The sequence below is a fragment of the Pituophis catenifer genome, unplaced genomic scaffold (genome assembly GCF_029215685.1).
Source record: "Pituophis catenifer annectens isolate HBS135680 unplaced genomic scaffold, rPitCat1.0.hap2 SCAF_15, whole genome shotgun sequence".
NCBI classification, from domain to species: Eukaryota; Metazoa; Chordata; class Lepidosauria; order Squamata; family Colubridae; genus Pituophis; species Pituophis catenifer.
The window spans coordinates 5,396,400-5,539,588 of record NW_027256895.1 but is presented as its reverse complement, the minus strand read 5'-3'; the positions used below and the strand labels follow the sequence as shown (position 1 = coordinate 5,539,588).

Genomic DNA, 143,189 nt, shown 5'->3' with positions numbered 1-143,189 from the left:
GTCCTGCCCACCCTGCCCCACCACTCCAGGGAGTCCCCACACGGCCCGTTTTGGATGCAGGTAAGAGCAGGGTGTGCGCAGAGGCTCAGGGAGGGCAAAAATGGACCTACCGAAAGTTCAGGAAGTCTGGAAATGGACCTGTTTCTAGCCTCCAGAGGGCCTCCAGAGCCTGGGGAGGCTGTTTTCGCCCTCCCAGAGGCTGCATACGGCACTCGAACCCCTGCGCCACTGCAGCTCTTAAGGAATAGAGATGCCAGAGAAAGTCAGAAATTCCAATATAGTCCGTGCATCATCATTATTTCTCACAATAAGACAGATTTTGTTTTTATTTTTGTTTTTGGAAAAATGTTTTATTGTAAAATATTTATCAAGTATCAACAATAAGCAGAGGAAACAAATACTGGTGGGAACAGACCGAATTAAGGTTTCACAAAAGAAATTAGGTTGACTGTTAGAAGCAAATGTTGTTGGTGTCAGAGAAGGCGAAGGGGAGGTCAACCACAGATGATTTACCCATGTTCTTACTTACTATGTTCTTCCTTTACCCATGTTCTTACTTATAGGCTTCTGAATTGAGTGGTAGGGCAAGGCTTCGTGGGTCACCAGGCAAGTGAAAGGATCTCCAGAACTCCATTCCTGTTTAGTGATGGTCAACCTGCTTTTGGCATAATACTGATTGGATGTCTTAGACCAGAGGTTTCAAACTCGATTTCATTTTTTATATATATAAAAGTTGTTTTTTATTTTATAGACAAACAAACATACAATACATAATCAATCAGTCAGTGTATCATCTGAGTACAACTTTTGTGTCTTCTTCCTAGAACTCGCTTTCATTGAGGGCTGAATCAGGGTTGTTTTTGACCTTGGGGGACCGGGGTGAATGTTGTCAGGGTGGGTGTGGCCACTTTGACGTCACTCGTGTCGGGGGCACCTGTGGTGGCCCGAACGGTCTCCCAGCAAAAACAAGCTCCCGAGCTCTATTTTTGGCTGGCAATGGCCTCCTGCAACCCTCTGCCAGGAACAACGGAGTTTGGGAGTGCTGCCCCTGGCCCTTTCAAACTCCGTTTTCATCTGCGATGGCCTTCTGCATCCTGCAATTCTCTGCCAGTGAAAACAGAGCTTGGGAGGACCACCTGAGGCCCTCCCAACCCCTATTTTCACTGGCAGAGGCAGCACCAGCTGGTTCTTTGCTGTTTCCAGGGCCGCCCCATGGGCCAGATCTAAGCACCTCATCGTCTTGAGTTTGACACCCCTGCCTTAGACTCTAAGATGGGTGACCAGTGACGTATGCTGATTCGCTCATTAGCTGCTTGTTCTGGAGCCATTGCATAAGTGGAAAGAAACCTTCTAGGAGGGCTCTGATGATGTCCACGTTTCTCAAATTCAGCTGTTCTGCTGGGGTAGAAGGACGTAGACAGAAGGAGCTTTTGATTTTCCATCTGAACAATGGGAAAATTTATTTATTTATTTATTTATATTTATAATCAAATTTCTATACCGCCCTACTCCCGAAGGACTCAGGGCAGTGAACAGCCAAGCTAAAATACAGATAATACAAATATTAAAAATCCCTTTAAATTATTAAATATTTTGGCTGAAACACAGATTAAAACACCCAATTTATAAAGCCAAAAATTTAAAAATTTAAAAAATTTAAAAGAGGGGAGTTAGGCCAGGCCAGCTTGCTGAAATAGAAAAGTTTTGAGAGCACGGCGAAATGTGTGCAGGTCCAGGATCTTCCGTATCTCTGGGGGGAGCTCATTCCAGATGGTAGGTGCCCCCACAGAGAAGGCTCTCCCCATGGGGGCCACCAGTCGACACTGTTTGGCCGATGGCACCCTGAGGAGCCCCTCTCTATGGGAGCGTACTGGTCGGTGAGAGGCTGTTGGTAGCAGAAGGCGGTCTCGTAAATACACCGGTCCGATGCCATGGAGCACTCTAAAGGTGGTAACCAAAACCTTGAAGCGCACCCGGAAGACCACCGGGAGCCAGTGCAGCTCGTGCAGGAGGGGGGTCACATGGGAGCGCCACGTCGCTCCCATAACCACCCGCGCGGCTGCAGTTTGGACCAGCTGGAGCCTCCGGGTGCTCCTCAAGGGGAGCCCCATGTAGAGAGCATTGCAGTAGTCCAAGCGGGAAGTAACGAGGGCATGAGTGACCGTGTTTAACGAGTCCCGATCCAGAAAGGGGCGCAACTGGCGAATCAGGCGGACCTGATAAAAAGTCCCCCTGGCCACGGCCGTCATGTGCTCTTCTAAAGACAGCCGTGAGTCCAGGAGGACACCCACGTTGCGAACCCTCTCCATGGGGGGCAATGACTCGCCCCCAATAGTCAGTGATAGCACCAACTGACTATATCAGGATTTCGGAAACCACAGCCACTCAGTCTTGGATGGGTTGAGCCTGAGTCTGTTTCTCCCCATCCAGGCACCGGGACATCACTTCAAGGGCATCATTGGGGTGGTCCAGGGTGGAGATGTGCAGCTGAGTATCATCAGCGTACTGGTGGTACTTCACCAATAAAAAGAAAAGGAGTGAGGAGAATATTTAGTACAGATTCTTTATCATGTTAACTGTGACCACACTTAAATTTCTCTTTGTCATAGATTAGTTCATTAGCTTAGAGCAGAGGTCCCTAACCCAGCGGTGAAATCTGCCCGGTTCTATCCAGCTCACTGAACTGGTACTGCCAGCAGTGGGAGGCTATGCCCATCCACTGGGACATCATTACATCCTGGTTTTTTTACCTTCTGCATATGCGCAGAAAGCTCTTTCAGTATCCTTCCCCTGGAGTGGGGTAAGAATGGAGATTTTGCAGTATCCTTCCCCTGCCACGCCCACCAAGCCACACCACACCACACCCACCAAGCTACATCCACAGAACTGCTAGTAAAAAAATTTGAATTTCACCACTGCTATGGATGGAGTTATTGTTGGAAAACCAGGCTTGGAAAACCTTTGGACATGCAGATTTGTTCTGTGGAGGCATAGCCAGCCCAGGCCGAATGCCAAAGATCCCCGCAGAGTAGCTTCAAGCCACAATACATATGGGTAATGAGGAACGAGTCAGGCCGGTCACAAGATCACAGGTAAAACAACAAACGAACTTGGTTACTATATCAAATGGGCCTGTGAGGCGGAAGAGTGGCGGTGCGTGGGAGGGAGCCGGAGAGAATGCCCTTAACGCAATATCTGACAGCCCAGCATTATTCCCTGGGGATGGGCAATCCAAGCGGTGTACGATAAGGGGAGGAAGCAACAACAGCTAAGCCTCCATCGATTAACATGCCTGAAGTAAAAACGACAGAGTTAATTATAGGTGGGAGGCAGTGGATGAGCCAATCACGAGCACAATGGCCAAATTGATCATTGATGTATAAAGGCGAATATCTCCTCAATGGTAGTTTTTACATCTGACGATATATGTATTTTTAGGATAGTTCGCAATATATGTATATATGTATATATAAAAAGTTAAAATCTCGGGTGTTTTCCCGCGTCATTAAAAGTCTGTTAGTTAAAATGCTTGAAATCCTGGCTAAGATCTCAGCTCAAAATCCTCCAAAATCCCAACAAAACACTTTGTAAGTTCTTTTAAAACTCTGGCTAAAATCCTAACCAACACTTGAAAGGTTTGGCAACGTTTCAAGCTCTCTACCTTGTCATCTTCCGGCCTTTACTATCAGTTTAGAAGTTGTGGGTCCTGCTTCATTATCCTAGCTGCAGCCTGACTGCCTGTTAAGGGCCCAGCTGAGCCAATCTCAGTTGGATCTCCACCCATCCCATCCAACGAAGGCTGATCCCGGAAAAATGTTGACTTGACAGTCACGCCAACTGAACATAATGTTGGCAAGTGCTGAATTCTGCCTTCCACGTCTTTCCAATTGCCAGATTCTTTTCCTCCACTTTCTCATCTGGCCAGAGGTTTGCTCTTGTAACCCTTTGCTTTTCAGACTAAATTTCTCTGTAATTTCTCCATAGCCACCTTCTGTACACATATGACGATATGTACATAAATATGTAGACTAAAACATAAGAAGAACGGTTGCAGGATTAGGGTATGGCCAATCTAGAGAAAAGAAGGACTGGGGTGACATGATAGCAGTCTTCCAGTATTTGAGGGGCTGCCACAAAGAAGAAGGGGGTCAACTTATTTTCCAAAGCTCCAGAAGGCAAGACAAGAAGCAATGGGTTTCTGTTTGACGTAAATCCCCACATAACTGGTAGTAAAAAAAAATTGAATGCCACCACTGTTTAAGAGGGTATTAAGACTCCACATAGAATTGCTAAAATATATACAGATTATGAAATACATGTTGGATAGGCCAAAATGGAAGAAGGAAAGTTTTACCAATTATGGGATCATGCAAAAAATCAATCAATCAATCAAATCAAAAAAATATTGGAAAGAAATACAACAATCCAAACCATTCTAAAAAATAACATCAAATCTGAAACCATGGAAGTTTCATATAGAAATATTGTATTTCCAGAAAATGAACCTGAAAAATAATATAATTTTGTAAGAGTCATGAATGTTGATAATGTAACTATACAGTCCTGTATGGTATTGTACTGTTCTCTACCGTACCCTACCATACACAACTATTATAAGGTTACAGTACCAGACCGGTATTTGAGAATTCTGCTGGACTTACAACTCCTCCTGAAAGATTTGTCTTATGTGCCACTTTTGCTCTTTCCTCCACCAGGAAACCCTTATCCTCTACATGGGGCTGCCCTTGAAGACCATACTGAAGCTATGACAGATACAAGATCAGGGGTGGGCTGGTGGGGGTTCGCAGGGGTTCGGGAGAACCTGTAGCTAAGATTCTGTGCAGTTCAGAGAACCCCCAAACCCCACTCCTGGCTGACCAGACCAGCCCGCCCTTCCCAGGAGACACCACGTGGCCTGTTTTGGATGCAGGTAAGTGCAAGGCACACACGGAGGCTCAGGAAGGACAAAAAACAGGCCTGCTGGAAGTTTGGGAAGGCCAGAAACGGGCCCACTTGCAGCCTCCAGAGGGCCTCTGGAGCCTGGGGAGGCCATTTTTGCCCTCCTGGAGGCTGGAGAAAAGCCTCTGAAGCCCGGGGAGGGTAAAAACACCCCACACAAACACCGTGGTGCAGGAGGCCGACGAGGCCATGCCCACCATGGCCATACCCACCCAGCAACCAGGCACAGAACCCCTTGCTAAATTTTTTGAAGTCCACCCCTGCATTGAAGACCATATTGAAGCTATGAGTGGTACAAAATGAAACGTTGTGAGCAGCAATGGGGACTTTACATTACATTCAAGTATCTTCAGCGCTACCTGAGGTGCAATGGTTGCCAGTAGGCATCTGATTACAATTCAAGATGGCGGACATCCTCTCTGAAGCTCTTTCCAGCAGTGCCCAAGTACGAAGGTCATCTATCCGGGGGAGCACAAAGCAGAACAGAAGATTGGGAAATTCCTCTCGGCCATATTGTGAAATGATCATTAATACATGAAATAGGGACACGTCAACTGTTGAGTTGTGCCAGCAAAACAAACGTGTCTCCTCCATCGTGTCTTGCTTCTCCCTGGAGACATTTGGCACGAGGGCTTTAGTGACAGAACAAAAGTACAGTGTTCGGAGAGAAGACGTGATTTGCTGCAGATATTCATCGGTAAATATCATTTGTGTTGACAAATGAATAATCCCCTTTTACAGACCTGACCTCTTTGTCCTTCCTGAAACAATTCTACTCAACACATTCTGGACATGATGCAATGGCTTTAATTTGTGAACAGAGGATTTTGATTTGGAGCCGAGCTGGTGGGGAGAAGGCGGCACTAGGCTAATTTGTTTGAATGACCGCCGGTCTCCGATAGGCCTCAACTTCCCAAGATCATCAGACAAAGGGTTGAAATGCTACAGGTTCATCCGAACCACTGAATTTCACCACTGGCCAGACATTCTGTTATAATAAAATAGTTTTGTTTGAGACTAATTGTGTCCTGTAATGACAAATTGAGCCTAGGTGACAACCCTTCCTTCCTTCCTTCCTTCCTTCCTTCCTTCCTTCCTTCCTTCCTTCCTTCCTTCCTTCCTCTATTTTATATTAGCCATTTGGCTTTCTATAAATTATTTGGCAAAGTCGGTGTATTCCTTGACATGGTCTCTCTTGTTCGGTCCCTGAGTTTGACGCTTCCATTTATTATCACTTGATTTTGATCATAGCAGCCTTATATTATAACGGCTTACTAAGATGCTCCTTTGAGAACATTTTGGCTTTTTTAGATGTGTGTCCTTGATATTGAAATTGATTACAGATTATAACACCTGCAGAAAATTGTGTCGTTTTGTCCCAATTACCGTGTTTCCCCAAAAATAAGACATCCCCTGATAATAAACCCAGTCGGGTTTTTGAGCGCATGTGCTAAAATAAGCCCCCCTCAAAATAAACCCTCACCAAAAAATAAGCCTTCTCTGAAAATAAGCCCTCCCAAAAAATATTTAAATGCATTTGTAGCCAGTCCCTGCCATTTCCTCTGGTTAGGGAGACAGAAGCACCGTCTTGCTCCACACGCCCCCAAAATAATGAGAACCTCCCTGAAAATAAGGCCAACTGCTTATTTCAAGGTTCAAAAAAAATAAGGCAGGGTCTTATTTTGGGGAAAACACAGTAATTGGTCCATGGAGAAACTCTGTCTCACAGACGGTTGGCCAAGGAAATGACTGGACCTGGAAGGATGGGACATTTTTCAATAAATAATTACAATTACATGTATTGCAACTACTTTGACTTTTTGCTCTTAGGCTAAGTGGGCAACCTACAGAGAAAGGCATTTAAGAATATAGGAAAGTGGATACGGAGCAGACAGTAAAGGATCATTGTCCTTGAACGTGATGGGTTCAAATCTACATTGAACCCTGAAGCTCACCAGGTTGGAGGAGATGCATCTATGTCCATTCTTTTCTCACAGCACAGGGCTGCACTGAGGCTAATTTGGGGGTATCCATGCATTACCCAGCTAAATCCATTGGCCTTTTGTGGGACTCATACAGAAACATAATCAACTCCATTTTGTTGGATTCTCAGAACGGTGACCTGCCCAGATTCATTTGCTGAGATGGGTGCAGGGGTGGGCTGCTGAGGGTTCTCAGGGGTTCGGGAGAACCTCTGGCTAAGATTCTGTGCAGTTCAGAAAACCCCAAATCCCCTGCCCTACCCACCCTGCCCCGCCACTCCAGGGAGACTCCACACGGCCCGTTTTGGATGCAGGTAACTGCAGGGTATGCGCAGAGGCTCAGGGAGGGCAAAAACGGACCTACCAAAATTTCAGGAAGTCCAGAAATGGGCCTGTTTCTGGCCTCCAGAAGGCCAGAGCCTGGGGAGGCTGTTTTTGCCCTCCCAGAGGCTGCATACAGCACTTGAACCACTGCACCACCACAGCTCTTAAGGAATAGAGATGCCAGAGGACATCAGAAATTCCAATATAGTCCGTGCATTATCATTAGTTCTCACAATAATCCAGATTTTGTTTTTGTTTTGAACTGGCCCGGTGAGCAAGAGTGGAGAATGGGGACAGCTGTGGGATCTGGAGACTGCCGGGACTGGGACCTGTTGCGCCCAATGCGAAGCCAATCCTTAACTACTGTAGGCTCCCGGAGCATTTTGAACGGATGAAAGTGGGAAGTTACGCACCCACCTCCCGACCTCTTGAGGTGAGAAGGAGATTAGTGCAACCTACATTCACCTTCCCTGATCCGGGACCTGGAGGGGAATTAGTAGGATGCAGATGCCTGGGGTGAAACAAGTGGATCAGCACAGCCTGGCCATCCTGCAGCTCTGAGACACCAAACTCAGCCAGCATACGAAATACAAAAACCCCCTTTTGGGGCCCCTCGCTATCTTACCTTTGTTCTACCTCTTGCTGAGAGTATACCGCCAGGCTGGGGATTTTGTCCCGGCCAGGGGTGGGTCCAGTGCCAGGGGTATCCAGCGCCATCTGTTCCAAGCTTCCAGGGATCCCCATGGCCCCAATATGTCCCAACAATCCTGGCACCACAGGGGGGACTAATCCAGTAGCCAGCTGGAGTGCCCCACCTCTCTCCAGCCCAGCAAGCAGTTCAGCGGCTGGGCCCCCTCCCACAACAGCCAGCTGGGGTACAGCAACCAGGAGCAGCTTCGCAACAAGTTCCAGCTCACCCAGCCGCTGCCAGGGCCCCTCCACCCGCGAGGCCAACACCACCCCGCTTCAGAGCAACCTTTGATGGTACTCCTGCCAAACTGGCTTATTTCCTCAGAAGGGTCTGGGCCAGTGGTGAAATCTAAAATTTCTTACTACCGGTTCTGTGGGCGTGGCTTGGTGGGGGGTAATGTGACTGGGTGGGTGTAGCCAATTTTTTTTTTACTTTTAAAACCATTTTTTACATGTAAAACCATGTAAAAAATGCTTTCAAAAGGCTCTGACAATCCCAGCTGAGTTGCCTGATCGTCAGAGGGTTTTTAAAAAATCCTCTGCCGATCAGACAACTCATCTGGGATCGTCAGAACTTGGATCGTCAGAGCCATTTTTTTTTTTTAATTTGATTTATATGCCGCCCTTCTCCGGAGACTCAGGGCAGCTTACAATGCGTTAAGCAATAGCCTTCATTCTTTTGTATATTTTATACAAAGTCAGCTTATTGCCCCCACAAACTGGGTCCTCATTTAAAAGAAAAAAAGCCTCTGATGATCGAGCGGCTCAGCTGGGCATGGGGGTCGGGGGCAGGGATTTTTGCTACCTGTTCTCTGAACTGCCCACCACCATCGCTACCTACTCGCCCGAGCCAGTCCGAACCGGGACCATTTCACCCCTGGTCTGGGCCCATGTGTATCCGTATGTGAGAGGCAAGCAGAACTGCCAGAAATAATAGATTCTGGCTGCACCAGATGTCTAATTGGACTTCCAGTTGTTAAACAATTGGGGATCAGAACAGCAGCCTTAAAGCATCCAATTAAATTTCACCAGGTGAAATTAGAAATCAGAAGGCATCATGAATTTATACAATGTATGGTAACCCCAAAATGTCAGAATCTGTCATACTGGGCTTGGTTTGGCTGAACAAATGGGCCCCCACCATCAAATGGGAAGATGGATACCGAACAATCAGAATAAGGGTTGGCCCATTACCCCCTGGCCCTCCTTCCAAAGAGCAGCCTGTCCATAATGGCCAGCTGCCAGAAACAGCAGCGGCTTCCAGACGAACACCAGATTCCTAAGGTATATACAGACTTAGCTGAAGTTTTCAGGGAGGAGGAATGTAACCTCTTCCCCCCTCATCGGCCCACAGATTGTGCCATTGAATTAGAACCGGGAGCCAAATTGCCAAAACCCAGGATGTACTCCATGACACCTGCTGGAATGACTGAGTTTAGGAAGCACATTGACACCAACCTAGCCAGAGGATTCATCGAGCATGCAAAATCCACGGTGGCCGCCCCAGTATTGTTTAAAGAAAAAAAAAAAAGATGGTACACTGAGATTGTGTGTAGATTTTAGGGACATGAACTCCATTTGCATACAAAATACCTAGCCCCTACCACTAATGAAAGACTTGCTGAACCACTTGTCAAAAGGCAAGATTTTCACCAAGCTGGATCTAAGGGAAGCCTACTACCAGGTTTGCATAAGGGAGGGAGATGAATGGAAGACTGCTTTTAACTGCCCCCTGGGCAGTTTCCAATTCCAGGTCATTCATCCCATCGGAAATCACCGACACCAAGTCCGGGTCTGACTTGTATCTCCACATGTATGAATCCATGTACGGATCCACATGGGCCCAGACCAGGGGTAAAATGCTCCCGGTTCAGATCGGCTCAGGTGAGTAGGTAGTGATGGCACCGGGCAGTTCGGAGAACCGGTAGCAAAAATCCCTGCCACCGCCACCACCCACCATGCCCAGCTGAGCCACCCGATCATGAGAGGCTTTTTTTCTTTTAAATGCCTCTGACGAGCAAAGCTCTGACGATCCCGGCTGAGTTGTCTGCCAATCAGGCAACTCAGCTTGGATTGTCAGAGCCTTTTAAAAGAAAAAAAGAGTTTTTTCTTTTAAATGGCTGTGACGATCCAAGCTCTGACAATCCCAGAGAGTTTTTAAAAAACCCTCTGACGATCAGGCAACTCAGCTGGGATTGTCAGAGCCTTTTGAAAGCATTTTTTACATGGTTTTACATGTAAAAAATGGTTTAAAAAGTAAAAAAAAATTGGCTACCCCCACCCAGTCACATTACCCCCCCCACCAAGCCACGCCCATAGAACCGGTAGTAAGAAATTTTAGATTTCACCACTGGCCCAGACCCTTTTGAGGAAATAAGCCAGTTTGGCAGGCGTACCATCAAAGAACTAAAAGTTCTGACAATCAGCTGTGACAATCAGCTGTGCCCGCAATCATCGGAATCTTTTTTCTTTTTTTTTTCTTTTTAAAAAAAATTTTTTTATTACCAGTTCAGGTGAATAGGTAGTAAAAAATGCTTTAAAAAAGTAAGAAAAAGGTTCCGATGATCGTGCAGTTCAGCTGGTTGTCACAGCTGATCATCGGAACATTTTTTTTTTTTACTTTTTAAAGCATTTTTTACTACCTATTTGCCCAAACCGGTAGTAAAAAAAAAAAAGTAAAAAATAGGGTTCCGATGATCTGCTGTGACAATCAGCTGTGCTGCGCGATCGTTAGAACCATTTTTTTTTTTACTTTTTTAAAGCATTTTTTTACTGTCAGTTCGGGTGAATAGGTAGTAAAAATGCTTTAAAAAAAAAAGAAGTTCCGACACTTTTTTATTTTTTTAAAGCATTTTTTTACTACTGGTTCAGATGAACTGGTAGTGTTTTTTACTACTGGTTTGGGTGAAACAGCCCGAACTGGTAGCATTTCAACCCTTTGTCTGATGATCTTGGGAAGTCGAGGCCTATTGGTGATCGGTGGTCATTCAAACAACCTAGCCTAGTCCCGCCTTCTCCCACGCCTAATTGCCCTACCAGCTCTGCTCCCAATCAAAAACCTCTGTTCACAAATTAAAACCATAGCGTCGTTTCCAGAATGTGTTGAGTAGAATTGTTTCAGGAAGGACAAAGAAGTCAGGTCTGTAAAAGAGGATTATTCATTTGTCAACACAAATGATGTTTACCGATGAATATCTGCAGCACATCACGTCTTTTCTCCGAATCACATGCTGTACTTTTATTCTGTCACTAAGGCCCTCGTGCCAAATGTTTCCAGGAAGAAGCAAGACACGAAGGAGGAGACACGTTCGTTTTGCTGGCACAACTCAACAGTTGACGTGTCCCTATTTCATGTATTAGTGATCATTTAACAAAATGGCCCAGAGGAATTTCCCAATCTTCTCTTCTGCTTCGTGCTCCCCTGGATAGATGACCTTCAGATGACCTACTTGGACACTGCTGGAAAGAGCTCCAGAGAGGATGACCGCCATTCTGAATTGTATCCAGATGCCTACTGGCAACCATTGCACCTCAGGTAGATCTGGGGATGCTTGGATGTAATGTAAAATCCCCATTACTGCTCATATGTTTCATCTTGTACCAGTCATAGCTTCAGTATGGTCTTCAAGGCAGGGGTGGACATCAAAACATTTAGCAAGGGGTTCTCTGGCCAGTTGCTGGGTGTCCCTTGTCAGCCTCCTGCACCACGGTGTGTGTGTGGGGGGGTGTTTTTGCCCTCCCCGGGCTCCAGAGGCTTTTCTCGAGCCTCTGGGAGGGCAAAAATGGCCTCCCCAGGTTCCGGAGGCCCTCTGGAGGATGGAAGTGGGCCCATTTCTGGCATTCCCAAACTTCCAGCAGGCCTGTTTTTTGCCCTTTCTGAGCCTCCATATGTGCCCTCCACTTACCTGCATCCAAAACAGGCCACGTGCTGTCTCCTGGGCAGGGCGGGGTGGGAGGGCCAGCCAGGAGTGGGGTTTGGGGGTTCTCTGAAGTGCACAGAATCTTAGCTAGAGGTTCTTCCGAACCCCTGCGAACCCCCAACAGCCCACCCCTGATCTTGTATCTGTCATAGCTTCAGTATGGTCTTCAAGGGCAGCCCCATGTAGAGGATAAGGGTTTCCTGGTGGAGGAAAGAGCAAAAGTGGCACATAAGACAAATCTTTCAGGAGGAGTTGTAAGTCCAGCAGAATTCTCAAATACCAGTCAGGTACTGTAACCTTATAATAGTAGTGTATGGTAGGGTACAGTAGAGAACAGTACAATACCATACAGGACAGTATAGTTACATTATCAACATTCATGACTCTTACAAAATTGTATTCATTTTCAGGTTCATTTTCTGGAAATACAATATTTCTATATGAAACATCCATGGTTTCAGATTTGATGTTATTTTTTAGAATGGTTTGGATTGTTGTATTTCTTTCCAATATTTTTTGATTTGATGGATTGATTGATTTTTTGCATGACCCCATAATTGGTAAAACTTTCCTTCTTCCATTTTGGCCTATCCAACATGTATTTCATAATTTGTATATATCTTAGGAATTGGAGTATTAATACCTTCTTAAACAATGGTAGCATTCAATTTTTTTTTACCACCGGTTCTGTGTGTGTGGATTGGTGGGCATGGTGTCGCTTGGTGGGTGTGACATGGCTTGATGGACGTGGCTTGGTGGGCATGGCAGGGGAAGGATACTGTAAAACCCCCATTTCCACCCACTCCAGGGGAAGAATACTGCAAAATCCCCATTCCCTCTCCACCCCACTAACCTACTTTCAAGCTCCATTCTCCTGTGCAGGGTGACAAAAGAAGACCCAGTCGATCAGCTGGGATTCGACCAGCTGGGACTCGGGAGGCAGCGAATAGATGGGGACGGGGCCAACCAGAGGTGCTTTTGCTGGTTCTCCGAACTACCCAAAAAATTCCGCTACCGGTTCTCTAGAACTGGTCAGAACTGGCTGAATACCCCTTCTGCTCTTAAAACATTTGATACCAATTTTCCTTGGACCGTAACTTGGAAGAAATGTAATTTTCCCCCTCCCACAGCTATTCATTTTGGTTTACCATTGTTATTATTTTTCTGAAATATAAAATTGGAGTCGGTTTATCTCGGTGTGATATTTCAGCAAACATTTGGTAATACGTCGTCATAAAACCAAGGAGCTTGAAGGTGTACAAACCACCCAGAGTTACCTTCAGATAAGATGGGCAGCCAATTCATGGTATAAACATAGCCTATACGTTTCATGAATAAATAAAGACTTGAAGATTTGTCATCTTTCTCAAAGTCCCTCCTTTTTTTAAAAAAAAATGGCTTTCCGTTTTTTCAGATTATTTGCAAATACGCTCTTTTTGATCCTGCAATTCCTTTTATAGGAGTGGAGTCACTTTGTCAAAGAATGCAATAAAGTCTCTTTATTATAATTTAGTGGATGACAATTGGTGGAGGGATGCCTGTCCGTACATTAAACATTTTTGCTCTACAGTTTAGGTCGGTGATGGTTAAACTTTTCCTTGTTGTGTCCCGACACACATAATGCAATGCATGTGTCAACTTGCAAAGCTTTCAAGTTGCCATGAGGCAGGAGGGAGGGAGAACTGATAGAGCTGATTGATTTCCCTAACTGAAGCTACATTCCATAGATGCTTTCTTACCGCAATCAGTAGAAGGGTGTTGGATTTCACAGCCAGCCAAAGTGGTTAATTGGAGAATGTGATTTATGACATGGCCAGGGAGGAGGGGAGAGACAGGGTCATAGGGGAACGTAAATCTACGTGGGATTAGTTCTAACTGCATCCGAATATTGCCGAAATGGTGCTCCTAATAAATGACTGTATTTCTTTTGAAGTTCGGCTCATGGCTCATGAATTAATTAGGGCATCTTTTGGAAACTTCACAACATGCCCCCCTGCGCATGTGTGCATGATCCCCCCGCTCCCACAACCCACTGCACATGACCCCCCACACTCCCCCTGCCCCCCATGCATACATGTGTGACCCCCCCTGCCCCTTGTTTTTCATCTATTAGGACTCCCTGCCACCTCCTGGAACGAAAAATGGGCTGTGGGGGGCAGGCCACACACCTGAACTCCAACCCCGCCCCTGTGCATGCGCACGTGACCCTCCCTGCACATGTTAGCATGTCTCCTGCATGTGTCCCTGAAAATCATCTGCCCTGTGGGAGCTCTGCGCATGGGCAGTGGAGCTGAGCTGGGTGATGGCTCATGTGCCCGCAGAGAGGGCTTTGTGTGCCAGCTGTGGCAGACATGCCATAGGTTTGCCATCACGGGTTTAGAAATCAGAGTGACAGCAGTTGCCAACATTGGGTGGCATGTGGCCACTCAAGTCAATATTGTTCCGGGATCAACCTTAGTCGCATGGGATTGGAGGAGAACCAAATGAATAGGGCCAATGAAGAAAAAGAACCAACAGCATGTGACGCCAAGACTCTCTTCGGATTATGTTTAAATTCACCCCTCCGAGTCAGCTTGCTCACTTTCTCCTCAAGCTCTGGACAGGTGCTTGGAAGCTCATTTCTTTCATCTTGCTGGAATTGTATAACTGCGCAAGGAGCCTTTGTGAGACTTCAGTCTGACTTTCACAATGGGGTCCATCATCTACTTTCTCCTGTTGGGGTTCGTCTTCCCTGGACACAGCGTCCCTCTGAGCCCTCGAAACCGTGTCCCAGGTGAGTTCTCCCCTCTTTCTTTGCACTTCCTTTGGTTGAGTATGGAGAATCTTTTCCTTAGGATTAGAGGTTTCTCAACAATGCTTTTTCTTTCATATATATATGTGTGTGTGTGTCTGTATACACCTCTGTCTGGTTGACGATCTTAACTGGGGATATATATATATACCTGGAACTCGTATTTTTAGAATAGTTTGTAATACACACACACACACACACACACACACACACACCTAAAAAGGTAAAAAGATACATCTAAAAATGTGACTTTATCTCTTTTTTTTTTCTTTCCTTGTTTTTACAAAGAAAAGAGCATGGCACGCGTCATCCACGTCTACCCTCCCATCCCTGGCAATTCGCTTATCCTCAACTGTGTCATCCGTAACTTTGTCCCCAATCAGATCAATATTCAGTGGCCGAAGAATGTCCAGGCCATTCCAGAAAATGCATACGTGGGGAACGTGTATACCTGTACAGTTGAAAGGAAGTGAACCCAGAAGACCACAGAGAAAACTTCGGGTAAACGTTGAAGATTCAAAATATCCATTGTCCTTCTAGATTCGTCTCTCACGGTGTTGGATCCCAATCTTTCTAAATAGTTTACATGCTAACATGTTTGGCTCCTGGCTTAATAAAAGCAAACCAACTCAAAGGTCTCTTGGGTTATGCCCTTTTTTTCTCTCTCTCTCTTCAATGAAATTGGGGACTGAGCAAAGTTGAGGGATGAATTCTGGAATGAAGAGAGAAAGGGTTAATTTCTCCGGACGTTAGAACAAAGGCTCAAGGTTGATGCTGGAGAAAAAGGGGTTTCACTCTTCCCTTATCAGTATCAATTTGAGAGCCAAAGTCTTGGGTCCATGTATTAGTACTAAAGATAAAGGAAAAGCTTCCCCTCACACATATGTGCTAGTCGTTCCCAACTCTAGGGGCAGTGCTCATCTCCGTTTCAAAGCCAAAGAGCCAGCGCTGTCCAAAGACGTCTCTGTGGTCATGTGGCTAGCATGGCTCAATGCTAAAGGCGCACAAAATGCTGTTAGCTTCCCACCAAAGGTGGTCCCTATTTTTCTACTAGACCCAGTGGGGATTGAACTCCTGGCTGTGGGTAGAGTTAGCCTGCAATGCTGCACTCTCTCCACTATGCCACCAATACTGCATTCTATCCACTATGCCACTGGCATAGTGGATATGATATAAAGGTAAAAGTAAAGGTTCCCCCCGCACATCGTTCCGGACTCTATGGAGCAGTGCTCATCTCCGTTTCAAAGCTGAAGAGCCAGCGGTGTCCAAAGATGTCATGTGGCTGGCATGATTAAACGGCAAAGGCGCAGGGAATGCTGTTACCTTCCCACCAAAGGTGGTCCCTATTTTTCTACTTGTATTTTTTAAGTGCTTTCGGACTGCTAGGTTGGCAGAAGCTGGGACAATTAATGGGAGCTCACCCCATTACGCAGCACTAGGGATTGTATGTATGTATGTATGTATGTATGTATGTATGTATGTATGTATATGCAAGTTTTGGTGTATTCGGGTCTTTTCCCATCTAAGATTGAGAGTATCTTGGCGGAGATATCGCCAAGATACTCTCAATCTTACACGGGAAAAGACCCGAATATACCAAAACTTGCATACCTCTACCCGTGAAAATCTTCAAAAACAAGTGTGCGTGTGTGTGTGTGTGTGTGTGTGTGTGTGTGTGTGTTTGTGTGTGTTTGTGTGTGTGTGTGTGTATTATCAGCGTTCCAGAAAACCCCAACTCCAAGTAAAGACGGGGAAGCAAGCATTTTCCAAAGTTCTCTTTACTAGAATAGATAAACTGGCACATCCGGGTTTTCCCTCAGTAAATCAAAATTCCCCAAACCATCCCCTCAGTCCTCAGTCAATCACATGGTCCAATTAACATCCGTCCCATCTCGACTCAGCACTCCAACCACTCCTTCTCCAGATGCCGGATTGCCCTGACCTTGACCGACAGGAAGAATGTTATTATGTCTACCAACAACCCCTCTACTAAATCCCCCCTCCTACTTTCCCACACATTTGGGTCTTTAAATCAGGCATGGAACAGCTCAATAAACCCCTCGGCATCATTCAGTTCCGCAGTGCCCTCATTGTGCAGCTGGGCTATCCATTCAGAAGCCTGCCCTCAATCATCCCATCGGAAATAGCTGACACCAAATCCCAGTCTGACTCGTATTGGTCTCCGTAGAGATCCACATGGGCCCAGACCCTGCTGAGGAAATAAGCCAGTTTGGCAGGCATACCATCAAAGGTTCATATGAAGCGGGGGTGGCGTTGGCCTCACGGGTGGAGGGGCCCGGGCAGCAGCTGGGTGAGCTGGAGCCTGTTGCGGAGCTGCTCCTGGTTGCTGTACTCCAGCCAGCTGCTGGGGGAGGGGGCCCAGCCACTGAGCTGCTTGCTGGGCTGGAGAGATGGGGACACTCCAGCCGGCTGCTGGATTAGTCTCCCCTGTGGTGCTGGGATTGTTGGGCCATATTGGGGCCATGGGGATCCCTGGAAGCTTGGAACAGACAGCGCTGGATACCACTGGCACTGGACCCACCCCTGGCCATGATATAATCCCCAGCCTGGCGGTATACTGTCAGCAGGAGGTATCACAAAGACATGCTGGTGAGGGGCCCCAAAAAGGAAGGGTTGCATTTCGTATGCTGGCTGCGTTTGGTGTCTCACAGCTGCAGGATGGCGAGGCTGCGCTGATCCACTTGTTTTGCCCCTGGCTGGGTAGAGGGCTATCTGCACCCTACTAATTCCCCCTCCCATCCCAGATCAGGGAAGGTGAATGGAGATTGCACTAATCTCCATCTCACCTCAAGAGGTTGGCAGGTGGGTGCGTAACTTACCACTTCCATACATTCAAAACACTCCGGGAGCCCGGTTAAGTGTTGGCTTCGCATTGGGAGCAACAGTTCCCAGTCCCGGGAGTCTCCAGATCCCACAGCTGTCCCCATTCTCCACTCTGGCTCACGGGGCAACTTCATTTCCCCTCCTGGAGCTGGGTCAGACTGGCAACTCTTCCAGGAATCTGACACCTTGGGCCGAGCCCCCAGCCTTCAGGCTTCCTCTACAGCCTCAATGGCTCGTACCATTTCCTCAGAAGGAGAAAGCAAGGAGTCTGTAAATCCTTGAGCATCTGTCCCCACGGCCCCCTCTACGATTTCTCCTTTCTCCTCCATCTTCACTGAGCCTTCGCACCGCCCGAGGTTTAGGTAGATGCTGGGGCTCAGCACCCCCAACAGCCCCCTTATGGGGTGCCGTTAGCTTTAAGAGAGATTCGAGTTAATGTCGAGTTTAACAACTCTAAGTAAAGATGCAGAAACAAGCATTATCCAAAGTTCTCTTTACTAGATTAGATAAATAGGCACATCTGGGAAAACCCGAATCTGAAAGGTCCGGGTTTTCCCTCTGTAAAACAAAAATCCCCAAACCATCCCTTCACTCCTCAGTTGATCACATGCTCCAATCAACATCTGTCCCATCTCGACTCAGCACTCCGACTACTCCTTCTCCAGATGCCGGATCGCCCTGACCTTAACCGACAGGAAGAATGCTATTATGTCTACAGTCAACCCCTCTACTAAATCCCCCCTCCTACTTTCCCACACATGAGAAGGTGGCAGCATGGAAGCTTCCCACTTAATATGGCTTCCAAAGCTGACATATATATACACACCCATATCTATACATACATATACATATACATACATACATACTTATATACATATATTGCGAACTATCCTAAAAATACGAGTTCCAGTTGTAGCTATAAAAGAAGAGACAGACATCGCAATCTCCGGAATTTCAAATATATTAACTACTTTGCCCATCCTCAGGGAATAATGCTGAGCTGTCAGATATTGCGTTGACGGCATTCTCTCTGGCTCCCTCCCACACACCACCACTCTTCCGCCTCACAGGCCCATTTGATTTGGTAACCAAGTTCATTTGTTGTTTTGCCTGTGATCTTGTGACCAGCTTGGCTCGTTCCTCATTACCCATAACTATTTTGGCTTGAAGCTGTTCTGCCGGGATCTATGGCATTCAGCCCGGGCTGGCTATACCTCCACAGGACAAATCTGCATGTCCAAAGGGCATGGTTTTCCAAGCCTGGTTTTCCAACAATAACTCCATCAATAACAGTGGTGAAATCCAAATTTTTTTCCTACCGGTTCTGTGGGTGTAGCTTGGTGGGTGTGGCAGGGGAACGATACTGCAAAATCTCCATTCTTACCCCACTCCAGGGGAAGGATACTGCAAGAGTCTTCTGCGCATATGCAGAGGGTAAAAAAACAGGACATAATGATGTCCCAGTGGGTGGGCATAGCCTCCCGCTGCCAGCGCTACCAGTTCAGCGAGCTGGATAGAACTGGGTGGATTTCACCGCTGGGTTAGGGACCTCTGCTCTAAGCTAATGAACTAATATATGACAAAGAGAAATTTAAGTGTGGTCACAGTTAAACATGATAAAGAATCTATACTAAATATTCTCCTCACTCATTTTCTTTTTCTTTTCACATTGTTCAGATGGAAAATCAAAAGCTCCCTCTGTCTACGTTCTTTTACGTCCAGTTTAACAACTGAATTTGAGGGACGTGGATATCATCAGAGCCCTCCTAGAAGGTTTCTTTCCACTTATGCAATGGCTCCAGAACAAGCAACTAATGAGCGAATCAGCATATATCACAGGTCACCTATCTTAGAGTCTAAGGCAGGGCTGTCAAACTCAAGACCATGAGATGCTTAGATCTGGCCCGTGGGGCCACCCTGGAAACAGCAAAAAAACGGCTCATGCTGCCTCTGCCAGTGAAAACTGAGGTCAGGAGGGCCGCAGGTGGCCCTCCCAAGCTCTGTTTTCACCGGCAAAGGGATGCAGGAGGGCGTCGCAGCTGAAAACGGAGTTTGAAAGGGCCAGGGGCAGCACTCCCAAACTCCGTTTTTCCTGGCAGAGAGTTGCAGGAGGTCGTTGCAGCCAAAAATGGAGCTTGGGAGCTTGTTTTCACTAGGAGACCACTCTGGCCCCCACAGGCGCCCCCGATACGAGTGATGTCAGACTGGCCACACCCACCCTGACCACATCCACCCAGGTCCCCCAAGGTCAAACACAACCCTGATTCAGCCCTCAATGAAATGAGTTCTAGGAAGAAGACACAAAAGATGTACTCAGATGATACACTGACTGATTGATTATGTATTGTATGTTTGTTTGTCTATAAAATAAAAAAAAACTTTTATATATAAAAAAAATGAAATCGAGGTTGACACCCCGGTCTAAAACATCCAATCAGCATTATGCCGACAGCAGGTTGACCATCAGTAAACAGGAATGGAGTTCTGGAGATCCCTTCACTTTCCTGGTGAGCCACGAAGCCGTGCCCTACCACTCAATTCAGACGCCTATAAGTAAGAACATGGGTAAAGGAAGAACATAGTAAGTAAGAACATGGGTAAACCATTTGTGGTTGACCTCCCCTTCGCCTTCTCTGACACCAACAACATTTGCTTCTAACGGTCAACCTAATTTCTTTTGTGAAACCTTAATTCGGTCTGTTCCCACCAGCGTCGGTTTCCTCTAATATTATTGATACTTGATAAATATTTTACAATAAAACATATTTCCGAAAACAAAACAAAACAAAATCTGGTTTATTGTGAGAAATAATGATGATGCCCGGACTATATTGGAATTTCTGACTTCCTCTGGCATCTCTATCCCTTATGAGCTGCGGTGGCCAAATGGAAAAGATGGGCTTTGGTAGGAAATTTATACAGGCAATTGAAACTATTTATTTTAAACAGATGGCAAAAGTCATGATAAATGGAGAATTGACTGATCCTATTGAAATAGAAAAAGGCACTAGACAAGGATTTATTTTATTTATTTTATTTATTTTGAATTTGTATACTGCCCTACTCCCGAAGGACTCAGGGCGGTGAACAGCCAAATAAAATACATATAATACAAATGTTAAAAAACAATTAAAATACAATTAAATAATTGGCCCAGAAAACAAAATTTAAAACACCCCAAATTCATAAGACAAATTTAAAATTTAAAATTTTTAAAGATTTTAAAAAACAGTTTAAAAAAGAGGTTAGGCCAGGCCGGCCTGCTGGAAAAGAAATGTTTTGATGGCACGGCGGAAAGCGCGCAGGTCTGGGATCCTCCGTATCTCCGGGGGGAGCTCATTCCAGATGGCGGGTGCCCCCACAGAGAAGGCTTTCCCCCTGAGGGCCGCCAGTCGACACTGTTTGGCCGACGGCACCCTGAGGAGCCCCTCTCTATGGGAGCGTACTGGTCGGTGAGAGGCTACTGGTGGCAGAAGGCGGTCTCGTAGATACCCCGGTCCTAAGCCATGGAGCACTCTAAAGGTGGTAACCAAAACCTTGAAGCGCATCCGGAAGACCACCGGGAACCAGTGCAGCTCACGCAGGAGGGGGGTCACATGGGAGCGCCCCGTCGCTCCCATAACCACCCACGCGGCCGCATTCTGGACCAGCTGGAGCCTCCGGGTGCTCCTCAAGGGGAGCCCCATGTAGAGAGCATTGCAGTAGTCCAGGTGGGAAGTGACAAGGGCATGAGTGACCGTATTTAATGAGTCCCGATCCAGAAAGGGACGCAACTGGCGAATCAGGCAAACCTGATAAAGCACCCTCCCGGCCACAGCCATCAAGTGCTCTTCTAAAGACAACTGTGAGTCCAGGAGGACCCCCAGGTTGCGAGCCCTCTCTGTGGGGGCCAACGACTCACCCCCAATAGTCAGTGATGGCACCAACTGACTATATTGGGATGTCGGAAACCACAGCCACTCGGTCTTGGATGGGTTGAGCCTGAGTCTGAGTGAAGGATGTCCATTGTATCCATTGTTATTTATAATGACTTTAGAAGTTTTAAATAGATGCTTGAAAATCTGAAAAGAAGAATATAAACTTCAAGCCTTTGCAGATGATTTGGTTTTTATCATTGAAGAACCATTAACAACAATAAATAAATTGATAGAAACTGTTGGAGAATTTGGGAAAGTAGCCGGCTTGAAAATTAATAAAGATAAAACGATAATGACTAGAAATATGTTGGAAAAGCAAGAAGAAGAACTGATGGAGATTTCAAAAGTGCAGGTTACAAACAAAGTAAAGGATTTGGGGATATATTTAACACCAAGGTGTAGTACACTTAAAGAAAATAACTATAATAAGCTTAAACAACAGATAGGGCAAGACTTGGTGAAATGGGGTAATTTGCAGTTATCTTTGATTGGTAGGATCTCAACTATCAAGATGAATATTCTACCTAGAATTTTGTACCTATTTCAGACAATTCCTATCAAGCTTGGTAAGGAATTTTTTGTAGATTTAAATAAAACGATACTGAAATATATTTGGCAAGGAAAAAAGGCGAGAATAAAACTAAAACTGTTACAAGTTGCCAAAGCTAGGGGTGGTTTTGATTTGCCTAATTTTGAATTGTATTATCAAGTTTAATGTGGATTAAAGAATGGATAACTTTGAGAAATACCAGATTATTGAATTTGGAGGGACATGATTTATTGATGGGGTGGCATGCCTTTTTATGGTACAAAGGCACAAAAATACAAGGGTATTTTAGAAGACATCAGATACGTGAAGCTTTATGGTTGAATTGGGAGAAGGTCAAAAAATATCATTATTTGAAGATTCCAATCTGGGTATCTACAATTGAAGCTTTTTCATATTCCGTAATATTTAAAAGGGAACAAATTATTAGGTATAGTGAATTGTTGGATGAAAAGGGTGAACTCAAATTAAAGCAAGAAATAGAAGAGCAGGGATGTAAGATGGACTTGTTTTCATATATGCAAATATTTTCTAGATATCGAGAAGATCTCAAACAAGAAGGATTTTATAATGTCTTGACTAATTTAGACAAGATTTTAATGGGCTCTGATGACCATATAATTAAAAAGCTGTATGGATATTTGTTAAAAGTAAAACTGGAAGAAGAACAAGTTAAAGAATCGATGATAGCATGGGGGGAAAATTTTGGTTATGGTATTGATTTAGAGAAATGGCAAAAATTGTGGTCACATAATTATAAAATGACAATGTCTACAGCATATAAGGAGAATTTGTACAAGATGTTTTACAGGTGGCATTTACCCCCGACAAGGATAGCCAGAATGTTCCAGAATAAATTGGAGAAGTGTTGGAAGTGTCATCAGACTCCAGGATCCTATTATCACATGTGGTGGACATGCAGAGATGCAAAGAGATATTGGACCAAGATACACACGTGGTTGATAAAAATGACTAAGAGACATACTGATTTTAAACCAGAGATATTTTTATTAGGGATCTTACCAGAGACATACAATAAAGAATTGCAATATTTAATTGTGAACCTTTTAACAGCAGCTAGAATTATATTTGCAAAAAATTGGAAAGGAGAAAGGACACCTACTGATGAAGAAATTATTAAGAAAATGGTGGACTGTGCTGAAATGAGTATATTGACATTTGAAATAAGAGAGCAGGAAGATCAACAATATTATTTGATTTGGGATTTATTTTATCAATGGATGGACAATAAAAAATGGAGATAAATATAAAATATGTGGATGCTGAGAAAAATTAAGTGATTTTTTTATATATATGTGAAAATAACCTTGGGATGTATAGTGATATTTTAAAGAGAGGAGGGAGCACAAAAGGATGCAAACCAATCGATATAATGTCTGTAACTGTTTGGAATGATGATGTTTTTATGTTTTATTTTTGTTTTAAAATAAAAAAATGATTGGAAAAAAAAAAGAGCTGGGGTGGCGCAGTGGTTCGAGTGCCGTACTGCAGCCTCTGGGAGGGTGAAAACAGCCTCCCCATGCTCCGGAGGCCCTCTGGAGGCCAGAAATAGGCCCATTTCTGGTCTTCCTGAACTTCCGGTAGGCCCGTTTTTTTGCCCTCCCTGAGCCTCTGCGCACACCCTGCTCTTACCTGCATCCAAAACAGGCCGTGTGGGGACTCCCTGGAGGGGTGGGGCAGGGTGGGTAGGGCAGGAGATTTGGGGTTTTCCGAACTGCACAGAATCTCCCGAACCCCTGAGAGCCCTCAGCAGCCCACCCCTGCACCCATCTCAGCAAATGAATCTGGGCAGATCATCGTTCTGAGAATCCAACAAAATGGAGTTGATCATGTTTCTGTATGAATCCCACAGAAGGCCAATGGATTTAGCTGGGTAATGCATGGATACCCCAAATTAGCCTCAGTGCAGCCCTGTGCTGTGAGAAAAGAATGGACATAGATGCATCTCCTCCAACCTGGTGAGCTTCAAGGTTCAGTGTAGATTTGAACCCATCACGTTTAAGGACAATGATCCTTTACTGTCTGCTCCATGTCCACTTTCCTCTATTCTTAAATGCCCTTCTCTGTAGGTTGCCCACTTAGCCTAAGAGCAAAATGTCAAAGTAATTGCAATACGTGTAATTGTAATTATTTGTTGAAAAATGTCCTGTCCTCCCCGATCCAGTCACGTCCCTTGGCCAACCGCCTGTGAGACACAGTTTCTCCATGGATCAATTACTCTGTTTCCCCAAAAATAAGACCCTGTCTTATTTTTTTGTAACCCTGAAATAAGTGCTTGGCCTTATTTTCGGGAAGGATGTCTTATTATTTTGGCGGCATGTGGAGCAAGACGGGGCTCCTCTTGATTTCCAGCTCTGTCTCCCTAACCCTAACCAGAGGAAATGGCAGGGCCTGACTGCACATGCATTTAAGAGGGCTTAATTTTGGGGAGGGCTTATTTTCAGGGAAGGCTTATTTTTTGAGGGGGGCTCATTTTAGCACATGCGCTCAAAAGCCCGATTGGGCTTATTATCAGGGGATGTCTTATTTTCGGGGAAACATAGTAATTGGGGCAAAACGACACAATTTTCTGCAGGTGTTATAATCTGTAATCAATTTCAATATCAAGGATACACATCCAATACAAAAAATCCAAAATGTTCTTGTTGCAATATTTTCAGGATCAGACTCAATAATGATAATAAGAGTTAGAGGTTTAAATATATTTCTCTTTAATTATAACAGGCATTCTATATTCACTGAATATTCACAGATAGAAGCAAGGAAAATGGTGAAGGTGGCTCCTTATATATACAAGGGGTGGAGCCAAGAATGGGAGTGGTGAATTATGAATACATTAGGAACCAAAGAATAAGTTAACCCCCGATGTCCCATATATACATTATTTACACATTAGGGAATAAGGCATTTACATCTCACAAATCCCCCTCTAAATGCCGGTTCGCTATACAACACCAATTACATTCAGATTCAGGACAATATAAGACATATAATTTTGATGTTAAATATTTGTGCTGTTTAGAAGGTAAAGGCTTCGTCAATATGTCAGCTAATTGTTCAGAGGTATCACAATGCACTGCTTTGATAAATCCATCTTGAGACAATTGTCTCACATGCTTAAATTTTATATCTATATGCCTGGACCTTTGTCCAATGGCATCGGATCTGGATATTTCAATGGCTGCTTTATTATCTTCATGCATAACAAAAGGCAAAGCAGGTTTTTTCCAAACATCTGAAATCAAATCATTAAACCATACAAGGTTATTTGCAGCTTTGGACAAACAAACATATTCCGCTTCTGTGGTCGAAGTGGCTACCAGTTCTTGTTTACCAGTGTACCAGTAAACTGGACAGTCATTTAATAGAAAAATATAACCAGAAGTGCTCTTTCTGCATGATATATCTCCAGCCCAATCCGCATCTGCGTAACATGTAAGTTTTGGTTCTTTATCATTACTAGGTTCTAATACTAAGCAAAAGTCTAATGTATTTTTCAGATATCTTAGAATTCTTTTGACAGCTTCCCAATGATACAATGTTGGTTTGCTAACATATCTTGACAATAAGTTGAGTGGTAATGCAATATCTGGCCTGGTCCAATTAGATATATAAAGAAGTGAACCTATGACTGATCTATAAAATGTATTATCCTTGAATTCAGGGGAAGATTCATCAGTGTTTCTAAGGAAATCAGTTTGCATAGGAGTGTCACAGGGTTTGGCATTGTTTAAATTGCATTTGTTCAGAAGTTCAATGATTTTATCTTTCTGATTAAGTTTGAATCCCCTTCTAGTTTTGTTAATTTGTACACCAAGGTATTTGTTTACTTTACCTAGAGATTTCAACGAGAAATGTTCGTTTAGCTTATTTACAAAGGTTTCTCTTCTCTCCTTGTGTTTTCCTATATATAAAATATCGTCTACATAAATTAATACAAATTCAATATGATCATCACTCTTTTTTACAAAGAAACAGTTATCAGCAGTGGTAGCGTTGAAATCCATGGTCTTAAGTACTTTTACCAAGCAATCGTACCATCTTTTGCCAGATTGCTTTAATCCGTATAGACTCTTGTTCAATAGCCAAATTTCATTCTTATTAGTGTATTGACTGTGTGGTGCTCTTACATATATTTCCTTATCTAGTTTTGCGTGTAAATACGCAGTCTGTATGTCATATTGAAATACATCAAGATTGAGTGCAGATGCCACTACTAGAGCTGTTTTAACACTCTCTGTTCTCACTGTGGGGGAGTATGTGTCAGTGTAGTCCTCCGGATATTTTTGTGCATAACCTTGTGCAACCAATCTAGCTTTGTATAGAGTATTGCCTCCTTCTAGATTCTTAATTTTATAAATCCACCTGGTACCTATAATCGTTTTATCTTTAGGTGCAATCGCAGGTGTAAACACATTTAATCCTTGCAAACTTTCCATCTCTTTTTTCATAGCTAGTTCCCATTTTTCCTTTTCTTCACGAGGGAGTTTTAATACTTCCTCATATGTATTAGGTGTCATTTGTTCACCATCCATATGCATTATGTAATCTCTGTATTTGTTTGGTACTTGATTTCTATTGTTTCTAATAGCTCTTTCGGGTTTGCTATGGTTATCATGCAAATATCTTGCTTCCTTTTTTGTTAATGTGTCTGTCTTTATTTTGTGCTGACTATTTGTCCAAGTTTTGGTTTTGTTTTTATTTTTGTTGATATTTTGTTTTTCTATTGTCCCTTCCTCACAAGATTTTGTATCTTTGCATTTATTTGGAAATATTTCATTAAGATGTAATTTAGACCAATTGGCCTGTTCATGGAACACAGCTGTTCTGGAGACTATAAATTTGTTATTATTATCAATGAATCTGTACCCTTTGGTGCCAGTTTCATATCCCATAAATCTTAATCTTCTGGATACGTTTTCTCCCTTTCTTCTCAACTGCTTAGGTATGTGTACGTCTGCAGTGACTCCAAATATGTGCATGTGTGCTAATTTGGGTTTCCTATTATACATCACCTCATATGGTGTTTTATTCACAATACTGGACCAGGTTCTATTTTGAGTGTAATTTGAATAATGTAAGGCCTCTGACCAAAATTGTTTGCCTAAACCAGCATCCTCTAATGTGCACCTAATCATGGTTTGTAGTGTGGAATTCTTTCTCTCTGCAATCCCGTTTTGGAACGCAGAAAATGGACTAGACGTGAAATGTAGCATTCCTCTATCCTTTAACCATTGGGAGAATTCTTTAGACATGAATTCACATCCCCTATCTGTCATAATTTGTTTTATTCTGATATTATGTTGTGTTTCTATGCGTTTGTAGAATTCCTTAAATTTCTGAAAGGTTTCATCCTTGTGTTTTAATGTGTAAACAAAACCATAGCGACTGTAATCGTCTACTATTGTTAGGAAGTAACGTTTTCTATAAGTGATTGATGGAGTTAATGGACCAACTAGGTCCATATGTACTAAGTCAAAAATTTTGTTAGTTGATCTGTTGGATTTTTTTGGTCTGGGACTAGTTTTTAGTTTAGTGGATTTACATACTGAGCATTCCAAATAATTTTCACAATTTTTTATTTTGACACCTTCTGCGTGTTCAGTCATTTTTTGTACTACAGGAAAACTTGCATGTCCTAACTTCCTATGCAAGATGTGAGCACACTCATCATGAATTGGTTTACCTATTCTTGGTTTCTTCTCATTGTGTGTATTTGCGTGATCATGAGATATTTTACATTCATCATTGTCACTGTTACTAACATTTTCATCATCTGCCTCAATACAATCTTCCATATTTGAATCAATGTTATGTAACCATCTTTCTTTTGTTATTAGATAGGGTAGGCCTCCTTTAATCATCACAGTGCCTACATTTGTTTTGTCCTTCTCTAAAGTTGCTTTCCCCTTTGAGAAAACTATATTGATGTCAGAATCTCTGCTTAGTTTTATGGCACTTAGTATGTTATGAGGTATTTCTGGAATTAACAATACCCCCTCTATTTTTCCTAGGCCAGGCAAGGTCACATTTCCTCTGCCTAATACTTGAACCTTTTCTTGATTAGCTACCTTTATTACAAATTTATCTTCTGTAAATGAAGACAATATATTTTTGTTATTAGTGGTGTGGTTGGTTGCCCCAGAATCAATAAGCCAATTATTGTTCTCATTTTGTTGTGTTTTAGTGCTGTCTTGTTTATTTAGTCCATTCAGTGAACCAGATTTTCTCTCTTTTGAATTTTCTCTACCCCCTCTACTATCTCTGTAATTTGGTGGGCTTCTATATTTATGTCTATCTGTGGAAGACTGTCTATAATTGTATTTGCTCCTATACTCTGACCTATGTCTCTCCTTTGAGATTTTGGGACAGTCTCTTCTATTGTGTTCCCTGGACCCACAATTATGGCATTTAAAAGCTTCATTGTATTTTTCTTGGAAAGCTACCTTCCTAAAAGATTTGTGTTCTGTGTGATTGCTGGAACGATTTTTTCTTGAATTGTCTTCTGCTATCAATTTGTTAGATAGACTTTCTATGGATAAATATCCAAGATTGATGGTGTCTAAGTGTGACATAAAACTATCCCATGATGAATCAAGTGAATTGATAATAACACTTTTCATTGTTTGATCTGAAATCACTTCCCCCCTCAAATGCAGCTCAGCTCTTATTTTGTTTAGAGATATCAAATGCTCACTTATGGAAACCCCTGGTTTTACTCTGGAAGAAAAGAAATCCTTAGACATTCTTGTAGTGGTAGCTACACTATCGCTGTGAAACAGATTAAACATGCATTGAATTATTTCTGAAACAGTCAGGTTTGGTTTGATGCTATGATACATTGCAGGAGATACGCTAGATATTATTAAGAAAAATGCTCTATGATGTAAACAATCTATTTTTAAAGTCCAAGGTCTTCTTGGAGGACTAGTGATAAAGAATAGTAAATTTTCTTTCATAAAGACAACCTGGAGCTGTTGATACCATTCTTGCAAATTAATGCCATCAACTCTAAGTTTTGGGAAGTCACTGGGTAAGTTTCCCACATTATTTTGTCCATTACTTACAACCTGAGGTAGTCCGTGGTCTCGCAAGTGCAGGAAATTGCAAAACGGCATGGGGATGCTCGCAACGAGTCTGCGCGGTTCTCTGGCCAGTTCAAGTCTTTCCGGACCGTCTACGTAGTTTCGCACATGCGCGTTGCTCATTTCTTCTTTGGCGTCGTCGTGGAAGGTTCTCTCCATTGCAGCTCGCTCGCTCCGCTCCTCTTCAGACGAGTCGGTTTCTGGCTCGGTTTTAGGAGTTTTGATGGCGGCGACTGCTCTTTTCTTTCTTTTGTGTGCGTTGGTACTTGATCCGGTCTGCGGTGTAGGACGGAATCGACATGGCTCTCTGGGCTCGGGTGTCGTCGCTCTCGAAGTCAGGATGGGAGCGTGCAGGTCTTGAGGTATCTGCTTGTTCTCTAGCTTCTTCGTTGTCGCTTTGGAAATTTTTAATTTTGGCCCAAATGCAGCAAAAAGCGTCTTCATTGCTGACTTTACTTGGGACTTTGTTAAGTCGTCTTCGCTTTCTGATTCTGGTTCTTCTGAAGAGTTTGAATCTTCCTTTTCGCTTTCGTTGTCTGATAACGTTTTTCGCGCCAGAAATTTTGAACTGAGCATTTTGATTGGCTCTGCTTCGCTCACTTTGGAGGCTTGTTGGAACCAAGATGGCTGCCATTCAAAATTTCGCGCGGGATCACATCTTTTCTTTTTCATAACGACTTTCTCTGTAGTCATATCACTCACAGTTTTTTGGTCTTTGGGTTTCTCTTTAGCAATGTTTTTCTCTCTCGCTGCTCCGCTGTTTTTCAGCATTTCTTGGAGATTCGCGATGAGGCTTTCATCATTCTTCTGGCTTTTTAATAGTTTTAATATCTCTGACCTGAGTTCGTTATTTTCTATTTCGATTTCCTCCTGGTCATTATTTTCATTTATTAGTTCTTCTTCTTCAGTGGTGTATTCTTCGGATTCTCTCGAAATCGCGTTTGTGGATTCGTTGATTATTTCTTGTTCAGTTTCTATTTCTTTGCTGTAGGCCCTGGTGTTGGGTCTATCTTTCTTAGACATCTTTAAGTATTTATTGAGTCAATTAACCATCCTCTGCTACCAGCTTGTTGCAATATTTTCAGGATCAGACTCAATAATGATAATAAGAGTTAGAGGTTTAAATATATTTCTCTTTAATTATAACAGGCATTCTATATTCACTGAATATTCACAGATAGAAGCAAGGAAAATGGTGAAGGTGGCTCCTTATATATACAAGGGGTGGAGCCAAGAATGGGAGTGGTGAATTATGAATACATTAGGAACCAAAGAATAAGTTAACCCCCGATGTCCCATATATACATTATTTACACATTAGGGAATAAGGCATTTACATCTCACAGTTCTCAAAGGAGCATCTTACTAAGCTGTTATACTATAAGGCTGCTATGATCAAAATCAAGTGATAATAAATGGAAGCGTCAAATTCAGGGACTGAACAAGAGAGACCATGTCAAGGAATACACGGACTTTGCCAAATAATTTATAGAAAGCCAAATGACAAATATAAAATAGAGGAAGGAAGGAAGGAAGGAAGGAAGGAAGGAAGGAAGGAAGGAAGGAAGGAAGGAAGGAGACACATTTGACAGTTAGAACAATTAATCAGTGGAACAACTTGCCTCCAGAGGTTGTGAATGCTCCAACACTGGAAGTTTTTAAGATGTGGATAACCATTTGTCTGAAGTGGTGTAGGGTTTCCTGCCTAAGCAGGGGGTTGGACTAGAAGACCTCCAAGGTCCCTTCCAACTCTGTTACTCTACTCTACTCTACTCTAAACTACTCTACTCTACTCTACTCTACTCTACTCTAAGTGGTCTGGGTTCTTAGGAAATTTCAGACTGGTTTCCACATTGTTGTTCGACATCCTCTTTCTGCTTTGGGGATTTCTCTTCCCTGGATACAGTGATCTTTAGAAAGGTTACTGCAGATGAGTTCTCTACTTCTTCTTTTCACCTTTTTCTTTCATTAGCACACAATCCTTTTCTTTCAGTTCTTTAGCAGCTGAAATTCAAATTGTGAAATTCAAAAAATAATCCCTACTGGTTCTGTGGTTGTGGCTTGGTAGGCGTGGCTTGGTGGTGGTGGGGTCATGTGATTGGGTGGGTGTGGCCAATTTTTAAAAATGTTTTAAAACCATTTTTTAACTAAAAACAGTGAAAAAAGTTCCAACAATCAGCTGTGACAATCAGCTGTGCTCGCAATCATCGGATTCTTTTTCTTTTTTTTACTTTTTTAAAGAATTTTTTTTACTACCGGTTCAAGTCAATAGGTAGTAAAAAAATGCTTTGAAAAAGTAAGAAAAAGGTTCCGATGATCGCGCAGCACAGCTGATTGTCACAGCTGATCATCGGAATTTTTTTTTTTTTTTTACTTTTTTAAAGCATTTTTTACTGCCTATTTGCCCAACCCGGTAGTAAAAAAATGCTTTAAAAAAAGGAGTAAAAAATAGGGTTCCGATGATCTGCTGTGACAATCAGCTGTGCTGCACGATCATTAGAACCATTTTTTTTTTACTTTTTTAAAGCATTTTTTTACTGTCAGTTCGGGTGAATAGGTAGTAAAAATGCTTTAAAAAAAAAGAAGTTCCGACACTTTTTTATTTTTTTAAAGCATTATTTTACTACTGGTTCAGATGAACTGGTAGCATTTTTTACTACTGGTTTGGGTGAAACAGACCGAACTGGTAGCATTTCAAGCCTTCGTCTGATGATCTTGGGAAGTCGAGGCCTATTGGTGATCGGTGGTCATTCAAACAACCTAGCCTAGTCCCGCCTTCTCCCACACCTAATTGCCCCACCAGCTCTGCTCCCAATCAAAAACCTCTGTTCACAAATTACAACCATAGCGTCATGTCCAGAATGTGTTGAGTAGAATTGTTTCAGGAAGAACAAAGAAGTCAGGTCTGTAAAAAGGGGACTATTCATTTGTCAACAGAAACGATGGTTACCGATGAATATCTGCAGCACATCACGTCTTCTCTCCGAATCGCACGCTGTACTTTTGTTCTGTCACTAAAGCCCTCGTGCCAAATGTCTCCAGAGAGAAGCAAACAACAAAGGTGGAGACAAGTTTGTTTTGCTGGCACAACTCAACAGTTGACGTGTCCCTATTTCATGGATTAATGATCGTTTCACAATATGGCCGAGAGGAATTTCCCAATCTTCTCTTCTGCTTCGTGCTTCCCCCGCATAGATGACCTTCAGATGATCTACCGCCATGTTCAATTGTACCCAGATGCCTACTGGCAACCGTTGCAAATCAGGTAGCTCTGGGGATGCTTGAATGTAATGCAAAGTCCCCATTGCTGCTCACAATGTTTCATCTTGGACCACTCACAGCTTCAGTATGGTCTTCAACACAGGGGTGGACTTCAAAATATTTAGCAAGGGGTTCTCTGCCTGGTTGCTGGGTGGGCGTGGTCATGGTGGGCATGGCCTAATCGGCCTCCTGCACCATGGTGTGTGTGGGGGTGTGTTTTTGCCCTCCCCGGGCTCCAGACGCTTTTCTCGAGCTTCCGGGGTGAAAATGGCCTCCCCAGGCTCTGGAGGCCCTTTGGGGGCTGGAAATGGGCCCGTTTCTGGCCTTCCCAAACTTCCAGCAGGCTCATTTTTGCCCTTCCTGAGCCTCTGTGTGTGCCCTGCAATTACCTGCATCCAAAACGGGCTGCATGGGGACTCCTGAGAGGGGTGGGGACGGTGAGCGGGGCCAGCAAGGAGTGGGATTTGGGTAGGAGTGGGATTTCTCCAAACTGCACAGAATATTACCTAGCAGTTCTACCGAACCCCTGCGAACCCCCAGCAGCCCACCCCTGATTTTGTACCGGTTATAGCTTCAGTATGGTCTTCAAGGGTAGCCCCATGTAGAGGATAAAGGGTTGGAGGAAAGAGCAAAAGTGGCACATAAGACAAATCTTTCAGGAGGAGTTGTAAGTCCAGCAGAATCCCCAAGTACCGGTCATGTACTGTAACCTTATCATAGTAGTGTATGGTATGGTACGGTAGAGAACAGTACAATATTTATTTATTTATTTATTTATTTATTTATTTATTTATTTATTTATTTATTTATTTATTTATTAGATTTTTATACCGCCCCCTCTCCCGAAGGACTCGGGGCGGTGAACAGCCAAAATTAAAAAACATACAATATAAACATTAAAATACGTTTAAAACAGAATTAAATCCAAAATGGCTCCCCAATTTAAAACGCCTTACCCATGCCCCTATAAATAAGACGAATTTAAAATTTAAAAATTTAAAATTTCCACATTTAAAAAGGGGAAGATTTAGGCCAGGCCAGCTTGATAAAATAGAAAAGTCTTAAGCGCGCGGCGGAAGGTGCGCAGATCCGGGATCCTACGTATCTCCGGGGGGAGCTCGTTCCAAATCTTAGGTGCCCCCACAGAGAAGGCTCTCCCCCTAGGGGCCGACAGCCGACATTGTTTGGCCGACGGCACCCGGAGGAGCCCCTCTCTATGGGAGCGTACTGGCCGGTGGGAGGCTATTGGTGGTAGCAGGCGGTCCCATAAGTAGCCAGGTCCTAAGCCATGGAGCGCTTTAAAGGTGATAACCAAAACCTTGAAGCGCACTCGGAAGACCACCGGGAGCCAGTGCAGCTCGCGCAGGAGAGGTGTTACATGGGAACTCCATGTCGCTCCCATCACCACCCGCGTGGCCGCACTCTGTGCTAGTTGGAGCCTCCGAGTGCACCTCAAGGGGAGCCCCATGTAGAGAGCGTTGCAGTAGTCCAGACGAGAAGTAACGAGGGCATGAGTGACTGTGTGTAGGGAGTCCCGATCTAGATAGGGACGCAACTGGCGGATCAAGCGAACCTGATAAAAAATCCTCCCGGACACGGCCGTCACATGCTCTTCTAACGACAGCCGTGAATCCAGGAGGACACCCAGGTTGCGAGCCCTATCCGTGGGGGCCAATGATTCGCCCCCACTAGTCAGCGATGGCACTAGCTGACTATATCGGGACGTCGGAAACCACAGCCACTCGGTCTTGGATGGGTTGAGCCTGAGCCTGTTCCTCCCCATCCAGATCCGTACGGCCTCCAGGCACTGGGACATCACTTCAAGGGCATCGTTGGGGTGGTCCGGGGTGGAGATGTACAGCTGGGTGTCATCCGCATACTGATGGTACTTCACCCCAAAACCACGGATGATCTCGCCCAGCGGCTTTACATAAATGTTGAACAAAAGGGGCGAGAGGACCGATCCCTGCGGCACCCCACATATGAGGGGCTTCGGGGTCGACCTCTGCCCCCCTGTCAACACAGACTGCGACCGGTCAGAGAGAAAGGAGGAGAACCACCTTAGTACGGTGCCTCCCACCCCCAACTCTTCCAACCGGTGCAGCATGATACCATGGTCAATGGTATCAAAAGCCGCTGAGAGATCTAACAGGACCAGGACAGAGGAGCAGCCCCTGTCCCGAGCCCTCCAGAGATCATCAACCAATGCGACCAATGCCGTTTCCGTGCTGTACCCAGGCCTGAAACCCGACTGAAATGGATCCAGATACGACGCTTCATCCAGGTACTGGGGAAGCTGTCCCGCAACCACACTCTCAACAACCTTCGCCACAAAATGAAGGTTGGAGACTGGACGATATTTAGCCAATATTGCCGGGTCCAGGGAAGGCTTCTTGAGGAGGGGCCTCACCACCACCTCCTTAAGGATGGCGGGGAAGACACCCTCACCCAATGAAGCATTTATAATCCCCTGGAGCCAGCCTCGCATCACCTCCCGGGAAGCCAGCACTAACCAGGAGGGACACGGGTCCAACAAACATGTGGTCGCGTTCAATCTACCCAGAATCCTGTCCATGTCATCTGGGGTCACAGGATCAAACTCATCCCAGATAACAGTCTCAAGACCTGCCTCCGTCACTCTCACTGGATCTACCCAGTCAGAGTCCAGACCTTCCCGAATCTGAGCGATTTTGTCATACAGATACTGAACAAAGTCCTCGGCTCTTCCCTCCAAGGGGTCCTCCCGTGCTTCCTGGTGGAGCAGGGAGCAGGTCACCCTAAACAGGGCGGCCGGGCGATTATCTGATGACGCAATAAGAGCAGCAAAATGCGTACATTTTGCTGCTTTTATCACCACTAGGTAAGTCCTAATATGGGATCTTACCAGTGTCCGGTCCGATTCAGAAAGACTAGCTCTCCAACTACTCTCTAGGCGTCTTTTCTGGCGCTTCATCTCCCTCAGCTCCTCGGTAAACCAAGGAGCCAGGCGAGATCCGCGCCGGGTCAGAGGCCGCAAAGGCACGACTCAATCCAGGGCCCCAGCGGCCGCCCTATCCCAGGCGGCCACTAGGTCTCCAGTCGAGGCGTGAGCCAGAACCTCAGGAATTGGCCCAAGCTCCGTCTGGAACCTATCGGGTTCCATCAGGCGCCTGGGGCGGTACCATCTTATCGGTTCCGCCTCCCTGCAGTGGGGTGCTGCGGTACGAAGGTCAAGGCGAAGGAGAGAGTGATCCGACCATGACAAGGGCTCAATGACTACATCCCCTATCTCAAGATCACTCAACCACTGTCCAGAGACAAAAACCAAGTCCAGTGTGTTTCCCCCCATGTGCGTAGGGTCATGAATTAGCTGGGTCAGGTCCATGGCCGTCATGGAAGCCATGAACTCCCGAGCCACCTCAGACGTCTCACCCACGGACAGCAGGTTGAAATCCCCCATGACCATAAGTCTGGGGGTATCAACCGCCACTGCGGTGATAACATTGAGTAGCTCAGGCAGGGTTGCTGCCACGTGGCAGGGAGCCAGGTATGTGATCAGCAAGCCCATCTGAACCCCATGGCCCCACTTCACAAGGAGGGACTCACAACCAGCTGTCTGAGGTACTGTGGTCTCCCTAGGCCTAAGGCCTTCTCTAATAATAACCGCTACTCCCCCGCCCCTCCCCTGTGACCTCGGCTGATGGAATGCATGGAAGCCTGGTGGGCACATTTCTACCCCTCCCTCCGGGCCCAACCAGGTCTCCGTAATACCCGCCAGGTCCGCTCCCCCCTCCTGAACAAGATCACAGATGAGGGGGGCTTTATTTACTACAGACCTGGCGTTGCACAGCATCAGACGAAGGCCCGGGCCATGAGGATCTGTGCAACCTGGCGAACAGGTGGAGCCTTGGGGGCCGGAGCACCCTACCACTTGGAGACAGCGGGTGCATGCTCCCTTAACATGATATGGCCCCCTGCTCCCGCCATAAGATTTGATCTTATTTTTTACAATGGTTTGAATTGTTGTATTTCTTTCCAATATTTTTTGATATATATATTTTTTTGCATGACCCCATAATTGGTAAAACTTTCCTTCTTCCATTTTGGCCTATCCAACATGTATTTCATAATCTGTATATATCTTAGCAATTCTATGTGGAGTCTTAATACCCTCTAAAACAGTGGTGGCATTCAAATTTTTTTGCTACCAGTTCTGTGGGTGTGACATTGGTTTGCCATCACGGGTTTAGGTCAATCAGAAATCAGAGTGTCAGCAGTCGCCAACATTGGGGTGGAATGTGGCCACTCAAGTCAATATTGTTCCGGTATCAACCTTAGTCAAATGGAGGGATTGGAGGAGAACCAAATGAATAGGGCCAATGAGGAAAAAGAACCAACAGCATGTGACGCCAAGACTCTCTTCGGATTATGTTTAACTTCCCCCCTCTGAGTCAGCTTGCTCACTTTCTCCTCAAGCTCTGGACAGGTGCTTGGAAGCTCATTTCTTTCATCTTGCTGGAATTGTTTAACTGCGCAAGGAGCCTTTGTGAGATTTCAGTCTGACTTTCACAATGGGGTCCATCATCTACTTTCTCCTGTTTGGGTTCATCTTCCCTGGACACAGCGTCCCTCTGAGCCCTCGAAACCGTGTCCCAGGTGAGTTCTCCCCTCTTTCTTTGCACTTCCTTGTATGTAGTATGGAGTATGGAGAATTTTTTCCTTAGAATTAGAGGTTTCTCAACAATGCTTTATCTTTCATATATATGTGTGTGTGTGTGTCTGTATACACCTCTGTCTGGTTGACGATCTTAACTATATATATATATGTCTTTTTCTTTTTTCATAGGCTTTTATGTGCGTATTCTTTCTAGCCAGGTTCCACCTATGTAAGCTAAGTTGTTCTTCAGCCCTAGTTCTGTGAAATCTCATTCACAAGTTTCTGGGCTTTTTGTATCCTGCTGAAAAGCAACAACTCTGTGCTTTTCTCCCAAATTGCAGCACAGAGTTGTTGCTTTTCAGCAGGATACAAAAAGCCCAGAAACTTGTGAATGAGATTTCACAGAACTAGGGCTGAAGAACAACTTAGCTTACATAGGTGGAACCTGGCTAGAAAGAATATGCATATATATATATATATATATATATATATATATATATATATATATTTTCTCAGGTTTTCGCGGGTGTTTGTATGTAGGTCTTTGGTTATTCGGGTCTTCTCCCACGTAAAATTGGAAGTGTCTTGGCGACGTTTCGACGAAGTCTCATTCGTCATCTTCAGGCTGGTGTTCTCGGCTTCGTGCTTCCAGGAGCAAATGGAATTGCTCCTGGAAGCACGAAGCCGAGAACACCAGCCTGAAGATGACGAATGAGACTTCGTCGAAACGTCGCCAAGACACTTCCAATTTTACGTGGGAGAAGACCCGAATAACCAAAGACCTACATATATATATATATATATATATATACCTGGAACTCATATTTTTAGAATAGTTTGTAATATATATATATATATACACACACACACACACACACACATCTAAAAGGTAAAAAGATACATCTAAAAATGTGACTTTATCTCTTTTTTTTTCTTTTCATGTTTTTACAAAGAAAAGAGCATGGCACCCATCGTCCACGTCTACCCTCCCATCCCTGGCAATTCAGTTATCATCAACTGCTTCGTCCGTGGCTTTTTTCCTGGGAATGTCCATATTCAGTGGCTGAAGAATGGCCAGGCCGTTCCAGAAAATGAATACGTCAACACCCCAGCTGTGAAGGAAAAGAGTGGCGATTCCTACTTCGCGTTTAGCAAACTGTCCATCTCTAAATCATCTTGGGAGAAGGGATCCAAGTATAGCTGTATGGTTGTCCACGAGGGCCTTGAAAACAAGTTGACCCAGAAGACCATAGAGAAAACTTCGGGTAAACATTGAAGACTCAAAATATCCGTTGTCCTTCTAGATTCGTCTCTCATGGTGTTGGATCCCAATCTTTCTAAATAGTTTACATGCTAACATGTTTGGCTCCTGGCTTAATAAAAGCAAACCAACTCAAAGGTCTCTTGGGTTATGCCCTTTTTTTCTCTCTCTCTCTTCAATGAAATTGGGGACTGAGCAAAGTTGAGGGATGAATTCTGGAATGAAGAGAGAAAGGGTTAATTTCTCTGGACGCTAGAACAAAGGCTCAAGGTTGATGCTGGAGAAAAAGGGGTTTCACTCTTCCCTTATCAGTATCAATTTGAGAGCCAAAGTCTTGGGTCCATGTATTAGTACTAAAGATAAAGGAAAAGGTTCCCCTCGCACATATGTGCTAGTCGTTCCCAACTCTAGGGGCAGTGCTCATCTCCGTTTCAAAGCCGAAGAGCCAGCGCTGTCTGAAGACGTCTCTGTGGTCATGTGGCTAGCATGGCTCAATGCCAACGGCGCACAGAACGCTGTTAGCTTCCCACCAAAGGTGGTCCCTATTTATCTATTTGTATTTTTTACATGCTTTCAAACTGCTAGGTTGGCAGAAGCTGAGACAATTAATGGGAGGTCACCCCATTACACGGCACTAGGGATTATATATATCTCTATCTATCTATCTATCTATCTATCTATCTATCTATCTATCTATATCTATCTATCTCTATTTCTATCTCTATTTCTATCTCTATCTCTATCTATCTCTATCTCTATGTTTTCGTAGATTTTCACAGGTAAAAAGAGGTTGCAGAAAAAAAAATTCTTTAAAAATCTCTCTGACGATCCCAGCTGAGCCGCGCGATTATCAAAGGCTTTTTTATTTTACTTTTAAAAGCATTTTTTCGGCAGAAGAAGTTGTAGGAAAAATGCTTTTAAAAGTTTTTTAAAAAGCCTCTGATGATCGTGTGGCTCAGTTGGGCATTGGGGGGGGAGTGGCGCAGGGATTTTTGCTACCGGTTCTCCGAACCACCCTCCACCATATGTATGTATGTATGTATGTATGTATGTATGTATGTATGTATGTATTTCTCTTTAGCCAGGTTCTTCGTACGTAAACCAAGATTTTTATGCAGCCCTAGTTCAGTGAAATCACAATCCACTAGTTTATAGGCTTTTTTTTTTTTTTTTTTTTTTTTGTGGCAGCCAGCAAACACTCTGCTGCCCATTGTGAGACTAAGGAGACTAAGATAGATCTATTTTGGACCCCAACTCCAAGTAAAGATCCGGCAGAAGCAAGCATTTTCCAAAGTTGTCTTTACTAGAATAGATAAACAGGCACATCTGGGAAAACCCGAATCTGAAAGATCCAGGTTTTCCCTCAGTACATCAAAAACCCTCAAAACCATCCCCTCACTCCTCAGTCAATCACATGCTCCAATCAACATCCATCCCATCTTGACTCAGCACTCCAACCACTCCTTCTCCAGATGCCGGATTGCCCTGACCTTAACCGACAGGAAGAATGCTATTATGTCTACAGTCAACCCCTCTCCTAAATCCCCCCTCCTACTTTCCCACACATGAGAAGGTGGCAGCCTGGAAGCTTTCGGCCTAATATGGCTTCCATAGCTGACAGGCAACTCCCTCTGCAGAAAAAACCACATCCTGAAAAATAAAGCAGACAAAACACAAAAGAAGGAGTTGACATCTTAACCCACTCTCCCCCTCCCTCAGGGGGACCTTTTGGTTTCTCAAGAAATTTATCATGAAATTGCTTCATTAACGTATCAGCATTCACACCCCAAATTTCCACCCAAGTACCTTCAGATAATGGGTACCCTTTCCAGTGTACCAAATATTGTAAGCGACCCCTGTAGAGTTTAGAGTCAAGGATCTTCATAACTTCATAATGAGTCTCCCCTTGCACTACTAAAGGAGGGGGGGAGTAGCTAGTAAGAGCCTTAAGTTAGATTCTTTTGCTCGTTTTAATAAGCTACTGTGAAAAACTGGGTGCACTTTCCCTAATATGCGAGGGAGGCTAAGTTGGACAGTCACTGGGTTAATCACTTTCACTATAGGGAAGGGACTTATGAATTTAGGTCCAAACTTCTTGCTAGGTAATCTCAATCTTAGGTAGGAGAGCCCATTGCACCTCCAAAGCCTCTTTCTCCCATACCGCCCATCTACGCTCAGTGTCCATTAACTTCCTCAACACATAAGCACACGGCATTAGATTGTTTTGGATGTTCCTTTGCAGTAGAACAGCAGCCACTGCCATATCACTTGCGTCCGCCTGAACCACAAATGGCTTATTTGGTTCAGGGTGCTGTAGGATCGGCTCCACAGCAAATAGGCGTTTTAACTGTTCAAAGGATTTTTGATAGCCCATTGTCCAAGCTAGGGTTTGGCTAGGTTTTAGCTTGGTGGGAGACGGACCGGTTTTTAGCAATTCTGTCAAAGGGAGAGCAACCTCAGCGATGGAAGGGATGAATTGTCTGTAAAAGTTTGCAAACCCCAGAAAGCTTTGAAGCTGCTTACGGTTTCATGGGGGTTGCCAGTCCAACATTGCCTTCAACTTCCCTGGGTCCATTTCAATTCCTTGATTCAAGACCCTGTATCCCAGGTAGTCCAAGGACTCCTTATGGAACTCACATTTGAAAAACTTCACATAAAGCTTGGCTGTTAGGAGCTTTTACAGCAATTGTCTGACCAGTTTGACATGCTCTTCCATACTTTCACTGAATATAAGGATGTCATCAAGGTAAACAAGGATCCCCTTTATATAGGTGCTCATGCAAAATTTCATTGATCAGTTGCATGAAGACTGCAGGGGCCCCTTGGAGTCCAAAAGGCATGACCTGGAATTGGAAACTGCCCAGAGGGCAGTTAAAAGCAGTCTTCCATTCATCTCCCTCCCCTTATGCAAACTTGGTAGTAGGCTTCCCTTAGATCCAGCTTGGTGAAAATCTTGCCTTTTGACAAGTGGTTGAGCAAGTCTTTCTATGGTGGGTGTGATTTAGTCAGCCTCCTGCACCACAGTGGGGGGGTGATGTTTTTGCCCTCCCTGGGCTCCAGAGGCTTTCCCCGAGCCTCTGGGAGGTGAAAACAGCCTCCCCAGGCTCTGGAGGCCCTCTGGAGGCTGGAAACAGGCCCATTTCCAGCCTTCCTGAACTTCTGGTAGGCCCATTTTTTGCCCTCCCTGAGCCTCTGTGCACGCCCTGCGTTTACCTGCATCCAAAACGGGCTGTGTGGGGACTCCTGGGAGGGGCAGGGCAGGGTGGGCAGGACGGGGAATTTGGGGGTTCTCTGTACTGTACAGAATCTTAGCTAGAGGTTTTCCTGAACCCCTGCAAACCCCCAGCAGCCCACCCCTGCACCCATCTCAGCAAATGAATCTGTGCAGGTCACCGTTGTGAGATTCCAACAAAGTGGAGTTGATCATGTTTCTGTATGAATCCCACAGAAGGCCAATGGATTTAGCTGGGTTATGCACGGATTCCCCAAATTAGTCTCAGTGCAGCCCTGATGCATCACCTCCAACCTGGTGAGCTTCAGGGTTCAGTGTAGATTTGAACCCATCACGTTCAAGGACAATGATCCTTTACTGTCTGGTCCGTATCCACTTTCCTCTATTCTTAATTTTTTTTTTTAATTTGATTTATATGCCGCCCTTCTCTGGAGACTCAGGATGGCTTACAATGCGTTAAGCAATAGCCTTCATACATTTGTATATTTATACAAAGTCAGCTTATTGCCCCCACAAACTGGGTCCTCACTTTACCTACCTTAGAAAGGATGGAAGGCTGAGTCAACCTTGAGCCTGGTGAGATTCGAACTTACAGTAATTGCAGACAGCTGGTGTTAATCACAATGCTATCAGTCTGCTGAGCCACCAGGCCATTCTCTGTAGTTTGCCCACTTAGCCTAAGAGCAAAATGTCACAGTAGTTGCAATACGTGTAATTGTAATTATTTATTGAAAAATGTCCCATCCTCCCAGATCCAGTCACATCCCTTGGCCAACAGCCTGTGAGTCACAGTTTCTCCTTGGACCAATTACCATGTTTCCCCAAAAATAAGACCCTGTCTTATTTATTTTTTTAACCCTGTAAGCACTTGGCCTTATTTTCGGAAAGGTCTTATTATTTTGGAGTGCATGGAGCAAGACGGGGCTCCTCTTGCCATCTTATCTTATCTGATTTCCAGCTCTGTCTCTCTAATCCTAACCAGAGGAAATGGCAGGGACCAGCTGTGCATGAAATATTTTTGGGGAGGGTTTATTTTGAGGGGGGCTTATTTTAGCCCATGCGCTCAAAAGCCCAATTGGGCTTATTATCAGGGGATGTTTTATTTTCAGGGAAACACAGTCATTGGGGCAAAATGACACAATTTTCTGCAGCTGTATAATCTGTAATCAATTTCAATATCAAGGACACACATCTAATCCAAAAAAGCCAAAATGTTATACTATAAGGCTGCTATGATCAAAATCAAGTGATAATAAATGAAAGCGTCAAACTCAGGGACCGAACAAAGAGAGAGCATGTCAAGGAATACACCGACTTTGCCAAATAATTTAAAGAAAGCCAAATGGCTAATATAAAATAGAGGGAGGGAGGGAGGGAGGGAGGGAGGGAGGGAGGGAGGAAAGAAGGAAGGAAGGAAGGAAGGAAGGAAGGAAGGAAGGAAGGAAGGAAGGAAGGAAGGAAGGAAGGAACCTTTATCTTCTTTGGCACCCTGCCAAAGGCCTTTCTTGGCAAAGCCCCACGAAGTTCAGAAACAAGAGATGCCAACTCAAAACAGCTGTAGCAATGTTGCTTTCCTACAAAGAGCCCAAGAGCCTTTGCTGCTCTTTTAAGCCTTCTCGGAGGGGCCAATCATCTCCTGGCCTTACTCCTGAGTCATCCTTTTTGCTTTAGCTGCTCTTGCCTTCTGGCAGCTCTGCGCATGCGTGCACTAGGAACAGGCTCCTCCTGTTCCTCTGCCTCTCTGATGTCTGACTCTGGAGGCTCCGGAGTCCGCACATCACTCCCAGATGGCCCTGGTCCCATCTCTGCCTCTGACTCAGAGCTCTCATCCGGGTCTTCCCCAGACTCTAGGACTGGCCCATTTTCCTCGCCAGCCTCCTCACTGTCCGACTCTGCTGCCAATTCTGCAGGCTGCTGGCGGACCACAACACCTTAACTGAGCACATGTATTCATCAGGATGTTTTATTCTTGGGATGAACAAGGTTCTGCCTTACTGTATTCTTGGGTTTAAAGTGTGCATGTATGTCGTCTTGGTTGAAAACCCTCCTGAGCTTTTCAGATATTCCTGCAACATATGAAAAGTCATATGCAGAGCTGGCAGCGGAGTCAGACAGCGATGAGGCTGAGGGGGGTGATGTGCCCCCACTATGTCCCATTTTCACTCCCAGAAGGCTTCAGGGAGGCCTTCTAGGCCTAAAATGCGGTGCGGGGGGGCACTGTGTCCCTCCTGTGGTCCATTATTGCTCCCAGGGGGGTGCAGGAGTCCAAGTGCTGCCTGTCACACCCCCTGACCACACCCACCATGGCCACGCCCACCCAGCCAGTCATTAAGGCAGAGAACCGGTTGTTAAATGATTTGAATCCCACCACTGGCTCAGCCACCCATGTTTCCTTCTTTGCATGCGTAAAGGAAAACGAGTACACCACCATTTCTAACCCCCAAGTTTATTTCATATACGTCGCCGTGCACAATACGGTTAGGGAAAGCCAAAGTAGCTCTGCTATTTATTTTTTTTTTTTTTTTTTTTTGAAAGCTATAAACCCATAAGGAAGCAGGATAGAGATGTTGGGATAGGTAAAATTTGAGAAGAAAGATTTGGGGAGGAGAATACAATCCAGCCCCCATCAGAAGCACGAACCGGTCAAATGTTCTCAGAAGATGTGACATTGTAACAGTCCTCTTCGTTGTCTTCAAATTTCCATGTTGTCTGCATGGGTTGCGTGAAGATGATTCTGTTACACGGGTTGACAGTCACGTTCATGGTAGTGAGTAGGAGGTAACGTGGACTCGCCTTGATCTGCAACGCGTCGATTGAAAAATGCAGAGAATATTCGTCGGTGCACTTCCCCTTAGTGCTGTGGCGGATGGAGACTTCCTTCATGGTCACGCTTTCCGAAAGTGATGGGACTTGTAGTGTTTCGTCTGGAAGGTGAACAGAAAGCAGGATAGGAACTCAGTGACACTTGGGCCATGTGGGGCAAAAGAGCAGAATGAACTTCTAACAAGTGAATGGAATGTCAGCATTCTGATGCTGCCATAAAAAGGAGGAGACAAGGCTTGACTTTTCACCTACTTATTTTCTCTGTAGATAATATCCCCTAGGAGATGGGATGGGAGGGGGGACATTCCTGTGGGGTGAGGTCAGAAGCTGGGGAGACTGACTTGGAAGATGGCCAATGAGAAGATGAGAATTGGGGAACAGAAAGGGAAGGGTTTGGGGGGTCAGAGGGTTAGTATCTTCTACGACAAAGTCGGGGCCAGATCTGTCGTACTCAATAAATGGAATATTTCAGCAAAGATTAATTGTTTGGGAGTGCAATTTATTCGAGATGACACATGGAAGTTCTTCCGAACGGAAGTTCTTCTTAACTTCCCAAGGAAGTCCTCCTCACTTTTTTTTTTAAAAAAAAAAACAAGTTTTATTGGGGTTTTTTCCCCTCACATTCACCCGCATCTTTTTTTTTGAACAGAGTATTGGCCTTACAGTATCTTATCTTATACAATTTGTCAAATTCAAATACATTATACCCAATTACAAATTTTGCCAAAATCTTCCTTTTTTTTCCCTTTAAAATTATATCTCAATATTTCTATGCTTATTTATATAAACAACATCTTCATTTGCACTCAAAACTCTAACTTACCTATTTATTCACATTTATTCTTTTTTTTTTTTTAACAATTCCTTCTTTATCTTAGTACATTTATGTGTGTTCGGGGTTTCCTTTCTTCCATTTTCCTCTTTTTTGTTGTACACACCAATCCTTCTTCTAAATTGAATTGAAATACTAAATTGAAAATGAATACAGCAATAAAGAGAGAAGGAGAGAGGTGGAAGAGAGGGGAGGAAGGGAGGGAGGGGAAATGAGAGTAGGAGAGAGGGTTTACAGGGAGGAAGAAAGGAGGAGAAGGAGGAAGAAGGGGAAGTAGAGAACTGTAGGAGAGGAAGGGAAAAGAAAGTAGGAAGAGAGGGAGATGGAAGTCCTCTTCACTTTCCTTGGGGGAAAAGGGTTCAAACGACTAAACCGTAAGGAAAGAGTTAAATTTAGTAAAAGGAACTAACATGATGAATGGTGTGAACAGAAAAAGATGTTTGTAGCTCGGGGTTGGATTTTTGGGGTCTGAGTTTAATGGTTTTCTTGGAGATGATTTTCGTGACCCAACTAGGAAACATTGCGACCAGTAGAAGGGAGCGTTGTGGCCCCGCCCTCTGAGCCTGTCCCATCGGAGGAAGAAAGCTCCGAGCATGAGGAAGAGGAGTCAGCCAGGCCTCCCTCTCCAGGCCCCTCCCCTCTGGCACTGTCTCAGGTGCCGGCCGAGGGAGAGGAGATTAGCAGGGAGACAGGTGGCTCGGATGAGAGCGAGGGAGAGACATCATTCCTGGACGCACACCTCCGAAGGCGTGATAAACGATTGCAGCAGCTCAGGAGGCGTGCTAGGGATTAGAACTGAGTCACTGGACCACACCCCAGAGACTATATAATAGAGGGTGGTGGCCAGTGATCCTTGTGACGAACAAAAGTAAACCTTGGGTAGTCACTAAAGCCTCATCCGAAACTGTTGAGAGGAATAATAATTCTGTTGGATTCTTGTACGCTGAGTATATTATCTTTCTGTTTTCTGTGGAAATAAAAGCACTTGGCAGACGGTGTGTATATCGCTGCCAAGTTGGAGATAAAGACCTGGGTGTGTTCCAAGTGCTTCCTTAACCCTCGGCTGGCTGTGTTTGTGTGTGTGTGTGGACGGGGACAGATCAGGGAGTTGGGATTGTGGGGAGGAGGGGCAGGAGGAGGAGGAGGAGGGTGCCTGCGGGGTCCTTGATGCTCTCTGAGCTTGGTAGCTTTCTTGTAGATGTTTCATGACTTAACTAGGGGACATCATCAGTCCTAGAAGGGAGTGGGGTTTGTGGAGTGGGGGGGGAGGAGGAGGAGGAGGAGGAAGAGGAGAACCCGTCCTTGGTGCTCTCTGAGCTTGGTAGCTTTCTTGTAGACGTTTCATAACTCAACTAGGGAACATCATCAGTGCTAGAAGGGTGTGGGGTTTGTGGAGAGGAAAAAGAGGTTGTGGTGGTGGTGGAGGAGGAGGAAGAGAAGGAGGAGGAGATGGAGAAGGAGGGTGGCTGTGGCGTCCTCCATGCTCTCTAAGCTTGGTGGTTTTCCTACAGATGTTTCATGACTTAACTAGGGAACATCATCCATGCTAGAAAGGAGTAAGTTTTGTGGTGGTGGGGGGGGTGGAGGAGGAGGAGGAGGAGGAGGAGGAGGAGGAGGAGGAGGAGGAGGAGGAAAGGAGAAGAGGTAGTCAACAGTCAAGTCCTGGTGCTCTCTGAGCTTGGTTGTTTTCTTGCAGGCATTTCATAACCCAAGTAGAGAATATCATCAGTGCTAGAAGAGAGTGGGGTTGTGGAGAGGAGGAGGAGGAGGAGGAGGAGGAGGAGGAGGAGGAGGAGGAGGAGGAGGAGGAGGAGGAGGAGGAGGAGGAGGAGGAGGAGGAGGAGGAGGAGGAAAGAAGAAGAGGTAGTCAACTGTCAGGTCCTGGTGCTCTCTGAGCTTGGTTGTTTTCTTGCAGGCATTTCATAACCCAAGTAGAGAATATCATCAGTGCTAGAAGAGAGTGGGATTTGTGGAGAGGAGGAGGAGGAGGAGGAGGAGGAGGAGGAGGAGGAGGAGGAGGAGGAGGAGGAAAGGAGAAGAGGTAGTCAACTGTCAGGTCCTGGTGCTCTCTGAGCTTGGTTGTTTTCTTGCAGGCATTTCATAACCCAAGTAGAGAATATCATCAGTGCTAGAAGAGAGTGGGATTTGTGGAGAGGAGGAGGAGGAGGAGGAGGAGGGGGAGGGGGGGAGGAGGTGGTGGTGAGAGGAAGGCAACCACGGGTCCTCGGTGCTCTCTGAGCTTGGCTTATTTCTCCTTGCAAGAAAAACAACCCAACTCCGAGAATACCAAGGACCCCACCTATCCACCCACCTCCCAAGACGAATGGTCTTGTGAATTCAACCAAGGAAAGATGAAAAGAGAAAGACTCACCCGAAGATTCCTTCTGGTAGGTCATCGGGATGCTGAGTCCAGAGACCAGGAAGGCGCAGAGGAGAAAGACGATGCTGGATTGCATGGTGGAATCGGTACGAAGACCCATCGGCAGCCAACAGGGTTATATAGTTTTTTCCCCAAGGAAGATGGGAGTGGATGTCCTAGGAACAGCTGCACGGTTCCACGTAAAAATGTACGGGAGGGGACACGTCGCCTTGGGGCAAATTCTGAGCATTCTTTTCATATTTTTCATAAACTTCAGTGAGGAAGGGTTAATAATCATCATCCCCTCTTTTAATTTGTCCGGGACAAACTTCTTCTGTACAAGGTGGAGGAAAAAGGCAGTCGTAGCGTAACTAATAAGACGAAAACATTTAGGTTTTCCAGTCACCCGTGCCCTAAAGCAGATCAGGAAAATTCCAGACGTCTTCCTAAGCAAACAAGTCCATAAAGTCATTTTCTTTTCATTATTTTTATTGACGGTGTTTTCTGATCCGTCATTCCCTACATGGTGCGTCCTGATTTTCCAGGAAAGGATTGTTTTGAGAGTAGCACAAAGGTATCCTTTATATCTTGAATCATCACACGGTATGTGGTGGGGCATTCTCATCACTCCCAGGACACCAGGTGTGTTACTCCCTAGAAGTAACATGGAAGGTTAAAACTGCACGCGCGAAACACACAATCACCGAACCGGTTGTTAAACTGGCAGGATCCCACCACTGGCCATGGCCGTGGCCAGCTCGACATCACTCATGTCGGTGGCACCTGTGGTGGGCAAGGTGGGGCTGGGGGAGGGATCCACTTTTGCTAGTAGTTTGTTTTTCTAGCACTCTGCCAGCGAAAACGGAGCTCAGGGGCCCTGCGTGGCACTCCACGCAGGGGTGGGTTCTACTTACCTTTACTACCAGTTCGCAATGGGAGCATGTGCAGATCACCGATGATGACATCCGGGGCGATGGGCGGGGTCTCCCACCAGTTTTACTACCGGTTCTTACGAACCGGTCAGAACCAGGGGCAACCCACCACTGACCCCAGGGCTCCATTTTCAGCTGTGACGACCTCCTGCATCCCTCTGTCAGCAAAAAGGGCCACCGGGTGCAGCCCTCCTGAGCTCTGTTTTCGCTGGCAGAAGCGCTGCGGGTCAGTGCTTCGCTGTTTCCAGGGCGGTCTCACGAGCCAGATCTAAGCACCCCGCGGGCCGGATCTGGCCGACGGGCCTTGAGTTTCACACCCCTGCTGTAGGGGAAGGAATGGCAGAAGAGGGAGATGGCGTTACAAGAGGAATCGGCTTAGCATCCCTACGTAGACACAAGGGAATTAAATCCAATCTGTCTTGAGTGCCATTGCCCCTTATCTAACTGAGTGCATATACTTTTAACAATAAATCAGCTTAATTGAACCTTCCCATGTATTTCCTGATCTTTCGCACCTAACAGTTGTATCCAACATTTAGAAGCTTATGACCATTTCTGTTGACCCTATGAGGTCCTCATTTAACAACCCACAGTGATTCACTTAGCAACGGCAACTAGACTGAATTACCTACTGAGCTCCGGACAGCTCCTGATCTCCGCTCCTTCCGTCGGGACTTGAAGACTTGGCTTTTCAAACAAATAGGCTGAGACTGATTCCGGGCTTTATTATTTACTATTAATTAATTATTTGGATTAAATTATGATTTTATTGTACTTGTTTCTTAACTTGTGTTCGCCGCCCTGAGTCCTTCGGGAGAATAGCGGCATATAAATACATGTAATAAATAAATAAATAAATAAATAAATAAATAAATAAATAAATAAATAAATAAGTAAATTCAGGCATAAGTACACATATAGACTGGGTGAAACCAGGCTTAATAGCAGTAACTGTGAGAGGGATCTTAGTGGACAACCAGCTAAATATGAGCCAGTGTTGTATGGCGGCAGCCAAAAAAGCCAATGCAATCCTAACTTGAATTAACAGAGGGATACAATCAAGATCAAGTGAGGTACTAATACCACTCTATAAAGCCTTAGTAAGACCACACCCAGAGTACTGCATCCAGTTTTGGTCACCACACTCTAAAAAAGATGTTGAGACTCTAGGAAAAGTGCAGAGAAGAGCAACCAGGATGATGAGGGGACCGGAGACTAAAACATATGAAGAACGGTTACAGGAACTGGGCATGTGAAGAGAAGGATCGGGGGAGACGCGATAGCAGTCTTCCAATGTTTGAGCGACTGCCAAAGAGAGGAGGGGATCAAGCTATTCTCCAAAGCCCCTGAAGACCACATAAGGAATAAGGGATGGAAACTGAATAAGGAGAGATTCAACCTGAAAATAAGGAGAAATTTCCTGACAGTGAGAACAATCTACCGATGGAACAGAAGTTGCCTTCGGAAGTTGTGGGAGCTTCATCCCTGGAGGCTTTCAAGAAGAGACTGGACTGCCATTTGTCAGAAATGGTGTAGGGCCGTGATGGCGGACTTATGGCACGCGTGCCACAGGTGGCACGCGGAGCCATATTAGTGGGCACGCCAGCTCAGTTCTGGGGCGCATGCGCGTGCCAGCCAGCTGATTTTCGGGCCTTCTGGGCCCACCAGAAGTAGGGAAACAGGCTGTTTCCTGCTTCTGGAGGGCCTGGGGGGGTGGGGAAGGCCCGTTTTTCTTTCTTACCTGGCTCCAGATCCTCTCTGTGTATCTGGGAACGGCGAAAACAGCCTTTCCCACTCCCTTGGAGACCCTACGGAGGCTGAAAGGGCCCATTTCCCCCACTCCCAGTGGGACAGGAAGTGACGTTTTTTCCTGTCCCCAGCCTCTAGAGACTCCTAGAGAGGCTCCTAGAGACTCCTAGAGAGATTCTGGAGGCTGGGGACAGCAAACAATGTCACTTCCTGTCCCACCGGGAGTTGGGAAATGGGCCCTTTCAGCCTCCGTAGGGCCTCCAAGGGAGTGGGAAAGGCTGTTTTCGCCGTTCCCAGATACAGAGAGGATTTGGAACCAAGTAAGAAAGAAAAACGGGCCTACCAGGCCATCATGTGCCAGGAGCGGGGGCGGAGGGGGGAGGGGTTTGCACACACATGTGCGTGGGCACGTGCGCGCGTGACCCTCCCCTGCCCCCCCTCTCCTGGCACGCGATGGCAAGAAGGTTAGCCATCACTGGTGTAGGGTCTCCTGCTTAGGCGTGGGGTTGGACTAGATGACCTCTAAGGTCCCTTCCAGCTCTGTTTATCTGTAATGGAAGTCCAGAGATCGCAGGACAGACTTAAAAACTGGGCGACAGAAATCCGCCCCCATCTGCCATCATTAAGTGAGGACTACCCATAGACATCTTCCTAATGAATCCCCTTGAGCGTTACGTGTTCTCACATACGCGACATTTTTTTTTAAAAAAAAATATAGCCCTGTTTTTCATTTTTTTTTTCTAGTCTCTGCACGTAATAAATGGCTTCCTTCATCCACCCTGGGAAAACACGCACGGTTGAATGGACTCGGTTTAATTTAAATTGCATTGCGACTTTGCAACCGCTCCTTGCTTCGCTTCCTAAAACAATTCTCCGCCCTGAAAATGCATTTAAAAATATTATTTTAATTGGGACCCGAAGAAGGGATGAGAAAAGAACAAGGAAGAAGAGGCGCAAATCAGTGTTTTCAACGCAGAATAGAGACAGGCAATAATTTGAAGTCTCCCAGCTCAGTGATGGCGTTTTAAAATGGGTGTATTAGCAGGTGGATTCTTTGCATTTGACATTAGCAATTTTTTCTTGCAGTAGAGGAAATACTTAGGAAGGCCAAAGGCACATGCTCTGATGTTCCTTTGTTCCTTCTCATGCTTTATGTCTTCCTGTTTATTATTAGACACCCAAAACCTGCAAGATTAGAGACTGATTTTTTTAAAAAAACCCATGTTTCCCCATTTCTCATTTAGGGAAATATAATATTCCGCCTTTTTAAAATATTTCCTAAAATGTTTCATCTTCTAAGAGAGGGGGTGAGTGCAGTGGTGGAATTCAATTTTTTTTACTACTGGTTCTGTGGGTGTGGCTTGGTGGGTGTGGCAGGGAAAGGATACTGCAAAATCTCCATTCCCTCCCCACTCCTGGGGGAAGGATACTGTAAAATCCCCATTCCCTCCCCACTCCAGGGGGAAGGATACTGCAAAATCCCCATTCCCTCCCAGCTCCAGGGGGAAGGATATTGCAAAATCTCCATTCCATCCCCACTCCAGGGGGAAGGATACTGCAAAATCTCCATTCCCTCCCCACTCCTGGGGGAAGGATACGAATTATTTAATTCGTTTTTATTTGATTTTAAATTTTTGTATTTATGTGTTTTTATCTTGTGGCTGTTCACCGCCCTGAGTCCTTCGGGAGAAGGGCAGTATAGAAATTTAATAGAATAAAATAAAAATAAATAAAATAAAATCTCCATTCCCTCCCCACTCCAGGGGGAAGGATACTGCAAAATCCACATTCCCTCCCCACTCCAAGGGGAAGGATACTGCAAAATCCACATTCCCTCCCCACTCCAAGGGGAAGGATACTATAAAATCCCCATTCCCTCCCACTCCTGGGGGAAGGATATTGCAAAATCCACATTCCCTCCCCACTCCAGGGAGAAGAATACTGCAAAATCTCCATTCCCTCCCCACTCCAGGGGGAAGGATACTGCAAAATCCACATTCCCTCCCCACTCCAGGGGGAAGGATATTGCAAAATCCACATTCCCTCCCCACTCCAGGGGGAAGGATACTGCAAAATCCAGATTCCCTCCCCACTCCAGGGGGAAGAATACTGCAAAATCCACATTCCCTCCCCACACCTGGAGCCAGCCAGAGGTGGTATTTGCCGGTTCTCCAAACTACTCAAAATTTCCACTACCGATTCTCCAGAACCTGTCAGAACCTGCTGAATAGGACCCCTTGGAGTGGGATGGGAATGGTGATTTTGTAGTATCCTTCCCCCTGGAGTGGGGAGGGAATGGGGATTTTGTAGTATCCTTCCCCCTGGAGTGGGAAGAGAATGGGGATTTTGCAGTATCCTTCCCCCAGGAGTGGGGAGGGAATGGAGATTTTGCAATATCCTTCACCCAGAAGTGGAGTCGGAATGGGGATTTTGCAGTATCCTTCCCCTGCCACGCCCACCAAGCCACACCACGCCCACCAAGCCACGCCCACAGAACCAATACTAAAACAATTTGGATTTCACCACTGTCTCAAAGGTGCTTTTTAAATGGCCACGTTGGGGAGCTGCTGTTGATCCTGCCTGTTTAATGGAGTTACACTCCTTAAATTAATTCATTAACATCCTAATTTACCACTAATAACAAGGAAGTAACGCGCACAACAGCGCCCCACCGTGGCCATGTGTGGTAGAATGAAACCAAACGACCTTATCAGCTGGGCTTGGGAGGGTTTGCCCTAACCTATTTATGGAGGCATCGTTTGCCCGCGACAAATATGGCCGCACTTCCTCTTCCGTTTTGCGACCGCAACAAAACATGGTTTCACTCCGTCAAAAAGGCTCGACGTGCCCGTGACAAATATGGCCAGGGTGGATGACGTCTCCTGAACCTTTACCCTTTTGCCAGACGGCGTTTTACTTTTATTTTTATTTTCCGCTCCCTCGACTTTGACTCCTTAAGAAGGAACTCGCGAGAAAAAGAGTCCTAGAGATCGCCTCTCCTGTAGGGCAGAGGAGAGGCGGGCAAAACCACGTACCCGTAGCCAAGATGGCCGCGGCGGCTTCGGAAGGAGCGTCGCGGGCCGGAAAGGGACGCGACGCTCCTTGTGACGTCACGAGGCGGCCGGTTCCTCCGCGGAGCCCAAGCCGAAAGGAGACCATGGCGGCTTTCGGGGCGCTGCGGCGAGCGTGGATCTCGGCGGGGGGGATTCACGCACAGGTGGGTAGGCCCGGGCCCTGTGACGTCACGCGCCCCTCGCGTTGATGGGAGATGTAGTCCACCGGGCCCGCCTCAGGCCTGCGCTGCTCGTCCTTGCAGGCGAAGCGCCCGGTTTGACCCAGGACTGAGTTGACTGTCGGTCTCCTCGGGTGTCGGACGGGGAGTCCCAAGGACGAGAGAGGCTCCGCTGGCCTCCTCCGCCTCCCCTCAGGGCCTGAATTTAGGCCCAAACCAGGGCTGAGGGGATCATCTCAGCCTGTTTCCCTCCTGTTTGTTGCTCTTGTATTTACCTGCAAGGTTGAACCCTGAAGGTTGCAAAGCAGGGAAATGGCCTGCTTGAAGTTCATCCTGTTTTGCAATGAGGAGGTCCTTGGAGGTGGGGGCTCCCTGAGCTGGGCTGTTTTCCTTGCAGACGTTTCATGACCACACTAGGTAGCATCATCAGTGCTTAAAAGGAGGGAGGGATGTGACGAAGAGAAGGAGGACATTTCATGACCACACTAGGTAACATCATCAGTGCTAGAAGGGAATATGCGTTTGCAGAGAAGAAGAAGAGGATTGTGGGGTCCTTGGAGGGCTCCCTGAGCTAGGCTGTTTCCTTGCAGACGTTTCATGACCACACTAGGTTACATCATCAGTGCTGGGAGTGGGATTTGCAGAGAAGAGGAGGAGGAGGATTATGGGATCTTTGGGGCTCTCTGAGTTTGGCTAGTTTCATGCAGACGTTTCGTGACCAGACTAGGTAACACCATCAGTGCTAGAAGGGAATGGCATTTGCAGAGAAGAGGAGGAGGAGGATTGTGGGGTCCTTGGGGGCTCCCTGAGCTGGGTTGTTTCCTTGCAGATGTTTTCCAATCGGATCTCCTGCTTTGAGCAGGGGGCTGGACTAGAAGACCTCCAAGGTCCCTTCCAGCTCATTCATTCATTCTAAACCTTCAAGGTCTCCCTCCAGCTCTATTCTAATGATTCTGACTAGGTAACATCATCACTGCTAGAAAGGAGGGATGTGACGAAGAGAAGGAGGACGTTTCATGACCAGACTAGATAACACCATCTGTGCTATAGAAGGGAATGGCATTTGCGAAAAAGAGGAGGAAGAGGATTGTGGGATCTTTAGGGGCTCTCTGAGCTGGGTTGTTTTCCTTGCAGACGTTTCATGACCACATTAGGTAACATCATCAGTGCTTAGAAAGGAGTGGAGTTTGGTGAGAAGAGCGTTGTAGGGTCATTGGGGGCTGTCTTAAGTTTGACTGGTTTATTGCAGACGTTTTCCAAATGGTACAGGGTCTCCTGCTTTGAGCAGGGGGCTGGACTAGAAGACCTCCAAGGTCCCTTCCAACTAAATTCTGATGATTCTGACTAGGTAACATCGTAGAGTAGAGTAGAGTAGAGTAGAGTAGAGTAGAGTAGAGTAGAGTAGAGTAAAATAGGAATAGTAGAGATGAGATGAGATGAGATACCAATACCGATACAAATACAAATACAAATACAAATACAAATACAAATACAAATACAAATAATACAAATACAAATACAAATCAGGGTGGATAAAAATCAATGATTTTTTTTAAAAAAAATAAAAAAAATAAGATTTTTTTTATTTAAATTGGATTTTTTTGATTTAAATCGATTTTTTTTATTTTTATCGAATTTATTTTAATAAAAAACTTTTGGGGTAAAAAATCTATCGTAAGGTAGTTTTCTATTTAAGAGATATAAATAATTTAGTTTATTCAGCATGAAATGGAGCTTAGTTATGTAGCACGAGGCTGTATATTCTGCAACCCTGGGACTATCGGTGAGTCAACAGTGGGTCAAAGGAGTAGCAGAGATGACAGTTGCTCTTTAAAAATTATGATTTAAATCGAGTTGATTTAAATCAAGCCTTTTTACTAGTGATTTAAATCATGATTTAAATTGTGATTTAAATCAACTCGATTTAAATCAAATCCACCCTGATACAAATACAAATACAAATACAAATACAAATACAAATACAAATACAAATACAAATACAAATACAAATACAATGGAGGTCCTTGGGTGTTCTCTGAGCTGGGCTGTTTCCTTGCAGACATTTCATGGACACACAAGGTAACACCATCAGTGTTAAAAGGGAATATGTGTTTGCAGAGAAGTAGAGGAGGATTGTGGGGTCCTTGGGGGCTCCCTGAGCTAGATTGTTTCCCTCCAGACGTTTTCCAAATGGTATAGGATCTCCTGCTTTGAGCAGAGGACTGGACTAGAAGACCTCCAAGATCCCTTCCAGCTCATTCATTCATTCTAAACCTCCAAGGTTTGTTCTAATGATTCCCTCCAGGTAACATCATCAGTGCTAGAAAAGAGGGAGGGATGTGTCGAAGAGGAGGAGGAGGAGGATGTGTCTTTAGTAAATTCCAAAGAAGAATTTTTGCTAACATATAGAGGTCAAACCGGAAATTTTTCTTATTGGGAATTATAGAAAGAAAATATAAGAAAGATACAAAGTATTTATTGCTGCATATACTCACAGCTGCACGAATAGCCTTCGCTCAAAAATGGAAAGAGAAAGAGATTCCAACTGAAGAGGAAATATTACTGAAAATCTTGAACTGCGCAGAAATGGACAGACTCGCTTTGGAACTCAAGGATAAAAGCGAAACTTAAGTACTACAAAATCTGGGAACAATTTTATGATTGGATAGATAACAAGAGGGTAGCCAAGAGAAATGTATAGTGTTAGAACAAAAATATAGATGTTATAGATAAATGTATGTTTAAGAGATAAATAAATATACAGAAATAAGGGGGAAATTATTAATATCATATATTATGCTTAAATAGTGAACAAAGCTTAAGAACTACATGTTTATATGAGTACTAATATTATTGTAAAGTAACGGAAGATGTTTGGAACCAGTGATGTCATATCTATGTCCAATGTTTTTTTAATTTTGTATTATTAATAAAGAAACTTTTTTAAAATTAAAAAAAGAGAGAGAGGAGGATGTTTCATGACCAGACTAGGTAACATCATCAGTGCCAGAAGGGAGTGGGGTTTGCAGAGAGAAGAAACATTGCAAATCCATGAACAGCCTGGAAAACAGCCCCACATCCCGAGCGTAAGGCTGTTTTGCAACTTTATCCTTGCGCTTTGGCTGTTTTCCGGATGAACCGAATGGCTTTGTTGGCATTGCGATTCCCGGTTTAGTAATTTGCCACTTCCTTTGCAGGTTCATAGAACGACGGTTCCCCTGAGGTGGTCACAGGCGAAAACTTCTTTTGTCCCTCAGCTGAAGGGACACAGTTTTCCACTCCCTCCTTGGAGACTCGCAGTCCGGTGTCAGAGCACGGCAGCTGTGGCAGGCATCCAGGTACATATTTAAGTATAGTCTCTTATCCATCATTGATCATTGATCATTCATCTTCTCCTTTAACTTTCATTTTTATTTGTTCGGGGCTGCTCTTTTTTTCCATTTCCTCTTTGTTTTACCACAACCTTTCCTCTTCTTCCCTCCTCTTCCTTCTTCTGTCCCTTTCTACTTTCTTCATTCCTCCTCTCCTCCCATTCTACTTCCCCTCCCCTTCCCCTGCTCCTCTCTTCTTCCTCCCTTTCTATCCCTCTCCTATTCTTCTTTCCCCTCCCTTTTCTTCCTCACCTTCCTCTCTTCTATCTCTCTCTCTCATTTCCTCTCTTCTCCCCTCCTTTCCTCTCTCCTTTCCCACTCCTTTGTTGTATCCATTTTCAATTTAATCTAGAATGGTATTCGAGCAGCCCCGATTTTCTATTTACATCTTCATTTCAAATTTTTTTGTTTAATAATTACATCTATTTTATCATTCATGTATGCTTTTATAGTAACTCTTTTTCTCTTCCCCCTTTTCCATTTGCCTAGGCGTCAGCTGAGTTTCTATTCTTTTTATTGTCTTTTCTCTTATTTATCTTTTCCCTATTGTTCTGCCCCAGCTACGGACCCCAAAGAACGCAGCACACACAAAATCTATACAAAACTTATTTTACTCAAATAACTCAGTCTTTTTCAACCAAAGGCTGTTAATAAACTGTCTTAACAGCCTACAAGAATTCTAAGGTAAGGTAATCACAGTCTTAGTAGAGTTGGCAGAAAGCTCAGAAGCAATTTTGCAGAGACGTGATCCAGACGTGAAGGGGAGTGAACTAAAGTTGTTCCCTACAGCTTGCTGCAATCGGCATTCCTCCTTAAATAGGCTAAGGGAGTGGCCAATTAGCCCCAAGCCTTACTCTCGAGGAGACCTCCTCCTGAGGAGCCACTCCTGCCTTTTGGCAACTCTGCGTGCCCGTGCATCGAGAAGAGTCTCCTCCTCTTCTTCCTCTTCACTTATAGGCCCTGGCTGAATCCCTGCCTCTGGCACCACATCTTCTCCAGCCTCCTCACTGTCCGACTTGAGCGCCAGCTACACAGGCTGCTGGCACAGCACCACACCAGCCTCCTTGTTGTCGGAATCAGCTACTAACTGCACAGGCCGATGACAGGCCACAACACCTATCCTCTTCCTCTATCTTTATTCATATTTCTTTTCTAACCAATCATAAAAACTTCCCCATCTTTTTAAATACATCGATTCCTCTTTATCTCCTGAGAAGGAAACTTCATCCAGACTTTGGGATTTTGGGAAGAGGAACGTTTTGTACGCGGGACTCGTTTAACTGTCATTTGTGCCTTTCAGGTTGCTCAAGGTGTATCCGCCCCACCTCTGGAGGAACTCCTCCCTTTAGAGGAGCTCAGTCAAGTTTTGCAAGAGCCGACTTTGGCTGAACTGGGCCTGGAAAGCTATACGCCAGTGGGCTTTATCCTGAAGTTTTTGGAATCGTTCCACTTGGACTTGGGGCTGCCTTGGTGGGGCGCCATTGTGGCAGGTAAAGAAGATTGATGGGATGGTGAAGCAGATGGGAACAGAAAAGGCATTGTTACACAAGCAGGGGTGTCAAACTCAAGGCCCACGGCCAGATGTGACCCACGAGGTATTTAGATCTGGCACGCAGTCCTCCTGAGCTCCGTTTTCACTGGCAGACAATTGCAGGAAGCTTGTTGTGGCCCGCCAGACTCGGACAATGAGGAGGTTGGGGAGGAACTTGGGCCAGTGCTGGAGTCTGGGAAAGGCTGTGATGGATGCTCTGCGTCGGACACAGAGATAGAGCCAGGGCCGTCCGACATTTCCCAGCCACTGGAGAAACAGCTGCCTTTGGAGGCTGAGATGAGTGAGGAGGAAGAACAGCTGGGACCTGTTCCAGACACACGTGGTATGTGCAGAGCAGTTAGGAGAGGAGAGCAACAGAGGACAAGGAGTCGACTCGGGAAGCAAAGCACACGTGGATGCTGAATGGCCCCTCCCTGGCTGGGGAATAAATAGAAGGAAAGGGGAGTGGTGGTTGTAGGAGACAACCATTTGTATTGCTGAAGATTTTGTTCATTGTGTTTCGTGCTACAAAGACTGCTTGCCAGAACTTAATTTGCACCCTTGGGGCTGGGAGCTCACGGTCTGGCAATTATCTCAAAGTACTGATAAGGTCTGTTACTGCAGTTAACGCTCTGAAGAATTATTGCCTGGACTTTTCAGTGTGTGGATGCCATTAATTCACAGGAGATAAAGATGGATTTTTTCGGGACAAAGAGTCTGTTTCTTGTTTCTGCTAAGGCTGGAACAGAACAAGGCTTTCGCAGCCGGAAAATGGAGCTCGGGAGCCTGTTTTCGCTGGCAGGGCACTTGGGCTGCCACAGGCGCCCCTGACATGAGTGACATCAAGCAGGCCACACCCATTCTGGCCACACTCACCCCACCCTCAATGAAATCGAGTTTGACACCCCTGGTATCCTCAATTGACCACCGCAATGGAGCCCAAAATTTCTGTCGCTAAGCGAAACAGTTGAGTGAATTTTGCCCCATTTTTATGACCTTTCCTACCACGGTGGTTAAGGGAGTCACCACAGTTGTTACCATATTTTTCGGACTATAAATCACACCAGACTATAAGACACCTAAATTTAGAAGAAGAAGAAAAATATTTTCGGCCTCCGCACGCCCTATTTTCGGGCTTTTTTTAGGGCCTTTTTTTTTTACCCTTTTTTACCCTTTTCCAGCCTTTTTTTGGGGGGGGGGCATTTTCAAGGCTGTTTCAGCCCATTTTTCCTTTTAAAAAGGGCCACAAAAAGCCTTGAAAATGGGCTGAAAAAAACCTTGGAAAATGGACTTTAAAAAGCCTCAAAAAAAGTCCCGAAAACAGGGCAAAAAAAGCCTTGAAAACGGGCCAAAAAAAGCCTCGAAAACAGGTCAAAAAAAAAAAAGCCTGAAAAAGGCCAAAAAAAGACCCCCAAAACAGGGCTTGCGGAGGCCAAAAAACAGCCAGCAGGTGGTTTTTCGGCAATATTCAGTCTATAAGACGCACAGACATTTTAACCCACTTTTGGGAGACAAAGAAGTGCATCTTATAGTCCAAAAAATACGGTAATTTAGTAATACGGTTGCTAAGTGAAATCTGACTTCCCCATTGACTTCGCTCGTCAGAAGGTCACCAAAGGGAATCACGTGAACCTGGGACGCTGCGACCGTCATATATGCGAGTCAGTTGCCAAGCATCTGAATTTTGATCACGTGGCCTTGCAGCGTCATAAACATGGAAAAAAAGAGCACAAGTCGATCTTTCTCAGTGCTGTTGTAACTTCAAACAGTCACTAGAGGAACTGTCGTAATTCGAGGACTACGCGTGAACACTATCGGTGGACCAGGAATTATGCATCGCGATTGGGAAGCGAAGAGCGGTTCAGTCATTGGCAAATCCAGTTTTAAAGGCCAGATAGGGAGGGGAGGAAAAAGTGCTTTTCATCCTGCAGGAACCAGAAGAAAATATTCTGGGCAGACTTAAGATAAAAACCATGGTTTAAAAATTGCAGTTCGTGTCTCGGATCACTCCTTGTGTAAGGCGACGTGTTGAGGAACCCAAGCCAAAATTGGTAGACAGAATTGCTGTCAGGGTACTGTAAACATTTACCATACTTTTTGGAGTATAAGATGCACTTTTTACCCCCCCCAAAAGAGGGTGGAAATGTCGGTGCATCTTATAGGCCGAATACAGCCATTTTTGGTCTCCCAAAATCCCACCTTGCATGTCCTATTTTCCCCCCAAAACAGGCCCATTTTTCGCAAAAATGGGATGCACAGAGGGTTTGGGCGGCCTGCAGAGTGCTCCTGGGGCCCGGGGAGGGCAAAAACCAGACGTACAGAGACCAAAAACTTTTTTTTTTCCTTGTTTTCTTCTTTGAAATCTTGGTGCATCTTATAGTCCAGTGCGTCTTATAGTCCGAATTATACGGTATTTCGTTCTCAGGTGTCCAAAGTCATCAGAGTAGAATCTTGAATTTAATAAAAAAAAAAAACTTTAAAAAATATATTTTCGTTTTTGGGGAAATGACCTGTGTTCTTGTGGGTTATCGCAGCCTCCTCTGTCCAGCTATGGGAGGGGTCAGCAACCTGCAGTTCTGGAGCCGCATGTGGATCTTTCATCCCTCTGGTTTGGCTCCCTGTTGCTGGTCAGCTCCACAATTGATAGGGCTTTTGGTTAGGGCAGGTAGGGCAGGAAAAAGGATGCCGTGCTAGGAGACACTATGGTGGGGGAATTGGACTTCCGCTCAGCTCCAGAATTGAATGGGGGGCTTCCGGTTAGGACCTTTGTGGTTCTTTGAGTGTTTAAGGTTGCCGACCCCTGAGCTATGGAATTAAGACTTTCTGCATCTCTGAGATAAACTCTTTGAGGGACTGAACTTCTGTGTGGCTACCAGCAAGCTTGTAGTTGTCCTGCAAAATAATGCACCTCTTCTCTCTCTGCCCAATTTCCAGGGACGGTATTTATACGCTGTCTGGTTTTCCCGCTCATTGTAAAGAGCCAGCGAGACGCGATCAAATTAAACAACCAAGTGCCCCAAATTAATGCGTTAACTGCTAGAATCAGCGAAGCGAAGAAGACAGGCAACAGACTACAGTGTAAGTTTAAAATGGGATCAAACCTGAGTGGGACTAATAAAAGCTTTGGGATTAAACAAAGACTGCAACAGCAGCCGTTAAGGTAAAGTCAGGCTGAAGGATGACGAAGTGGATGGAAAGGTAATCCTCCATAAATACTACCAGTCTCTAAAATGCACCGCTATGGTTGAGGGAGATAGGAATTGTAGTCCACGATCTGGAGGACACGAAGCGTTCGTAAGCAATGCTGGTCAGACAGATCCAGTTGTATCTTAGCATCACATTTCCTGTGTCAGGATAATGATTTAAGAGCTGACCAGCTGCTACGATGATATGCTAGGAATGAGTCAGCAAGGTTTTTGGGCTGATATCACTTTAAGAGCCTGTAGTAAGAAGCCCTGTTGGGGCGTCTCTCTCTTGTGCTGTAATTGCTGTTTGTTTGAGATCTGACTAAAGTACGTGTATGTATACTTTGTAGATAAAACCACTATTTAAATGCAAACCTGTTTACTGTATTTGCTCCTGGGTTATCTCACATAGTCACACTCTGCGCACTCTAACCCTAACCCTGTCTCTTTTCCTCTCAGTTTCGCAGGCCATCATGGATCTGGAGCACTTCCAGAAAACCCATAATATTAACCCCCTACGGGGATTAATCACGCCTTTTGTCCAGGTCAGCTTTTATGACATGCTTGGAATTGGTTTTCGTGTGCACAGCTTCCCGGCTTGACCTCTTCTTTCCCTCTCGGTCTCAGGCTCCCATTTTCATCTCCTTCTTCTTCGCCCTGCGCAAAATGGCGGAGTGTCCTGTACCCAGCATGCAGACGGGGGGACTATGGTGGTTCATGGATCTCACTGCCCCGGATCCTTACTACATACTACCCGTGATGGCATCTGTCACCATGTGGATTGTTACGGAGGTAAGACTTGGTTATGGTGCTAGGTCAGAAATCGGGATGCTGGGAATTCTAGTTCTACCGTAAGCATGAAAGCTGGCTGGGTGACTTTGGGCCAATCTCCAGGCGATGGGGAGTTCTAGTCCAACCTTATGCAGGTGACTTTGCACCAATCACCAGGCAACGGAATTCTAGATTTGGGCAATTTGAAAGCAAAGTCTGGTTATCCACAGATTTTGCTGCTGCTTAGCTATTACTTAAGAGTTCATCCAGATCTCTTCCTCTACCCGTCACGATTTTGGTGGGCATGAGAAAGTGTTAGAGTTTGTAGCTATCCAGCCAGCACACAAGCAAATAATTCAGCAGGATTCATTTATAGAAGAAACTTCTTTATGTACAATAATATAAAACATGATGCATGTATAGAATACCCATGCAGCTCTTGCAACGGGGTAGAGAGTAGTAGCAAGGACAAGAACAAGAAGCCAGAAGATAGAACAATCATGCAAGGACAAATGAACTCTTATATACACAGAACAGTTAAGCTAAGCCACGCCCGGGCTCCGAGCTGTCTCACATGGCTCACAACAAATCCTGTGTCTCAATCACTAAACAGTTCCCATTGGCTGACTTGTTGTTATGGCTATTCCAGTTCATAATTTCTTATACACTGACAGAAAGCACTGTTGGGGTGGACCATATAAAAATCTAGCCAGATCTTGGCTAGGGATTGAGTGACTCTCCTTTTATCTGAAGCCTGGCTCTAGCTGGATCTTTGGCCCGCTTGTTTCCCGGCAGGCTAATTTAAATGTCAAAATCATCCTGGTGATGGAGAATGAGGACTGGGGACATATACATGAAGCACGAAGAATTGAAAATTGAGCAATGGCCACTGGATAACACCGATCTATTTTGTTTCTTCTTCAGATTGGATTGCAAACAGGACCTCCAAACCCACACCTGGACCTAATGAAAAAGGTTTTCCGAGTGATGCCAGTGGTCTTCCTTCCTTTCATAATTTCCTTTCCAACGGTAAGAGGGCATTTCAGCTGCGTTCTGCGGGAAAGCCGGTAGATTTTTATTTATTAACTACCCTGTTTCCCCCAAAATAAGACATCCCCTGATAATAAACCCAATCAGGCTTTTGAGCGCATGGCAATAAGGCCAAGCGCTTATTTCAGGGTTCAAAAAAATATAAGACATGGTCTTATTTTCGGGAAAACATGGTAGCTGATAATCCGGCGTTGCCCGGGTATTTATTTATCCCAATCCTGCCTTTGAGGTCATTATTTGCATTAACAGGCGCCTCCCCTGACAACTTGCCCTCTTGGCTTGAAGCTGAGGGCCTAGGGTGGTGTTATTTTTCTTTAAGAACCAATCCCCCTTACCAAAGGGAGCCCCCTTGTGGAGTATTGTGAAGCTGTTACCATGGCAACTGCACTGTGCTGTACAGTAGAAGCCATTTTAAGGCACAATAGGCTATATCTTAACAGAACTTGAATCCAAAATGCAGACTATCAGTCAAAAGTACTGTGATTTGACACTATAGATATAATTCATTCCTTTTCATTTCAGCGGCCCAGGCATTCCAGTTATGCTGGAACACACACACATAGACACCCCAAGGGGCATTAGGGGTATCTTAACCCCACAGTATTTTTTCCCAGAGATTAAGTCATCTGTGTACCAGGTTATGCTGGAACATACATACACACAGCCATTTATATTTATAAATGTGATGGTGAACCTATGGCATGCGTGCCCAAAGTGGCATGTGGAAGCATGTTGCCTGGCATGTGCGGCGTTGCCCGTTCCTCTTCTGGGTTTCTGGCATGCATGTGCGCATGATGATCAGCTGTCCTTCGTGCATGCGGCAGTGCCGGAAGAGCTGGTCTTCCATTTTTCTGGCATAAGCATGTGTGCTGGCCAGCTGATCATCATGCGCACCAGTAACTGAAAGACTATCTGGCCGGCAGCATTCGCACACCGGAAACCGGAAGTTCATTTTCTGGTACTTGCATGCCCCCTAGGGGCACACCTCATATGGCAGAAGTGTAGCATGTGCAGATCTTGGAGTATGCATTACTGCCCCCTGCCCCCTCCAGCAGCCGAATCAGAAGAGGCAGTGGCATGGGAGTCACGGTCAGCATCAAGGCAACCTGAGAGCTCCGAGGGGGAAGAGGGAATAGAGCTGGCAGAGAGAGAGAGAGAGAGAGACCAGAGGCAGAGCCCCCAGATGGGGAGTCTACAACCCCCAGGTTTGGAGGTGGCTGATGAGGAAGAGGAGGAACAGCTGGGTCCAGTGCCTGACGCACGGATGCACAGAAAACAGAAGAAAGAAGAGCAGTGGAAATCTGTGGGACAATCCTTGGGACAGAAGCCCCACCCTAGCTCTTGGGATAAAAGGCAGGGGGCGGAGATGAATAGGTGTGGCAGACAACTATTCGTCTCCATGCCGGACAGATTTATTAGTCTGCGTTGAGAGATATTTTTTTTTGTCAGGGCTGCTGGCGCTCCTAATAAAGGAATCATTGATTTAAATACAGAGGGTTTGTCATGTTTGGGGAGCTGGGTCAGAACACCCTGCCTGCTGCATTTTGCACCAACTGAAACGTCTGGATACTTTTTCAAGGGTAGCCCCATGTAAGGTGCATTACAGTAGTCCATTCAGGAGGCGACTACCGCAGGAATGACTGAAAGTTTATCTGACCCAAGAAAGTTGGCACACAATTAGCACATAGCACAAAGATGGGCAGAGGCCCTGCTGGCCACAACTGCCACCTACTCTTCAAGCAGGAATCATGACTCCAGATCACACACACACACACACACACACCCCGCAACTTGGGCACTAGGTGTGCTTGGGGCAGCGCCACCCCCCATCCCAACACAAAGATGGTAAATCCTCAGATACAGAAGGCCTTAAAACCTAAAACCACTCAAGTCAGCTAAAGCCCATTGTTCCCCAACAACCTTCAGGCACTAGGAAAGGACATCAATTTAGCTCATCAGGACAGAGATGTAAAGCTGGTTATTACCATCTAAGTGTCTAGTCCATATAAGGAAGGACTGCATCCCCTCTGTCATTTCTGTGTTTCAGTGGTGCAGGGAGAGGTCATCTAATTTCAGTAGTAAAGAATATGTTTCAGACTATAAGACGCACCAGACTGTAAGACGCACCTTAATTTACAGAGGAAAACAAGAAAAAAATAGTTTTTTTGCCTCCGTGTCAGATTTTCGGCCTCCAAGGCCCCCAGAAGCAATGCTCCGCACGGCCCATTTTCACCAAACACACCCGTTTTTAACCCAGAGTGCTTCTGGGAGCCGGGGAAGGCAAAAATGCGACACGTGAAGGGCTTCAGAGCCCAAAAACAGGCCCATTTTTGGCAAAAAACAGGCCGTGCGGATTGCTGCAGAGTGCTTCTGGGGGCCGGGGAGGGTGAAAATGCAACACACGGATGGTTCGGGAGGCCAAAACCGCCCGTATCCGGTCTATAAGACCCACCTAAATTTTCATCCACTTTTAGGGGTGCGTCTTTCACTCCGAAAAATACGGTACTTAGTCAGTGTTGAACTGTTGGATTCTTGGTGTGAGCTTGGTTTTCCTTCAGACATTTCTATACCAGGCTAGATAACATCATCAGCACCTGAAGGAGTGAAGCAAACCTAGAACCCAGCAGATCACCTGATGTCCCATGCTCTCTTTCTCTCATGCAGGCTATCTTTACCTATTGGCTGACATCCAATTTATTCTCCATTATGCAAATATTACTCTTTCGTTTACCTGCCGCTCGTGCTTTTTTTCACATCCCCGAGAGTCTGAAACACAATCCTAAGAGCTTACCGCCCCAGGAAGATTTCCTGAAGAGCATCAAGGAAGGTGAGTTTGAGAGGAAACGGCTGAAGGCAGGAATGGGTTGGCTAGATTCGTGTGGTCATGCAAGGTTAGTTGCCTCTTGCTTTAATCTCTCCCAGGATGGCAGAACGTTCAGATGGCTCATCAGTTAGACGAAAGACAGAAGTACTTCAAAAAACAACTGGATTCAAAACATAAAGGCAAGTCTCTTTCGCTTTTGTTTACTGCCGTCCACGATCACGAATGCTTGCATTTTGCGTTTCAGAAAGAGGTGGTCTGATCCTCCAGATGTTGCTGAACTACGTGTTCCAAAAGCTGCTGTCATCGCCAGTCCTGGTATAGGATGCTGGGAGATGTAGTTCAAAGTATTTCAGTTAAAATAAATCCAGTAAGAAAAGTTTGTCCCTTAAACAAGATGGGGAGGAAAAAGTTACAGAACCAGGCAATCAAAACAGCAGGAATCTATTACCTCTACTGGGCAAGACTACAGTTTTATACTAAAAAAATTAAACAGCACTAAGGGAATTTAGGACAGTTGTGCTGATAGAAATAATATGTCTATTTCTATCAGCACAACTGTCCTGTTCTAAATTCCCTTATAACCCCTTTGTAAAACAGGTGTCTCATCAACCTGAATTGCTCCAGCCTAGTCTGGAGGTAGCATGTCCCTGAATCTCAGCTGCAAAAGATTATGAAAAGTCCACCTACAGCCTTTTAAAGCATCTAGTTTGTAAATCTGAGTTTCAGAATGTACAAGAACTTGCTTTGGGGGAAAAAAAACACAGAAGTTTTATTCTTGTGCTTCCTTTCATTCACAGGGTCAATCCACCAAACCTTCTCACAGACAACCACACAGCATCCGAGCAAGCCATCACCACAAAAGAGAGGATTAGGGTGAATGCTACCGAGCTGTATTCAAGGCAAAACATGTTCTCCCGTCTCCCTTATCCTTTTGCCCTAGTTTAAACTATTGATTTTGTTCTCCATTTGCTCTGAGAGCATATGTGTAAATGTGTCTGTAAATTTATTACATAAAATTATGCTTTGAATTAACAAATGCTTTCAAATTTTGCAAAAAGAAACGGCATATCAGGAGAGTGAGATTAGAAAAGCGTGTATCATACAGGTCACCATTAACACACCCTTAAAAAGATGTTCACATAATTATATCCAGTTTATTTTGTCCACCCTGTGGCTGATCAGATGGTCTGCCATAACAAGAAATCCCACGTTGGCATCATTAGTAGATTTAGGGCTATTTGTTTATTTCATAAGTGCATAAAGGTAAAGATTCCCCTCGCACATATGTGCTAGCCGTTCCCAACTCTAGGGGACGGTGCTCATCTCCATTTCAAAGCCCAAGAGCCAGCACTGTCCGTGGTCATGTCATCTCCATGGTCATGTGGTCACCATGACTAAACGCCAAAGGCGCACAGAACGCTGTTACCTTCCCACCAAAGGTGGTTCCTATTTTTCTACTTCCATTTTTTATGTGCAAGCTGGGACAAGTAACAGCTCACCCATTATGCAGCACTAGGGATTCGAACCATTGAACTGCCAACCTTTCGATTGACAAGCTCAGCGTCTTAGTCACTGAGCCACCGCATCCCTTTTGCATAAATGCATATGGCTGCCCATTTGAGCAAAGCAAGAAACAGAAAATACAGATAAAACAGTAAAATAAACAAAGCTGGCACACAAAAATAATCAATTTCTCAAGTAATGCAATAAATAACAAGAGATAGCTTCAATTACTATTCCGTCCTTATGGCTAATGGAAAAGTCGGGTTTTAAAGGCCTTACAAAAAGCCAACAAAAGGAAAAGCCATCCTGACTGACTGAGCAGGGCAGATACTAGGACTGAAAAGACACATTTTCTAGGTTCTCTAAATGACATTGTTTCGCACAGGGTTCTGGAGCATGTCCACTTTACCAGACAGGTGTCTCCAAAGGCACACACTGCCACCTTCTGAAGCAGCTACAAAACTTCCAAATGCTCATCATCTTCATCTCATCCTGGGCACCCTTTTTCTGAATTATTACCATCTGGCAGACGGTACAGGATAATTCTACTGTATAGTGCAATATTAATGCAATTATCAGGGGTTTTCAATTGTATAGAATGTGAAGGATGAGTGTTTTGCTTTATGTATAATGTACACTGAAGATGGTATTTAATTTCGTTGTACGAGGTGCAATGACAATAAACTAACTTAACTTTCAAGGTCAGCCCCCTATAATTATATTTAAGCCCATTCAAAAAATGAGGCATGAATGGCCATAAACAGAGTCTCTTGAATTGGGAACAACACATCTGGCACATGAGGTAGGTTAATACAAAGGTTTCCTGGCTGTGAGAATCCCCAGATTGTGAACTAACTTGACTTGGGGAAATGGTATTCCATCAAGAAGTAGATCTCCATATCTGGGGGAGGGAACGGTATTAAAAACCCTAGTCACTGAGTTGCTAGGTTTGACATGGAACCTATTTCCTCTTCACCCAGACAATCTCAACACCAGCACCATCACACATACACATACAAACTACATGCATACACATTGACACAAACATTCTCTAGTCCAGTGATGGCGAACCTTTTAGAGACCGAGTGCCCAAACTGCAACCCAAAACCCACATCTTTATTGCAAAGTGCCAACACGGCAATTTAATCTGAATACTGAGGTTTTCGTTTAGAAAAAACAACTCATACATTAACATCTTTTGTCTTAAAACGCGGTAACAGAGCTTTCAACGATACAAACAACTTTTTATTGAAAGGTGACCAATTAATGTGATGTTTGCTGTTGTATGCATGCCGATAATTTGTCAAACCTTGGCTCATAGGTTGTAAGTTGGAGAGAAACGCATGCAGCACTCAGGTCATCTGTTAGTCTGTTTCTGGTATCAGATTTGATATCATTCAAAGCTGAAAATACCTGCTCACAAGCATAAGATGATCCAAACAAAGTAAGGAAAGCAATCCCAAGCGCTTTCATTGACTTAAAACGATTTGGCAGAGAATTCCACGCTTTAAGGATTTCACTTTCAGAACTAACTCTGCTGCTCTTCGTCATCCCTTCTATTGTCTCAAGTGTTTCACGCAGGTCACAGAATTTATTTCTCCACATGGAGTTTTCTTGAAATTCCACTAGCTCCATTTCCAGATTTTCTAAATCTAACCAGTGTAAGCAGGAAAGATCAAGTTCTTTAAAGTCGACTTTATCTGGAGAAGTAAGAAAACACAGGGTTGTCTCCATCTTACGGAACTGTAAAAATCTGTTACTTAAGTTCATCTTTGCAGTTGCTACAATGCTAGAAAATTCCTTGTAGATTTCCTGATGGCTTGTAGGATTGTCTGCAAATGTAGAATTTGCTAAATGCATTTTTAAATTTGGAAAAGATTTCAGCTGCCCACTTTCAAGGTCTCTTTCCAAAACCTGCAGTTTTTCCTCAAATGCTTTGATAACACAAAACATCCTTTCTGCTGTTTTCCCTACACCTTGTAGTTGTTTGTTCAGTACATTGAAGTGTAGTGTAAAATCTGTAAAAAACATGAGGTTGGTAAGCCAGGCCATATCAGTGAGCTGTGGATATTCCTGCCCTTTTTCATTCATAAACAGCCTAATTTCCTCCAAGCAGGCTACAAATCTCTCCAGGACTCGTCCTCTGCTCAGCCACCGGATATTATTGTACATAAGTAAACAATTATACTGTGCCTGAACCTCTTCAAGAAGTGCTTGAAACTGTGGAAAATTCAGAGCATGAGCCATCATGTAATTCACCATTATTGTGACATCTTCAAGGACATTGTCAAATTTTTTGCTGCTTTCCCTGGCACAAAGAGCTTCTTGATGTATAATACAATGGAAGTGAATGACTTGGTGTTTTGTTTCTTTAACAAATAACTGTATGAAACCAGATGTTGCCTCCACTATAGAAGGTGCCCCATCACTAGTAATTGAAACCACTTTTTCTGGTCTTATGTCCTGTAACAAAAAAGCCTCCATCACAGCATTGTAGATATCTATCCCTTGTGTTCTTTCAGGCAAAGACACCAGTTTCACCAGCTCTTCTCTCATGATGTCACCAAGAGCATAACGCAAAATTACTGCTAGCCTTGCTTGATTATTTATATCTGTGCATTCATCCAAGCACATGGAGTAACAGGCTGCCTTTTGTAAGTCAGTGGTGAGCTGCTGACTAACATCACTTGCCATGCGCTGAACTCGATCTTCAACAGTATTCCTGCCAAGTGGCATCTCAGAGATGCGTTGAATAATTTTATCCTTGTTTGGGAAATCATGAAAAAGGGAATTACTCCCAGACAACATGGCCGTTTTGATAATATCCCCATCAGAGAGGGGCTTGCCATGTTTTGCTATGCAGAGTGACATTTGAAAACTGCTTTTAAGAAACTCTTTTCTGTCAGTTTCACTAAGTTTGACAATACTTTTGTGGTTGGTTTCAAAGTGCCGTCTGACACTTGATGTCCGACACACAACACTTTCATAACACAGAATACATAATGCTTTCCCATCGCGTTCAATCACTCCAAATGACTCTGTCCAGGCCTCTTGGAATGATCTTCCACTATCTGCTTTTGCTTTTTTTGCTGTACTCATTTTTGGCTGTTCAAGACTTGGAGTCTATCAAAAAAAAAATTTTTTTTTAAATTAAGCACCCAATACAAATCTATCCCTATACAAAAAATAGCTAACACAGTGGCCCACATCTATAATAAGGGGGTAGTTTTGTGTGGCGTTCTTACAGATAAGCCCCCAGCAGGCAACAAGGCAGAGCCAGCGGCACATGCAGGGCAGGCGCCACAAAGCCCACACTGTGGCCCGAGCACTTGGCTCCACTCCAGCTATGCCACGCTGTGAGCTATGCTCCCCTCCAACCCCACCTCAGGAATCACCTTCACCACAGACTCATTTTTTTTAATAAATGAATGCAGTAAAGAATTTTTCTCTTGTTGGGTGGAGGGTGGTTGATACACTAGCAGAATCATAGGCATTTTCTGAATAGAGATAGCCCTCAACTTACAATTGAGCCCAAAATTTGTTGCTAAGCAAAACAGTTAACTGAGTTTTGCCCCATTTTACGACCTTTCTTGCCACAGTTCTTAAGTGAATCACAGCAATTAAGTCAGTAACACACTTGTTAAGTGAATCTGGCTTTCCCATTGATTTTACTTGTAGGAAGGTCACAAAAGATGGTCAAATGACCCCAGGATGCTGCAACCATCATAAATATGAGCCAGTTGCCAAGGGTCCAAATTTTGATCATATGACTGTGGGGATGCTGCAATGGTCGCCAGCTTTTCCAGTGCCATTGTAACTTTGAATGGTCACTAAACGAGCTGTTAAGTCGAGGACTACCTGTATTTCACACACCCAGCCCAAAAGATTCGCCATCATTTCAGACAGGCGGGCATCCAGCCAGTTTAAAGACCTCCAGCAAAAACTCTCAACATATCATGTGAAAATCTGTTCCACAGACAATAGAGGTAGTCCTCGACATACAGTTCATTTAGTGACCATTCAAAGCACTGAAAAAAGTGACTTATGACCATTATTCCTAGTTATCATCTTTGCAGCATTCCCCATAATCCTGTGATTAAAAGTCACAGGCTTGGCAACCGATTCGTATTTATGGCTGTTGCTGTGTCCCCAGGTCATGTGATTATGTGATTACCTTTTGTGACTTTCTGACAAGCAAAGTCAATGGGGAAGTCATATTCCCTTAACAAGTGTTGCTGACTTAACAAGCAGTTCAATGTGGCAAGAAAAGTCGTAAAATGGGGCAAAACTCACTTAACAATAAATATCTCAGTTAAGAACAGAAATTTTGGGCTCTATTGTGGTTGTAAGTCGAGGACTACCTGAATGTAGTCAGGATATTCCCTGACTACACACAGAGCCATAGTAGTATTGGAAGAAATGTCCATCTGGGTTCAGTTCCAGGTGGGGAGAAAGACACTGGAAACATGGAGACTGCTGGGAAAGAAGGTTTATTGATGAACAGGATCACATGCCTTGAAGATCTTGGGCAAAGAATAAAAGGGCAGAGATGCTGAGTGCCTCAGTTTTACGCCCTCTGTTGGGCTTTGAATTTGAGCTTGTGTTCTGATTGGTTGTCAGACTCCCATGGGGCCATACAGAGGTAACTTTGTAGGTTGTCTTTTGAATCCCAGGCTTGGTTGACTCTTGCTGATGATGTAATTTTTTATTTTTTAATTTATATGCCGCCCTTCTCCGGAGACTCAGGGCGGTTTATAAGGCGTTAAGCAATAGCCTTCATACTTTTGTATATTTTATACAAAGTCAGCTTATTGCCCCTACAAACCGGGTCCTCATTTTACCTACCTTAGAAAGGATGGAAGGCTGAGTCAACCTTGAGCCTAGTGAGAATTGAACTCACAGTAATTGCAGGCAGCTGGAAGCTAAATACTACCTTTAACAGTAGCATTAGTCTGCTGCGCTACTCAAGGAGGTAGATCTTTGTTATGTAGAATAGACTGGCCCAGGCCTTAATGGCCCATTGACAAAGGGGGGGAGGGGGAGGGGATGAGTTTCTGCCTCCCTTTTAGGGGAAATATTCTGCCCTTTTTAATATTTCCTAAAAATATCTCATTTTCCTAGGAGAGGGGCGGGTGATAACCTCCTATACCTGCTTCACCATTAGACCATCTTTCCAAGCAGCCTCCATGTTTCCAGTGTCTTTCTCCCCACTTGGAACTGAACCCAGACGGACATTTCTTCCAACTCTCAGAATTTCCCAGCCAACATGCATTCTGGACTTTTATCTGAGATTTTTTTTTTAATCTCCGAGTCTCTCACCATCTGCTCTTTTCAAAAGGCGGACCTTCCCTCCTTCCCTCAGCAGCTTCTCTTTGGAGGTCCCCCCCCCTTATTTTTTCCTACCAAAAGGAGGACGAAATTCCTCTACTACCACGTGCCTCAACCCCACTCCAACCCCATAACCTCCTTTCTCCTCACAATCACTTTTCCACAGGCAAAAAAATAAAAATAAAATAAAATAAAATTCAGGAAAAGTCTGGTGGCAATTGTTCCGCTTAACCAGTTGTACCAAAAGGCAAAAATTTTCCTCAGCTTCCTTCATCGGACCCGCCAAAAAAATCGAACCCGCCTCCATAACGTACCTCCTCAGTCCGCAGCCCGCCAAAATGCTCCTTCTGCCTTGTTGCTACGTGGGAAGGTCCTTCTGATTGGTGGGAGGCCAGCCAGCCAATCGGAAGGAGGAGTGTGGGTGGCCGGCCGGCCTGCCAGCCAATCAGAATGTGGATGCTCTAACCGCCGCGATAGTCACGTGCCTTAAAGCAATCAGGATTGGAAACTACACCTATGGGAAGGCTGGGAGGAGTTGCCCGAACCTAGCATGCAGCCATTATTGCCCGCGAGAAATATGGCCGTGCTTCGCCTCGACAGCAACAAAGATGGCGGGCAAAGGAACGGTCGAAGTGCCCGCGACAAACATGGCCGCTCCTTAACCTCAGCCTAATCTTTACCAAGGGGTGGGGCGGCGTTCGATTCTCCGAGTCATATTTTATTTTATTTTTTCCGCTCATCAACTCAGCAGATTTTTAAGGAGGAAACTCGCGAGATAAGGGACCCTTTAACGTAGGGCATCGCCTCTCCCGGAAGATGAAGAAGAAAAAAAAGCCGCCTTGCCCGTAACTAAGATGGGCGCGGCGGCTTCGGAAGGAGCGTCGCGTCCCTTTCCGCGCTCCGGTGACATCACGAGACAGCCGGTTCCTCCGCAAAAGGAGACCATGGCGGCTTTCGGGGCGCTGCGGCGAGCGTGGATCTCGGCGGGGGGGCTTCACGCACAGGTGGGTAGACCCGGGCCCTGTGACGTCACGCGCCCCTCGCGTTGATGGGAGATGTAGTCCACCGGGCCCGCCTCAGGCCTGCGCTGCTCGTCCTTGCAGGCGAAGCGCCCGGTTTGACCCAGGACTGAGTTGACTGGCGGTCTCCTCGGGTGTCGGACGGGGAGTCCCAAGGACGAGAGAGGCTCCGCTGGCCTCCTCCTCCGCCGCCTCCCCTCAGGGCCTGAACTTAGGCCCAAACCAGGGCTGAGGGGATCATCTCAGCCTGTTTCCCTCCTGTTTGTTGCTCTTGTATTACCTGCAAGGTTGAACCCTGAAGGTTGCAAAGCAGGGAAATGGCCTGCTTGAAGTTCATCCTGTTTTGCAACGAGGAGGTCCTTGGAGGGGGGCTCCCTGAGCTGGGCTGTTTTCCTTGCAGACGTTTCATGACCACACTAGGTAGCATCATCAGTGCTTGAAAGGAGGGAGGGATGTGAGGAAGAGGAGGATTGTGGGGTCTTTGGAGGTCTCTGAGTTTGGCTAGTTTCATGCAGACGTTTCATGACCACACTAGGTAACATCATCAGTGCTAAAAGAAAGTGAAGTTTGCACAGAGGAGGAGGATTGTGGGGTTCTTAGGGGCTCCCTGAGCTGGGTTGTTTTCCTTGCAGACGTTTCATGGCCACAGTAGATAGCATCATCAGTGCTTGAAAGGAGGAGGGATGTGAGGAAGAGGAGGATTGTGGGGTCTTTGGAGGTCTCTGAGTTTGGCTAGTTTCATGCAGACGTTTCATGACCACACTAGGTAACATCATCAGTGCTAAAAGAAAGTGAAGTTTGCACAGAGGAGGAGGATTGTGGGGTTCTTAGGGGCTCCCTGAGCTGGGTTGTTTTCCTTGCAGACGTTTCATGGCCACAGTAGATAGCATCATCAGTGCTTGAAAGGAGGAGGGATGTGAGGAAGAGGAGGAGGATTGTGGGGTCTTTGGGGCTCTCTGAGTTTGGCTAGTTTCATGCAGATGTTTCACCACCACACTAGGTAACATCATCAGTGCTAGAAGGGAATATGCGTTTGCAGAGAAGAAGAGGAGGATTGTGGGGTCCTTAGGGGCTCCCTGAGCTGGGTTGTTTTCCTTGCAGATGTTTCATGACCAGACTAGGTAGCATCATCAGTGCTAGAAAGGAGGGAGGGAGGGAGAGATGTGACAAAGAGAAGGAGGATGTTTCATGACCAGACTAGGTAACATCGTCAGTACTAGAAGGGAATGGCATTTGCAGAGAAGAGGAGGAGGAGTGTAGAGTCCTTGGGGGCTCCCTGAGCTGGGTTGTTTCCTTGCAGACGTTTCATGACCAGACTAGATAACATCATCAGTGCTGGAAGGGAGTGGGGTTTGCAGAGAAGAGGAGGAGGAGGAGGATTGTGGGGTCTTTGGGGCTCTCTGAGTTTGGCTAGTTTCATGCAGACGTTTCATGACCGCACGAGGTAACATCTTCAGTGCTAGAAGGGAGTGGGGTTTGCACAGAGGAGGGGGATTGTGGGGTCCTTGCGGGCTCCCTGAGCTGGGTTGTTTTCCTTGCGGACGTTTCATGACCAGACTAAGTAACATCATCAGTGCTAGAAGGGAGTGGGGTTTGCAGAGAGGAGGAGGAGGAGGAGGATTGGGGGCTGTCTTTGTCACTGCATTATGTGTTTGTCAGCCGAGCCTCCATCCTAAGACTTACGGTAGCCTGCCAGAGAACTTTATCACGTCTCTGTAGCAACAGAGATAAGACTAGTCTTGTGAACATTTTGAGCTACTGCGCATGTCTACATTCTTTCTTTTCTAATTTCCTGATTTATTCTTTTTTTTTTTTTTGTTCGTCTGTGATATCAGCTGCCGGTAAAAATGTAGTTAGTAAGTTTGTTTTATTTCTTTATAATAAAATGTTTATTAGAATATCTATTTTGGTTTTCTTTCTTTAAAGTATACAGCATGGAAAACAAGATCCATCCTCCTCTAATTAGGTGCAATTACCCCAGGGGGGGAAACGGGGCTAATTTACGCTCCGACAGTCTTAGGTTTGACTGGTTTCTTGCAGATGTTTCCAAATAGTATAGGGTCTCCTACTTGAATAGGGGGCTGGACTAGAAGACCTCCATGGTCCCTTCCAGCTCTACTCTGATTATTCTGACTAGGTAACATGAAAATTGCTAGAGAAGAGTGGTGTTTGCAGAGCAGAGGAGGACCTTGGGGCTAGGTTGTTTACTTGCAGACTTTTCATGGCCCAACTAGGTAGTATCATCAGTGCTTGAAGGAAATGGCGTTTGCAAAGAGGAGAGGGAGGAGGAGAAGGACTGTGGGGGTCCTTGGTGCTCTCTGAGTTTGGCTGTTTTCTTACAGACATTTCATTACCAGTGTAGGTAACTTCATCAGTGCTAGAAGTGTGTGGAGGTTGCAGAGGACAGGAGAAAGAGGATTGTGGGGTTCTTGGTGCTTCCTGAGCTGGGTTGTTTCTTTGCAGGCGTTTCGAAGTGGTATAGGCTCTCCTGCTTGAGCATGGGGCTGGACTAGAAGACCTCCAAGGCCCTTTCCAGCTCTTTTTTCTGATTCTGACTAGGTGTTGTGACCCCGACTCCCGAGCCTGTCCTAACAGAGGAAGATGACTCAGAAGGTGATGGGGAGGAACTGATAAGGCCTCTCTCTCTCCAGGACCCTCCTCTCTGGCAATGCCCCAGGTTCCATTCAAAGGCCAAGAGGAACAGCCTGGGAGATGCCAGGAGGAAAGCATATCGGAACAACAACAGATAGGGAGCGAGGATGATGAATCCTGGCTTGATCCCAAGCAGCGTCGGAGGGAGAAGCGTGCGCAGCAACGAAAGAGGCGTGGGAGGGCCAGAGATTGAGCTGAGTCACTGAGCCACACCCCACAAGGAATAAAAGTGGGTGTGATTGCTCTTCAGGCTTTGTGACGGTCAAAGTTAAAAACCTGAGAGTCACATCGCGTTACCTGAAATCTGGCTTGTGCTTATTTGGATTGGACCTTGGCTAACTCTTGCTTCGTGGATTACTTTTTGCTACTGAACCGGACTGAGGATAAACTCTCTCTTGCTGACTGTGAGTGAAAACTGACTTGGCAGGCATTTCGCAGTTTACTGCCAAAACTCTTATCTGCAAGGGTTTCTAGTCTGATTGCTTAATAAAATCTTGGCAGGCGTACCTGGTTGTGTGTTTGCCTGTGTGGGGAAGGGGGACAGAACACTAGGTAACGTCATCAGTGCTAGAAGAGAGAGGGGTTTGCAGAGTGGAGGAGGAGGACTGTGAAGTCCTTGGTGCTCTCTGAGTTGGGTTGTTTCCTTGTAAACGTTTCATGACCACACTACGTAACACCATCAGTGCCGGAAGGGAGTGATCGAATGGAACAGGCTGCTTGGCACTCCCTGAACTTGGTTGTTTTCCTACAGACATTTCATGACCCAACTAGCTAATAATCAGAATAGAGCTAAGAAAGGATCTGAGAGGTCTTCTGATCCAACCCCCAGCTCAAACAGAAGACTCGGTTTCTTGCTATAGAAATGGCTACGATATACAATAAAAAAGTAAAAGTTGGAAGTTGTGACGTTATCGTCCGCTGTGCTAAAGAGGGTTGGAAATCGATGCCTTTTTCTTTCTTTTTCCCTCTTTCTACATCTTTCTTTCCCTCCCCCGTTTTCTATTACATTTTAAAATTTCTCTTTGTATTTTATATTTTGATAAACTAATAAAAGGCGTTATGACAAAAAGAAAAACCCAACGGTGGGAAGGAAGGTCATAAAAAGGGGGGGAGACTCACTTCACCGCTGTCTCCCTTAGCGACGTAAATTTTGGGCTCGGTTGTGGCCGTAACCCAAGGACCGCCTGCTATACGTCCTTAAGGTCTATTTGCTATTCCTTTCCAGGTTCACCGGACGTCCATCCCTCCAGGATGGTCCCAAGTCAAAGCCCGGTTAGCTTCTCCGCAGCATTCTCAGAACTGTTACGTTGTGCTTTTCAGACCCGCAATCCGACATCAGAGCACCGCGGCGGCCGCAGGGACGCAGGTAACGCACCTGTCAGCTTGGAAGCCATGAGAGGTCAAAGAGACGTGTGAGTTTGGGATCCCGCAACCGTCTGTATCAGGGGTATCAAACTCAATTTCATTGAGGGCCGCGTCAGGGCTGTGGTTGACCTAGGGCAGTGATGGCAAACCTTTTCGGCACAGAGTGCCGAAACTGGAACATGGGTGCATGCCGGAGCGCCAGAAACCTGAAGATCAACTGGCCGGCATACCTGTTTTTCGGGCTGTTTTTCAGGCGCCCCTGCAAAGACCAGCTGGTGACTGCACAAGTGCCCACAGAGAGGACTCTGTGTGCCACCTCTGGCACGCGTGCCATAGGTTCGCACGTGTGCCACAGCTGTCTCGCGGAGTCCTTTCTGCAGGCATGCGAGCCGTTGCCCAGCTCAGCTCAACCACACACGCGTGCGCACCTCCCACCAGCCACTGGGGGGGGGGCGCATGCGGCAGATGTGTATGCATGTACGGGGGGGTCACGCACGCATGTCTGGAGGGTGGGGAGAAAGCACAGGGGTGCAGCGCACCCACCCACCCCCCGCGGTCCGTTTTTGGACCCAGGAGGCTGCCCGGAGACATACTAGGGCCCCCTAGTGGGCCCCCCCAGCCTGTTTTTGGGCCCAGGAGACTGCAAGGAGGCCTACTAAGCCCAAAACGGGCAGGGAGTTGTGTGCACATGCACGGGGGAAGCATGGGGGGGGGGTCATGCATGCATGCGCATGGGGCCCGCATTGCATTATGGGTGCCGGCACGCACGCACGCTTTCGGCACACAACGAGAAAAAGGTTAGCCGTCACTGACCTAAGGAGGCTGGGTGGGTGTGGCTGACTGGTGGGGCGTGGCAATCTTGATGCCACTCCCTGGGCATGGACGACTGGGTGGGCGTGGCCAGTTTGACACCACTCCCCAAACTGCTGAAGCAATAAAAGAGCCGAGGTGGCGCAGCGGTTAGAGTGCAGTACAGCAGCTACTTCAGCCGACTGCTAGTTCAGCAGATCAGCGGATCAAATCTCACCGGTTTTAAGGTTGATTCAGCCTTCCATCCTTCCGAGGGGGGTAAAATGAGGACCCAGATTGTTGGGGGCAATATGCTATTTAGTATACTGTCTTTGGTGTAAGCCGCCCAGAGTCCTCGGAGAGTGGGTGGCATAGAAATAATAATAATAATAATAATAATTATTATTATTATTATTATTATTATTATTATTATTATTATTATTATTATTATTATTATTATTATTATTATTATTATTAGAGCCAGTGGAGCAATACCCAAAGGCTACCCCGCTATTTAGAAATTCTAAATTTGCCAGACTTGAACATTTTGACTCTACAAAAAACTACCTTACGCGGAACAGCTTACATCCTCCGACGATACCTTAACAGTTCCTAGGTCCTTGGTTAGGACTCGAGCTGCTGAGCTATTAACCAGCCTCAAAGGCTGTGAATTTCACTAAAGATTAACCAATAATAATAATAATAATAATAATAATAATAATAATAATAATAATAATAATAATATTTCCTCTGCATTGGGTAGACTGGGTCGAAGCGACGCGGCCCGTCCCCTTATATTTTCCAGGACGGCCCCGCAGGCCGGATCCGACTACATCGCAGGCCGGATCCAGCTCACAGGCCTTTATTTGGACACCCCTGATCTATATCCTCTTTTGCCTCTTTCAGGTTGCTCAAGCCGCAGCAACTGCGCCGGTAGAGACAATCCTTCCTTTGGAGGAAATTAGCCAAATTGCGGAAGAATCGACTTTGGCCGAACTGGGTCTGGGAAGCTTCAGTCCAGTGGGTCTAATCATGAAGATCTTGGAGTCTTTGCACTTGGACTTGGGGCTGCCTTGGTGGGGAGCCATTGTAGGAGGTAAAGAGCACCGCCGGGGTCGTTAAGCAGATCGGGATACAAACGACGTTTTTTTAGCTTGATAGTTAAAAATGAGTAAAAGATTCGTTCGCCAGAGAATAGCAATAGTACATAGACTTGTAGACCCCTTTACAGCCCTCTCTAAGAGGTTTACAGAGTCAGCCTGTTGCCCCCAACAATCTGGGTCCTTATTTTACTGACCCCGGAAGGACGGAAAGCTGAGTCAACCTTGAGCCAGTGAGAATCGAACTGTTGGCAGTCAGCAGAGTTGGCCTGCAATACTTCAGGTATTTATAAACCTCCGAGCGGCCTCAACGACTCTCTAAAAAAGGATACAAATGACCAGCTGTCTGCAAGGAATTCAAAACCTTCCATTCCCCACTATCCGGTCAGAGCTGAAGAAGCTTCTTGGATGAGAAGTGAAACGTCTTCAGAAAGAAAAACCAGAAAGTCTAGTTGCTTCTTGACCAAAAAAAAAAAACCACTTTGGGACAACCACAACCTGGATGACTTGAGAATCTCCATAGACAGTTGTCTCAAAAGACCCTAAAAACGGCAGTTTTGTCAGCAGGCTCAGGGCCCCCCTAATTGCAGACAGATTTGCTTGTGGCTGATCTGATTGTGTTAACTGCCATGGGAGTGAAGTGGGTTGCTGTTGTTGTGAAATTGATTTTATTATACAGTGGATTTTTTTTTTTTTACAATTTTGTAAACCTCTCTGAGTCTCTTCTGTGTGCATTGGGCAGCTGCATACATTTGTTTGATAATAGATCTATATATAGCTCTGTTTGTGTCTGTGTATGTATGTATGTTCCAGCATACCTCTGGAATGCCTCGAGCAGTTTCAACCAAACTTGGTACACAGATGACTTAGTCTCTGGAAAAAAATACTGTGAGGGTTAGACACCCCTAACACCCCTCATGTGTGTGTCTGTGTGTGTGTGTGTGTGCCAGCATAACTCTGGAACGGCTGAGCTGCTGAAATGGAAAGGGATGAATTGTATCTATAGTGTCAAATCACAGTACTTTTGACAGTGATAGTGTGCATTTTGGATTCAGGTTCTGTTAAGATACAGCCTGTTGTGCCTTAAATTGGCTTCTACTGTACAGCACAGTGGAATTGCCATGGTAACAGCTTCACACTACTCCACAAGGGGGTTCCCTCTGGTAATAGGGATTGATTTGACACTATAGATATAATTCATTCCTTTTCTTGTCTAACACAGGATTGGGATAAATAAATACCCGGGCAACGCCGGGTTATCAACTAGTAAATAAATAAATAAATAATCAAGAAAGCATTAACCAGGGAAGTTTTGATCAGCTCGGTCAGGAATTGCATTCTCGGGAAATTTCAGCTTGCTGAAATTTTCCTGGAAGTAACTCTCTAGAGTAATTTCTAATTAGTAGTCTCTAATTTTTTTTTTAGGAACGCTCCTGGCCCGCTGTTTGGTTTTCCCCATCATTGTGAAATGCCAGCGACAGGCCGTGATTCTCAACAACCATTACCCCCAAATGAGCGAGATGAATTCCAAAATCAGTGATGCCAGGAAGTCGGGGAATCAGAAAGAATGTAAGTTTAGAGGGCAGTTTAAAAAAAAAAACCCCGGAGAGGCAAGAAATGTTCTGGATTGAATAGAAGGATTTGATGAAACTGGGGAGACCAAAAGGGGCTGGGAGGGGGAGGGGGCTGCCAAGGCTTTGAAGGGGTCAGGATGTTTTGCAGAAACACTTAGCAGAAGAAAATTAGGGAGATCTGAAGGAGATGGGGCAGTTAAGAAGAGTGGAAAAGGAAGGGAGGGAGGGGGGATGGAATGAAGAAAAGAAAGGGAGTATGAGATGAAGGGAGGGAGAGAGAATGGGAGGAAGGAAGGAGAAGGAGGGAGGGAGAAATGAAAAGGAAGGAAGAAAGAAGAAGGAAGGGGAGGGAGGAAAGAAAAAGGAAGGAAGAAAGAAAGAAAGAGGGAAGGAGGGACAATGGGATGAAAGGAAGGAAGGAGAAGGAGGGAGGAAGAAATTAAAAGGAAGAAAAAGAAGGAAGGGGGAGGGAGGAAAGAAAGGAAGAAAAAGGGAGGGAAGGAAGGGGGAGAATAGAATGAAGAAAGGAAGGAGGGGAGAAAGAAAAGGGAAGGAAGAGGGAAGGAAGAAAAAGGAAGGGAGGGGAAGGAGGGGAAAATGGGATGAAGAAAGGCAGGAAGGAACGAAGGAAAGGAAAAGGAAGGAAGAGGGGGAGCATGGGATGAAGAAAGGAAGGAGGGAAGAAAGAAAAGGAAGGAAAAAGGAAGGAAGAGGGAGGGAAGGAGGGTGGGGAAGGAGGAGAAAAATGGGATGAAGAAAGGCAGGAAGGAAGGAAAGGAAAGGAAAGAAAAAGGAAGGAAGGAAGAGGGGGAGAATGGGATAAAGAAAGGAAGGAGGGAAGAAAGAGAAGAAGGAAGGAAGAGAAAAGGAGAAAGGAAGGAAGAGGAAGGAAGGGAGGGTGGGGAAGGAGGGGAAGAATCGGATGAAAGGAAGGAGGGAGGAAAGAAAAGGAAGGAAGAGAAAAGGAGGAAGGAAAGGAAGGAAGGAAGAAAGAATGAAGAAAGAAAGAAAGAAAGAAAGAAAGAAAGAAAGAAAGAAAGAAAGAAAGAAAGAAAAAGATAAAATTAAGGATTTTGACTCAATAGTGCTCATCCTGAAACTATTTCTCCTTTCATCTCCCAGTTATGAAGGCTTACACGGAATTGAACCAGTATCAGAAAGCCCATAATCTTAATCCTAAAGTAGGATTCCTCGCACCCTTGGTCCAGGTCAGTTTCCACAAAGTGACCCCCTGACCCTTAACCTGCTTGGAATTTGTATTAGCTACACGGTTTACGGGCTTGACCTCTTCTTCCCTCCTCTGTCTCAGACTCCCATTTTCATCTCCTTCTTCTTCGCCCTACGCAAAATGGCGGAGTGTCCTGTGCCCAGCATGCAGACAGGGGGACTATTGTGGTTCACGGATCTCACAGTCTCGGATCCTTACTACGCTCTGCCCCTGATAACAACTGCCACCATGTGGGCTGTTCTGGAGGTAAGACTCGGTTATGGTGCTAGGCCAGAAACCGGGGTGCTGGGAATTCTAGTTCTATCGTAAACATGAACGCTGGATGGGTGACTTTGGGCCAATCACCAGGGAACAGGGAGTTCTAGTCTCGCCTGAGGCAGGAAAAATTACTGGATGACTTTGGGCCAATTGCCAGGCGATGAGGAGCTCTAGTCCAGCCTTAGGCAGGAAAAATTACTGGATGACGTTGGGCCAATTGCCAGGCGATGAGGAGTTCTAGTCCAGCCTTAGGCAGGAAAACTGACTGGGTGACTTTGGGCCAATCACCAGGGAACAGAATTCTAGTCCCACCTTAGGCAGGAAAACTGACTGGGTGACTTTGGGCCAATCACCAGGGAACGGAGTTCTAGTCCCACCTTAGGCAGGAAAACTGACTGGGTGACTTTGGGCCAATCACCAGGGAACAGAATTCTAGTCCCACCTTAGGCAGGAAAACTGACTGGGTGACTTTGGACCAATCACCAGGCAATAGGGAGTTCTAGTTCCACCTTAGGCAGGAAAAATGACTGGGTGACTTTGGACCAATCACCAGGCAACGAGGAGTTCTAGTCCCACCTTAGGCAGGAAAACTGACTGGGTGACTTTGGGCCAATCACCAGGGAACAGAATTCTAGTCCCACCTTAGGCAGGAAAACTGACTGGGTGACTTTGGACCAATCACCAGGCAATAGGGAGTTCTAGTTCCACCTTAGGCAGGAAAAATGACTGGGTGACTTTGGACCAATCACCAGGCAACGAGGAGTTCTAGTCCCACCTTAGGCAGGAAAACTGACTGGGTGACTTTGGGCCAATCACCAGGGAACAGGGAGTTCTAGTCCCGCCTTAGGCATGAAAACTGACTGGGTGACTTTGGGCCAATCACCAGGGAACGGAGTTCTAGTCCCACCTTAGGCAGGAAAACTGACTGGGTGACTTTGGGCCAATTGCCAGGCAACGAGGAGTTCTAGTCCCACCTTAGGCAGGAAAACTGACTGGGTGACTGGGCCAATCAGCAGGCAACAGGGAGTTCTAGTCCCGCCTTAGGCAGGAAAACTGATTGGGTGACTTAGGGACAATCGCCAAGCGACTAAGAGTTCTAGTCCAGTCTTAGGCACGAAAATAGACTGAGTGATTTTGGCCCAATCGCCAGGAGATGGGGAGTTCTAGTCTCACCCTAGGCATGAAAGTTGACTGGTTTGACTTTGGACCAATCAGCATGAGGCCATGAGTTCTAGTCCTGCCTTAGTCATGGAAGCTGGTTCAAAGGCTTTGGGCCACTCCCTCCCTCTCGGCTCAACCCACCTCACAGAGTTGTTGTTGTGTAGGAAAGAGGAATTTTACTCATGTTCACTACCTTGTTTAAGAAAAATAATAAAAGTGGAATAAAATCTTTTTTTAAAGAAAGTGAGGGGGAATTCAAGGCAATCCTCGATTTTAGCCTCCCCTTAAAGTTGCCACAACTCCCTCCTCTCCGATGCCTGGATCCGAGTTCGAAATCGGCAGGAACCTACCAAAACATTAACCATTTTTTTTCTGTAATGGCCAGCCTAAATTTCAGAATGATCCCCTTAAGGGAGAATTCAAGGGGTTCGAGGGGGGACAGATGTGAAAAGAGGAATTTGTAGAACAGGTTTCCACAAGCTTGACGACTTTAAGACCTGTGGACTTCAGCTCCCAGAATTCCCCAGCCAGGCTGGGGAATTTTGGGAGTTGAAGTCCACAGGTCTTAAAGGTGCCAAGATTGAGAAACCTGTAAAAAAGGTGGCACTAACCCTCAGCAAGACTGGCAAAAATGTTTAATAACTTGTCTACAAAATGCTGGAAATGCAATCAGTCCTCGGGCACATACTACCACATGTGGTGGACGTGCAGTAAAGCACAAAAGAATTGGGAGAAATTACATAATTGGCTGGAAGAAATAACTTAAACAGAATATAGATTCGAAACCGGAATTATATCTGTTGGGAATAATACCAGAGGGCTACGATAAAGGGACCACATATTTAGTTTTACATATACTAACAGCGGCAAGGATCATATTTGCTAAGTACTGGAAAAATGAAAACACTCCGCCAGACGGAGAAGTGGTTTGGAAAATTTTAGAATGTGCTGAAATGGATAAGTTAACTTTTAAAATTAAAGATAAAGAAGACTTTATCTTCTTTATCCGAATGCTACCGGATATGGAACAGTTTTTATAAGTGGCTAGAGAAAATGGGTAGGGATTAGAGGGAAAAAGACTATGAATGTCTGTATTAAAATAGAAATGGTTTTCAAACTATAAGTATGATAATCTACAAAACGTAAATATAAGAAAACCCAGTTTAAACTATTTGGTTATACTATTACAATTATATCTAAGACAAGTGTAATTATATTATATTCACTGCTACTGTTACTAGTTACTGTTATGAGTTCATGTGTTAATATATTTTATTATTATTATTCTGGTCTTTGTTTGTGTACCTGACATACCCTGCATTCATACCCTGTTTTCAAAAATGCTTATAAATATATATAAACCTGTAAAAAAAGAAAATATCGAAACTGCCCATGTAATGATGTTGTTCCCTCTCTCCTTTGCAGTTTGGGGCAGAAACGGGCGTCTCGAACCCGAGTTACCACATGATGAAAACAGCTTTCCGGGCGATGCCTGTCCTGCTGTTGCCGATCACGATCAATTTCCCAACGGTAAGAAAGAAGGAGCATCTCCCTTCATCAATACGTGCTACACAATGCCACCGATTGCTCGCGGGCACCACAAACCGCGCGGCCTTGGCGTGATTTGAAACCTGCATATTTTCTGGACGTCTTTTTATTTGTTTTTCTTTTTTTTATGGGGAAATGCTTGGCTGGCGATCTATGGGACGGGTGGGGTTTTTTGCAGACGTTTCACGACTCAACTAGGGAACATCATCAGGGCTAGGAGTGTGTGGAGTTTGCAGAGAAGAGGAGGAGGAGGAAGACTCGGGGGTCCTTCTTGCAGACGTTTCATTACCAAAGTAGGTAACATAATCAGTGCTAGAAGTATGTGGGGTTTGCAGAGACAAGAAGGAGAACTGTCTGGTCCCTCAGGCTCTCTTCAGTTGGGCTGTATTCTTCCAGACGTTTCATGACCCACCTAGGGGACATCATCAGTGCTACCAGTAGAAGGGAGTGGGATTTGCAGAGAAGAAGAGGAAGACTGTGGTGCTCTCTGAGCTTGGTTGTTTTCTTGTAGACATTTCATCACCCAACTAGGTAACATCCTCAGTGCTAGGTAACAAGCTCGGTGACATCATCAGGAACAATTAGTTTGTGGAGTGGAGGAGAAGAAGGGGAGGTGGAGAAGGAGGAGAAGGACCAGGTAGTCCTCTGAGCTTAGTTATTTTCTTATGAATATTTCATGACCCAACTAGCTGGATACCCTTGCTCCACTATGAAACTATGTGATCGGGCCTAATAAATCAACACTTACAGCTTGAAAATTAATGAGTAGTTACAATCGGCCTCTCCTTTCCCCTTCTCTCCCTCAGGCTTGCCCCACAGAAGCCTCTCCTACCTTATCCTCTTCTTTCCCTTTCAATGTAGAATGTCTAAAACTCCTAACCCGCAGGCCGGATGAGTCACGGGCTGGCCATGCCCACACCCAAGTGGCAGTTGGAACAGAGTTCTTTTCAGGTGGGGAGGGAGAGTAGAACGTCTAACTCCTTAGCATCAGAACATGTTAATAATAAATAATATAAGAAATACTAATGATCTGATGGTCATTTTGAAAAATCCTTTCTTAGCGAGCACCTAGAAGCCAAGACGAACATACATGGCAAATTTCAAGTTTGTAAGCTTTACGGTTGTGGAGATTTCATGATGATGCGTGACTGGTTATTTTGCTTTTATATATATAGACTAGGGAACAACATCAGTGCTAGAAAAGAGTGGCATTTGTGGTGTAGAGGGGAAGAAAGGGAAAAAGGAGAAAGGGGGATGAACGAAGAAAGAAAAAGGAAGTGGAGAAGGGCTGTGGAGTCCTCTGAGCTTGGTTGTTTTTTTGCAGACCTTTCGTGATCCAGCTAGGTAAAATCATCGGTTGTTTCCTGTCGGGTGCTTTGTCTAAGTTGGTTGTTCCTTGATTGCGATATTGTGCACTGTGTTCTACTGCACTGGGTATTGTGTGAAACCCTTCGCTTCCTTTACCCCTCCCGGCTACCGAACGAGTTCCTCATTTGCAGAGGTCGTTCTGACCTAGGCTCCCTTAAAAAGCAAGAAGCAGAGTCTTGGTCCCAGCAAAACCTCTTTTATTTACACGACTGCGAATTACGTTCATTCACAGTCGGCAAGGCCTGTCCAAACAGTTTTTCAAAGGAATACTTATCAACACAGACCTTATCTCGCTTGGCAAGCTGCCACGGAACTCGTTTCCAAAGGCAGTACAAGGCAAAACTTGGCACAGAGTCTCTCAGAGTCACGGAAACGAATTGTTTCCTGCAAAAGCCCACTCCCCGTTCAGTCCTCTTTTATTTCCTATGGGAGGGGCCAATCACCTCCAAAGGGTGGCTTTACTCCCAAGTCGACCCTGCTTTCTGAGTTGTTCTTGTCTTCCGGCAGCTCAGCGCATGCGCACACTGGGAACGGGCTCCAGCTGTTCCTCTGTCTTGCTGCAGTCTAACTCCCTCTCTGCCTCCGACGCAGAGCCCTCATCCGAGCTTTCCCCAGCCCCTAGGACTGGCCCAAGTTCCTCCCCAACCTCCTCACTGTGCTCCGCTGGCCGCTGGTGAGCCACAACCGTCGTAACTGTGGAAAAAACGGTCCTAAGTCACTTTTCCCCAGGCCAGGGTCGCTTTGAACGGTCACTAAGCGGCCGGTTGTAAGTCAAGGACCCCTGTATTTTTTTATGTATTATTATTATTATTATTATTATTATTATTATTATTATTATTATTATTAGTTAATCTTTAGTGAGATTCACAGCCTTTGAGGCTGGTTAATAGCTCAGCAGCTCGAGTCCTAACCAAGGACCTAGGAACTGTTAAGGTATCGTCGGAGGATTTAAGCTGTTCCGAGTAGGGTGGTGTTTTGTATTATTATTATTATTATTATTATTATTATTATTATTATTATTATTATTATTATTATTATTTTCATTATTATTATTATTTAAGACCGTATACACAGCAAACAAGATGACCATGCTGGATTTCGTATCCCAAATCACTAGTCAAACATTTCCCAAGTGTTTAGGATTATTATTATTATTATTATTATTATTATTATTATTATTATTATTATTATTATTATTATTATTATTATTATTAGTTAATCTTTAGTGAGATTCACAGCCTTTGAGGCTGGTTAATAGCTCAGCAGCTCAAGTCCTAACCAAGGACCTAGGAACTGTTAAGGTATTGTCGGAGGATGTAAGCCTTATTATTATTATTATTATTATTATTATTATTATTATTATTATTATTATTGTTGTTGTTGTTGTTGTTGTTGTTATTGTTATTATTATTAGTTAATCTTTAGTGAGATTCACAGCCTTTGAGGCTGGTTAATAGCTCAGCAGCTCAAGTCCTAACCAAGGACCTAGGAACTGTTAAGGTATCGTCGGAGGATGTAAGCTGTTCCGAGTAAGGTGGTTTTTTGTAGAGTCAAAATGTTCAAGTCCGGCAAATTTAGAATTTCTAAATAGCGGGGTAGCCCTTTGGGTATTGCTCCAAGGGCTCCAATTACAATCGGGACAACACACGATTTCTTTTTCCACAGTCGCTCAACTTCAATTTGTAAGTCCCGGTACTTTGTGATTTTTTCTTGCTGCTTATCTTCAATCCGTGCATCACCAGGTATTGCAATGTCAATGAACCATACTTTTTTCTTTTCAACTATTGTTATGTCAGGTGTGTTGTGGACCAAGTGCCTGTCAGTCTGAATCCTAAAGGCCCACAAGATCTTGAGTTTCTCATTCTCTAAAACTTTCTCAACCTGATGTTCCCAGTGGTTTTTGCTGTACTCAAATCCAAACTTCTGGCACAATTTCCAGTGAATGATCTTAGCAACACGGTCATGGCGTTGTAGGTAGTCAGTTTGTGGAATTTTGCTGCACCCACTGATCAGGTGGTCGACTGTCTCTTCTTTCTCATTGCAGAGGCGGCATTTGCTGTTGGTGGTAACATGTTGAATTTTTGCCTTCATGCAGTTTGTGGCTAGGGCTTGTTCTTGAGCTGCCAAAATAAAGCTTTCTGTTTCTTTTTTCAGTACTCCTGATCTTAACCAGTTCCAAGTTAGTTTCTGGTCAGCTTTGCCTTCAATACTTTTCAAGTATTATTATTATTGTTGTTGTTGTTGTTGTTGTTGTTGTTGTTGTTGTTGTTATTATTATTGCCTTTCCTGCAGGCCGTCTTCACCTACTGGTTGACATCCAACCTGTACTCGCTGGGACAAGTATTGCTGTTACGCTTGCCGTCCGTTCGCACTTTTCTCCGCATCCCGAAACAGGAAGTTCACAAGCCCGCGGCGGGACAGACGCAGAAAGGATTGATCGACAACTTCAAAGAGGGTGAGAGAGATGAGAAAAAGAGGTTGGAAGGCTGGGATTGGGTTATGTCCTTCTTTAAGGTCCGCCCCGAAACGTACGATTTCCTTTATTAATTTGATTTTCTTTTCACTATGAGAAGAGTATTTCAGATGAATCTCGACCGAATCAAAAACCAGGCCCTCTGTAAAAAAACGGAATTCAATATAGAGAAAAGTCAAGTCTTACACTTAGGCAAGAAAAGCCAAAAGTAGACATATAGTTTGGGTGAAACCAGGCTTAATAGCAATAACTGCTATTTAGAAGGTGGTTGGATTAGAAGACCTCCAAGGTCCCTTCCAACTTTGTTATTCTATTCTATTCTATTCTATTCTATTCTATTCTATTCTATTCTATTCTATTCTGATATCTTGGAGTCTTAGTGGATAACCAATTAAATATGAGCAGTGTGCGGCGGCAGCCAAAAAAGCCAATGCAATCCTAAATGGTGTTAACAGAGGGATACAATCAAGATCAAGGGAGGTACTAATACCGCTCTACAGAGCCTTAGTAAGACCACACCTAGAGTACAGCATCCAATTTTGGTCACCACACTCTAAAAAAGATGTTGAGACTCTAGAAAGAGTGCAGAGAAGAGCCACCAAGATGATGAGGGGACTAGAGGCTAAAATATACGATGAATGGTTGCAGGAACTGGGCATGGCTAGTCTAGTTAAGAGAAGGACCAGGGGGGACATGATAGCAGTGTTCCAATATCTCAGGGGCTGCCACAAAGAAGAGATAATCAAACTATTCTTCAAAGCATCTGAAGGCCAGACAAAGAATAATGGATGGAAACCAACCAAGGAGATATTCAACCTGGAAATAAGACATTTTCTGACAGTGAGAGCAATCAACCGATGGAACAGAAGTTGCCTTCAGAAGTTGTGGGAGCTTCATCACTGGAGGCTTTCAGAAAGAGATTGGACTGCCGTTTGTTAGAAATGGTGTAGGGTCACCTGCTTGTGGGGGTTGGTCTAGATGACCTACAAGGTCCCTTCCAACTCTGTTAATCTGTTAAGGCGAATATGTCTAACCCTTGATCGTCATCATTGTCTTTTTCGACCCCAAAGTGGAGTCTGGGCAACTGAATGGAACTGAGTGTTTACTGGCCGGATTTCCTTCCTGTTGCCAGTGCTGAGTTATATCCGGCAGATATATTCTCATCGTGGCCAGAGAGAGAAATATCTGCCTCTACCTTAGGATTAAACTACAGCCTCCTGATTGTGAGCCGAGAACTCCACCTCTAGACCACCGCACCACTCATGTCTAACCCTTGATACCGTGGTTTATTCCTGGTTTATTTTGGGGGTTTCTCCCAAGCTTCTGGCTAAGACAGTGGTCCGAGATAAAGACTAGCTGGAAAGTGACAGATCCTGAGATTTTCTTGGTTTTCTTTGCAGTGTCTTTTTTGTGTGTGTGTCCTCCCTGGCGGCAGTTTTGTTTCCCCATTTTTCTTCTTCAGCGCGTGGCAAATATGGAGAACTGACTGTTTCATATGTTACACCGCAGTTGGAAACTAGTAATGGCCAAAAAAAAAAAGGACATACTGTGTAGGCAAAACATAGATTCTCACTGCATGATGGAACAGTGGTGGGATTCAAATAATTTAACAACCGGTTCTCTGCCCTAATGACCGGCTCGTTGGGCGTGGCCAGGGGGCGTGACTTGGGAGCAAAAACAGGCCATGTGGGGAAGGCAGCACAGAAACCCTCGTGCCCCATTTTGGGCCTATGAGGCCTCCCTGAAGCTTCCTGGGAGCAAAAACGGGGCGCGTGGGGACTACTGGAGGGGACGGGGCCAGCCAGCAATTTAACGAACCGGCTGAATCCCATCACTGATGATGTACAACCTCAGCCTTCCTTCTCCTCCTTCTCTTTTCTAGGGTGGGAGGGCTTCCAGGCCAAAAGACGACTCCAAGAACGAGAGGACCGCATCAAAAACCACCTGATGTTAGCAGCATCAGGTAAGTCACTTGGATGGGTTTTACGACTGTTCGTTTAGTGACCGTGCGAAGTTAAACCACGGCACTAGGGGGGAAAAAAGTGACTTGCCAACCGGGGCTTCCACCTAGGGCCATCGCAGCATCTCTACTGTCACGTGAGCAAAATTCGGGGCGCTTGGCAACCCACATGTACAGGCAGTCCTCGACTTAGCGACGGTTTTGTTTAGTGACCGTTCAAAGTTACAATGGCACTGAAACATGGAGTCATGGCCTTTTTTCGCGGTGACGACCTTTGCAGCATCCCCATGACGATCGTGTCATCAAAATTCAAATGTTTCTCACACTTATGACTGACTTATGACCGTGTCCCAGAGTCATGTGATCAAGCAAAGTCAATGGTGAATCCGGTTTCACTTAACAACCTGGTTACTAACATATCAAGTGCAGCGATTCCCTTAACAACACTGGCAAGAAAGGTCGTAAAACAGGGCACTTTACAGATGTCTCACTTAGTGACAGAAATTTTGGCCTCGGTTGTGGTCGTAAGTCGAGGACTACCTGTACAGGTAGTCCTCCAGTTACAACAGTTTGTTTAGTGACCGTTCAAAGTTACAACAGCGCTGAAAAATGGACTTATGACCATTTTTCACACTTATGACCTTTGCAGCATCTCCCACGGTCACATGATTTACATTCGGATGCTTAGTTGATTCACATTTATGACGGTTGCAGTGTCCCAGGGTTCATGTGATCCCCTTTTGCGACCTTCTGACAAGCAAAGTCCATGGGAAAACCAGATTCACTTAACAACTCTGTCACTCACTTAACAACTACAATGATTCACTTAACAAGTGTGGCCAGAAAAGTCGTAAAATGGGACAAGACTCAGTTAACCCATTTCTCACTTAACAATATAAACTTTGGGCTCAATTGTGGTCATAAGTCGAGGACTACCTGTATTTAATGCTTCAAGATTTGAAGTTGGAGAAGGAAGCTGGATGGCTTGCCTTGGGGAGGAATTCCTATTTTTCACGAATGAAGGCAAATATACATCATCCTCTTTTAATGACTCCATAATCCCCTGAGGGGTGGAGTCTGGGCAACTGAATGGAACTGAGTGTTTACTGGCCAGATGCCCTTCCTGTTGCCAATGCGGAGTTATATTCAGCAGATATATTCTCATCGTGCCCAGAGAGAGAAATATCTGCCTCTACCTAGGATCAAACTCACAGCCTCCTGATTGTGAGCCGAGAGCTCCACTTCTAGGCCATCGCACCACTCCAAATATACATGTCAAATATACAGGTAAACATACATACATACATACATACATACATACATACATACATATATACATACATACGCGAAAACCACTCACGCCGTAATCACAAAATCTCCAGAACCGTAAAGCCTACAAACTTGAAATTTGCCATGTATGTTCCTCGTGGCTTCTAGGTGCTCACTAAGAAAGGATTTTTCAAATTGACCATCAGAGCATTAGTATTTCTTATATTATTATTAATACGCTCTGATGCTAAGGAATTGTACTCCCCCTCCCCACCTGAAAAGAAATCTGTTCCAAATGCAAAACACAAGCAGATGAGAGGAGTTTCACTTTCAGTTTTACTTTCACAGCAGCAAGCAGCTTTACTGCAGAACAGTTGAGCTAAACCACGCCCAGCCTCCTTTCTCACACAGCAAATACAGTTTGAGTTTCCAAACACCCCTCAACTCTCTCACATACTGACAGGATGCTAGCCAGATGAATACTGATGGATGCTGCAGGCTGGGACAATCTACTCCTCCTCCCCCTTTGTTCCAACTGCCAGTTGCATTATATTAACACACTCTGATGCTACGGAGCTACACATTCTACATTCAGGCTGTAAGTGTCAATCTAGGTCATTCACCAGGACCAGAGGTTTTGAACGTTCAATTTACCTACATTCAATTTGGCAGCTACTAAAATTGTTGGTTGAGCAGGGACAAAAACAGCCAGGGAAACAACCGAAGCCTGAGAAACGTTCCTCTTGTCGGTCAACAGGAAAGTTGATTTACCTCTCCCTTATCATCAAGTACTTAGGAGCCTTAATAGCCAGTGACTTAATAGCTGGCCATCAAGACCCCTGTCATGCCCCCGTCGGTGTCTGAATCTGAGATGGAAGATGAACAGCCGAGAGAGAGCAGAGAGTGGCTCCGTTGGCTGTGGAGGAAACTGGGGAAGGGCAAAGTGAGGCTGGGCAGAGCAGGGGAGAGGTAGAACAAGGAAGAGGGGGTTCAGATGAAGACCAAGGCCCACCCCCCTCCTCATTCTAGGGCGTGCAGGGAAGAACGCAGAAGAGAGCAACATGGGTTGCATGGCTTACAAGGAAGGAAAGGGCCCCGATTCCCTTCAAAAGCACACCTGGGGATGGAGTTTAAAGGAGAGGCAGTTGGGAGGGACGTTTGTCGGGAACAAACACTGAATTCATCTAGTGTTGAGAGTTGGGGCCTGCATTCCTGGCATTCCTCCTGACTGTTTGAATTAGTGCCATGCTTCTGTGTGCTTATCTTGTCTTGCTGGAATTAATCCTCGCTTCTGGAACTCCTTATCTTGCCCTGCTGGAGCGATTGATTGCGGTCATTCTGCTTACAGCATTTGGACTGGAGTATCTGCAGCCAAAAGCTGCTGCAGGTTTGGGGGAGAGTTTTTCTCCAGACCAGAGAGTAAACAGGACACTGGGGGCAAAGTTGGTGCCAATAAAGGGACTCATACCAGTTCTCTGGCTGTGTTGCCTTTGTGCCACACCCCGGGTCATCACAACCCCAATCAACAACTAAAAAGCCACACACAACCCAGGCGCCATGTAAATACTACACATCGAATAGCCCTCACACTCTGCTAGAGAGAATTTCCCTGAGGATGGGCTCCAGCATCAGTCCGAAAGCTCGGAAGACGAAACCTCTGGTCCTGGGTAACCAACCCAGATTGAATCCTGAAAATTCTTTTTTTTTTGTTTGTTTGTTTGTTTGTTTGCTCGCAGGGCCATTGCGTCAGACTTTTGCCGAGAACCCTTTGAAGGATGTGCAGCTCGAGGCTAGCAAGCCGCCGCCGAAAAAAAGACCCTGGGAAGATACGTTAATCTGAAGGCCACAGGACACTACTCCAGTTCCCCTCTTGTTCCTTTGTCCCCTCGTTGTTCTGTTCATCCCCAATAAAGGATGCTCTCTTTGGTTTTGCTCCTGCCTGTTGTTGCAAGCTAAGAATCTGGAGGAAATACCTCGACTTACCACCATGCGTTCGCTGACCGTTTGAAATGACTCGGGATACGAGCGTCCTTTCTCCAACCCAGCGTGCCAGTTCCTTTCCCTGCCTTGTACAGGGAGTCGACTTACGACCGTTCGTTGAGTGACCGTCCGAAGTTTCAACGGCACTGAAAAAGGGGGACTTACAACCATTGTTCACACTTACGACCATCCCGCACGGTTACGGGATCAAAATTCAGACGCTTGGCGACCAATTCACATTTATAACAGTTCCAATATCCCAGAAGGAGGGGGGGTTGTCACATGATTCCCCTTTTGCGACCAGCAAAGTCAACGGGGAAAGCCGGATCCCCCTTAACAACCCTGTTACTAAATGAATACCTGAAGTGATCCACTTAACAACGGCGGCAAGGAAAATCGTAATGAAACGGAGCAAAACTCACTTGACAAAACGTTTCACTCGGCAACATGACTTTCGGGCTCAATTGCGGTCGTAAGTCAAGGATGACCTGTACTGTAGTGGCTTTTGTTTCTGGAACTGTGGCTGGCGGCCTACAGGGAAATTTGGGGAAGGGCCTTCCCGGCAGTTGTAGGGCTGTTCGTTGTGGAGTTTAACAAACCAATAAAAGGACTCTTATTGAAGCCTGCCGCTGCTTAGGCGACCTGGGTCATAACAGAATGCTGGTTCGAAATCACCTAAGCCAGGGGTGGGCTGCCGGAGGTTCGCAGGGGTTCAGGAGAACCTCTAGCTAAGATTCTGTGCAGTTCAGAGAGCCCCCAAATCCCACTCCTGGCTGGTCCCGCCCACCGCTCCCAGGAGTCCCCACATGGCCTGTTTTAGATGGAGATAAGTGCAGGGTGTGCGCGGAGACTCGGGGAGGGCAAAAAACGGGCCTACCAGAAATTCAAGAAGGACGGAGGGCCTCTGGAGCCTGGGGAGGACATTTTCACCCTCCCGGAGGCTCAAGAAAGGCCTCCAGAGCCCGGGGAGAACAAAACACCACCACCACCACCACCATGGTACAGGAGGCTGACTAGACCACGTCCACCCAGCAACTGGGCAGAGAACCCCTTGCTAAAAAATTTTAAGCCCACCCGTGGCCCAGCTTGCTTTGGGCCAGGGGTCAGCAACCTGTGGCTCTGGAGCCGCTTGTGGCTCTTTCATCGCTCTGCTGCAGCTCCCTGTCACTCAAAATATGCGTCACAACCGCCAATGTGCAACACCCACCGGCACGCAATTTATTGAGCTTTTCAACCCCCAGTAGGCCAACCATGGATAAATCCAAGAAAAGTTTCAGAAGAAAACGGAACGTTTAATTCAACTACATACGCTAGTTTTGTGGCCACTCAAGAAATAGTCAGGCACGGGAAGGGTTTTGTGGCTCCCGGTGTTTTCTTTTCTGTGGGAAATGGGTCCAAATGGCTCTCTTGAGTGTTTAAGGTTGCAGACCCCTGCTTTGGGCCAAAATGTAGAAGTGGGTCTCACAGTGTCCCCCTTTCTAGCATGGTGCATTTAATAACTCCAACTAGGTCAGGGATGGCTAACCACGTGCCAGGAAGGGGGGGGAGGGTCGCGCGCACATGTGCCCACGCGCATGTGTGCGCAACCCCCTCCCGCTCCCCCCCCCACTCCTGGCACATGATGGCTTGGTAGGCCCGTTTTTCTTTCTTACCTGGTTCCAGATCCTCTCTGTGTATCTGGGAACTGCGAAAACAGCCTTTCCCACTCCCTTGGAGGCCCTACGGAGGCTGAAAGGGCCCATTTCCCAACTCCCGGTGGGACAGGAAGTGACATTTTTTGCTGTCCCCAGCCTTCAGAACCTCTCTAGGAGTCTCTAGGAGCCGCTCTAGGAGTCTCTAGGAGCCTCTCTAGGAGTCTCTGGAGGCTGGGGACAGGAAAAAACGTCACTTCCTGTCCCACCGGGAGTGGGGAAATGGGCCCTTTGAGCCTCCGTAGGGTCTCCAAGGAAGTGGGAAAGGCTGTTTTCGCCATTCCCAGATACACAGAGGATCTGGAGCCAGGTAAGAAAGAAAAACGGGCCTTCCCCACCCGTAGGGAAACAGCCTGTTTCCCTACTTCTGGTGGGCCCAGAAGGCCCGAAAATCAGCTGGCCGGCGTGCACATGCGCCCCAGAGCTGAGCTGGCGTGCCCACTAATATGGCTCCGCGTGCCACCTGTGGCACGTGTGCCATAGGTTCGCCATCACGGAACTAGGTAATGCCATCAGTGCTAGAAGGGAGTGGGGTTTGTGGAGTGGAAGAGAAGAAGGGGAGGAAGAGGAGAAGGACAAAGGAGAGGAGGAGGAAGATCGTGGGGTCCTTGGTGCTCTGAGCTTGCTTGTTTGCAGACATTTCATGACCCAACTAGGTAACATCCTCAGTGTTAGAAGGGAATGGAGTTTGTGGAGTGGAAGAGAAGAAGCGGGGAAGGAAGGAAGACCGTGGGGTCCTTGGTGCTAGAATGGAGGGAGGTACGTGGATGGGAGGAGGAGGAGGACTATGGAGTCAGTGGTAGGTTTTACTTACCTTTGCTACTGGTTCGCGCTCGCGCAGAGCATAATTTGATGACGTCAAGGCAGGTGGGCGGAGCTTCCCACCGCCGCTACCAGTTTGCCTGAACCGGGGCGAACCGGTAACAACCCCCCACTGTATGGAGTCCTTGGTGCCCTATGAGCTTGCTTGTTTTCTTGCAGATGTTTCTTGACCTAACTAAGTAACATCATCAATGCTAGAAGGGAGGGAGGTATGTGGAGTGGAAGAGAAGAAGAAGAAAGGGGAGAAGAAGGAGGAGAACTGTGGGGTCCTTGGTGCTTTCTGAGCTTGTTTTTTTGTTGTTGTTGTTGTTTATTTGTTTTGCAGCTGTTCCTTTACCCAACTAGTCCTTACTACGATAGGGCTGATGATGTTACCTACTTTGGGTCATGAAACATCTGCAAGAAAACGGAGCACCAAGGACCCCCTCACTCGGGTCAACCCTGAGCTACAAATACTCTCCTTTATTGGTACTACACCCAGTTTTAATTGCTAGTCTCTTGCACCGGGTAGAAACTTCGCAATGGTTCAGAACCCGTTCTAGATGTGATCAGAGCTTACTTGTGGGTACTTTGGACTCAGGAGTTCAACCCCGGACATTTTCCATGTTTAACAACACTTAATTTTTCATTTTTAAAAACACTGCCTTACAATCTCCCGTAGTCCTCGGTTTACAACCGCAAGGGAGCCCGACATTTCTGTTGTAAAGGGAGACGTTTTGTCAAGTGAGTTTTGGCCCTGTTTTACAGACCTCTCTTGCCACAGTCGCCCAGTGAGTCACGGCAGTTGTTAAGTGAGTAACACGGTTGTGAAGTGAATCCATTGACTTTGCCTGTCAGAAGGTCCCATGACCCCAGGATACGGCGATGGTCATAAAACGAGTCGGATGCCAAGCCTCTGAATTTTGATCCCGTGACCACGGGGATGCCGCAACGGTCGTAAGTGAGGAGAAAAGGTCCCAAGTCACATTTTTCAGTGCTCTTGTAACTTCCAATGGTCACTACAGGAACTGTCGTAATTTCGAGGACTTCTTGTACATTCAGGAAGGAAGAAAAAAACCCGGAGCGTACGGGTGAATATACGGCGAGAGAAATGAGGGGAAAAAAGAGGTTTAATAGGAGTAGTCTACAATCGCTTAGGGTCCTCCAGATGTTTTGCATCGTAGCTTCCTGTGAACGTCAGGATCTGAACCAGTGGTGAAATCCAAATTTTTTTACTACTGGTTCTGTGGGCATGGCTTGGAGGGCATGGCAGGGGAAGGATGCTGCAAAATCCCCATTCCCTCCCCACTCCTGGGGGAAGGATATTGCAAAATCTCCATTCCCACCCCACTCGGGGGCCAGCCAGAGGTGGTATTTGCCAGTTCTCCCAACTACTCAAGATTTCCGCTATCGGTTCTCCAAACTGCTCAAAATTTCCGCTACCGGTTCTCCAGAACCTGCTGGATTTCACCCCTGATCTGAACATCTGGAAAATAGATGGTTTAAAAAAAATAAAATGGCAAAAAAGGGACCAAAACTATATTGGGAGAATTGTGACAAAAAATGACAGAGACGTTGCATCCCAAAGACCATTTTTTAAATAATTAAAAGAAATTTAATGTGGAGCGCTGAGCATATATATATATATATCCCTGTCGTAAGTATAGTACTCTCAACAAAGTCTCAAATAATAAATTAGAAAGAGTCCATGGGAAGGGATTGACGGGAGAAGCCGGCCTCTCTTTCGGATGGTCACCTCTTGCATCACTGAGATTTGATTTCAGGATCCATCTCCGTCAGGACAGACAGAGACACTAACTGGATAATCCGGGTCACACGGGCTGGGAAGAAAAAGAAGATCGGTCAGCATTCGGGCAGGAAAGGTGGTGAAGAATAATTCAGTTAAGAAAAAGATACAGAGTTGGAAATGTAAATGTCAGCGCTGCAACGCTGGCATAGAGAGCAGAGGAGAGAGAGAGATAAGCTCTGAACTTTTGCCTGCTAAATCCCTTTGAAGTCGGGTTGTCGTGGAAATGAAGGGGGGAGACATTCCTGGGAAATGACGAGACAAGAAGTCCGAAGAATGACTTGGAAGATAGCCAATGAGAAGCAGAGATTTGGGGATCGGAAAGGGAGGGATTGGGGGGCAAAAGGTCAGTCTTGTCCGCATCGAGTCATGATCCGGTGGCTGTGCTCAATTAAAGAAAAGATTTCCTTAAAGATTGGCAGTTTGGAAATTCATTTATTTTGAGATAGCATCGAAGTCTGACAGTAAAGATCATTTATGGTGGACGTGTGATAGCAATACATGGGTGAAAATGCTACCGGTTCGGTCTGATTCGCCCGAACCGGTAATAAATAATGCTACTGGTTCACCGAACCGGTAGTTAAAAAAAGTAAAAAAAAAAAGTTCCGAAGATCACCTGAGCAATGTGTGATTGTCGGAACTCTTTTTTTTTTTTACTTTTTAAAGCATTTTTAATGACCGGTTCCAGAGAATTGGTAGTAAAAAAAATGCTTAAAAAGTTAAAAAAAAAAAAAGTTCCGACGATCGCTCAGCTGATCGTCAGAACTTTTTTTACTTTTTAAGCATTTTTAACTACCGGTTCTCCAGAACCGGTAGTTAAAAATGCTTTTAAATTTTTTTTAAAAAGGTGCCACAGCTGTGATCATCGGACCTTTTTTTTTTACCTTTTTAAAGCATTTTTAACTACCGGTTCTCCAGAACCGGTAGTTAAAAATGCTTTTAAATTTTTTTTAAAAAGGTGCCACAGCTGTGATCATCGGACCTTTTTTTTTACCTTTTTAAAGCATTTTTAACTACCGGTTCCAGAGAATTTTTGCAGCTTCTTCTCCTTATGGGTCTTTTGGGGGTTTTACCATCGAAATGGAGACATTAGAAATCCCTGTGGTAGAAACTCTGATTCACTCACCCGTCACTCGCCGTAAGCAGTTTGGTCTCTTCTGGTCTGGGACCCGTACCACCAGGAAGTAAACCGGAAGTCCAGATGCCGCGATGGCAATGCCGATGGCTGAATTGATGGGGTCGGTGTAGAGCGGTACAGCCACCAGGAAGATGGTGCAGAGGCAGAAGATGATGGGGAAAACGATGGTCAACTAAAGGAAACAGAAGCGAGAATTGGTTGAAGTCTCCGGTTGCCGCAGAATTTACATAACACCACCCATCACACTCTCGTACCAAATTTCGGGCTCACTCCAGTGATAGAGCACCAAGAACTTCTGTACGGAAGATGTGCCACCGATGAATTGTTCTCATTGTCAGGAAATTAGCTCTTCGTCTAATTTCGGAATGGGATAATTAGCCATGGCCAACTGGTCACAGTCAACTTGCCGTGGCCAATTCAGCACAACCAGCTTGTCATGGTCAACTCGCAGTGGCCAACTCAGCAAAACCAACTTGCCACGGTCAACTCGCCATGGCCAATTCGCCGTGGCCAACTCAGTACAACCAACTTGCCAGGGTCAACTAGCCATGACCAATTCATGTGGCCAACTCAACCCAACCAGCTTGCCATGGTCAACTCGCCGTGGCCCAGTGACTCGTATTTACGACGGTTGCAGCCGGGGTCAGGTGATCGCCATTGATAACCTTCCCAGCCAGCTTCCGACAACGGGGGGGGGGGGGGGGAAGAAGGATTCGCCTAATGACTGTGTGATTCGCTTCGTAACTGCAGCAACTCGCTTAGCAACCGTGGCAAAAAAAAGTCATAAAATGGGGGGAAATTCACTTTGATTGGTAATGGAAATTTTGGCCTCCATTGGGGTCATAAGTCAAGGACAACCTGTATAGTTAGCATTGCCACTGTAACAGTGTCCTTTGGCAACGGAGGTTTTATATATTACACGGCTAACAACCCTCTACCTTGAGTGGACGTTCCCTAGATGGTTCCTTCCAGCGAAGATACAGTTGTCCTGCAATGGACAGGCCCACAAAGAACCAGTAGCTGAAGCTGTAGTAGTTGATGAGTTGAAAGATGTCTTCCACGCAAAGATAAATTAGAGCCATGGCTCCCTGCGAAGGACAGACACCAGAAGGAAAGCCAAATTCAACAGGATTAGCAGAATATAATCTTGGTTTTTCCAATAAAACATCTACAAACGAGTCAAGTAATAACTAGACGTCAGCAACGGGTTTGTTAAAAACAGATCGTGCCAAACCAATCTTATTTCAGGCTTCGACACAGTGACTAAATTAGTAGACCAGCGAAATGCTGTGGACATAGTATACTTAGACTTCAGTAAGGCATTCGACAAGGTAGACCATAACCTACTTCTTGGTAAGCTAGAAAAAAGCGGGATAGACAGCATCTGTCAGGGTTCTGTTGTGGTCCGCCAGCAGCCTGCGGAGCTGGCAGCGGAGTCGGACAGTGAGGAGGCTGGGGAGGACAATGGGCCAGTCCTGGAGTCAGGGAAAGGCCAGGACGAGGCAGAGATGGGGCCAAGGCCATCTGGGAGTAATGCACAGACCCCGGAACCTCCAGAGACGGATAGCAGAGAGGCAGAGGAACAGGAGGAGCCTGTTCCTAGTGCACGCATGCGAAGAGCTGCCAGAAGGCAAGAGCAGCTAAAGGGCCTGGTGGCTCAGCAGACTAAAAGCATTGTGATTAATACCAGCTGTCTGCAATTACTGTAAGTTCGAATCTCACCAGGCTCAAGATTGACTCAGCCTTCCATCCTTTCTAAGGTAGGTAAAATGAGGACCCAGTTTGTGTGGGCAATAAGCTGACTTTGTATAAATATGCAAAAGTATGAAGGCGATTGCTTAACACATTGTAAGCCGCCCTGAGTCTCTGGAGAAGGAGGGCATATAAATCAAATAAAAAAATAAAAAAATTAAGCAAAAAGGATGACTCCGGAGTAAGACCAGGAGATGATTGGCTCCTCCCATAAAAGAGCAGCAACAGCTCTTGGGCTCTTTGTAGGAAAGCAACGTTGCTATATTTGTTTCATGTCGGCGTCTCTTGCTTCTGAACTTCATGGGGTTTTGCCAAGAAAAGCCTTTGGCAGGGCTAGGACTCACATTAAAAAGCAGGGCTGGCACAGGGGTGAACCGTTCCACGTGGATCATGCAGATGGCATCGGGCAGGTGTCCTTCCCGGGAGCCAACGAAAAACAATCTGTCGAGAAAGAATGAATGAGGGTCTTAAGTTGCCTTGCTGATCCTCAAGGCCAATTCGGAAGGCTTCAGGGTTGACAGCATCACCATGCCGTAAGCCAGCACTGAAGGAGATCAAGAGCGGGTCGAAAAGAGGAAGGTAAGGCTCTAGATAGCTCTATTCATAAGCCAAGCAAATACCGCAGGCAGAAATCCATTCGATTTCGGGGTATTTCGACACTCCTTGGCAGAACGGTAGGATCAGAAAGCAGCCCCTCACCCAAGATCCAACGCAGGAAGAAAGCCATTAGTCAATAATAGGAATTGCCTAACACCCTTTCAGAAAAACAAGCCTCTTCACTGCACCGACCCCCAGACCAACCCAAACTTCTAAGTCAAAGGAACCTGGGAGCTCAGATAAACAATAAGCCAGAGGTTGACCAGATTAGCTCAGACAAACACCTAGGATCGTGAGGGTGAACCTATGGCACGCGTGCCACAGGTGGCAAGCGGAGCCATATTGGTGGGCACGCGAGCATTACCCTAGCTCAGCTCCAGCACACATGTGTGCACCAGCCAGCTAATTTTCGGGCCTCCCGGGCCAACCAGAAGTTGGGAAACAGGCTGCTTCCGGCCTCCGGGGGGTGGAGAAGGCCATTTTTGCCCTTCCCAGGCTCCTAGAAAACCTCTGGAGCCTGGGGAGGGCAAAAAATGGAACTTCCGGTCGCATTGGAAGTCGGGAAACGGGCCATTCTGGCTTCCGGAGGGCCCTCCAGGGGGATGGGAAAGGCGATTTTCACCCTCCCCAGGCTCCAAGAAAGCCTCTGGAGACTGGGGAGGGCAAAACAATGGGCCCACCGGGCCTCACATGCCAGAAGCGGGAAGAGTGCGGGGGAGGGTCACGTGCGCATGCGTGGGGGTGGGGGGGGCGAGGCACATTGAATTATGGGTGTGGCCACGTGTGTGTGCGACCCCCCCCCCCGTGCACACACACACACCGGCTTTTGGCACGCGACGGCAAAAAGGTTAGTCATCACTGACCTAGGATTTGCATTTCCTCTTTTGCCTATAGAGCCAGCTATGACCCCTCCGTGACCCCCATAGGAATCTGACAACAGCCAACAGAATATTAAAGGACATGCTCTTGCACAGGAACAGGTAGCTCAAACGCAAAACCCAAGGAAGTGTAGAAAGTTAGCACCCACCCTTCTCCTAGAAGAATGAAATATTCTAGGAAATACCGTGTTTCCCTGAAAATAAGACCCTGTCTTATTTATTTATTTATTTTTAACCCTGAAATAAGCGCTTGGCCTTATTGCCATGCGCTCAAAAGCCCGATTGGGCTTATTATCAGGGGATGTCTTATTTTGGGGGAAACAGGGTATTAAAAAGGCAGAATATTTCCCCTAAAAGAGAAATTAAAAACCTTAAAGGAAACAGGAAGAAAAGACCCCAGCGCCCTGCCCCCAGCAGATATTTTGGTGCCAGTCTATCTACAAAACAGAAGACCTCAGCTCCAGGATGATGGGATTATCCTTCGGGACAAAGCCATTCATCCACAATAGGAAATTGTCCTTCGTTGCATCACCCAGCAAGATTCAACCAAGCCTGGGACACAGACAACCTACAACAATGATGGCTAACCGTTTCAGCACCGAGTGCCAAAACTGGAGCATGCATGCCGGAGCACGAGAACCTGGAAGAGAGCAGCTGTCCGGCGTGCATGCGCATGACGGAACCTGGAAGATGGTGCGTGTGCCCACAGAGGCGGCTCTGCATGCTACCTCTGGCACGCGTGCCATAGGTTTGCCATCACAGGCCTACAAAGTTAGCTAACACCCCCCACCTCCTGGGAGTCTGACAGCCACTTGGGTCTGAACCCAGATGGGCATTTCTTCCAACAGGAAGTATAAAAACCCACCCACTCGCAACTCCATTTGAGTTCAGATGACCCAGAATCACACGTGGTTCTGTTTCGTCAATAAAGAGAACTTTTCTTTCCAATCAGCCTCCAACCTCCGTTTTGTCTCCAGTGGCTTTCTCCCAGCTTGGAACGGGACCTGGATTTTCCTTCCAACACATGCCTGCCCTCCGCTCACACAAAGCTTCACACGTGTCCATTTCTCCCGCGGCCCGGTTTCGAACAAGCCGCGCGGCTCAGTAGTGGTTTACCTGGAAGCAGCGAGAATGGAAGCATTAAGGCCTCCAAAGCAGGACAGGGCCACAGCAAGGGGGATGGTCCAACTCATCACTCCAAAAACTTGATCGCCGAAAGTCTAGCGGGGGAAAAAAAAGGAGATTTCTTCTATAAACTGGTGGCCCTGACCTCATGCCAGAGCAGGAGCGGACAATTATGGCCGCTTTACGATCTGTGGACTTCAACTCCCAGAATTCCTTGGCTGGCTCAGGAATTCTGGGAGGTTTTTTTTTTTTTTTTTAATTTGATTTATATGCCGCCCTTCTCCGGAGACTCAGGGCGGCTTACAATGCGTTAAGCAATAGCCTTCATACTTTTGTATATTTATAAAAAGTCAACTTATTGCCCCCACCATCTGGGTCCTCATTTCACCTACCTTAGAAAGGATGGAAGGCTGAGTCAACCTTGAGCCTGGTTAGATTTGAACTTACAGTAATTTATTTATTTATTTATTTATTTGATTTGATTTCTATGCCGCCCTACTCCCGAAGGACTCAGGGCGGTGCACAGCCAAACAATAAAATACATAGATACAAAATTTAAAAGTGGAATTAAAATCAAATTAAATAGTTTTGGCCCAAATTAAAACCCCAATCAATTTAAAACCAATTTTAAAATTTGAATATATAAAATACTAAAAAATATTAAAAATTTAAAAATCTTTTATAAAAGAGGGAGAAAATTAGGCCAGGCCCGCCTGGTGAAATAAAAAGGTCTTTAAGGCGCGGCGGAAGGTGCGCAGATCTGGGATCCTCCGTATCTCCGGGGGGAGCTCGTTCCAGATAGTAGGTGCCCCCAGAGAGAAGGCTCTCCCCCTGGGGGCCGCCAGTCGGCATTGTTTGGCCGACGGCACCCGGAGGAGCCCCTCTCTGTGGGAGCGTACCGGCCGGTGGGAGGCTATTGGTGGTAGTAGGCGGTCCCGCAAGTACCCAGGTCCTGAGCCATGGAGCGCTTTAAAGGTGGTAACCAAAACCTTGAAGCGCACCCAGAAAACCACCGGGAGCCAGTGCAGCTCGCGCAGGAGGGGTGTTACATGGGAACGCCATGTCGCTCCCATTACCACCCGCGCAGCCGCACTCTGCGCCAGTTGGAGCCTCCGGGTGTTCCTCAAGGGGAGCCCCATGTAGAGAGCGTTACAATAGTCCAGGCGGGAGGTGACGAGGACATGAGTGACTGTGCGTAACGAGTCCCGATCCAGAAAGGGACGCAACTGGCGGATCAGGCGAACCTGATGAAAAATCCTCCCGGTGACGGCCGTCAAGTGCTCTTCTAAAGACAGCCGTGAATCCAGGAGGACGCCCAAGTTGCGAGCCCTCTCCATGGGGGCCAGCGATTCGCCCCCAATAGTCAGTGATGGCGTCAACTGACTATATCGGGACGTCGGAAACCACAGCCACTCGGTCTTGGATGGGTTGAGCCTGAGCCTGAGCCTGTTTCTCCCCATCCAGATCCGCACGGCTTCCAGGCACCGGGACATCACTTCAAGGGCATCGTTGGGGTGGTCTGGAGACAGACAGACAGCTTGATGTTACTAACAGTGCTTTAGTCTGCTGCGCCACCAGGCTGAGTTGACTTAATGGGGAGTTGAAGTCCCCATGAAGTCATAAAGTAGCCCTGGCCTAGAGGGACCATTGGGGGATGTCTGCCGTCAACAATTTGGGGAAACTGAAACATGATGCCATTCAGTAACAGTAACAGAGTTGGAAGGGACCTTGGAGGTCATCTAGTCCAACCCCTGCTCACACAGGAAACCTACACTAGGGATTCGAACCACAGACCAAGCTCAGCGTCTTAGCCACTGAGCCACCTGGGGAGCTGCTATTTCATTCATTTCATTCATTCATATAAAGATAGTCCTCAATTTACACACAACTGCAATCAGGAACCAGGATGCTGCAATTATCATAAATACATGCCGGTCTCCTAAATTTTGATCAGCTGCGGGAATGGTGCAACAGTCGTAAGTGTGAGCCCCTGTCACAAGTCCCTTTTTTTCCAGTGCTGTTGTCAATTTGAACAGTCACTAAAGAAATGGCCATTAAGTCGAGGACTACCTGGTGTACCTTGAGATACGATCCGGTAGGAAGTGAGGATTTCCCACCTCTATTATCAGACTCCAGTTCCCATAAACCACAGCATTCTAGCTCAGCACTGTTGGAACATTTCACCATTTCCTGTCACTGTTATTGCAGAGACGTTATCAAAATGTTTTTGGGGGGCATAATGAATTTATCGCCAGAATACCTGGATTGAAGGGTTTTTAAGAAGGGTTCCTCCCCCTCCGATTCCTTGGAATTCAGTCATTTTACGGAGAAAAAAAATAAGGCAACCTTGGCCATTTTAAGATCTGTGGACTTCAACTCCCAGAATTCCCCAGCCAGCCATGCTCTATGCCAAGACTAAGCAAGTCATTTAGTCATCATCTTCATTTAACGGCCCCATAATCCCTTGCGGGGTGGAGTCTGGGCAACTGAATGGAGCTAGCAGAGTGTTTTAATGGCCGGATGCCTTTCCTGTTGCCAATGTGGAGTTTTGTTCAGCAGATATATATTCTCATTGTGCTCAGAGAGGAAAATATTCGCCTCTTCCTAGGATCGAACTCACAGCCTCCTGATTGTGAGGCGAGAGGCTCCACCTCTAGGCCACCGCACCACTCCAAGCACATCATTTAATGGCATTGCACAACCTGTGATCCCCTAAGTTAAATGACTGCTTAAAGCAAATCTCTCCAACCTCGGCCACTTAAAGACCCGTGGACTTCAACTCCCAGAATTCCCCAGCCAGCCAAACTCTATGACAAGACTAAGCGCGTCATTTAATGGCATCGTACAATATGTGATTTTTTTCTCTCTCTCTCTCTTTTAATGACCCCGTAATCCCTTGCATCGGGGTGGAGTCGGAACAATTGAATGGAGCTGACTGTTTACTGGCCGGATGCCCTTCCTGTTGCCAATGCGGAGTTCGCAGCAGATATATTCTCTTTGTGTCCAGAGAGAGATATATCTGCCTCTACTTAGGATCGAACTCCCAGCCTCCTGATTGTGAGGCGAGAGCTCTGCCTCTAGGCCATCGCACCACTCATCGTACAGTATGCGATCCCCTAAAATGACTGGTTAAAGCAGGTATTGTCCAATGGTGTTGGCCATTGTAAAACCTGTGGACTTCAAGTCCCAGAATTCCCCAGCCAGCAATGGCTAACCTTTTTGCCGTCGCGTGCCAAAAGCGTGGGGAGCGTGGGGGTGTCACGCACGCATGCCCACACCCATAATTCAATGCCCCCCCCACGCATGCACGCATGACCTCCCCGCGCTCCCCACCCCCGCTTTTGGCACATGATGGCTGGGTGGGAATGGAAGGCCTGTTTTTCACTCTCTCCAGGCTCCAGAGCCTTTCTAGGAGCCTGGGGAGGGCGAAAACGGCCTTCCCCACCCCGTTGGAGGCTCTCCAGAGGCCAGAAACAGCCTGGTGGGCCTGGAAGTCCCGAAAATCAGCTGGCCGGCACACACATGCGCGCCAGAGCTGAGCTAGGGCAACACTCGCGGGCCGACCGATATGACTCCAACATGCCACTTGTGGCACGCGTGCCATAGGTTCGCCATCACGGCTTTTAGGGACAATTCCACTGATCCGTTTCCACGAATGGGACGAGATGCGCTTACTAACCACAGCCACGGCATCGCTTGACAGGATATCCATCTTGCTCAGGACCGTGTAGTAGGCCACGTTGGTCATGATGTAGATCACCGTGACGATCGGCATGGATATCCCAATGGAGAGGGGAAGGTTCCTACAGAGTGACGAGAAAGAGAATATTGTCACGTTCGGTGTCTCTGCCGCGGCCAGTCATACGTGCGGTGACTTGGCGGCCATCCGCTTTAGAGGAGTCCAGGCTAGGAGAGACAGCTTGAAAAACTAAATTTATTGTATTTATTTGGTGGTGGGTTTTTTTACCGTTTCTTTATTGTTTTTATAAACAAGTCAAGGTGGTGAAGATATCCATTGCTCCTTCCTCCTCCGTTTTCCCCACAATGTGGGTTGGGCTGAGAGGGAATGATTGGTCCAAGAGAGTTGATTTTTATGTCTAAGACAGGACTAGAACTCACACTCTCCAGGTGATTGGCCCAAAGTCACCTGGCTGGCTTTTATGGCCAAGGTGGGGCTAGAACTCACCCTCTCCTGGTCTAAACTCTAAAGTCACCCATTCAGCTTTCATGCTGAATCTGCTGAATTATTGGCCTAAAGTCACCCAGCTGGCTTTCACGCCCAAGGTGGAACTAGAACTCACACTCTCCTGGTGATCGGCCCAAAATCAACCAGCTGGCTTTCATGCCCAAGGTGGAACTAGAACTCACACTCTCCTGGTGATCGGCCCAAAGTCACCCAGCTGGTTTCATGCCCAAGGTGGAACTAGAACTCACACTCTTCTGGTGATCGGCCCAAAGTCACCCAGCTGGCTTTCATGCCCAAGGTGGAACTAGAACTCACACTCTCCTGGTGATCGGCCCAAAGTCACCCAGCTGGCTTTCACGCCCAAGGTGGAACTAGAACTCACACTCTCCTGGTGATTGGCCAAAAGTCACCCAGCTGGCTTTCATGCCCAAGGTGGAACTAGAACTCACACTCTTCTGGTGATCGACCCAAAGTCACCCAGCTGGTTTCATGCCCAAGGTGGAACTAGAACTCACACTCTCCTGGTGATTGGCTCAAAGTCACCTGGCTGGCTTTTATGGTCAAGGTGGGACTAGAACTCACCATCTCCTGGTCTAAACTCTAAAGTCACCCATTCAGCTTTCATGCTAAATCTGCTGAATTATTGGCCTAAAGTCACCCGGCTGGCTTTCACGCCCAAGGTGGAACTAGAACTCACACTCTCCTGGTGATCGGCCCAAAGTCACCCAGCTGGCTTTCACGCCCAAGGTGGAACTAGAACTCACAATCTGGTGATCGGCCCAAAGTCACCCAGCTGGTTTCATACCTAAGATGGAACTAGAACTCACAATCTCCTGGTTTTTAGGCCAGCACCTACACCAAATCAGCTTTGGCTAAATTTCTTAGCTAAGTTCTCATGTTCCCTTCACGTCTAATTTTCTCCCCTTTCTTTTTAATTTTTAAACTGAAATTTTAAATTTGTTTTAAATTATGGGGTTTTTTAATTGTCTTGTGCTAAATTATTTAATTTGGTTTTAAATTGTTTCTAACTTTTATATTTATGTATTTTATTCTGTGCCTGTTCACCGCCCTGAGTCCTTCGGGAGTAGGGCGGTATATAAATTTAATAAAACAAACAAACAAACAAACAACAAACAAACACGTCTAGTGGCAATGAGTTCTCCTGGCTTTCCTTTGATTTCATGAAAGGACGGGGAGAAAATCCCAACGCCGGGGTTGGGAATTCATTTCTTCCTTCGGTTAAAAACACAAAAAAAATCTCAGCTCAGTGAAAAACTCATGCTTCCTTCCATTTCGTAATCTTCCAAGAGACCTCACCAAGGTTAGGGGTTCAAGGTTGCTCTTTGAAAATCCGCAACCTTTGCAAAGAGCAATTATTATTTTTTTTGCTTTTTTGCCTCTGGAAAAAATCAATTTTAGCCGAAACTGTACAAACCAGTGGTGAAATCTAAAATTTGTTATGACCGGTTCTGTGGGCGTGGCTTGGTAGTGGTGGGGGTAATATGACTGGGTGGGCGTGGCCAATTTTTTTTTTTTTCAGCGAAGAGGTTGTAAAAAAATGTTTTCAATAGGCTCTGACAATCCCAGCCGAGTTGCCTGATCGGCAGAGGTTTTTTTAAAAGCCTCTGCCATTCAGGCAACTCAGCTTGGATCGTCCGAGGCATTTAAAAGGAAAAAAAAGGGTTCTTTTCTTTTAAAAGCCTTTGACGATCCCAGCTGAGCCGCGCGATCATCAGAGGCTTTTTTTTTTTACTTTTAAAAGAATTTTTTGGCCGAAGAGGTTGTAGAAAAAATGCTTTTAAAAGTAAAAAAAAAAGCCTCTGATGATTGTGCGGTTCAGCTGGGCATGGGGGGGGGGTGAGGGGGGCAGGGATTTTTGCTACCGGTTCTCCGGTTCTCCAAACCGGGAGCATTTCACCCCTGGTACAAACCGTTTAGGTTTCAAAGCGTTCAGCCAATTTGGGAAGAGCTGTGCTGCAATGCCTCGCTTCGGCCAACAGGGGGCACTTGCTCTCCACCTTATTTCCTCCCAAATAAAAAAAAAAACTCCAGGAATTTGAATTAAGGAAAGAACAAAAGCTGAGTATTTCATAGAATCAAAGGGGGTAGAAGGGACCTCGGAGGTCTTCTAGTCCAACCCCCTGCCCAAGGGGACTTTAGAGAGTCTGGCACTCGCCTGGCGTGCTGGCACCTGTGCGCATCGAACATATAAATAAGTAACAATGCCCCCAATTACAATTCACTAGGCAGGCTTACAACCACAACGGAGACCAACATTTCGGTTGCTAAGTGAGACAGGGTATAAGTGAGTTTTTTACTTTTCTTGCCACCGTTGTTAAACGAATCGGCGCAATTGCTCAGTGAGTCACACCGGTTGTTAAGCGAATCTGGCTTTCCCCAACGACTTCGCTTGTCAGAAGGTCGCGGCCTGGCCTACCTCGCAGGGATGATGTGAGGGAGGACAAGAGGAGGAGGAAACACTGCCTCGTATTTGCCTTGTGTTCCGAGACGGAAGATAAATCAAATCAAGGGTTGGAAACTAATCAAAGAGAGGAGCAACCTGGAATTAAAGAGAAACTTCCTAACGGTGAGGGCCGTTAACCAGTGGAACAGCTCGCCACCGGAAGTTGTGGATGCCTCCATCACTGGAGATTTTTAAGAAGAGATTAGACAGCCACTTATCTGAGATTGTATAGGTTCTGCTGCTTGAGCACGGGGCTGGACTAGAAGACCTCCAAAGTCCCTTCCAGATTCTATCCTATCCTATCCTATCCTATCCTATCCTATCCTATCCTATCCTATCCTATCCTATATTCTGTTCTGTCTTATCCTATCCTATCCTATTTTCTAACCTATCCTATCCTATATTCTGTTCTGTCCTATCCTATCCTATCCTATTTTCTAACCTATCCTATCCTATCCTATCCTATATTCTGTCCTGTCCTGTCCTGTCCTGTCCTATCCTATCTTGTCCTATCCTATCCTATATTCTGTTCTGTCCTATCCTATCCTATTTTCTAACCTATCCTATCCTATTTTCTAACATATCCTATCCTATCCTATCCTATCCTATCCTATCCTATCCTATATTCTGTCCTGTCCTGTCCTGTCCTGTCCTATTTTCTATCCTATCCTATCCTATCCTATCCTATCCTATCCTATCCTATCCCATTCTATTATATCCTATCCTATCCTATCCTATATTCTGTCCTGTCCTGTTCTGTCTTATCCTATCCTATCATTATCATTATCCTATCCTATCCTATCCTATCCTATCCTATCCTATCCTATCCTATCCTATCCTATCCTATATTCTGTCCTGTCCTGTCCTGTCCTGTCCTATTTTCTATCCTATCCTATCCTATCCTATCCTATCCTATCCTATCCTATCCTATCCTATCCCATTCTATTATATCCTATCCTATCCTATCCTATATTCTGTCCTGTCCTGTTCTGTCTTATCCTATCCTATCATTATCATTATCCTATCCTATCCTATCCTATCCTATCCTAACCTATCCTATCCTATCCTATCCTATCCTATCCTATCCTATCCTATCCTATCCTATCCTATCCTATCCTATCCGATCCTCTATTCTATTCTACCCTACCCTACCCTACCCTACCCTACCCTACCCTACCCTACCCTACCCTATATTCTATTCTATTCTGTTCTGGTCTGGTCTGGTCTGGTCTGGTCTGGTCTGGTCTGGTCTGGTCTGGTCTATTCTATTCTATTCTATTCTATTCTATTCTATTATTCTATTCTATTCTATTCTATTCTATTCTATTCTATTCTATTATTCTATTCTATTCTATTCTATTCTATTCTATTCTATTCTATGCCAGCCAACATTATTCCCACATTTTTTGACTCCTGCCTTGAATGGGCGGGGGTGGGGGCGGTTTGGACCAGAAGAAGACCTCCAAGGTCCCTTCCAACCCTAGGATTCTATGATTTTATTTTTAAAAAAATCTATATATTTTATGACCCAGAGAAACATCACGGTCTAGTTGGGATGGTTACATGTATGTACGTGGTGAGAAACACCCAAGGAAGAGAAGGATCCTTCAGCCCAACCAGGGACTCCTGCCAACTTTAATCTCCAGCGAGGAATTTATTGACGGGAGAGACAAAGTCTGAAGAACAAGGAAGGGCCAGTTGATCGGGTTCAATTTCACCCTTTGGGAGGGGAAGCATCGAAATCCTCAGGTTGTTCCAGGGAAACGGGGCGGGGGGGAGGGGGGCAAGCCTTCTGGACGTGGGATGGGAGCACGCCAATCCCAGTGATCTCAGAGGCCTGGAGTCCAGTGGTGGGATTCAAATAATTTAACGACTGGTTCTCTGCCCTAATGACCGGCTGGGTGGGCATGGGCGTGGCCATGGTGGGCGTGGTCAGTGGGTGTGACAGGCAGCACTAGGCCTCCTGCATCCCCCATGGGAGCATTGCCCCCCCGCACCCCATTTTGGGCCTAGTAGGCCTCCCTGCAGCCTCCTAGGAGTGAAAACAGGCCATGAGGGGGGGCCGTGTACCCCCCCGCACCCCATTTTGGGCCTAGTAGGCCTCCCTGCAGCCTCCTAGAAGTGAAAACAGGCCATGGGGGGGACGCCGTACCCCCCGCATCCAATTTTGGGCCTTGTAGGCCTCCCTGCAGCCTCCTAGGAGTGAAAACAGGCCATGGGGGGGCCGCGCCCCCCGTACCCCATTTTGGGCCTAGTAGGCCTCCCTACAGCCTCCTAGGAGTGAAAACAGGTCACGGGGGGCGCCGTACCCCCCGCACCCCATTTTGGGCCTAGTAAGCCTCCCTACAGCCTCCTAGAAGTGAAAACAGGCCATGAGGGGGAGCCGCATACCCCCCCCGCGCCCCATTTTGGGCCTAGTAGGCCTCCCTGCAGCCTCCTAGGAGTGAAAACAGGCCATGAGGGGGGGCGCCCCCCCGCACCCCATTTTGGGCCTAGTAGGCACCCCTGCAGCCTCCTAGGAGTGAAAACAGGCCACAGGGGGGGCGCCATACCCCCGCACCCCATTTTGGGCCTTGTAGGCCCCCCTGCAACCTCCTAGGAGTGAAAACAGGCCACGGAGGGGGCGACATACCCCCCGCACCCCATTTTGGGCCTAGTAGGCCCCCCTGCAGCCTCCTAGGAGTGAAAACAGGCCACGGAGGGGGCGCCATACCCCCCGCACCCCATTTTCGGCCTAGTAGGCCTCCCTGCAGCCTCCTAGGAGTGAAAACAGGCCATGGGGGGGGACGCCATACCCCCCGCACCCCATTTTGGGCCTAGTAGGCCTCCCTGCAGCCTCCTAGGAGTGAAAACAGGCCATGGGGGGGGCCGCGCACCCCGTACCCCATTTTGGGCCTAGTAGGCCTCCCTGAAGCCTCCTAGGAGTGAAAACAGGCCATGAGGCGGGGCGCCCCCCCCGCACCCCATTTTGGGCCTTGTAGGCCCCCCTGCAACCTCCTAGGAGTGAAAACAGGCCACGGAGGGGGCGCCATACCCCCCGCACCCCATTTTGGGCCTAGTAGGTCCCCCTGCAGCCTCCTAGGAGTGAAAACAGGCCACGGAGGGGGCGCCATACCCCCCCGCACCCCATTTTGGGCCTAGTAGGCCTCCCTGCAGCCTCCTAGGAGTGAAAACAGGCCATGGGGGGGGCCGTGTACCCCCCCGCACCCCATTTTGGGCCTAGTAGCCCTCCCTGCAGCCTCCTAGGAGTGAAAACAGGCCACGGAGGACGCCATACCCCCCGCACACCATTTTGGGCCTAGTAGGCCTCCCTGCAGCCTCCTAGGAGTGAAAACAGGCCATGGGGGGGGGGCGTCTACCCCCCCGCACCGCATTTTGGGCCTAGTAAGCCTCCCTGCAGCCTCCTAGGAGTGAAAACAGGCCATGAGGGGGGGGCGTCTACCCCCCCGCACCGCATTTTGGGCCTAGTAAGCCTCCCTGCAGCCTCCTAGGAGTGAAAACAGGCCATGGGGGGGGCGCCGTACCCCCCACACCCCGTTTTGGGCCTAGGAGTCCTCCCTGCACTTACCTGGGAGCCAAAATGGAGTACATGGGGACTCCTGGAAGGGGCGGTATGGGGAAGGTGAGGGCCAGCTAGCAATTTAACTGCCAGTTTGCTCGAACTGGCCCGAACCGGCTGAATCCCACCATTGGCTTGGACCGAGTGAAAACCCGTCCGGCTGTTCGGTGGGACTGACCTTTCGGGGTTCTTGATTTCTTCCGTGACAAAATTTAGGGTGTCCCATCCGGAGTAGGAGAAGAGGGCGGAGTAGAGAGCCAGCGCGATGCTGCCCACATCCCACGCGGAGCCCTCGAAGGCGTCGGTTAAGTTCTCCGAGTGTCCTGCGGGAAAAAAGAGCGGGGGTTTGGCCCAAAAGAACATCAAACGCCGGTAATCCTCAACTTACGACCCACAACCGAGCCCCCCCCCAAGTTGCCGTTGCTAAGCGAGACACGGGTTAAGGCGAGCTTCACAACCGTTTGGGGATTTTTCTCGCCCCCGGCAGGCTAAGCAGATCGCCGGCGTTCTTCGCGTTAGGAACGCGGTCGTTAAGCGGATCCGGGCTTTCTCCTGTTGACTTTGCTCATCAGGACGGTCGCAAAAGGGGTTCACGTGACTACCACCACCAACCCCTCAGGGGAAGCTGAGACCATTGTAAATACAGGCTGGTTGTGAAGCGTCTGAATTTTGTTCACCTGACCGTGGAGGAAAGCTGCGACGGTCGTTAAGAGTGGAAATGGTCATGTCCCCCTTTTTTTTTTCCAGTGCTGTTGTGACTTTGAACGGTCGCTGAATGGGACTGTCGTTAAGTCGAGGACTGCCTGTAGAATAATCGGGTTGGAAGGGACCTTGGAGGTCTTCTAATCCAACCCCCTGCCCATGGCAGGAGACCCTATACTGTTTCCGACAAATGGCTGCCAATCTTTAGGCCCTTAAAACCTATTTTTTTTCAGTTAGCCGGGCTGTCCTGATTTTATGATGGGTTTTTAAAATTTGAAATTGGTTTTGACTTGAAATGTTTTAAATTATGGACCAAACTTTATTTAATTATTATTATTATTTTTTTTTAATTTGATTTATATGCCGCCCTTCTCCGGAGACTCAGGGCGGCTTACAATGCGTTAAGCAATAGCCTTCATCCTTTTGTATATTTTATACAAAGTCAGCTTATTGCCCCCACAAACTGGGTCCTCATTTCACCTACCTTAGAAAGGATGGAAGGCTGAGTCAACCTTGAGCCTTGGAGAGATTCGAACCAGCAGAAATTGCAGGCAGCTGTGTTAATAACAGGGTGCACTAAACCCCTGTACTATCAAGGCTCTTTTTAAATCTATTTTAACTTTTGTGTACAAATGTTTTACTTTGGCTCTTCACCACCCTGAGTCCGAAAGGAGAAGGGCAGTATAGAAATTTGAAAAATAAATAAATAAAAAAATATTCTTCTTGAAAAGGAGGAGGAGGAGGAGGAGGAGGAGGAGGAGGAGGAGGAGGAGGAGGAGGAGGAGGAGGAGGAGGAGGAGGAGGAGGAGGAGGAGGAGGAGGAGGAACAGAATTGGAAGGGATTTTCCTATGGTTTTGTCTCCAAACCTTTGATCCGAGGTGGTATTCAGCTGGTTCAGACCGGTTCGGGCATACCGCTAGCAGTGATTGTGGGTGGGTCAGCCCACCCACCCGGATGTAATGCTGTCCTATTTATCCACCTGTTGGGAGGCCGGGCGCATGCGCGGAATGTGCGTGCACGAACAAAGCACATGCGTGAAAGGCACGCGTGTGCACAGCGAGCGTGCAGAAGGCCAGGTGCATGCGCGGAAGGCAGCAAACCACTAGCCAGAATTTGAGAGACCCATCGCTGCCTTTGATCATCTCAGTTGCTCTTCTCTGAACTTCTTCCAAAGTCTCAACATCTTTTTTGTAGGATGGCGACCAAAATTGGTTGCGATATTCCAGGCCTTACGAGGTTTTTTTTTTTTGAAAAGCGACACTAATGCTAATGATATTGGTCATTCCCTTGAAAGCCCTGCCCGCATGGGTCCAAGCCAAGGGTGAAATCCAGCAGGTTCTAACAGGTTCTGGAGAACCGGTAGCGGGAACTTTGAATAGTTCGGAGAACCGGTAAGCGGAAATGTTGAGTAGTTTGGAGAACTGGCAAATGCCACCTCTGGCTGGCCCCAGAGTGGGGTGGGAATGGAGTTTTTGCAATATCCTTCCCCCAGGAGTGGAGAGGGAATGGGGATTTTGCAGTATCCTTCCCCTGCCACGCCCACCAAGCCGCACCCACCAAGCCGCACCACGCCCACCAAGCCGCACCACGCCCACCAAGCCACGCCCACAGAACTGGTAGTAAAAAAAATTTGGATTTCACCACTGGTCCAAGCTACCTGAGGGATTGCCTCACCCCGATGGGACTGGGCCACCCGACCCATGCTTGCAGGGGGGGGGGCCTTACCGCAGATCCCATCAGCCGAGGAATTTTGGATGTTGGGGTCCAGAAGAAGGGCTTTCTCTGCCATGGCTTTCTGCCCTCTTGATAATATTTACCACCCCAGAGGTGAGATTGGTGCCCACCTCCTGATGTTTCCAGATAGCCATAGATCTGGCCTGCCTTTGCTAGATGGCTCAGGGACCAACTCGTTAAAATTCAGAGCTACCTCCCCCCCCCACACCTCTGGCTGCCCCCCACCGCCACCCAGGCTCCCTTCTTTGCCAACTTATCTCCATTGTTTTATCTCTTCATGTTTCTTATCTGTTGTGTTTTTGTAGCAGGGATTTTAATCTTTTCAATGTTTTTTTCTATGTTGAGTTGCCCAGAATTGTTGGATAGGAGAGAGAGAGAGAGAGAGAGAGAGAGAGAGGGAGGGAGAGAGAAAGAAGAAGAAGAAAGAAAGAAAGAAAGAAAGAAAGAAAGAAAGAAAGAAAGAAAGAAAGAAAGAAAGAAAGGAGAAAAAAGAAAGAGAGAGAGAGAAAGAGAGAGAGAGTAAAAAGAAAGAGTATGAAAAAAGAAAGAGAGGGAGGGAGAGGGAGAAAGAGAAAGACAGAGAGGAAAGAAGGAAGGAGAGAGAGAGAGAGAAAAAGGGAGAGAGAGAAAGAGAGGAAGGAGGGAGGGAGGGAGGGGAAGGGAGGCAGGGAGGGAGGGGAGAGAGAGAAAGAAAGGAAGGAAAGAAGGAAGGAAGGAAGGAAAAGAAAAAAAGAAGAGAGAAAAAAGAAAGAGAGAGAGAAAGTAAAAAGAGAGAGAGTATGAAAAAAGAAAGAGGGAGAGGGAGAGAAAGAGAAAGAGAAAGAAAGAGAGAGAGGAAAGAAGGAAGGAGAGAGAGAAAGAGAGAGAGGAAGAAAGAGAGAGAGGGAAAGAGAGGAAGGAAGGAAGGAAGGAAGGAAGGAAGGAAGGAAGGAAGGAAGGAAGGAAGGAAGGAAGGAAGGTGTTCTTGTCTGCGGTGTGTGTGATGGGTCCCCTTTCACACCTGCAGATCCTCTTTTTGAAACGGCCAGTCATCAGTGAGAACATTCAAGTGTGTGAATTAGCTCCAAGAGGTCACCAGAATAAGAACGACGATTGGAAAACGTGGTTTGATCTCAGTTTGAACCTGACCCCTAACAGGGATGCCCTCTTATCACCTAGGGTGGAGATACCCCCGGCTTCCCACCCCCCTAGAGACAGCCCACAGCCAGAGAGTTCAGTACCTTGTCCAATGCGGACGATGCCTGCAATGATCACGACAATGAGGGCTAGCACCTTGGCGTAGGTGGACAGGTCCTGGACTCGGGTTCCCCACTTCACGTAGGCGCAGTTCACAAAAGTCAGGAAGCCTGAAATCAAGAGAAGGAGGCAACAAAGCAGAATTAGATTTAAAAGGGGGAAAGATTTAGGCCAGGCCAGCTTGATGAAATAAGAAAGTCTTGAGCGCGCGACGGAAGGTGCGCAGATCCAGGATCCTCCGTATCTCCGGGGGGAGCTCGTTCCAGATCGAGGCTCGTTCCAGGCTCTCCCCTTAGGGGCCGCCAGTCGACATTGTTTGGACGACAGCACCCGGAGGAGCCCCTCTCTATGGGAGCGTACTGGCCGGTGGGAGGCTATTGGTGGTAGCAGGCGGTCCCATAGATAACCAGGTCCTAAGCCATGGAGCACTCTAAAGGAGATAACCAAAACTTTGAAGCGCACCGGGAAGACCACCGGGAGCCAGTGCAGCTCGCGCAGGAGAGGTGTTACATGGGAACGCCACGTCGCTCCCATAACCACCCGCGCGGCCGCACTCTGCGCCAGTTGCAGCCTCTGAGTGCTCCTCAAGGGGAGCCCCATGTAGAGAGCGTTACAATAGTCCAGACAGGAGGTGACGAGGGCATGAGTGACTGTGCGTAGGGAGTCCCGATCTAGAAAGGGACGCAACTGGCGGATCAGGCGAACCTGATGAAAAATCCTCCTGGTCATGGCCGTCAAGTGCTCTTCTAAAGACAGCCATGAATCCAGGAGGACGCCCAAGTTGCGAGCCCTCTCCATGGGGGCCAATGATTCGCCCCTAATAGTCAGCGATGGCACCAGCTGACTATATCGGGACGTCGGAAACCACAGCCACTCGGTCTTGGATCTTCTTCCCCCAAAGCAGCTCTTGAATGTGTTTGTTTTGGTCCCATCAAAGATGGAGGGAAGCTACTTGTAGACTTCAAGCCCTGCCCGCAAAGTCCTGGACTTTTATCTTGGATTTCTTCCCATTTCTGAGTCATTCCAAATTGTGAAGCAATCCCTCAGCAAAGACAGGGAGCTGAATCAGTTAACCAGCCAGCTGAGAGGAGTGGGTTGGACTGGGAGAGATAACTGGTAGGCCGGCTTGATAAAACCCAAAGTCTCAAGATAAGAGATTTTTTTTCCCTCTGAAGCACAGCAGTTACTTATCCAGCCTTCCTCAATGGCGTGGACTACAAGTCCCATCGTCGGCAGCCAACAAAGCCAATGTTGCATGCCCGGTGGTAAACCTTTAGAGAGCAAGGATTGCAGCATTTGGCTTTCTGGTTTCAGACCTAGGGAGGATTTGGAGTTAAATGGGGAGCGAGTTTTCACCCCCTAAATTTTGTGGCCCATCAGCTACAGGGAGTCCTCGATATACGACCACAATGGAGGCCAAAACGTCTGTTGCTAAGCGAAACAGATGTTAAGTGAGCTTTGGCCCGTTTTACGACCTTTCTTGCGGATGGGGTTAAGGGAATCACTGTGGCGCTTAAGTCAGTCATACGCAGAGCTCGTATTCAGCCGGTTCGGACCGGTTCGGGTGAAACGGTAGCAGAAATCGCGGGTTGGTCTATCCACCTTTTTGCCATCATGTGCTAAAAGCGAGGGGGCTGCGGGCGGGAGGGTGCAGGCATGCCTGCCCACACCCATAATTCTATGCGCCGCATCCCCCACGCATGTGCACGCGACCCCCCGCGCTCCCCCTGCTTTTGGCACGTGATGGGACGGGGGCCCAGTAGGCCCGTTTTTTGCCCTTCCCAGGCTCCAGAGGCTTTCTAGGAAGTTGGCCATTTCTGGGCTCTGGAAGGCCTCCGGGTGGGTGGGGAAGGCCGTTTTCGTCCTCCCCAGGCTCCTGGGGAGAGAGAGAAACGGGCCTACCCCACACACACACAGGCCCTCTGGAAGCAGGAAACAACCTGTTTCCCTACTTCCGGTGGGCCCAGAAGGCCCGAAAATCAGCTGACCAGTGCGTACATGCACGCCGGAGCCGAGCTCGCGTGCCCTCAGGTATGGCTCTGCGTGCCACCTGTGGCACACATGCCATAGGTTCGCCACCATGGCTCTATGCTGTCCTCTTTAGGCACATTTTTGAGGCCAGATGCATATGCAGAAGGTGCATGGGCAAGCAAAGCGCATGCACGGAAGGCTGGGCGCATGCACGTGCAGTCACATTTTTGGTGAACGCACCGGTAGGTAAATTATGCGAGTACTACCTCTGGTCACACGGGTTGCGTGAAGTGAATCTGACTTCCCCGTTGACTTTGCATGTCCGGTCGCAAAAAGCAGATCGCGTGACCCTGGGACACCACACCCGTCATAAATATGAACCAGGGGTGGGTTGCCCCCGGTTCCGACCGGTTCTATAGAACTGGTAGTACAACCGGCGGGAGGTTCTGTCCACTGACCCTGACGTCATCGGAAACGATCTGCACGTGCGCAGAAGTGCGCAGAAGGCGCGTGCGCAGAAGCAAGGCACCTGCGTGAGTGAAGTGAGCACGCGCGAGCGATCCCGTTGCGAACCAGTAGTAAAGGTAAGTAGAATCCACCCCTGATATGAACCCTCTGAATTTTGATCACATGACCACGGGGATGCTGCGAGGGTCATGAAGCGGGAACAAGGCTCACAAGTCCCTTTTTTCAATGCCGTTCTACTAACTTCGGTCGCTAAATGAATTGTTGTAAGTCGAGGATTACCAGTATTGTGGCAGGGGAGGGGGGAAACCCTCCTTCTTTTCCCCATCTATTCAAGCCTCTGTTCAAGATGTTGATTGCTGCATCCGTTCGTTTTTTTAACTGATTAATAGAGTTAAGTCCATCAAGTCCAGCCCCCACCACCCAAGCAGGAGACTCTACACCATTCCTGATTGATGGCAGTCCAGTCTCTTCTTGAAAGCCTCCAGTGATGAAGCTCCCACAATTTTGAAGGCAACTTGGTTGATGGTTCTCACTGTCAGAAAATTTCTCCTTATTTCCAGATTGAATCTCTCCTTGATCGGTTTCCATCCATTATTCCTTGTCTGGCATTTGGGTGTTTTGGAAAATAGCTTGATCCTCCTCCTGTCTGGGGCAGCCCCTCAAATATTGGAAGACGGCTATCCTGTCTCCCCTGGTCCTTCTCTTCACTAGACTAGCCAGGCCCAGTTCCTGCAACCGTTCGTCGTATGTTTGAGCCTCCAGTCCCCTCATCATCCTGGTTGCTCTTCTCTGCACCCTTTCTAGAGTCTCAACATCTTTTTTTAATAGTGCGGTGACCAAAACAGGATGCAGGATTCCAGGTGGGGTCTTACTAAGGCTTTCTAGAGTGGTGTTAGTACCTCCCTTGATCTTGATTGTATCCTTCTGTTGATGCAATTTAGGATAGCATTGGCTTTTTTGGCTGCTGCCGCACAATCTTATATTTAACTGATTGTCCACTAAGACTCCAAGGTCCCTCTCACAGTGACTGCTATTAAGCCAGGTTTCACCCAGTCTATTTTCTTGCCTAAGTGTAAGACTTGACTTCTCAACATTGGATTTCATTTTGTTAGAGAGGGACCGGTGTTTGAGTCTGTCTTGATCCATCTGGATCTCGAGCCTATTATCTAGGTTCAAAATCCTTGTTGGTTATTCTTACCAGCTTAGTATCATCTGTAAATTTGATAAGTTCCCCGTATGTTCAGTGGTCGGCTTCCAACAGGGAAACTTACCTTCCCTACCGGTTCAGAAGTGCACACGCCACGCACGCGTGTGCAATTTTGGAGCCTCTGTGCATATGCAAAGTCTTCTGTACATGCGCAGAGGGTAAAAAACAGGTTACTTCCTGGTTAAAACCAGGAAGTAATGATATCCAGGAGGGTGGGCGGAGCCTCGCGCTGCCGCCACTACCAGTTCTCCGAACCACCCTCCGCCACTACTGATTCGCCCGAACCGGTGCGAACCGGTAGCATTTCACCCCTGGTTTCCAATATTCTTATCACCGGTTCGCCGCACACACACAACCTCACTTCGCACACGCGCCATCCACACATGCGTCCGGCCTTCCGTGCATATGGTTTACTCGCACGCACGCCTTCCGTGCATACGCCTAGCCTCAAAAATGTGGCTAAATAGGACGGCATTACATCCAGGCTGGTGGGCCGCTACCAGTTCACCGGAACAGATACAAACCGGCTGAATACCACCTCTGCTTCTGTTCTTTTGTCTAAGTCCCAATCTGGTGCCGAGAATCCCCAATCCGAGACGCCTGGATGCCAGATAACCATTGCCAGTGAGCGCCGAGAAGTTAAATCCAGACGGAAGACGCCAGAATCTTCCTGGATATCACCCAAAAGTTCAAAGACGAGGAACAGAAATTAACTTGTTTATCCAGATCTTATTGCTTCTTTTTTCTTTTTTTTTTTTATGTTCTGCTCTTCTAACCTTGATCTTTATCCCAGGAAACGAGCTGTTGTGTCTCAGGAGGTTCTGGGAGATTTGGCTTGGAGCCAGATGGCCAAACCCACCTATTCCCACCCACCCTCCAGGATAAGAAGAGAGTGTGTTGAGCCAAGGACCACCTTCCAAGCTATACTTCCAAGTTCAAGACACCAACTTTCTAATTGCAGAAATGGGATTTGGGCGATTCAGGGTGCATTTCTCTTTTTTTTTTGATAAACATGGCAATAAATTCCTCTTTGTTATATAGGTCCTTGGAAAGGGCTTGAATCTGAGCAAGGCACAGATACGAGGACTCGTTTCCCAGCGGCACCAGCTACCCTTCGGTGGGAGATGGCACAGGGTGTCCTGCCAAGTTTTCTAATCACACCCGTCGGTTCGGTGCCAGCCTGTCGTGCTACTGATCGAAGGGAGTATTTGTAGCTCTGGGTTGTAACTGGGAGGTCCTTGGTGCTCTCTGAGCTTTGGTGGTTTCCTTGCAGACGTTTCATGACCCGACTGGGTAACATCATCGGTGCTATGGTAGACGTGGGTAGGGTTTGTGGAGAGGACAGGAGGAGGAGGAGGAGAAGGAGGAGGACTGTGGGGTCCTTGGTGCTCTCTGATCTTTGGTGGTTTCCTTGCAGACATTTGATGACCCAACTAGGTAACATCCTCAGTGCTAGAAGAGGAGGAGGACTGTGTGCTTCTTGATGCTCCCTGAGCTTAGTGGTTTTCTTGTAGACATTTCATTACCCAACTCGGTAATATCATCAACACTGGAAGGGAGTGGGGTTTGCTCTCTGTTTATATACTACATATATCAAGGTTCATCATCAAGGGGCCATCAAGAAACTCTCACCAACACTGCCAAGGCAAGCCGTCTGTATATAAACAGAGAGCAAACCCCGCTCCCTTCCAGCGCTGATGACGTTCCCTAGTTGGGTCACGAAACGTCTGCAGGAAACCAACCCAGCTCAGAGAGCACCAATGGTCTCATGCTTGGTAACACCCAGCCACATACTCCAACCTCAATTGCATGTTGTGTGGGGTGGCCGCTCGGACCCGACAGATGGTCTCTGACCACGAACAGAGGGCCTCCGGCCCCGAAGGAAGCCAATATTCGTCTTCAACTTGGACCTAAAGTGGGTGGGCCGCCTTGAGTCAAGAGGTTTGCTCGGCGGTGAATTCCTAGACGAGCTTTATCAAGTGACACGGCTCCAGAGGTCAGTATGGAGGACGCGGTCAAAACATGAGCTCGGGGTTGTCTGAGGTGACGAGAAAAAGATCTTTAGTTCCATCTCTTGCAGCGTGCGGGAAGCCTCCTGAGCTCAGCCTCCAGTTTTGGTAGCTCCGAAACGAGGATAAAGGGATCGGTTTGCTTTTTCAGAGCTAAGGTCAGGGACGTGGGCAGCTTTAGAAGAGAGAGCCAGAGACGTTTCTGCTGTGGTTGGCCTCCGCTCTGGCCTTCACCCCACGCTAACTCGCTAACTGCCATCCCAACCCCGGCTCCGAACATCCGTCCTTTCCGATTGATCAATCCGAATAGAGCTGGAAGGGACCTTGGAGGTCTTCTAGTCTGACCCCCTGCTCGAGCAGGAGACCCTCGACCACAGGGGGCTCAAACCAGGGGTGAAATCCAGCAGGTTCTAACAGGTTCTGGAGAACCGGTAGTAGAAATTTTGAGTAGTTCGGCGAACCGGTAGCGGAAATTTTGAGTAGTTTGGAGAACTGGTAAATACCACCTCTGGCTGGCCCCAGAGTGGGGTGGGAATGGGGATTTTGCAATATCCTTCCCCTGCCACGCCCACCAAGCCACGCCCACAGAACCTGCAGGGAAAAATTTTGAATTTCACCCCTGGGTCAAACTCGATTTCATCGAGGGCCGCATCAGGGTTGTGTGTTTGACCTCAGGGGGGCCGGGGTGGGTGTGGCCAGCTTGACGTCACTTGTGTCGGGGGGAGCATGTGGCCCGAGCACTCTGCCAGCAAAAATGGGGTCCCAAGCTCCGTTTTCGACTGCGACGGCCTCCTGCAACCCTTTGCCAGCGAAAATGGAGTTCAAGAGTGCCGCACGTGGCCCTCTCGAGCTCCATTTTTGCTGGCAGAGGCATTGCAGGCCAGTCCTTTGCCGTTTCCAGGGCAGCCCTCCACGGGTCAGATCTAAACGTCCTGTGGGCAGGATCCAGCCCCCAGGTCTTGAGTTTGATACCCCTGCTTTACCATTCCAGACAAGCGGCCATCCAGTCTCTTCTTAAAAACTTCCAGTGATGGAGCACTCACAACTTCTGGTGGCAAGCTGTTCCACTGGTTAATTGTCTTCACTGTTAAGAAGTGTTTCCTTAATTCCAGGTTTTTCTCCTTGATACAAGTGAGGGTTTTATTAAGCTTTTTTTTTTTTTGGCTGGAGGGCTTTAGAAGAGACAGACATTTCTGCCGGTTGGCCTCCATTCTATCCTTCACCCCACGTTCACTTTGATGCCATCTCAGCTCCCAGCATCCACCCTTCCCCTTCCTCCCACCCCGAGCCTAGTTTTTTTTTCTGCCTAACCCATCAGCCCACGCCGCCCAGCACATTCCTGTGTTGCAACCGAGTGGTTTTCGGGGGAGCCTGACGCTGCACTTCTCGCCGGCTGCTTCAGACAAGCACATGCCAATTCAGCAGGCTGCCTGGCCCTCGACTAAGGAAGACTGGCTTCCCGAAAACAAGCCTGGAATTCACCCGCTGGTTAAAGAGAGAAGAGGAGCACGAGTAGCAGAAAAAGAGCTGTGAGATCACCAGACCTTGAGTCACGATGGAAAGTGGGCCTCTCGGGGCGGGGAAGCCCTGTTTGCAAAAGACTGTAGAGATTCGCAAGTCATCCAGGTCACGGTTGTCCCAAAGGTGCCTAACTGCAGGTCACAACTACCGATTCGCCCGAACCGGTACAAACCGGCTGAATCCCACCCCTGTCCCTGCCCAAGCAGGAGAGCCTATACAATTCCAGACAAATAGTTGTCCAGTCTCTTCTTTAAAAGTCATCCAGTGTTGGAGAATTTTTTCAGGAGGCAACTGGACTTTCTGGGGTTTTTTTTCCTTCTGAAGACGTTTCGCTTCTCATCCAAGAAGCTTCTTCAGCTCTGGTTGGATGGAGAGGGGGATGGAAGGATTGATACTCTTTGCAGACAGCTGGTCGGTTGCATCCTTTTAGAACCGTGATGGCAAACCTATGGCATGTGTGTCAGAGGTGGAACGCAGAACCCTCTCTGTACGCGCACACGCCATCGCCTGCTGCTTTTCTGGTTTCCAGCGCACACATGCGTGCCAGCCAGCTGGTCTTCGCAGGTGCTGGAGCGCCGGAAAACGGCCAAAAAACCAGGCTGTTTTCCGGACTGTTTTAAGGCTATTTTTTGGGCTGTTTCCCGGCTGTTTTTCAGGCCATTTTCACGGCCATTTTTGGGCCGCTTTCCGAAAAACGGCCCGAAAACAGCTTGAAAAAGCCTGAAAACAGTCCAAAAAACGGCCAAAAAATAAGTATGCGCGCAACAGACAGCTGTTCTTCGGGTTTCCGGTGCTCTGGGATGTGCGAAGATCATCTGGCTGGCGTGCATGCATGTGTTGGAAGCCCGAAGACCAGCTGGCCAGAGCACGCACATACACGCACATGTACACACATGCACGCACGCATGTTTGGGCACTCAGTGCCGAAAAGGTCCACCATCACTGTTTTCGAGGGTCATTGAAGCGTTTGGCGGTTTTTCTGTGTCCTCAGGGTCACCCGAGTAGTGCAAATGGTTCCTGTAGTCTGCCAATTTTTTTCTCCGAAAATCCATTCCTACTCCCACTCCATTCGAAGGGCGTTCATCCCAAATTGCGTAGCTAAACATCTGTAGAGATTCTCAAGTCATCCAGCTCACGGTTGTCCCAAAGGTGTTTGTTTTCCAGGAGGCAACTGGACTTCCTTGTTTTTTTTCTCTTTTGAAGACGTTTCGCTTCTCATCCAAGAAGCTTCTTCGGCTCCTTGACTCTCTAAGTCTCTTTTTCAAAAACCTCCAGCGATGAAGCACTCACAACTTCTGGTGGCAAGCTGTTCCACTGGTTAATTGTCCTCACTGTTAAGAAGTTTCTCCTTAATTCCAGGTTGCTTTTCTCCTTGATGAGTTTTCCATTCGTTGTTTCTTGTCTTGACCTCTGGGGCTTTGGAAAATAAATTGTCCCCCTCTTCTTCTTTGTGGCAGCCCCTCAAATATTGGAAGACTGCTATCATGTCACCCTCTAGTCCTTCTTTTCTCTAGACTGGCCATTCCCAATGCTTTGAAAAGCCTCTCTGACGATCAGACAACTCAGCTGGGATCCTCAGAGACTTTTCAAAGCATTTTTTTTACCACCTCTTCGGCCAAGAGGTTGCAGAAAAAAAATGCGTTGAAAAGCCTCCGACGATCCCAGGTGAGCCGCGCGATCGTCAGAGGCTTTTTTTAAATTTATTTATTTAAAAAAAAATTTTCGTCAGAAGAGGTTGTAGAAAAAAATGCTTTTAAAAGTAAAAAAAAAAAAAAAGCCTCTGATGATCGTGCGGCTCTGCTGGGCATGGTGGGAGGGGCGCAGGGATTTTTGCTACCGGTTCTCTGAACCACCCGCAGCCATCACTACCGGATCGGGCGATCCGGTCCGAACTGGGAGCATTTCACCCCTGCTTTTGGGGGTTCAGGCACACACGCTTGCATTCACGTGTGTGTGCATGCACTTTGGGCACTCGCCACCAAAAAGGCTAACCATCACTGATATCGGGCAAGGGTCCACAACTCCTGTTCGGAACTGGGCCACACACTAACTGGTTGGGTGGAACCATTCCTTTTCTCACTAGGGGTGACATGATCGCCGTGTTCCAATATTTGAGGGGCTGCCACAAAGAAGAAGGGGTCAAGCTATTCTCCAAAGCACCCGAGGGGCAGGACAAGAAGCAATGGGTGGAAACTAATCAAGGAGAGAAGCAACTTAGAACTAAGGAGAAATTTCCTCATAGTGAGAACAATTCATCAGTGGAACGACTTGCCTCCAGAATTCAAAATACTGGAAGTTTTTGAAAAGGCAGTTCTCATGTCTAGTTCAATGAAAAGGATTTAGGGGTGGCATGAAGACGTTTTTATTTCAGCAAGCCGGCCTGGCCTGAATAGGTTTTAGGGGTTATTTTTTAATTGTATTGCTAGGGGTTTTAAATTGGGGCGGCCGTTTAATTTAATTTATTTTTAATTATTTTAACTTTTATATTGTATGGTATTTTAATTCTCGGCTGTTCACCAGCCTGAGTCCCTTCGGGGAGAAGGGCGGGATATAAATTAAATAATAAATAAATAAATAAATAAATAAATAAATAAATAAATAAATAAATAAATAAATGATAGCAGTCTTCCGATATTTGAGGAGCTGCCCCAAAGAAGAGGGGGTCAAGCTATTCTCCAGAGCACCTGAAGGCAGGACAAAGAAGCAACGGGTGGAAACTAATCAAGGAGAGAAGCAAACTAGAACTAAGGAGAAACCTCCTCACAGGGAGGACTATTAACCCATGGAACTGCTTGCCACCAGAAGTTGTGGGTGCTCCCAACACTGGAGAGAAGAGACTGGACAACCACTTGTCTGAAATGGTACAGGGCTTCCTGCCTGAGCAGGAGGTTTGGTCCAGAAGACCTGCAAGATCCCTTCCAACTCTGTTATTCAAGAAATCCAAAGCAGCCACTTCTCCGGCGCTTGAAACTTTGTCAGAACTTTGTCAGATTTGAACCATTCCAGGTCCAGGCCCGATCAAAGAAAGGAGGAGAAATGCCTTATCGCAGACGCCTGACTCATAGGCCCCACCAGGAGAATGGGATCAAGATAAGGGGGAAAACATGAGAAAAACTTCATATTATAAAGAGGCGAGGCAACGACGATTCTGTTCCCACCACGCCAAATTCAAGGGAAACATGGTTTTGAGATGCGACTCTGGGAGGCTCCGGTTTCAAACAGAAGCCAGCGTGTGTCTTTGGGCAAAAGTTGGCATCTGAACAATTTCAGGATACGACATCTCAACGAAAAGGAGTTGCAGAGAAAGAGAAGGAAGGTCAGGGCAAGATAAGAGTAGAGAGAAAAGATTAGATACCAGAGCGGGCAATCTGCCCTTCGCCCTGCCTGAAATCAAGCTTTGGCAGAGTCGAGAATCTATCCGGATCCCTCCCTAGCAAGGAGATGTCCGGCCCCAACGTTTGGGAAGCTCAGAGACTTTCTCGAGAAGGTCCCTCAAGGGCTGCGGAAGTCCGAACCGTTGGAACAGGGGTGAAATCCACTTACTTTCGCTACCGGTTTGCAAATGTGAGCACGCATACCTCTTCCACATATGCGCAAGCCTTCTGCGCATGTGCAAGGGTAAAAAACGGGACATGATGACGTTCCCGGTGGTATCGGTTCGCCCGAACCGGATAGAACCGGCTGAATTTCACCATTGCGTTGGAAGATATGTTTGAAATGGAGGCAGTGGCCTGGGTAGAAATTTTAGAAACTAGGCAGTGGAAGAGGGTAGAGGTAGGAGGAATACCTAGATTGGGCATCCAAGAAACAGATGTAGACGGAGATTTAAGAGAGGAATTTGGGAGGAAAGTCAAAAAAAAAAAAGAAGCATAACAATTAAAGTATTGAAGCGGGCAAGAGACGATGGAGAGATGTTTTTCTTGTTTATTGTTCTGATTCGCTTTTCCTTTTTCCTCTCTTAAAGCATAGCAATTAAAGTATGAAGCGGGCAAGAGATGATGGATGGATGATTCCTCTGTTTTGTTGTTATTCTGAGTTGCTTTTCCCTCTCTCCTCTCTCTCTCTCTCTCTCTTCTTTTTTTTCCCCCCCTTAGGCAGGTGACATGATTAGAAGTTCAACAGGAAAGAAAAAAAAAGTTTCTTAATAAAGGGGGACATGATTAAAAACTAGAATAAGGGATAGAAATAAGGAGGATATTAATGTATACATTTTTATTTTATAAAATGAAAGTAATGAGAAAATGTGGAATAATTGAATAATGATAGACTGCAACCTAATATAGATGTGTATTGTTATTAGAAATACTCTGTTTCCCTGGAAATAAGACCCAACTGGAAAATAAGTCCTAGCATGATTTTTCAGGATGCTCATAATATAAGCCTTACCCCCAAAATAAAACCCAATTAAGACTGTCAGCCAGATGGATGCATTTAGTACCGTACTTCCCCCAAAATAAGACCTAACCAGAAAATAAGCCCTAATGCATCTTTTGGAGCAAAAATTAATATAAGACCCGGTCTTATTTTCGGGGAAACACGGTACATAAATTGATTGAATGTAATAATTATGTTTAATCTGATCAGTTTCATTTGTGTTGGAATGTATGGCGCCCAGGTGCCACACTGTTCACACACTGATTTGACATTTTTATAAAAAATAAAAAACGTAAAAAAAAAAAGTCGAAACCGTCGCTAGAGGAGAGCAGGACATCTCCCTCTCCCATTGACCTAAACTCACCCACCCTCCCCGTCGCCAACACACACACACCCCCGATGGATACTCACAGATGCACATGGCAGCCAGGAGACGTCCGGCTAGGTACGGCGCCTCGCAGGACGGGAAGAACGGCTGGACCAAGTAGTTGGCGAAAGTGATGGCGATGATGGCTTGGCTGGTGGGCTCGATGATGAGAAGGGAGGTCCACAGACGGATGAAGGCAGGCAGCTGGCCGAAGGCCTCCAAGATGTAGGCGTAGCTGGCCCCCGATTTTTTGATGGTGGTACCCAGCTCGGCGTAGCAGAGGGCCCCGAAGACGGAGAAGAGACCCCCCACGGCCCAGATGACAAGGGATAATCCGTAAGACGCGCTGTAAGCCAAGACCCCCTTGGGCGAGACGAAGATGCCCGAGCCGATCATATTGCCCACAATCAAACAAACGCCGTTGAGCAACGAGATCTCCTTCTTCAGCTGCATGGCCTCTTCGGAGGACGAGCCAGAAGCTGGCAATTTGCCATTAGATGCCGTCTTGGCAGGGGGATCCTCTTGAGTGCCCGCCACCACATACTGGCCGGACCTGGTCATGGCTGGTCAAAGGAGAGAAGAGCTCAGTTACTGCCATGGCTTCCCTGCATCCCAAAAAGTGTGTGTGTTTGGAGAAGTGAGTCAGACAATACAGTAGTGGCCAAAATTGTGGAAACCTTTGGGGAAAAGTGTATTTTCTAAAACTAGCTAATAACACCACTTTTTTGGGGAGTAGTACCATAATATTATATATATGGAAAGATAATTTAATCAAGAATGTAACGCAGTAACATTTATGAAGGATTGGCTATTAGAATAGCTGTTACAGTCTAAAGAAGAAAAGTGAAACACGTAGGAAAAAAAACGAGATATATAAAAATAATCACCATAGAAAAAAACGAGGTATACAAAAATGATCCCCATGTCAGTTAATCCTTAGTTGGGTAACCTTTACCGTGAATTACGGCCTCACAACATCTTCCCGTGGAATGAACCAAGTCTTTTAGTTCTGCAACTGTTCTTATGTGAAACCAAGATGGAATGATGGCTTCTATTAACTGGGTTTTTATTGCCGGGTTTCGCTTCTGACTAACAAGTTTCTTGAGTCAGCTCCATCGATTTTCAATTGGGTTAAGGTCTGGGCTATTCCCAGGCCATTCCATCAGTGGAATAGGATTATCTTGAAACTCTCTCTCTCTCTCAAAAAAAAAGTGGTGTGATTAGCCATCAAACCTCAAAAATACACTTTTCCCAAAAGGTTTCCACAAGTTTATCTCACCCTGCAAACCCGCTGCAGAGCTGTTTAGTAATCTGCGGGGAAGCAGGAGTGCCCTAGGAAGAGAAATGAACCATCAAGTAGGTATTTCCATGGTTTGAGAAGAAGAGTACAGAATCACATGAGTTGGAAGCAGTGGTGGGAGTCAAATCATTGAACAACCCGTTGTCTGCCCTAATGATTTCTTCCAACAGCCAGTTCACCAAACTGCTCAGAAAGTTAACCAGTTCGGTGCGAACTGGCTGAATCCCACTACTGGGTTGGAAGGGACCTCGGAGGTCTTCCAGCCCAACCCCTGCTCAAGCAGGAGACCCGAGACCATTTCAGACAAGTGGTCAGTCCGCTGTCTTTCTTAAAAATCCCCAGTGATGAAGCCCCAAGTCGGACCAGAAGGAAGACAACTCTAGCGAATGGAGCACAAGCGATGGCAAGAAAGGCAACATTTGGGTTTCTGATTGAATGGGGCCAGAGGTCCTAGCGATGGCTGGAAGCCAGGAGTCGAACCCCTTCCAGCAGGGCAGAGAAAGGGACAAGGATGAAGAAGGAGAAGCCGTCTAAAGAGATGAACTGAGTAGGACTCACCAGTTCTGGGCTTGGCTTTCCCCCTGTTGAACTGCCCGCCTGTCCTCACACCAAGCTTAAGGATAAAGAATCAGAAGCTGTCAGGACAGCACTTTTAACTTGAGGAACTAGGCAGGGTGGCTGGGGGGAGGAGTAAGGAAGGGGGGGGTGAGCCATCGAGTCCAAGGTCCGTCTGGTGCCAGGTGGGGGCAGGGGGGAGCCTACCTCATCCTTTGGATGATAAAAGGCTGCCAGCTCCTGCACATTTTCTCACAGCCGTGCCCGAGAAGAGTAACGGCGGCTTCCTGAAGGACAGCATTGTGCGTTTTCCACCCTCCCAATTCTTATTTCCTGAGTCTGCTTTCTCCATCCACGCTCGTGTATATATATATATATATATACACGAGGTGTCTGGGTTGCCCCCAGCTCGAGAGGAAAGGGGGATTTTTCTGCAAATCCTAAGATTTGGGCTCCCTATGGGCTTAATCTTATTAGGGTCCACTTAAGACCACTTAAGCTGTCCTGATTTTTATGGTTGGTTTTAAAATTTGATATTGATTTTAATTGAAATGTTTTAAATTATGGGCCAAATTTTATTTAATTATTTTAAATCTATTTTAACTTTTGTGTATGAATGTTTTATATTTGGCTGTTCACCGCCCTGATTCCGGAAGGAGAAGGGCGGTATAGAAATCTGAAAAATAAAATAAATAAATAAATAAATAAATAAGAGCAGCTAGGTACTAGGTAACTAGTGCTAGCTAAGTAACTAGGGACGCGGTGGCTCAGTGGCTAAGACGCTGAGTTGTCGAGCGAAAGGTCGGCAGTTCAGTGGTACGAATCGCTAGTGCCAGCTCACCCCGTTACTTGTCCCAGCTTCTGCCAACCTAGCAGTTCGAAAGCACGTCAAAAAAAAAAAATGCAAATAGAAAAAAAACAAAGACAATATCTGCATTTATGGGTGACTAGGAGCCTCTATAGGGACGAGGTGGCTCAGTGGCTAAGACGTTGAGCTTGTCGATCAAAAAGTCAGCAGTTCAGCGGTTCGAATCCCTAGTGCCGCGTAACGGGGTGAGCTCCCGTGACTTGTCCCAGCTTCTGCCAACCTAGCAGTTCGAAAGCACGTAAAAAATGCAAGTAGAAAAATAGGGACCACTTTCGGTGGGAAGGTAACAGTGTTCCATGCGCCTTTGGTGTTAAGCAGGGGTGGGTTCTAAATTTTTTTACTACCGGTTCTGTGGGCGTGGCTTATTTTGTGGGTGTCGCTTGGACGTCATGTGACTAGGCGGGCGTGGCTAGCTGGTCAGAGTCGCACTTACGACCAGTCCTCGCATTTACGACCTGACTCATTTGTTTGCTTTTAACACTGATCAGCTGTAGGGTGGCCCTTTGAAGCCCCGGGGCAAGAGTTTAAACAGTTTTTTTTCCCCTCTAGTCATCAGCTGGGACTCAGGAGGCAGCAATAGATTGGGGGTGGGACCAAATAAAAGGTAAGAATAACGTGGGGGGTGGAGGGGTGGGAGGGTGGGGGCGGGAGAACTGGTTCGGTGACGTCATATCGTCACCGCTACCGGCTCGGCCGAACCGGACCGAACGGGGAGGAACCCACCACTGTTTCTCCTGCTTGAGCAGAGGGCTGGACTGGAAGACCTCCAAAGTCCCTTCGAGCTCTATTCTGATTGATCACTTAAAAAGTTCAAGAAGGACCAGGGGGGACATGATAGCAGCATTCCAGTATTTGAGGGGCTGCCACGAAGAAGTGGGGGTGGGGGTCACATTATTCTCCAAAGCACCAAGAGGAGCCTGGATAGCTCAACAGACTAAGCACTGTAATTTAAGACCAGCTGTCTGCAATTAAAGTAAGATCGAATCTCGCCAGGCTCAAGGTTGACTCAGCCTTCCATCCTTTCTAAGGTAGGTAAATTGAGGACCCAGTTTGTGGGGGCAATAAGCTGACTTTGTATAAAGAAATATACAAAAGGATGAAGGCTATTGCTTAACGCACTGTAAGCTGCCCTGAGTCTCCGGAGAAGGGCGGCATATAAATAAATAAATAAAAAAAAGAGGGCAGAACAAGAAACAACGATTGGAAATTAATCGAAGAGAGAATCATCCTGGGACTAAGAAGAAACTTCCTAACAGTGAGAATAATTAAACAGTGGAACAGCTTTGCCTCCAGAAATCGTGGGCGCTCCATCACTGGAGTTTTTTTTAAGAAGAGACTGGACAATGGCTAACCTTTTTGCCGTCCCGTGCCAAAAGCGGGAGGAGTGCGGGAGGGGGGTCGCACACGCGCTTGCCCACACCCATAATTCAATGCGCCTCACCCCCGTGCATGTGTTCCACACTTCCCCTGCTTTTGGCACGCGATGGCATGGGTGGGCCCAGTAGGCCCATTTTTCGCCCGCTCTAGGCTCCAGAGCCTTTCTAGGAGCCTGGGGAGGGCAAAAACAGCCTTCCCCATACCCCCCCCCTCTCCGGGGGCCAGAAATGGCCTGTTTGCTGACTTCCAGTGGGCCCAGAAGGCCCGAAAGCTGAGCTCGTGTGCCCACCAATATGGCTCCGTGTGCCACCTGTGGCACGCGTGCCATAGGTTCGCCATCGCGGGTATAGGTTCTCCTGCTTGAGCAGGGGGCTGGACTAGAAGACCTCCAAGGTCCCTTCCATCTCTGTTCTATTCTACATTCTAAAGCTCTTGAAGGCAACGGATGGAAATCAATCAAGGAAAGGAGCAACCTGGAATTTCCTGACCGTGAGATCAAGTCACCAGTGGAACGGGTTGCCTCCAGAAGCTGTGGGTGTTTTTTTTTTTTTAAAGAAGAGATTGGACAACCATTGGTCTGAAATGGTATAGGGCAATGATGGCTAACCATTTTGCCATCGTGTGCCAAAAGCAGGGGGAGTCAGGGGGGTTGCACACGCATGTGCCCACACCCATAATTCTATTCACACACCCCCCACACACGTGTGCACGACCTCCCTGCGTTCCCCCAGCTTTTGGCACACGATGGCACGGTGGGCCCGGTAGGCCCATTTTTCGCTCTCCCCAGGCTCCAGAGCCTTTCTAGGAGCCTGGGGAGGGTGAAAACGGCCTTCTCCACTCCCCCGGAGGCCCTTTGAAGGCCAAAAACAACCCATTTCCCGACTTCCGGCGGGACCGGAAGGCCCGTTTTTCACTCTCCCCAGGCTCCAGAGCCTTTCTAGGAGCCTGGGGAGGGTGAAAACGGCCTTCTCCACTCCCCCGGAGGCCCTTTGAAGGCCAAAAACAGCCCATTTCCCGACTTCCGGCGGGACCGGAAGGCCCGTTTTTCACTCTCCCCAGGCTCCAGAGCCTTTCTAGGAGCCTGGGGAGGGCGTAAACCGCCTTCCCCACCCCACCGGAGGTCCTCCGGAGACCAGAAACGGCCCATTTCCCGGCTTCCGGTGGGACCGGAAGATCCATTTTTCACCCTCCCCAGGCTCCAGAGGCTTTCTAGGAGCCTGGGGAGGGTGTAAACCGCCTTCCCCACCCACCCCCAGAGGCCCTCCGGAGGCTAGAAACAGCCTATTTCCCGACTTCCGGTGGGACCGGAAGGGCCAAAAATCAGCTGGCTGGCGCGCTTGCGCACTGGAGCTGAGCTAGGGCAACACTTGCATGCCCACCGATATGGCTCCACGTGCCACCTGTGGCACACGTGCCATAGGTTCGCCATCACGGGTATCGGGTTTCGCGGGTTGGACTAGAAGACCTCCAAGGTCCCTTCCAACTCTGTTATTAAGTTCATAAACTTCCAAGTTTAAAGGCTGGGTCCCTGACTGTGAAACGTAGGTTTTGATACCGAAAGAAGAAAATCTCCGCAGCTCAGGGTTGAACCGCGGGATCCTTGACGCTCGCTGAGCACGGCGCTTTGCTTGCAGGCGTTTCATGCTCCTACTTAGGGGACACGTTTATCCACTGGGTTAGCGCTCGCGTGCAGTACGCTTAAGTAAACATGTTTTGAGCAGACAATCCTTCTCATTTCCTCTTTGTGGCGGTGAAGGCTCTCAGCACGAGTCAACCTTAAAAGAAGAAGAAGAAGAAGAAGGGGTGGGGGAGAGAGATAAATGTCAGACAAGGAGGAATCAAAAGCAGTTCCGAAACTTTTCTTGATTTTCGCTGGCTAAACACAAAATCATTGTGCCGTATTGGCCAGCCGCTCACTCATAACACACCCTTCCTTTTCCATTATTTCGTTGTTTAATTTGAGAATATTTTTGTGCAATAAAGAATGCTGGAAAATTCCCACAACTTACGTACCCTTTTCGTAGATCCTTTCTCTTTCTTTCTTTTTTAAGTTTATTATTGATTAATCACATTTACACACCACCCATCTCATTGCTTAAGTGACTCCGGATGGTTTACAAGTTTAAAAAAATAATGATAAAATCCACCTTAAAAACATGTGCAAAAATAAATAAACTTAAAAAGACAGCGGAAGCCCCCTCAAGCCATCCCCAGGGCTCAATTTCACATGGACAGAGCCAGGTCTTAAATGTTCTTCTGGAAGCTGAAGGCCAACCTTACCACAGAGGGCAAGATATGCCAGAGAGAGAAAGAGAGAGAGAGAGAGGGAGAGGGAGAGGGAGAGAGGGAGGGGGAGGGGGAGAGGGAGAGGGAGAGGGAGAGAGGGAGGGGAGAGAGAGAAGGAGAGGGAGAGGGAGAGAGGGAGAGAGAGGGAGAGGGAGAGAGGGAGGGGAGAGAGAGAGGGAGAGGGAGAGAGGGAGGGGGAGAGGAGAGAGGAAGAGGGAGAGGGAGAGGGAGAGAGGGAGGGGAGAGAGAGAGGGAGAGGGAGAGAGGGAGGGGGAGAGGAGAGAGGAAGAGGGAGAGGGAGAGGGAGAGAGGGAGGGGAGAGAGAGGAGAGGGAGAGGGAGAGGGAGAGGGAGAGAGGGAGGGGAGAGAGAGAGAGAGGGAGAGAGGGAGGGGGAGAGGAGAGAGAGAGGGAGAGAGGGAGAGAGAGAGGAGAGAGAGAGATGAAAATGACTGGCTGAAAGTGATCTACAGCCAGTCACTTTCTCTCAGCTGTCGGAAGGAGGTTTTACTTTGGAAAAAACTTGCCAATAAAATTATAGCAACTTCTCCAGCCAGTCTGACCTTGGTGGTCAGAATGGAGAAAATACGTCATATATATTTATGTATACATGCCACCTATCTCTCTTTGTCTCTCTCTCTCTCTCTGTCTGCCTATGCCACATATATTTATACAATATATAAGCCATAGTCATATATATATATATATATATATATATATATATATATCCCATGTAGTTATGTTTATGCCACATATTATAATTATACATATGCCACAAAGTTTAATATATGCAAAGTTTTATATAGATTTATACATATACCATAAAGTTATATACATGCCACATGTACTTATGTATATGCCACAAAGTTATGTTTGTGCCACATATGTATACTATGTGTGTATATGTATAGTGTATATGTATATATACACACTATATATACATACACTATATATATACATACAATACACATACATGTGTATACACATATACACACAGACTATACACACACACTGTACACAAACTATATATATCCATACACTATATATGTATACTATATATACATGTATACCAAGGGTGGGTTGCTATCGATTTGCCCCGGTTAGGACGAATCGGTAGCAATGGCGGCGGGAGGCTCGGCCCACCTGCCCAGACATTGTCAAAGACGCTCTGCGCATGCTCAGAACCTTCTGCGCATACTCAGAAGGGCCACTCCCAATAGCGCTGGCATTTGAATCCCACCACTGATATATACGTGTATATGTATTGTGTATATGTGTGTATATAAATATGTGTGTGTGTTTGTGTGTGTGTGTAAAGAAAGAAGCAGACATCCTGCCAGCTCTGGAACTTAAAATTTATATAGATATAGAGATATAGATATATAGAGATATAGATAGAGATAGAGAGATAGACAGAGATAGAGATAGAGAGATACCAAATTTATATTTCGCTGATAAAGAAATAACTGCCTAACATGCAGGCAGCCCAAGTTCAAATCCAAGTAAGGGTATGGCTAACTGATGAGAGCTAAATAGGTTGAAATAAATCTATACAAGTCTCCCTTTATTTCTTTATCAGCGAAATATAAATTTGGTATAAAATAGTTATATATATATATATATATATATATATATATATATATATATATATATATATATATATAATAAACTATTCTAAAAATATGAGTTCCAGGTATATTAGTAAAAAAAGAAGCAGACATACTGTGAACTCCAGAATTTAACATTTTAAAATTTTGAAAGAATTAAAATAAAATAAAATTTTAATTCTTTTAAAATTTTAAAATCTTAAATTCCGAAATTCGCAGTATGTCTGCTTCTTTTTTTACATATACACACACAAAATATACACATAACTATATATATATATATATATATATATATATATATATATATATATATATATATATATATACATACATACATACATATATACATACAATACACGCACACTATAATCATACTATATATAAAAACAACTATATATGTATACTATATATACATATATACCATATATAAAAATGTATCATTTTATATTATGCTTTTATATTATCATCAGCCAGTCACTTGACAGTGAGATGGGCAATATATGAATTTAATAAATAAAATATAGTACACAGACACAGACACACACACACACACACACACTGAGGGGGAAAAAAACACCCTTTTTTTCTTGAAATAAAGGAAGAAGAAAGTGAAGCAGATGAGGCATCTCCCCCATCTGTCTGGGCAAAGGGTCCACCTCGCATCCCATCATTCCCAGCGGGCGCCGCCTAGGCCCGATGGGGGTGGGGGGGGGAGGAATGGAGAGCGCCAGGTTGGGGAAGGCGGATGAAGAGAAAGGCGGTCATTTATTCCTCGGTCACTTGCATCAATCTGGGCCTCCCTCCGCCATCGGAAGAGGCGGAACCTGTTTACCTCGTCGCCAAGGGCAACGGCTTCCTTGGCAACCAGCATCCAAGATGGCGCCGGAGCCCTTAAGCGACCGTTTGGAAAATGGCGGAGGCGCCCTTTCCGCCCCTAGTAAACATGGCCGCCAAGGACGCCCTGAAACGTCACGAATGCGGCATTTGAACCTAAGAGGGGCCTTTCTCAAAAGTGCGATATTTTCCTTTAAAGAAAACAAGACGGCGATTTCATGATTATTATTGTTTATGCGGGAGGATATAGGCGAAGGAGGTTGCCTCATCCAAGATGGAAGAGGATCTCCGTTTCCGTTTGCAAAATGGAGTCCGGTTTAGCTTCCGGGTCACGCCCATCCAAGGCCGAAAATGGCGGCTCGCACAAGACGAAGGGACTCTTTCAATTAGCCGGTTGTTCAATATAACCCGCGTGGTTTTCCGAAAATGCCCGCCCCGGCAGTGATCTCCCCTGGAGAGTAGCTCCAGAGGACGCCACGACGCTTCGCCCCCCCTTATCCACTGTTTTTGCCCTTTCCCTAAGAGACTTTCTACAAACTCTGCAGCCATCCGTACAAAAATGGCGGCCCCCGGTGACCGGATGAGGCGGGTACTTCCGTTTGGACGTTCCAAGATGGCGGCCCCCAGGGCTTTTTTTTTTTTTTTTTTTTTTTTTTTTTTTTGATCCGTGAACGAGCGTCGCCGCGGAAGTCGGTTCTTCTGAATGGCGCTTCCCGTGACCCCGAGGCTGGGTATGGATGCCCCCCCCCCCGCCCCACGCTTGAACACGTGCCCGAGAGAATGAATGGCTTATTGATATCTGCTTTTCCTGGGGGTCGAGTCGGAAAGAACCTTAGGAGGCCATCTAGTCCAACCCCCTTGCTCACGCAGGAGATCTAGGGATTCGAACCGCCTAACTGCGGACCTTTCTAATCGACAAAGCTCAGCGTTTTAGCCACTGAGCCATTCTCCCTTCCGAATTCCACGCGCGATTGAAGGACGCCCTTTATAGGAAAGGCTGAATTCCTCATTCAAATTCCAAATTCAAGAAAGGTCCAAACTGCTTTATAAATTCCCATGATGGCCATATTTGAGCAGCACGTGGGGTGGAGTGGGTGGACTTGGCTAATGGAGACATTGATATGCTGCAGCCCCTTTTTTTGAAGCTGTATTTCTTAACAACTTGGCAACTTTTAAGATGGATGGTGGACTTCAAATCCCAGAATCCCCCTTAATCCCAGGAGAATGATAATTCCCCAGCCAGCAAATTGACAATTTTAAGTCTGGTGGACTTCAGCTCCCAGAATTCTCCAGCCAGCAAATTGCCAGCTTTAAAGGGTGGACTTCAACTCCCAGAACCCCCCTTAATCCCAGGAGAACAATAATTCCCCAGCCAGCAAATTGACAATTTTAAGTCTGGTGGACTTCAGCTCCCAGAATTCTCCAGCCAGCAAATTGCCAGCTTTAAAGGGTGGACTTCAACTCCCAGAACCCCCCTTAATCCCAGGAGAACAATAATTCCCCAGCCAGCAAATTGACAATTTTAAAATGGGTGGACTTCAACTCCCAGAACCCCCCTTAATCCCAGGAGAATGACAATTCCCCCAGCCAGCAAATTGAAATTTTAAGATGGGTGGACTTCCACTCCCAGAATTACCCTTAATCCCAGGAGAATGATAATTCCCCCTGCCAGCAAATTGACAATTTTAAAATGGGTGGACTTCAACTCCCAGAGTTCCCCTTAATCCCAGGAGAACAATAATTCCCCAGCCAGCAAATTGACAATTTTAAAATGGGTGGACTTCCACTCCCAGAACCCCCCTTAATCCCAGGAGAATGACAATTCCCCCAGCCAGCAAATTGAAATTTTAAGATGGGTGGACTTCCACTCCCAGAATTACCCTTAATCCCAGGAGAATGATAATTCCCCCTGCCAGCAAATTGACAATTTTAAAACGGGTGGACTTCCACTCCCAGAATTCCCCTTAATCCCAGGAGAACAATAATTCCCCAGTCAGCAAATTGACAATTTTAAAATGGGTGGACTTCCACTCCCAGAATCCCCCTTAATCCCAGGAGAACGATAATTCCCCCAGCCAGCAAATTGACAATTTTAAAATGGGTGGACTTCAATTCCCAGAATTCCCCTTAATCCCAGGAAAACAATAATTCCCCAGCCAGCAAATTGACAATTTTAAAATGGGTGGACTTCCACTCCCAGAATTCCCCTTAATCCCAGGAGAATGATAATTCCCCCAGCCAGCAAATTGACAATTTTAAAACAGGTGGACTTCCACTCCCAGAATTCCCCTTAATCCCAGGAGAATGATAATCCCCCCAGCCAGCAAATTGACAATTTTAAAACGGGTGGACTTCAAATCCCAAAATCCCCCTTAATCCCAGGAGAATGATAATTCCCCCAGCCAGCAAATTGACAATTTTAAGATGGGTGGACTTCAAATCCCAGAATCCCCCTTAATCCCAGGAGAACGATAATTCCCCCAGCCAGCAAATTGACAATTTTAAAATGGGTGGACTTCAATTCCCAGAATTCCCCTTAATCCCAGGAGAACAATAATTCCCCAGTCAGCAAATTGACAATTTTAAAATGGGTGGACTTCCACTCCCAGAACCCCCCTTAATCCCAGGAGAATGATAATTCCCCCAGCCAGCAAATTGACAATTTTAAAATGGGTGGACTTCCACTCCCAGAATTCCCCTTAATCCCAGGAGAACGATAATTCCCCCAGCCAGCAAATTGACAATTTTAAGACGAGTGGACTTCAAATCCCAGAATCCCCCTTAATCCCAGGAGAACAATAATTCCCCAGCCAGCAAATTGACAATTTTAAGACGGGGGACTTCAACTCCCAAAATTTCCCTCAATCCCAGGAGAACAATACTTCCCCAGCCAGCAAATTACCCACTTTAAGAGGGGTAGACTTCAATTCCCAGAATTCCGCAGCCAACAAATTGCCATCTTTAAGGGATAGACTTCAAGTCCCAGAATTCGCCTTAATCCCAGGAGAACAGTTATTCCCCAGCCAGCAAATTTTATTGCTATTGTTATTCACTCAACATGGAGACCATCTCAGCTAATACTTTTACTAACCACCAGGTGGCAGTGCAGGACTGGTTTCATTCTGTTTGAAACTTCTCAAATATATGTAGCTACAATACTGTAGCTACATACACCTGATGAGGTCCAAACCGAATAAACGTAGTTGTGTATTGCCTCCTTAAAGTCAATATAGTTTTTTTTTTTTAAAAAAAAACCACCCAGGGTGTACACTGTCTAAAAATCAAGAAATGCCCTTCCCCAAGAGAGGTGAAAGATACTTAGAACCTTGTTAAATGAAACTACCATATTTTTTGGACTATAAGACGCACTTGACTATAAGACTATAAGACTAAATTTAGAAGAGGAAAACAAACAAAAACTTTTGGGCCTTCGTGAGCCCTGTTTTTGGGCCTTATTTTGGCTCTTTTCCAGCCTTTTTTCCAGCCCATTTTCAAGGCTTTTTTTGGCCTGTTTTCAGGGCTTTTTTCATCCTGTTTCCAAGGCTTTTTTCAGCCCGTTTTCAGGGCAATTTTCAGTCCGTTTTCATGGCTTTTTTTCAGCCTATTTTCAAGGCTTTTTGTTTGTTTGTTTTGAGGCTTTTTTTGGCCTGTTTTCAGCCCGTATTCAGGGCTTTTTTCATCCTGTTTCCAAGGCTTTTTTCAGCCCGTTTTTGAGGCTGGTTTGGTCTGTTTTCAAGGCTTTTTCTGTCCGGTTTTTGGCCTGTTTCAGGGCTTTTTTCAGCCCATTTTCAGGGCTTTTTTCAGCCCGTTTTCGTGGCTTTTTTTCAGCCTATTTTCAAGGCTTTTTTGTTTGTTTGTTTTGAGGCTTTTTTTGGCCTGTTTTCAGCCCATTTTCAGGGCTTTTTTCAGCCCGTTTTCGTGGCTTTTTTTCAGCCTATTTTCAAGGCTTTTTTGTTTGTTTGTTTTGAGGCTTTTTTTGGCCTGTTTTCAGCCCATTTTCAGGGCTTTTTTCAGCCCGTTTTCGTGGCTTTTTTTCAGCCTATTTTCAAGGCTTTTTTGTTTGTTTGTTTTG

The 143,189-nt window shown here is 46.3% G+C and overlaps 4 protein-coding genes across 4 annotated transcripts in view; 3 read left to right on the top strand and 1 right to left on the bottom strand.

Annotated features, from left to right (window-relative positions):
* Nucleotides 1-53,211: 53,211 nt before the first annotated feature.
* LOC139325009 (mitochondrial inner membrane protein OXA1L-like) lies at nt 53,212-68,332 on the top strand. The gene is made up of 10 exons (XM_070954796.1): nt 53,212-53,382; nt 56,595-56,735; nt 58,069-58,258; nt 61,234-61,377; nt 61,944-62,029; nt 62,112-62,276; nt 63,180-63,284; nt 65,970-66,132; nt 66,228-66,308; nt 66,927-68,332. The coding sequence occupies exons 1-10, from the start codon at nt 53,212-53,214 to the stop codon at nt 67,004-67,006; spliced, it is 1,326 nt and encodes a 441-aa protein (XP_070810897.1). The 3' UTR covers nt 67,007-68,332.
* Nucleotides 68,333-73,814: 5,482 nt separating this feature from the next.
* Nucleotides 73,815-94,656, top strand: OXA1L (OXA1L mitochondrial inner membrane protein). The gene is made up of 10 exons (XM_070954795.1): nt 73,815-73,964; nt 77,857-77,997; nt 79,692-79,881; nt 81,311-81,454; nt 82,582-82,667; nt 82,769-82,933; nt 85,532-85,636; nt 89,315-89,477; nt 91,378-91,458; nt 94,461-94,656. The coding sequence occupies exons 1-10, from the start codon at nt 73,815-73,817 to the stop codon at nt 94,562-94,564; spliced, it is 1,329 nt and encodes a 442-aa protein (XP_070810896.1). The 3' UTR covers nt 94,565-94,656.
* A 4,174-nt stretch (nt 94,657-98,830) lies between these two features.
* On the bottom strand, nt 98,831-136,035 carry SLC7A7 (solute carrier family 7 member 7). Its single transcript, XM_070954765.1, has 10 exons — nt 135,948-136,035; nt 130,337-130,855; nt 118,360-118,485; nt 114,881-115,025; nt 108,173-108,296; nt 104,485-104,588; nt 102,238-102,334; nt 101,080-101,229; nt 100,130-100,313; nt 98,831-99,037 (listed from the first exon to the last, which is right to left on the bottom strand). The coding sequence occupies exons 1-10, from the start codon at nt 136,033-136,035 to the stop codon at nt 98,961-98,963; spliced, it is 1,614 nt and encodes a 537-aa protein (XP_070810866.1). The 3' UTR covers nt 98,831-98,960.
* Nucleotides 136,036-139,771: 3,736 nt separating this feature from the next.
* Nucleotides 139,772-143,189, top strand: part of MRPL52 (mitochondrial ribosomal protein L52) — a 10,078-nt gene continuing 6,660 nt past the window's right edge. The window contains exon 1 of the mRNA XM_070954351.1: nt 139,772-139,848. Within this exon, the coding sequence (XP_070810452.1) occupies nt 139,821-139,848 (28 nt within the window). The 5' untranslated portion in view covers nt 139,772-139,820. The remainder of the gene's footprint in view (nt 139,849-143,189) is intronic.

What these genes read in the sequence shown, in the direction of transcription:
- SLC7A7 (XM_070954765.1), bottom strand. Translation starts at nt 136,035, where the DNA reads ATGAAACGCCTGCAAGCAAAGCGCCGTGCTCAGCGAGCGTCAAGGATC. An exon ending in CATCGTCCGCATTGGACAAG is followed by an intron (nt 115,026 to 118,359) that starts GTACTGAACTCT and finishes TTTTTCCCGCAG; the next exon opens with GACACTCGGAGAACTTAACC. An exon ending in TCCATTCTCGCTGCTTCCAG is followed by an intron (nt 102,335 to 104,484) that starts GTAAACCACTAC and finishes CTTTCTCGACAG; the next exon opens with ATTGTTTTTCGTTGGCTCCC.
- OXA1L (XM_070954795.1), top strand. Translation starts at nt 73,815, where the DNA reads ATGGGCGCGGCGGCTTCGGAAGGAGCGTCGCGTCCCTTTCCGCGCTCC. An exon ending in GTCGGGGAATCAGAAAGAAT is followed by an intron (nt 81,455 to 82,581) that starts GTAAGTTTAGAG and finishes TTCATCTCCCAG; the next exon opens with TTATGAAGGCTTACACGGAA. An exon ending in CCTGATGTTAGCAGCATCAG is followed by an intron (nt 91,459 to 94,460) that starts GTAAGTCACTTG and finishes GTTTGCTCGCAG; the next exon opens with GGCCATTGCGTCAGACTTTT.
- LOC139325009 (XM_070954796.1), top strand. Translation starts at nt 53,212, where the DNA reads ATGGCCGCGGCGGCTTCGGAAGGAGCGTCGCGGGCCGGAAAGGGACGC. An exon ending in CAGCTGTGGCAGGCATCCAG is followed by an intron (nt 56,736 to 58,068) that starts GTACATATTTAA and finishes TGTGCCTTTCAG; the next exon opens with GTTGCTCAAGGTGTATCCGC. An exon ending in TAATCACGCCTTTTGTCCAG is followed by an intron (nt 62,030 to 62,111) that starts GTCAGCTTTTAT and finishes TCTCGGTCTCAG; the next exon opens with GCTCCCATTTTCATCTCCTT.